Source organism: Strongylocentrotus purpuratus, unplaced genomic scaffold, assembly GCF_000002235.5.
Source record: "Strongylocentrotus purpuratus isolate Spur 01 unplaced genomic scaffold, Spur_5.0 spur5_scaffold_7, whole genome shotgun sequence".
NCBI lineage: Eukaryota > Metazoa > Echinodermata > Echinoidea > Camarodonta > Strongylocentrotidae > Strongylocentrotus > Strongylocentrotus purpuratus.
The window spans coordinates 3,843,874-3,951,446 of record NW_022145613.1 but is presented as its reverse complement, the minus strand read 5'-3'; the positions used below and the strand labels follow the sequence as shown (position 1 = coordinate 3,951,446).

Below are 107,573 nucleotides of genomic sequence, written 5' to 3'. Positions count from 1 at the left end.
CATTGATATATATATATATATATATATATATATATATAGAAAGAGAGAGAGAGAGAGAGAGAGAGAGAGAGAGAGAGAGAGAGAGAAGGGAGGGGAGGGGGTAAACATAAAGTAATAGATCTATGAACGATTACTGTGTACATCTAGTCCTCAGCAGAGAGAGAGAGAGAGAGAGTGGAGGGGGAGGGGGAGGGAGAGAGAGAGAAATAAAGAGGAAGGAGGGAGAGAGGAGAGAGCCTTTCTTACAACCTGCTCCCACCTTTCCAGTAATGATGAGGGTTATACCAGGTTCAATTTATTTTTGAAGAGCATATCCTATCTCAGGGGAATATCAGGATATACATGTAAGCTATAATGTGTAATAATATTTTATGTTTATATACAAGAAGAGAAATTATGATGACAGTAATGTACCTCATAATTTTCTTACAATCTAATAGATATTTAGCTTGTACACTGAGTGTGTGTGTGCAAATAGCTTGGTGAGAATATGAATCCATTCAAAAATGGTTGCAGAGAGACCTGCTAATATCTCGTGTGAGTAATGAATGCTGAATGTGACTGTTGAAGTTGAAGTAATGGGCTATGACTTTTGTTGCGTGTCTGAAGGCCATCCATAGTGGCGCAGATAGGATCTGAATAATTAATGTGACTGACGAGGAAGACATTGTAAAAGGATTCCTCTAGAAAAATGAGGAGGATGCTATTTTATTTCTTCTGAAGATGAAAAAATGTCAATGCCATGCAGTGATTCTTGTTTGACCTATCAAAATACATATTTAATGATTAGAAATGCAGACAGTGCAGGAAAGCAAAATGATACGGGATTAACATTCTAATGAAATTTCTTTACTTATGATGAATATAATTTTGCAGCTGCCTATAGAATTTTAAATATTTTGTCCATTTCCAATACTCAGCTGATTTCCTATCAAATATGAAGCCCAAGATTGCTTGGAATAGGGTCAGCAGAGAATGTATGTTACACCAAACAAAGGGTTAAAGCATTTAAGGAAAACAAATCTCTGATAACTCTCAGCTAATTTCACAATTGTGTAAAATGTGAAATAAAACCTTTGGGCAGTGATTTCAATTTATAAAAGGACATAAAATATTTGATATACCAAAACCTACCTGGAGGATACATACTTAATTTGAAACACTGATGACTTTCTGAAAAGTATGTACAATATTGTTTGCATAGCATTTTCAAATAGTTTACATGTGTTTCCAGATATACATGGTAGTATGTTAAACATTCACGAGCATGTATTCGTTTTCTCCTCCCGTGAGATAGTTATCATGGTGAAAGCTTTTTACCTAAACGCTGACTTTTGGAAGCCATGATCTTAGAAGCCATGATCTTTCTGAATCAACGTCCTCGATATTTAGGCATTTTCACTTCTCCCTGTGTTAACTACAGAGGGGTAAAAGTCAGTTTCATATCAGAAAAGGTAATACTAAAGGAGAAGAGCTTGATGAAGATGTAAAAGAAAGAAGCATGTGACAGCAAACAGAAATCATTGGCTATTCCACCCCCACCCCTCTAACCATCTGTAATACCCATCCATCAAAGGGTTGAGGTGTTTTAAAGCAGTGGCCGGGAGCAAGAATTAGGTTGGAAATGCATCTCATGCCCTGCCTAGGGTGGGGTAGCACTTACAAGGTCTGTCCACATTGGTGGAGCTATTCGTGGTGAGGTTGATCGTCAACTTGCACATTCAAATCTTACCTGAATTTTGTTCCGATATGTAGATTTATAATTGAGATATTATCTCATCACTATTTGTTTGATGATTTTAGGATTTATGATGAAAATTGTCCTTTGGTAGTGTTTGGAAAAACAAGGTTGTAAGTTACCAATTAATTTTAGTCAATTACATTGCTTGGATACATCCAGAATGTTTAAAATAAGAATCCTAGATCCCTCAATAATAAAATGATTGATGAGTGTTCGAAAATAAAGTTAAGTTAGTACAAAGTCATTAAGTGAAACCAAAGATTTCTTTAGAATAATGAAAATCCAAATATGCAGGATCATTTTCAATTTAAAACCTCTGAAAGTGAAAAATATCTGAATTCATTTACAATGCCGGAAGGAACAAACTTCCCTAGTGATCACAACTTGAATGGCATTTGAATAAAATCTTTTGATTCTTATGAAAGAATTTTGGTGTCTTATCGAAACCCAAGTTTGCCCTGAAGTCTAGGTCTTATAGCAGATATACACTCTCTAAAAATCTCTAAAAATACTTAGAATGATCACTGATGTGACTCCTTAGGTGAGTGACAATGTAATGTAAATAGAGTGAAAATTAACCCTTTTCTTGGTAGAGGGCACTCTAGAATCAATCGATATTTACTCCTTAACATTTGATCTCTGACGCGACTCCCGGGAGTGATACAAGAGTGAACATTAACTCTTTTAAAGAAAAAATTACAGATAGAGCACAAGACTCCTTTTAAGACTTTTAAATATACTATTGAAGTAAAAATGAAAGCAGTTCAATCATACGAATTCTACTTGTATCCTGAAATGGATAAACAGGCATATTACAGACTTTACCATTGAATGTGTTCAGAATTTTTTTAAACTTCTTTTTGTTTCTCTCTATTGCATGAATGCATTTCATAATGGCACATCTTTAACAATGTGACAAAAACAACCAACAAAATGCACAAAACTTTGCAGTTGTAGACAGCAGATCGGAGCAAATACAGGCAATTCAATACTCTAGTATTGTTTAAGATTTATAATTTGAAATCTTCTCGCATATTAGATGTCACGGTTGAATAACCGTTCTCAATCTTTTCCATTACGAGTTCTGAAGGACATGGATACTTACTTCTTAACAAGGCATGCAATGACTAAAATTGAAGAGCCTTGTAAATTTACATAATTTCAGGGGATCCTTCCCATTATCGTAGATGAAATGACATAGAGAGTTTACTCATTGAAAGTCAAGGGGATCTCAATTGTCATAGTTAATTATTTGTACGAGGATTTGGAGGAAATGAAGTGTAATTTGCATAATGGGAGCTGGTAATCGGAGAAAGGTAGCTAGCTTGATGAAGATTGTTGAGATGAAATATTCATAATAATTAGCATTGACTCAAAATGATGAATTAAACCAAACTAACAGCAATAGCTTGGGTTAGTGCTTTTACAACTGAAGGATATTCCATTTTTTATAATCTTGAATGAATCCTTAAAGGGATAGTTGAGTTCTGTTTTCAGACCGCAAATGCCTTCAAAGTGCATGGTAATTGCTCTTATTATTATCTATGACATTCATAGTGCCCGTTTAGAACCTAAAATTGCTATGAAGGTAATTTTAGACTCCAAAATGTGTGAAATTTAGCCATTACGATCATACCAATTCAGCTTCATTTAAAAAAAAAACACGGTGACGTTAATTAATTATTTAATTACAAATAACAATGCATGAGCTGGCTAATTGTGGGTAATATAAGCAACACGAAAATGACAACAAAAAAGCCGACATCGGCATCGGCTGAAATACGACGTAAAAGGTGTATTTCGTTTTTTTCAACGGTTTTTTCAAATTTGTCACACAAATTTGGTACACAAGTGTTAGAAATCGTTATATTTCAGCCGTCTCTGAACTGATTTTGATCAAACAAAGGTGATTTTGTCATTTAAATATTATGTTCTTTAAATATTATGTTCTTTCAAATTTGACACTCAATTTTTCATTATCTCACAAAAAAGTTATTTTGTGTAGCGCCCTCTGCAACAGAACTCAACTATCCCTTTAACTTTAGACAATAAACAAAACTAGAGATGACAAAATAGTTAGCTTGTGTGCTATTGATTGGTGAGGGCTGTGATCTGATTTTTCTTCCAGTTTTAACATGGAAATAAGAGAGTATGGAAATTGTTTGTACTTTATTGATGTGATATGTGAGGATTGTGTTTTGAAAACTCTAGATCATGGATGAAGGAGGGTTAGAGAGAGAGAGAGAGAAAGAGAGAAGGAGAGAGAGAGAGAGAGAGAGCAAAAGACGAAGAGGAGGGAGATGGCATGAGATGGAGGAGAAAGGGGGAGAGAGAGAGCGAGATAGAGAGAAAGAGGGAAAGATGTGAATAGTAATAGAAAAAAATGGGAGAGAGAGAGGGGGGGGGGGGTGCAAAGAGAAAAACAGAAAAGAGAAGATGTGGGAGGGAACTCTTTAAGGCATATCACTTCAAAGTCAAATTATGACTTGGGAGATCAATTTCAATCCTTTCAACGGACATGTTTCAGGTTGTCATAAAATAGAATTAACGAAATGGATGAATTGAAGAGCTGTAAGTGCCATCCAAAGCATTGGGGAGTGTCGAGTGGGGAGGGGGAGGGGGCAAGCCCAAGGCTAAAATATGACCCATCAAGGTCAGAGTCATTGGCTATGAAAGACATCCTCATGGAGAGGATATGATAGGGGGCTAAGATTTTGAGAAAAGAGGGCAGATTAATTGTCAGAGGGGGCAGATTAATGTCAGGTTCATGATCACCAAGCGGATGGTAATCAGAGATGGCTCTTCCCGACCCAGAGGAATGAAAGAACAAGGAAGGGATGTCAAAAATGATTTGTTTTGCCAATAGGGGGGAATATTCCATTTCTCTATGACATGGCAAATTTTCAGAGTTGAGGAGGTTTCAGCTTGATTTCAGCATGATTTCAGCAGGTTTCTGATTTCAGCATGATTCTGTTAAAAGAATAATTGTGTAGGCAGTCATGATGGAGATGTCATTCTAGATTCTCCATATATAACATGGAAGAAAAGATGAAAGGATCATTCCCTCTTTTCTTGGAAGGAAGACGAATGATTAGAAATTTGAGAATCAACCACATAAAATGTCAGCTCTAAATGGAGTTAAGTGATAGAACAGATTTGTGTACATTGTGGAAAAATGTTAAAGCTTATAAGGAAATATGGAGTAGAAAAACTGGGCCTTTCCCTTTTTAATCAAATCTTGCAATCTAGTGAGAAAATAAGTGGAAGAGAGATTAAGTGGAAATCGATTTTATGAAAGAAAACTGCATTGATATGCAGTATGTGTTTTATTCTCATTCCCAGCCTGTCACATCAGCCAGTTCAGCTCATAATTTAGATTAAAAATGAAAAAGAAACACTCTCCGGTCAGGTTGAAAAAGTACAAAAATTAATTGAATTTCTAAATCAACAGAAAACTCCTCAAATATCTGATATTTAACACAATGAGAAAGGAATTTGTCTTGGGAATGCAGGCTGATCACAATTCTGATGCATGGACATGACACCATCTCTACAAAATAAAATAGACAGGATTTCATAAACTGGTTTCAGAAGCGGAGATATCCTCTAGTGTATTGGCAGAAAAAATTTGTGAGAATGCGGGCGGGGGACACCAATATTGAGAGCGAGGCTTCTCCATTGTATTAGTACGACCTGCCATGTGAATCATACACTATTTGTTTTGAAGTGATGGTGCATGCATAATGTCTTCTTTATGATTGGCTCCTGTTAGGGGGGCGGGGGGGGGGGGGGGTCTTAGCTCCCAAGATAATGAGGAAACAGAATGGACATACATGTACATGCTCATAAACTATAAAATATCTTAATGAAAATAACTTGTCTAGCAAAACACTCCATGTACATGTAATGTTAATTCAAATAGTGTTATTTAAAAAAAATATATGTTTATTTTCGTTAAACGTATGTGCAATTCTTAATGTTTTGTATTATTATATTTATGTTTCTATACTAGTATTGTATAAGGCAGGGCTTTCAGTGAAACTAAATGAAACTACCCTGTTGAAAGAAATCATGAATAAATGAAATGAATTATGTGCCAAGTATATAAGATCATATATTCATCAGCGTAATTAATTGATTCCCTTGTCCCCTACAGAAGTACACATTGTCGGGTATAAAGCAGTTAAAGAGCTGCCGTGCGCAAGTCAAGCTTGATTAGAAATGCATGCAGTTTGCAAAAAATGACAGTCTGATATACCATCATAAAACCTGTTACAGGCACATATTATACTTGCATTAGGCATCACTGCTTGCTTATGTATGCAGAAAGGCATGCATGCTTATGAATCATAATGGCTTAGATTCCTTCATCTTCCGCGGTGATGAGGAGGAAAAAAGGAGGGGGAAAATTGTAATTTTAAGAGATGAGAATGACAGGTTAGAAACACCTGACATACCGAAACGGTGATTTGCGTGTCAGTTTCACGCATCTTATGAATTTATAATCACGGCGGTGGCTTTATAGTGTGTGAGGGGTTGCCATGGTAATAGGAGTGCATCGGTATTGTGCAGATGATGGCCAGGGTCGTGGTGTGTCTTCTAAAACAATGTGGGATGAGCAGTGTGGTGTCCAGAGTGGCAGGATGAATTACAATGAATAATTCCTGTCTTCGAGTGAATTTTTGATGAATTTTATGTACCAAAGAAAGCCGGCTTCCTATGTGGTAAGATAATGAGATCTTTAAAAAAAGAATTTTGTTATAAGGTAAAGGGCAATTGTATGTGAATGAATGAATATCTTTTGTTTTGATAGTTATTTCTGACTGAAGGAACATGGACAAAAGATGAAGACAGAGGACAACAAATTTAAAGAGAGAGAGAGAGAGAGAGAGAGAGAGAGAGAGAGAGAGAGAGAGAGAGAGAGAGAGAGAGAGAGAGAGAAAGAGAGAGGAGATGGAATAGGAGGGGGGGGGCAGAGAGAGAGAGAGAGGTGGAATAGGAAAGAGAGAGAGAGAGAGAGAGAGAGAAATATAAAAGGGAGAAAAATATGTAAGATGCAGTTATACCCAGCAGTAAAATATTAATGTGATTCTGTACAGCCAACTGAAATATTCTTTCCACTTAAAAACCATTCCCCTGTTAATTGGCTCACATACTCAACAACATTTTGTTTCACCAAAGCTAACTGAATTATCCTCATCCCCCATCAAGCTTGGCATTGAGCTGCAGGGAAACAAACACATAAATCTATGTGGTTTTGTGGCGCATGTGATAAAATGTCACCAATGTCCCCAGATAACATGATCCGTTCAACTTGACCATGTTTGGTCAGGGTCGCTCAACGTTAATGGCCTCCTCCAGGCTACACCACACCCCATCATCCCTCGAGAGACAGTAGGGTATTAGCTTGTATAACTTTACATTCGGCCTGTCTCCATCAGACCAAAGTTGCAAAATGACTGCTATTTTAACTAGCCCGAACTCAGATTAGCCAGCTAATTTGCATCTTCATCAGCCCGCAGTTGCAATTAGCGGGATATTTGGTCGAGAAAATTTCCTGAGAAATCTTGGTCTTGTCTCCAAAATAGCGGGCTAGTTTGCGCCTGTCTGAGCTAGTTTGTGATGACCATAACGGTCTGGTGAAGACCTAATTTCAAGTTTCATGAAAATATCCTGAGTCTGAAAATAGCGGGATATTTTGCAACTTCGGTCTGATGAAGGCAGGCCTATTGTGCTAATGCCCTTTGACTCTCAGGGGAAGATTATGTGAGAGAAGAGGTAGAGTGAGACAAAGGGCACATGTGTGTCATTAAGATGATGACATTGTAGGTTTCATGGATTGTGTAGAATAAAACAGAATTTCACTCTGACTTTAAGAAAAAAATTAATAAACAAAGAGAGAGAAAAATCACCTGGAGTTTACCATGTGGTACATTCTTACAGAAAGTTGAAACTCCTTTTCTGTTGGTTATCACACGAATACAATAACAATGTAACTATACCAATGAAACCTGCAACAATTAAAAATTGATTATCAATGTGTATTGTTGCTCTATTTGCTTGCACACTTTAATGATTATTTTGAAAATCAATCGTAAACCTTCATTGCCATAATCTGTATGCTATTCCCCAAAGGCAAACTTACAATGTGAAACCCTTAGTGTAGCATTACATACAAGATTTTTCATGAATAAAGGAACATAATCTTCAGCTGACTACATTGCCCATGACATTGCCACTCTGCCCTTCCAGCATCCAGCCAAAATCCAATGTCTTAACATACACTAGCTGTCTTGATGGACAAGATTTCTCCCTAGGGACACTGATTGCTTATACATGTGCACATACAGCTGTGTGATGTTAGAAAAGAGACGTTGCCACTTCATCTTACACAAGGGGGATTGTGTGCTTGTCAATCAGAGAGAGAGAGAGGGGGTATGCCAAGGTGATCTAAGGAAGATGTCGAACAACTGATCATCAAGCCCTCTTTTGCTTGCTTTGTCAATCTTTAGTTCAAATGTCTGCTCTTTTTTGGAGGGGCGGGGGCTCTCAGATATTTTGGATTCTTTGACTGATAGGAATGTGAGTATGAGTCATTGTAAATGTGGCATTACATGCATTGTCAGAAAGTCATTCATGTCTATAAAAAGGCTTTCAAAAAAATATCTTTCAGTTAGAATTATTAATTTGTCTGTAGCACAGAAATTACATTCTTGCGTTGCTCTGTAGACTGTTTAACAGGTTTTGATTACTACAAATTAAGATTACTACTTCTACTGAGAGCCAGAAGGGTGTCCATGCACACTATGTACAACTTTATGAGATAACATCCGTTTAGATCTCAGCCAACAAAGAGATGGTTGGTTCATGTTAAAGGGAACTGCCTGCTTTTGTAACATTTTATAGCCCACTTCATTGTGAAATGTGAATTATTTGAGAAGGAATTATATTCTGTGGATGTTCTTTGTACAGTTTGGTCGTTGACCTTCTCATGCATGTAACTTTATCTCTAGTTTATTCACAGCTAAAAGGCTGATTTCATTTTGTCTCCTGCAAAAGTTGTAGTCTTTCAGAGAAATTTGAATAAATCTTACAAGTCTTCTTATTGAATTGAAGATACAAAACAAGTATTCATTCCTTTTGTTCTCCAAGAATTGTTTATCAAATTTCATTATTATAAAGTCTTACTCAAGATGTGGGCGTAATTATATTCATGGTCTCCTGTGTATGAGACATGTTATTTCTCAATTAAGGTTTGGTTTTCATACCATTGCCACTGCATCATAGAGAGCGAACAATTTGAACAACTAAATAAAGCCACTGGCCATGGTTTCCATTTCACCTCAAATTAGATAGCGTGCATTCACAATTATTCAAATATCCATATTGCATTATTTACATTATACTTCGTGTTCTTGCATGGGGGCTTTGTTATCCCGGGGAAAGTGCCTTTTGCTAATTTCCTGCCTCATATTTCAAATTTTGCCTCGCCATTGTCTGTGTCCCTTAAATGGAAGTACAATTAATCTGTGGGCAAATGAATGATGCCATTCAACTTCAAAATCAAATTAAGGTCCCCACAGTTTTTAGGCATGCAGACATGTAGATGAATTGTGGTTGATTGCAAAGTCATTATAATGGCAGATACTGCTGTTCAATTATCCAAATGAAGGGTTTTGTGCTAGAGAGTCTCGCTGAAGAGGATATTCTCCTTTTTTAACTTTTTTTGTTTGGTTAGTCATCTACACGTAATTCTGAAAATGAGAATCTTTCGACAGAAATACAATCGTGCCATTCGTTCATGATTTCCGCATACCTCGATTCATTGTGTACTATTTCATTGAGAAGCTTGTAACTGCTGTGTCCCGTTCGTATCCCTATGCCAAAGCTATTTTGCTTCGGGCTCAATTTTTGGTCTAAAAGATTGGTTCGCCTCAATTATTCTGAGGGGAATTGGATTAATTTCAGCAGTAAAATGGACCCGATGCAGACTGCGCTAGCAGGTAAGGAAGGAAACCTAGTATTGCACTTTCTCCAATTTTACTAATGCATCTCAATTTGTGCCCAATTGGAGTTTCTTTTTTCCTTCTTGGACTCTGTTGTACGTCTCTTCAGGTTATTATCCTGTCTGTATTTCTGCTATTGTTTAGCAGCCAAATAGTTTATGGCTCATGAATTGAACTTGCTACGCTTACATCAGTCCTTATACTGCCTGATTCTCTCTGTTCTTTACAATTTTGCAACATAATACCATCTTTTGTATTTTCTTACTTACATATTCTTTTTTTATTGAACCTCCTCTCTCCCTTTCTGTGCCACAACCCCTATCTCTCCTTCTTTCATGCTTTCTCTCTCTCTCTCTCTCCCCCCTCTCTCTCTCTCTCTCTCTCTCTCTCTCCCTCTCTCTCTCTCTCCTTCTCTCCCTCTTTTTCTCTTTTTCTCAAATATTTGCATAATTGGTTCCTTCTACCTTGTCATTGCATGGCCTGATAATCTACATTTTCCTCTAAAAAGCACGCTTACCCACCTTGGTCCATCATCTTTCTCCCCTGTGGAAATTCTATAAGCCGTTTCTGCAAATCTCCATTGCCATGGCAACTAATCTCATTGATGCATTAGCCAAGATATCATGTATGGATTGAAGGATGTTTAATCCAGCAATAGGATTATCTCCCTCTCTCTCTCTCTCTCTCTGATCCTGTTAGTCATGCTTAGTGCACTACCACTCAGGTAACACTCGCAGTAAAAAGGTGTAAGGTAAAGCAAGACGAGTTAACTTTCTAAAAGCCACATTTTGTGCTTTACTGCAGATGCTGAGGATGAAAACAAGAGGGGAATTGGGAAGAGAGAAATAAAGAATGAGGTAAAGAGGGCAAAGGAGAAGAAGGAAGGAGAAATGAGAAGGAGAAATGAGAAGGAGAAATGAGAAGGAGGAGAAGGAGGAGAAGGAGGAGAAGGAGGAGAAGGAGAAGAAGGAGAAAAAGAAAAGTGTAGATGTGGAAAGGGAGATACAATGAAAGCAAAGTACAAAATATAATTGATACAAAAAATGAGAGAGAGAGAGAGAGAGAGAGAGAGAGTGAGAGAGAGAGAGAGAGAGAGAGATAGGAACACGGAATGGCAGTAGAATACACGACTACCTTTGTAGAGGACCACCTGAAAATCTGTAATAACATTTCAGGTGTGATGCTTCATAGTCGTGTGTCATATTCATACATGAAGGTTGTCAACCAGAGAGACGTGTCAGAATTATTGATGCTGCTATCATTAACAAGAAAGAAAGAATCGTTGATAAAAAAATATATAAAAAGCTGATGTGATAGAGAAAGGGAGCTGAGGAAGATGACACAAATTCAAAAACTGAATGCTGCAGAAAAGTAGAGACAGGGAGGATTGAACTGAGATAGACAGGAGGAGAGACTGGTAGAGAAAATGGTACAAGTAGGAATCAAGAGAGAGAGAGAGAGAGAGAGAGAGAGAGAGAGAGAGAGAGAGAGAAATACCTGCAAATTCAAATTTATAATTCATTTTCTACATTTCTACATGGGAAGAGTCGTAGCCAACTTATCAAGATTTTCCTTCATTCGTTTTATAATAAAAGCTAATAATATGTGATATGAGTATATTGCATAAACTGTAGCTTTGGTAAGAAATTTGTCATTTTAAACATTGCTCTCAAGCTGGTTTAAATACAACAAGTGCAAAACAAATTATGTGCCAAAAAAAATCTTGGAACACTGCTGAGAGATGTATATGATTTTCCCCCTGTGCAATAAAAACACACATCCAACAATTACCTGCAAAACCTGTCACTCCAGTTGACAATTAGTGGTTGAAATGCTGCCGGACTATTGCATTAAAATCTACAAATCTGGCTTTGCCGAATCTTACCCCAGGGGGAAGTACATACATGCACCGGCCGGGTTCTTTTTGATTTACAAGACAAAATATGCATTCCTATACATTGCCCGTTGCGATGGTCTAAAGTGGGATAATTTCCTGTCAAAAAATGGACTGGAGTAAAGGATGAAATATTTAGGTTTGGGACAGGTGTCCCTGAGATGGATTTTGGTGTAGAGATGAATGAGATTGATCTGGTAGAGCGGGTAAAGAGTATTGTATGGTCTTGGTTGATGAATGGAATTGATGAATATATTATTGGTAGCCAGATAGTGCAGCCAGATACATCATGTACAATTTTGGATATATGAAAAATAGATTGGCTATTCTTTACGAAGGTTACTAGAGAATGCCAGAGCAATGTGGTAGTAGCCATGCTAAAGTTTGGGTTATGAAACTGGAGCACCAGGAGCATTATCTGTAGTATGTGAATGTGTGAAAGAGTTGAGAAGTATATTAAAGGGAAAGGGTGTAAGGGGGGGGGGGCAAGGAAAGAGAGGGAATCTAGAAAGACGATAGAGAGATAGGTACATTTTCTAAGGGGGGGGGGGAGAGACAGAGACATAGAGAGAGAGAGAGAGAGAGAGAGAGAGAGAGAGAGAGAGAGAGAGAGAGAGAGAGAGAGAGAGAGATTTAGAAAGAAAGAAATAATTAAAAAACAGACTGAGAGTGAAAGGTAGTAGCATCATTCACAATTTTAAAGGAAGTATATTTCTTGCCTCAATTTAAAATTGATTTTTGTTTTGTTTTTGTTGTTGCAAATGATTGTCATCAGATTCATATTTTCTGTCTACTGACTCTGTCACTATATATTTCCATATGATCAATAACACTTGTATTTCTCCTTCTCTTTCTTTTCTTTATTGCAGGTAAGATGTTGATGTTTACTAGTTCTAAATTGATTTTGATGCAGGACGGTAAGTCTTTCAAAATATTTAATTTTTCTTGTTAGATTTGAGCTAAGCTGCTCCTCTACCTGAAGTGAGTGGAAGTGTATTCACTGTTCAGTTTTAATTAAAGATGCATTTACAGGATTGAATGGGGGGGGGGGGATATGTTTATGAATACAAAAATCATAGAAAACTTTGAATTCTATATATTTCTATCAATTCAGCATTTAAATTTGGAATAAGTAGCTTTAATGATTGGATGCATGTAGCTATTTTTGGTCAACAAAGTGCATATGTCTGACAGAAGCAGGTGAAAATAGAGTGATGAATTGACGATTGTGACAGGGTCTGGATTTACCGATATATATTTGCCGTCACCATCGAGGTAGATTCTGAGCTAGATGTCATTGACAAGGAGACAACTTCAAACAAGAGGAGTGTTGGCGGTTGAGAGCCCTCGATGGGCTGTTTTTCCACTCCGTCAGCTAGATCCCCCAAACGCCAGAGTCGATAATGCTAGTCGGGTTTGCCGTGCCTACGAAGTTTACTTATCGCTCCAGTCATCATTTACACTGGTCCTCTCGATCGCCCATGCCAAGCAAATACATTTGTCATCTTATTTGTTTGAGAATAGCTAGTCTTCAGTTCAAAGGGCCAGTTTGAAATATTTTCTACATGGTTAGAAGCTCAATTTGCATTTCTTACGAATGATGTAGGGACATATTGGCATTTTGAAACCATTCCTTGTCGGGTATGATTGAACAAATGTGTAGGACAACAATTTACCATCAATGTTTTAAGGCCTTAGTTTGAATGTTTTCATCATGAAAAAATATTTCCCTGTTTGTCCAAATTTACTAAAACCTCATGTAGACATAATACCATCTGCTGATAGCTATAGGGCATTAAATCCTGTCATTTTTACATTGACTTTACACCCATCTGACTCTCAGCCAAAGATAGCAAGGACATTTTCTCATGAAACAGGGCGATATAACCTTGTTATGTGCAATAAACAGCTTCCTGTTGGTACCTCGCCATAGATTATCCCAGAATGCTCTCGCTCCAATATAACCATGTTGCAAGCTTGCCGCTCAATTCATTTCTACCATGATCAAATGTCAAGTTCATTCAGCTATCGATACATTAATATTGATCCCATCGGGCTAGGCGGTGTAGACTTGCTTCTCTTTCCTGATGTGTTGCTGCTCTCGGGCATCTGTAGAGAGTCTTGTTTCATTCTGTATCAAGGTCTAGCAATGATTGTCATTGAGAAGTGCCTCAAGGATATCACCGTATACCTCACCATGTATCTCTCATGATCTCCTCTACCTTCTACGTCAAGTAAGATCACAATAAGGAACTATTAATTAGGAGCTTACATGTATGGGATACGTTGAAATCGCTCAAAGGAGAAACTGTAGAATTTTTCAAAATAGAAAAGTCTTCTTATAATTCCAAATAGAAACTCTTGCCGGAAGGTTTATTTGTATATTGTTACTAATTTATGAAACCAAGTCTTTGATAGAGCTGTAGTGTCAGTTTCATGAGCTTGATGAATTGCCTGTTCATGAATTGCCTTTTCTTAATTTCTAGCAAGTTTTATGATTTGTTTCCAAAAAAATGTACATGTACATGTATTTTATTTGCCTTTTAAAGTCATCAAACATGTACAAAAAAATGAAAAAGAAGTTTTTAGTAACATAATTTCTTTGTAATCACATTATTAAGGACTGACCTCATGTGCAATGAATTGTAGTTCACTGATTTTATGTGCATATAGTTATAAATTGAAATCAAACTAGAATAAAAACACAGTTACTTTTAGTCCTGTTTCGGGAATCTGATAAATGAAATAAATATGAATTTCAGATCATGAAATTACATTCTAATTACATTTTCCCTGTTAAATTGGAAGACAACGATAATCAATTGATACAAACATGTACTTGATTTATTTTCTTAGAGCTAGCATCTCATCCATGAAATAAATGACAAAACAAACATGGTCAATAGCTAATCTCAACATCATCAGAAATGACCAAACTCATTCCAAATAATCCTTGATGATGAATATTTTCATTGCTCAGGTTTTACCCCAACCCCGACCCATGATACATCTATGATAGATGTATGATGGATCTTATGTGAATCACTTTTCATTAAAATCTCTGAGACTGGATGACTTTCCTGGCTCTGCTTGGCTTCTCTGAGACTCCGATCCTGCAGAATTAAGCTGCCTAATTTGATTAATATTTTCTCGCAGATGCGGAAATCTATCACCACCCCAGCGCATGGCTTTGAAGCGAGGCAATCGGGTTTGGAGGGAAAGAGAGCAAGGTGAAGTCTGAGATCCTTAGATGCAGTCATCGTCTAATCAATATTTCTGCATGACTAGGAACATACAGCCAATGACTTAGGCTGGATTTTGCAAAGAAATATTACACATTTAATTTCATTTTATGAGAAACCAGCTTTTAGCTATTAAAGCACAGCATGATACCAAATGATTATAGAATTGGAGGAAAGAGAGAGAGAGAGAGAGAGGGAGAGAGAGCACGAGCAAGAGAGAGGGGGAGAGCATGAGCGAGAGATAGGGGAAGATAGCAGAGTGATGTGCGGGAACATGCAAATTTAGAGAGAGCAGCAGAGAGGAAGAAAAAGGAGAGGGGAAAAGAAGGCAAAAAATACAGGAAGATGGAAGGAGGAAGGAAGTAAGTTAGAGGAAGAGAGAGAGAGTATGTGAAAAGGAGAAACGGAGATGAAGATAGAGAGAGGGAAATAGAAACGCTGCCAGCTGATGACCTCACTCCATAAGAGTGTTATGTTATGATGCCAAGTCTGTATTTAGATATGATGTCACATGGCTCTATATCACTGTTATGGTTCAATTAGAGTGCCAGAATGAAAAGCCTATTCAACATTTCAAATTGCTTGTGAGTGACGCAGCTGCTATAGAACTTGACATGATTGTTAATAGATGCTGTAATCAAAATAGGAATGTACTCTATATGTTAGATCTCGCAGGAAGACAAGTCAGATAAAAATTGAACAAACATAAATTGCCTTTTGGATTATATTTATATCCACATATGTTTAAATGTTAAACGAATCTTCGTCAAAAATTGATTATTATACATCTGCAAAGTCATTTGTTGATGAATACTTACCCTAAATCTTTTAGAAGAGAACATTCATCAGGGATGAGATTCCTCCGCCAATTGGCGGATTTTGAGATTTCAAGACCGTTCTAACCCTAATCCCCCCTTCCCCTTTTAATCTTCTTCCTTTTGGGGAATTTTTGTGTCTCATCCCTGATTTAATAGTGAAGGTTGCCAATATAAGAAATAGCGTATCATTGTTAGATCACATCAGAATGAATGTAATATAACTGCAATTCAATTCATTTGGTTATGCTGTACTTCCATTATTCAGTCTAAAATGGATACAAAATTCACAAAATATCTACTGAAGTGAAAATGTCAGATTGAGCAAAAGCTGAGGTTTCTAAAACAAATGTTGTTATTCCTGTGTGCAACGGGGTGAACATAGTTGTAGTATTTTTAGATTCAAACGGAGGTACCATAAGGTAGCTATGTATCCTACATGACCTTTAGAAGGCAACCTTTTTGAGAAGTTTGAGGTGCATTCACACTTGAAATGAACTGGGGGGCGTTTCACAAAACTCGGTGACAAATGACAGTTTATTTTATGTTATAAGCTACTGAAATCCTCGCTTCTGATTGGTTGTCAACAGATTTGTCACTGATTTTTGTCATTTGTCAATGAAAAAAAGGCTTTGTGAAACGGGCCCCAGTTCTTGATTTTCTGTCATCAATCATTCATCTGAATATATATGTTTTTATAACAAATTCTCTGAGAATATGATTAAAATGTAGCTTTCAGAACTAATTACTACATGTGATTCAGTATTTTTCTTGTAGTTGTTGATCTTTTGTAAGCCTTTGCTTACAGGAACTGGGTAGTCCTGCATTGAGGCAATGTGAATCTCAGGACTCAGTAGTCAACGGATTAACCTTACTCATTAATATTCTAAAATTCCAACAAGGTGATCATCTGCGCAGATGTAAGGCATGTGGGATAAATTCTAAATTCACAAAATATCATTTACAATCCTGAGATCCATATTCAGTTGCCAATCGGCTGTTTTGTTATGTACACCAATGAGAGCCTTTTGTGAGGAGGCAAACTACAATCTTATTTTAGGAAGATATACTTCAGGACAAATATGTTCTGGATGTTTCATGTTTGTCTGAATTCAACATTGCCCGGCCTCGGCCCCTGTCTTATTTCTATCATCACGTCTTTATCAGAAATATTTTGTAATAGAGATGTGTTATTTCCCTCTTCTCTTGATTACAAAACCATCTGTTGCGGAAATAAAATGAGATAGCACTTTCAATGATTACAGTTCGGTTTTAATCCCAAGATTTTGTAGTAGATTTGCTATCTAAGTAAGATGTGTACTTATTGTCTCTTTGAGATAGCTTGTGATATGTTCTCTGGTTGATAATAAAAATGATCTAGATCAGTGTGATGAGCACGTATTTATCCTTTTAATTATAGAACCCACAATGTTCTGGTTGATACTACTATCTTAAGAATATTTGTCCATAGTTTTTTCTTTTAGCTAATATTGATTCCAATGGGGGGGGGGGGGTGCTAGTGCTATTTAAGTTAGATGTGTACTTATTTTCTTTGAGATCTTGGTCACAATCTATTCAGGATATTAGTACAAACTTTTGTGTTAATGTACTAACTGTTTCAGTAAGGTGTTAATCCCGATTTTGTTTTGTTTGATACTTCTAATTACGAAGATGTCTACTTATCATTCCTTTAAAATCTTTAATTGATAGTTTTGATTAGTATCACTGCCATTATAAGGTATGCATTTTTTTAAAATTGAATATCAAATTACAAATTTTCTGGTTGATAAAAGGATCTTAGGAAGATACTTATTTTCCTTTAGGTATTCATGTTTTCCCCCTTGTATATCATAACCATTGAAGGGGCACACAAGAAATAAAGATACATTTGCAAACACTTTTGTTGATGCTATTGATGTTTACCTTTGAAGGATAAAGTAGATTTGACCTTTCCGGTAGTGCCCATGTGCGGGAGAAATGAGACTTGAATTCTAGGCAGCTCCTGTCATCATCATCCAATTTACCTATATTCTCATCATCCTCGTTCGCAAGCATCAAGATTCTATTTTTGACCTAAATATCTACAATTTCTTTCCGATTAACCTCATTTTGAGAAAGGCTTGTCATTACGGTTGCAGTCAAGTGGCCTGTTATGTTTGAGGCACTTTCATATTCGAGGCAGAAAGCCATTTTTTTAGAAACTACTGCAGCAAAATAAAAAGAGATGGGTGTGGTTAGTATGCCATTTTGTCGTGCTGCAACAATGATGTTATTTTATAATTTCATTAAGCAATGTTGAGTTGGTACTTGTTATATACAGTATGTTAGTATTTTACTCAGTGCAATGTTGATCAAACAGATAACTGACGCAGTGGACTTTAAACAAAAAACAGACAGAAAATGTTGTAATAATCAGTGGGTGAATTCACTTCTCTAAATACCAACAATCCAGTATACATGTCTGAAACAAGGGTAGTATTTCTGATCAAATTTGTATTAACTTGTAACATTATAAATGTCAGGCTTACTAAAATATGTAATGATATAAAGGACATTTTCACATTCATGATTCACAGCTTATGGTTCGGGCAAGCAAATTTAGCTATTAGCTTTAGCGTGGAGTTGACCTCATTTTTACTCTGAAACATGAATGACAAGAATGAAAACTCTCCATTCTGAAAGTAACAGCAGGAAACTTAGTACCCTCCAACCCAGAAACTTCAAAGAAGGTAGTGTTATCATCTCTGATAGAAGAGAATGAGTTAAAGAGCTTCAATACTGGAGTAAACAAATAGAAGCAGAGTATGTCCTAAAACCATGGCATTGGGGCTTTCCATTAAACCTCATTGTGCTCCATTGCTAATGATGTATTACAGGGTGAAGTCATGTAATTTGAGGCGCAATGCTGGTCGTTGGCGGTGTCCGATGACGTCCCAGTGCGGAGAATTCCTCCAGTCCCGGCGACGCCACCTCCTCATAAAGCCGACTCGCTCCCCATTTCCGTAACACGCTTTACCAGCGCCTGTTTCCCCCTCTTCTAATGAAGCCTCAAATAAGGTTCAGAAATGATGCTGATGCGTGCTACAAGTGTTGTGGCCTATATTTGAGGGCTTAATTTCTTTCACTATGCCATTTGCACTCTCTCCTCTGATGCAAGGATTGATTTAGATATAAATTGGGGCGTTGGTTGGGTCCGATTACGAGGGATGTAAAGGAATGTTTAATGAGTTGAGCAAGGCAAGGCGAGGCGTCAGGATGGGTGCTCATGTTCTGTGATTAAATGGTATGTCTGGAGGCATTGTACAGTGGGATATGAGAATGAATCTTAATGAGGTAAAAGGCTCATCTCAAATATGATAGATGGGTATCAATAATTTTAGGCCCAATGAGCCACTGCAGGTATGATGTAGCTCCCACCCCCATCTCTCTCTCTCTCTCTCTCTCTCTCTCTCTCTCTCTCTCTCTCTCTTGCTCTCTCCCTCTCTCTCTCTCTTGCTCTCTCTCTCTCACTCTCTCTTGCTCTCCCTCTCTCTCTCTCTCATTCTCTCTCTCTCTCATTCTCTCTCTCTCATTCTCTCTCTCTCATTCTCTCTCTCTCATTCTCTCTCTCCCTCTCTCTATTTCTGCCCCCTCCCCTCTCCCTATTTCCTTTTTGCTATCGATTTATGATTGAATATGTGTTATGACGATTCTTTCACCCCATTAAGTTGTGTATGAGATTCCTATTCTTACCTGTTACCTAGTAGTGAACTCATAATGCAAACTGCTTGTTTGTAAGATGCTGCATATCTATCATCAAACAATTCACCAACTGTGCAACCATTTATTTAGCCTTGTCTCTGCTGCTAGGGTACGACTGATTGTTATGTTCCTGGTGATACTCACTGCCCATGTTATGGACAAGATTATAAAGTTGTATCACTTTGCTTGCCGACTACAGCGAAGTGTATGGTTTGCGTGACTGGCCACATAGTTTGGTTGCCCAGGGCAAGTGGTCAAGTGGTTTTGTAGCACTCTCCATCCCCTTGATACCAGTATGTTAATGATGATGCTATCCGTTTCCATGGTGATACAAACCCTGGTGGAAGATACTGGGTAAATTTGAACAAGCGTTTACTGCGACAAGATGGAGCAAGGGAGACCTTAAATTGGCAAGATTCTCACGTACTGAGAGTATCTGATGACAGTGTAAACTACTTGAATGAATTATCCGCCATGAAATTGGCGTGCCTATCGATCTCATTCTATTTGCCAAGATGGGACAAAGATATTATTAGCAAAATGATTATGATTATGATAATATGATTTGTAGATAGAAATTTGGATGTGCAGAAACATGGATTATTCCTTTCAATGCAGTTTATCCTTTCTTTCTCTTTGATAATTTCCTATTAAAGTATTATTTCTTCTAATTTCATGGGCTATTTGCTTCAATTGATAGCAAGTATGTCAGATATTTCATACATTTAAAGGGATTATTTAGCATTAAAACACAAGATTAAAGCTTATTGCTTGGTAATTTTGAGATCTTGTACCTTCATTGACAAATTAATATGCTCTCTAGTTCCATAACAAATTTCTTAAGATTCCTCTCGACCCCCTTCACCAGTATTTGTATACATTTATGAATATTGCATCATCCTTTGCCATGAAAATAACATGTGTACCTTGATTAAGAATTTCTCTGAAGGTATAGCAAATGAGAAAGATATGCACACGAAAGTAAATGCACTTCAGTAGGCATGAGATACAAATGCTCCGTTGATGTCGTCCCCAGGTATATGCTTAAATCGCAAGCAACACCGGTCGCTGGAGGGAGTGCATTAATTATTCACTACACACTATCTGATTCTAAGTTCTTGAAATTATAATGGCAGCATTAAAATGCTACATAGACACATACCCTACTACGATGGCTATACCTCTAGTCTACATCACTAAACACTTTTCAGTGTTATATCATGTTACTCTGAAAGAAAACTGGGCATTCTGACGCAAAACAGTGAAATTCAGCAACAAGGGTGTAAGGGTCAAACCATTGGAAAAGATATTGGAAATCTAGAAGGAGTGTTTCAAATCTTCATTAGTTGTAGAATCAGCGTAGAGATATTGTTGTTTACTTTTATTTTGAGACTATTATTCAAAACAGGCAAAAAATAATGGCTAAGTTTATAAATGAACCATACACTTCAAGAGCCAAATGCTGAACTAAATGCAAATAGTATCTGTTTGTGTTGTTCATTGTTGATCGAAAGCTGCTTTGTAATGAAAAAGTTTTTACAGATTTTGTAAGAAATATAAACAGTTCTGATGCTCTAGACTAGGTGACTCATTTTTATGAATGAGGAGAGGACACGTTTTAAGAGATGAGTGCCATTAAATAGTGCCAGCTATCTGTATCCACTAATCTAGATATTCACAATAAATACGCTCATTTTACTTTTTTATGATTCTTCCTCTTTTTTTTTTGGTCTTCTCTTTTAATGTAGCTTTTCTTTTAAGCTCTACAGATATTATTTTGTGCCCTTTTTTTTATATCTTGATACCTTAAAGAGATTGTTTAACAATGTTAAATCTGTGATGCGTGGCCCTATTATCAGTTATCAGTGCCTCTGATATGGTGTTATATTGAAGCCCTAAAAAAATTGCAGTTCAAAATGATCAAGAAATGCCTCAAAAAAGTCAAAACCTTTGAGTGACCGGTTTTTACCATACTCATTTTCCCCAATAGAATGTAGTGTTATGAAAACCGTTTGGCAAACGCAGAATTTGAATTTGATTTTCAATCATAAATAGCTTGATAATCAGACAGGCGATAGGCTTGTAAAAGTCATGGGTTTCCTGACTGACCTAAAGGTTTATAATTATCATTGCAGCATGAGCTAAATCAAGGATTTGCTTAAAGGATCTAAGACAAAGTTACCGGATCCCTGTAATCTATGCATCTCTTTGTTTTCTATTGAATCTATCATAACTCAATTGGAATTTATACAAGCTGTCACATCCCAAAGTTTTTCTGCAAATTGATTCTGTTAGATGGGTTGTTTATCCCCCTCCCCTTTTCTAAAGCCAATTCTGTTGCCCAGTTTTAGTTCATAAATTGTCAAACCTTCAATATACAATTTTCATGAGTTTTTATGCCAGGTTCAAGTTTCATATAGTAATAAATAAATACCACTTTCTGATTTTTTTTTCTCTAGCCTTTTTTTCACTTTCCCCTACTATCTACAGAAGATATTAACATATCACATTTCTAATTTGAATGAAAAGATGAAATAAAAAACCTTCTACTCTCCTTTATTTTAGATAAGAGCTGTAGCATGAGATGGATTTCGGTAAAAGGCACATTAGACAAGTAGCGCTATCCATTCCTTACCATCCTATGTTTTCAACCACGTCACGTCTCGCCGAATTTCGCAGTCGGCATCCACTCGGCTACGTCTGGACGCCCAGCCAGCCCAAGGGCCTTTCCAGACTAGCGTTTCGGTCACTTTATGCAAATGAGCTGGTCAGTGTGAAATTAACACCAGCTAGTCGAGTGAGTCATTAAGAATAAAATTAGGAATAGCATAAACGTCCCTGCATATACCCCAAGGCTTATATACATGTACATTTCACAGGGAGATGAAGAGAGGTAAACGTAGCCCGCAGTTAAGACCTGTTGCACTGATCCATCTAAAAATATCAATGTGAAATGTGATCCTGAATTTTAGGTATGAATAATGAATAATGAAAAATGCAGAAATAGGGTTTAAACCGGTGCACGTTGAGGCCTATGAGGCTATCTGTAATTGAACAAAATTTATCTCATGTTTTTGTTAGAGACACTCAAGAGTTTAATGCATACAGCTGATATGTTAGTATTTTTTTGTGCTTTTGTAAATAATTTTTTTCCAAAAATAATTTTCCCCATCTGACACTTGTGTTTTGATGTGAAATTTACATCATCAGATTTATTTGATTGTTTGTTATGACTGGCTTTTTCAACCATGAAAACAGCCATGGTATTTTCAGTTGAATATAATCTTTAAGAAAGCTTGGGACAGTTGTATCTATATATTTCATGGGGTGAACTTCTTCAGAACTTTCTTACTTACACCTGTTGAAAAGAAACTTTCCTGGATTGTAGCAAAAAGAATATCCTCTCTCTTTCCCCAACTAAATCAATAGCTCTGTTTGACCATGGACCCTACCACAAATTTAAACTCAAGGTGTTCATCAGAAAAACATGGAAAAGCCCAGGTCATTTCAATTTGGAACTATTTGAGCATTCTGACTCATCGGTTGTCTACCATCTGAGTGGATACCTGAACAGATCAGTCAATTAATTACCACTGGCCATTGTCCTGATGACCACTAGTAGTGACCATTGGTAATGACCATTGCTCTAATGAGAAAGAGATGGTTTTGTTGATGGTTGAATTAATTGGATTTGAATTAGCTTTGATGGAGCGGCTCTTTTTGGCAGTGTGCTGCAAAGTATTGTCTGAGAGGAGGATTATTGGAGGGATTGTAGGAGCAGCATTTTATCCAAGCCAGGCTTGTCAGAGCTGGATTTGACTTAAAATACAGGAAAATTAGGAAACATCTTTTGCTAAGAGCTTGTCTTGATGATGAACCACTTAAAAATTGCATAGATATAATGTTTTATGTGACTGGGAAATTTTTAATGTCTTTCAATCAGAATTTAAAAATTTGGCATAATTATGAAAAGTTTCTGCTAAGAACCATTAAGTCGCAGCCAAGAATAACAAGAGACACGTAGAGATGAGGCATGTACATAAACATCAAAGTAGAGCACCTGAGACCTTGCATTAAAATTACCATTTGATGTGACTTGAAATGTCAAACGTCTTAAATATACAGGTTTGATATTAAACATGAAAGTCAAGTTAAGTTTTATTTTAGAGTCCATGTCAATTAATGGCTTTGTATTTTATGATAGAGGAGAGATCCGTAGACAGGAAGTCTTTCATCAAGACTTGGGTATGATATAATTGAAAAAAGAAGGTTAATAAGATTGATGAATTAATAGAATCTGAAAAATGAATCAAACTGTCAAAGTTTAATTGAATTCCTATTAATATTAATCTAATATTTGATAGGGTAATATATTGAGGTCAGTGTCTTGTGGGCATATGAGCCATTGCTTTGTTTTGACAAAGCACCAACAAGTTGTTTCAATACCAGGAGGTGTTAGAACCCTGACCCATGCAGCACTTTGCTTATGAATATTCATGAGAAGTGATGTAATATTTGACCTCATTAGCCTAATTTTATCTATTGATTCCAATCACACCCCCAAACGGACGCCTGCTGACCGCTTTACTTTGACTGGACAGACCGTATCGCCGACCCGCTCGAACACCATCGGGTTTGCGACAATTCATCAACGCTAATTTACAACGTCCAATTTTCGGGGCGCTGATCGTAAATTCTTGTGACTCTGTCCCCCCTCAGGCCCTGCGACAGTGGCGTTCAACCCTGGTTGGACTGCTACTGTCTTTGGGTCTTTTATTTATTGTTTTGTCAGATGAGAAAGATATATTAGTAGGGTCAGTTATAAATTGCCCATCATGTTATTATGATGATGATGACTCATACTGTGGGGTCATGAAGATGATACATGGTGGGATTAAAGTTCATGTTTTCCAGAGGGCTGGTGCAGGAACTTAACTCGTTGACTCTTGCATCCTCTCATTCTCCACGGCTTAACATTGTAACCACCAAGTTTTAAGAGGCGATGGGTTATAAGCTTGTCCGTAAGCAGGAAGAATGACAAATAATATTTATCAATCAGGGATTTAGCCGGTGACACTTTTTTACCATCAGAGGGTTCTCAAAACAAGAGCTTTGAAATGAGCAACAAAACAATGTGTCATTTGGGTATTAACCAGGGATATGATCATAATAGTCGGTTTAGAGCCTGGAGGCCGTTAAATCTGTGTTAAAGTATAGGAGAAATGCCCAATAGAGTGTGGTTGTTCCAATTGATAGGAACAGGCCCCTGAAACATGAACTCACAATCAAAGATATATTCACCACATTTCATCTGGCTCCAATTAAGAACTTGCTCCCATCTGAATTATGAATAACTCTGTTCCTAGAAATTATGAATTCATCCAAATAAAGCAGGATTTGATCAAACAAAAGACAACAAATTGTCATCTGTTTAATTTGACATATGTCCCTTTGGAGTTTGGATTCCATCTGGTTATAGTTAAACAGTTGCTGTCTATAATCTTTGTCCCATTTGCATCACAACCAGCTTTACCTCATGAGGAAAATTGCTCTCATAAATTTTAGTGTCATAAATTTATACTTTATTCGAAAAAAGCGTGTAATCAGTAGCACTCATCCTAACTTTGCTTTTTAATTAGGATAGATTGGGGATCAGATGAGTTGTTTTCCAACTTGTTTTTACATGGATATGCACATGTCTCGTTCAATTCCATCCGCAGTTAATTTGAATTTGATATACCTGAACATGTTGTAAATCTGTGCTGCTCTGCATAATTTGGAGCGGATAATTTATCTTCATGTTTGTGGTCATGCCTGATGACCATAAATAGTCCATTCTGAATATGGGTCCCATGTGGCTGAAATCCAGTAGATTACTCCTGTATTAATTCGCTTGATTCATTCAAGATTTACAACTCTTGTAGAGTAGAGTACCCCTCAGCCTAATGGGGAATAGTCTTCAATATCAGGCTTTATAATTACCTAGAGCAGTTTAGCCTATTTGAGATTGTGTGATTTTCCTTTAGAAATCCTGCATTATCTCAGGCTCATACAGTATTTATTGGGTTTTAAAAGATTAGTGTAATTTGAATGCCACAGTTATGTTTTTATTATCAAGGCATTTTGAAGTGTCTGAATTAAAATTGAATTTGGTAGAGGAGATGGACTAGTAGCTTAAGTCAGTTTGCTGTGATGAGGAAAGGGAAGCATAGCATGCAGAAAGATTCAGATGAATTATGATGGGTTAAATATCCTCAGGTGTAATTTTATGGTAGATAAAAAGCATCTTAAAAGGTTAATTGTTGCTTTCTGAAACATACATCTATCAAAAAATATGTTTATGCATGAAAGTCATGGAGTTTGAGTGTATAATTAATCAATTTAAGACCAAAGTTGATTCGTGAATAAAAAACAGAAGCTACGATTGAACGAGAATGATTAAATATGTTAACATGAGCTAAACTGAGAGACAGAGTCTAATAATTAAAGACTAGCACACATTTATGGAATTTGATCATGGTTATGTCACAAAATTATGGAATTGCAAATTTGTTTCATCAAAATATAAAATCATGCAGGATATGCACAACCTAAACATGCACCTCCATTCCTTAAAATAAAACTTTTATGTTAATACCTCACCACGGTCAAGTTAGATTATCCACGGTCCATTTGCATCGCCAGTGACCACCTTGGCTTGAAGGGGAGTGGTCAGTGATGCGGAACAGAGATTGCCCGCAAACAACCCCTTCTTGCGGTTTCGCTTCCGTAAGATCTGCTCTGTGGTTGAGAGCCTCCTCATATCTTTTTTGTTCTACTCTTGCATTCTGTGAAGTTTGTTTAAGCAGCAGCCAAGCTGTGCATCTCTTATTGTTACAGGGAAATTTTTGTATATATTTTTGGAGATGTAGTTCCATACTTTGTCTTGGGAGAGTGTTTATTTATCTCTTCTCTGCAGTGTTCTGTCTATTGAAATTCAATTTGTTTTCAATTTGTATTCTATAAGAAATTAAGATGCATGCTTGCAGGTAGTTGAGAGAAGAATGGAGATCTCATTATAATTCAATTTCAGTCCATACTGATTTATTATAAACGTATAGCAAATTGATTCTATATTTTATGTAGGTAGAAAAATCCCTAGCAAAGCCTATTGCACACAGGAAAACAAAATTGATAAGTACAGTCTTCACCAAGTCATTTTTAGTCGAGGCAATCCAAATTGGGGCCGATTAGAGCAGTTCTGGAAACTTTATTGTGAAATATATTCACAATTGCATTCAATCATTCATAGCCAATATTGGAGATACAAACACAAGTTATGCATTGGTTTGATATAATCTAATCTAATCTAGCAGAGTATTGCATTCTCTGTGTCTTCATTACCAGAGTACCGTTGCCCAAGTACATGTGAGTATGAATGAAAGCATGCATCTCCTACCAGCAATAAATCAAAACAATATTTCATCTTGCCAGGACTGACCCCTAGCTCGCGTGGTTCTTATTTACGATAGCCCTCGTGACCGTGTCGTAAAGCCTGCAATCAATTTAGAGGAGACTCTTCTGTAATGACGCTCGTCAAACCCTTCATCGAGCGGCTCGTTCCTCATCCCTTGCCGACAATTTATACGAAACCGTGACTGATGTATCCCATAATCCCCGAGTATCGTCGTTGTCATTCGAGCTGGGGAGTGCATCATGGTCTATTTAGAGATCCGTGACTTCATGGAGGGATTTCATGGAGTATTTTGGGTATAGCGGCTCTACTTGTTTGGATCTCTGAAACCCTGGTGTATGTGCGGTGAACTTGAATAATACACTTGGACTGATTAAATGATGCTGTAAGGGAGATGGATAAAAAAAAAAAAAAAGGAGAGGGAGACAGGGACAGAAAGAGTGGTAGGAGACCTTTGGAAAGAGAGAGAGAGAGAAATGTTATATAATAAGAAAAAACTCAAAAGTGTAGAAGGAAAAACATTACAAAATTGCAAAAAATGAATAATAAGATACAAGACAAAAATAGAGATTATTTAAAAGAATAAACATTTAGGCAGATGGAGAGAAAGAGGACAGATAGGTGTATAAATATTGCAATGTAAAGGTCTAGAGAAAAATATGATTGATAGAAATTGGGTGAAATACAAGAAAGATAAAGATGTATGATTCAAAGGAAAAAGGAGATAGAAATATAGGAAGATGGGAATAGCAAAATATTAGATTGAACAAGTATAAGGATTTTCAGATGTATTGTAGAGATTGATGCAAGCTTTTAATTGTAGGATGTTTGTAAGAGCTCTCTCCCTGTCTTGATGAGAAATGAATGTTTGATTGCTTCTCTTTAATCACCCCCCTCTCAAGCTATTTAGGAGTGTCCATGCGCCCCTCGGCGGCCTCTCTTTATCCTCTGATGACTGTAATGAATGGGATAAGTGGTCACTCATCTCTCTTGACCGCCACAAGCAGCATTTGACGGCCGATTGGCAACCTTACTTTACATGCTAGATGGACTTTTGACTTTAATGCCTTAAGTATCCAGTTTGAATGGTTTGTTCCATTCAGGGAGAAATTCATCCATTTAAACGGAAACCATATTGCAAAGCAAATCATTTCCATTTAAATGCTCTCGTATATAGCCTATGAAATTCTATTCATAGCGATGTCCTTCGATGCATACAGATTTGATGGAACTTTGGTTTTTATGTAAAGTAAATTTGAGAGGAGACCCTAGCTTTATGGTTGTGACAGACCTAAAGCATAACACATGTTATTTTAGAGGAATACATAGATATAATAATAATAATAATAATATGGTTATTTATATAGCGCTGGTATCCGCCAGGTTCTGACGCTCATGGCGCTTTACACATATTACCCTGGTCGTAGCCGAGCTGCCAAAGTAATTAGCGCTCAAGCATATCAGGTACCCATTTACACCTGGGTGGAGAGTGGCAAATGTAGATTATCTATAGATGTAGTTTTGTGATGAAAATTGCCCTGACACATTACAATCTAATGGAATATCCTTTGAAATAAAATGGAGCATCAATTTTTATTTTCATATGTACTGAGTGTTTAAATTATGTATTGGCCAGTACTCTAATGACCCAGTTCCAAGCCAGGCAAGAATCCGGTTGTATTTTTATAGCGCACTGCTTATCTATTTTCACTCTGGAAGGCTTGAGCATCCAAGAAGTCGTATTTCTATCATCTATCATGCACAATCATGATGACTGCCTTTAGCTGTGATCGCTATCCAACTTGGTTTATAAGTGCACCTCTATTCAATTGGGTCTTAAAGCCCCTATCAGGGATTTGCAAGCTCTCAAATACTATTCTCAAAATTTATCTGTAACAGCAAGAGGAGGTTATAAAAGTATGCGCAAAATTTCTGTTGTTTTTCTCTCTCTGGGTGAAAATTGAAGCCTACATATTGTACACAACAAATGGGGTAAATAAAGCACTGCCAGTTACGAAATTCAAATTTGAAAAGAAAAATGGCTGTAATATTTCTTATAATGAATATTTAGCCCTATATTTTTAGAAAAGTTTTCAATTATAATTTTGATCCACATTTTGGCCCTTATACAAGTTTTGAGTTTTTCACAGTGCAAATCCCTGCAAAGCCCTTTAAAGATTTTCATTCTGTATTACCATAGCTTGAACTGTTTTTACAGAAATACTGTACACAGAGAAGTCTTTACTGCTATGGGCAAGCCGAGCAAGCTGTTGAGGAGGTGTATTTGAATGATGGATGATGTGAATCTCTGAAGGATAAAACAAGCCTCATCTCATTATCATCTATAGAACCTATCCATCTCTTCTTCTTTCCTGTATCCATAAGGTTTAGTATGTTGGATTGTATGCATGGTTGTGACATGTTTGGATAATAATGCCTTGGTTCATCCATTGCATATGTATCGAGTTGTCATAATCATGCACCTATCCTGATTATTGTATTCAGATGAGGAAGCATTGTATTGTTGGTTTATTGTTTCTGGTTTCCCTTTTCCATGTGACTTGTGATTCCAATGTCATTATGATGATGTCAGTGATGCTCATCTTAAGGCCTTTTGTCTCATTATATCAGCTGAAAGCTAATCAATATAGAGTGTTTCTGATTAAAAATGTCTTTTTGAAGCAAATCATGTACTTTTAAAATATATAGTTTTATAGCCTTAGATTAGTGATAGCATCACTATCATTAGCAGCATCATTATCATCATCATTACTACCATCATCATAATTATCATGATTATCAGCACCATTATCATCATCGTCATCATCACCATCACCACCATCATCTTCATCACCATCTTCATCATCGTCATCATCATCATCATCATTCTCCTCTTCTCCCTCCTTCTACTCCTACTCCTCTTCCTTCCCCTCCTCCTCATCATCATCATCTACAATCTCATCGTCACATCTTCCCATTCTACATCCCTTAGCAACAACATCCTCCTCCTCCGAACCACAATCATTCTCTTTCATGTCTACATCTCATTTCTATTCCTCATCTCTGACTGCAAGCATCCTCCAAATGAAGGATGACCCATCTCCCTATAGATGTGTTTCTCTTTGGTCTCTCTTCCCTGTAAATCCCTCATCCATCAACTGACTCCTACACAACTCATCTGCGTTTCACTCTCGTGGATTGACCACTATCACTCACATCTAGATGGCAATAATACAGTCAACTCTCTTTCCCTTCATCTTCAAGATAGAAATGTTATTTTTTGCATAAGATTATGGTTCTGTAAATGCACACATAATTCACAACAATTAGTTGACAATTCTCCTTGGATGGTATAAGAATTATTTGCCTATTTTTTTGATCAATAATTGTACTTGTCATGCATTGGTGTACTGTTTCCATGGATTGAAAAAAAAATGTTTTAGGGACAGGTTATACACTTGCTGTCATATGGAAATTGTAGGAATACAAGTTTGCACATATTGTAAGACAATTTTGCATTTTATGAGGTCAATTTTGTATCAAAGAAAAATTCTCCTGAATACCTGACATCTGAGCCAATGAAGTTGTTGATAGATTATGTTCTGATCTGTAATGCTTTGTTGTCAAATATTTTCTCTAAACTATCAATTGTGTAGGTATTCATCTGTAGGCAAACCAAGACATCAAGAATTATTTGTAAATACAGTATGTATTTGGCTCCCAATTCACTAGCCTATAATATGCCCTTCCTTGCTGACCAATAGAGGGTGTGCTTCACCTGCAGATGTATTTTTGTTTTGCTGGAGTCCTGAATATCTAATTTGACAGCCAATGATCCATCTTTCTCCCAAACTGCCACCAGCTCATATGAGAGTGCTAACGCGAAGCACAAGAGGTTTGCTTTGCTTTTCAAGTCAGTCTTTAGAATTGATTGTGTGACTTTTTGACGGGAGCACCTGTATTTTTAAGGGATTTAACTCGAGTGTAAGGTAAAGGAGGGCATATGGAATATGGTGAGTTTGTAAATATCTTTTTTCTGTATTTGATACATAATTTAATATTCTGATGAATTGTCAAGTATGACTAGGGAGTGAAGAATCCAGAGTGAGAGGATGGTTAAAAAAGTGAAAAAATGAAAATGAGAGAAATGTGAATAAATAAAACACAATTTTGTTTTTCTACATGCCAAAAGGAGTATATCATCTATTGAAAGCAAGAAGGGCAGTAACGCCTATACTTTTACACAGACTCGGCATCCTTGTTACTCTGTTTAGCTACCTACATCGTTTTTCAATATGTGGGTGGCATTAATGTCTTTTGAATAGAAGGGAAAAAGATAATCAAATTGGTGAGGAAAGTCAAAAGAAAGTAGGAGAAATAGGAGAAGTTGTTCAAAAAATGTACTGTGAACAGAACTTGATAAAGATTAAGAGACATAGATACAAATAAAAAGAGGTAATGAAATATTAGAAAAGGAAATAAGGAAGCATATTTGTGGATATGTTACATGCAATATTACTCTAGCGCTTTTCTTCGTGAAAGCTTAGCAGATTGCCCTCCTTTGGAAGCTGGCAAGAATAAATATACTCTACTAAAAGTGATCAATCTTTTATGAAACCGGCCTCGGTGTCAAGTCAATATTGAATTCAGTCAGCTATTTCTCAAACTGCCTGGCAAACTGAAGGGCTGATGGATGTTTGGTTGCATTCACTCGTATTGTTAAACCATGTCAAGGAGAATGGAAATATGGGCATGCATTAACATCTCATGTGCAATTCACTCTTGTTGATTATTGGGGCTAGTACATTTTTTTTCAGAAATGAAAGTGTTCTCAGGCTTGGATGAAAATATGTTGGTGTAGGATATATAAACATGAAATGTATTCATATTTTTCAAAAGGATAACTGCAATCATTGCCAAGTAATAGTAGAATGTCTGTATATGTATGAGGAAAGATTCTTCCTCACACAATATGTTTTTACATTGTGTGCTAAACGTGGGTATGCATCTTGCATCTTGAGTAGATGTGGATACAGTCTTAAAGTGACCCGGTAACATTGTCTCAGATTCTGAAACAAAGTCCTGGATTTAGCTCAAAGGCTGCAATCATAATTATAATCCTGTAGGTCAGTCAGGAACCCCATGACTTTTACAAGCCGATCGCCTGTCCAATTATCAAGATATTTATGATTGGAAATCGAATTGCTTTTTTTTTTTTCCTAACAGGTTTTATAACACTACAGTCTATTGAGGAAAAGGAGTATGGTAAAACCGGTCACTCAAAGATTTTCACTTTTTTGAGGCACTTCGTGATCATTTTGAAGCGCAATTCTCTTTAGGGCTTCAATATTCCACCATATCACAGACATTGATAACCCGTAGGGCCATGCATATCAGATTTAACATTGTTAAAAGATGCCTTTAAGTAAACGATGACAGATAAAGAGGGAAAAGGTTTTAAAAGAGAAACAAATCGTTGTATGCTTGATAGAAGGGTGTAAAAAGATGTATGAGCAGAAGATTTATATTTTTAGAAATGCCATTTTAGAATTGACTTTAGTTGCATAACATAGTTGAATATATACATCATTTAAAGTGTTAACACCATAGTTGGTGACTTCTATATCTTCTACTTCTTTCATTACAAAACTAAAATGTGAAGAAAGAAGAAAGAAGACATGACCCAGATTCAAAACAACAAATTTAATTGAAAAGTAGAAAGAATCAAAGCACAAGGAAGAAGCAAAGGATACTGAGAGATAAGGAGAGAAATAGTAATATAACTCTCAAGAGTAAGATGGAGAGGAAAGGGTGAAGAGAAGGGGGAAGCTGAGTACTGATTTTTAAGAGCGAAGAAGATGGAATGGGCATTAGGAAGAAATTTAAGAGGAAGAGGGGGGAGACATCGTGCTAATGAATTGGGTCTATTGACTGTCACGATTCCTAATGGTCCTTATACTCCTCTGCTAAGCGGACAGGACAGCGAGCCCTCTACCAACAAATCAACCCCTCCACGGCAGCGGGCAGGCGGTTTGTTGCGTTTTCTCCCTTCCCTACCGGAGGAATAATATTACCGGCATGCCACATAGTCCCAGAGGTGCATTAAAGAGCTCAAAGTCAACTGAAGCCTACAATGAATGATAGATGAAGGGCTGAGCTAGCTTATAGATCACTGTTGGTCTTAGCTCGCCTTCACCTTCTCTGGAGATCATGGACATTAACATTTACCTTGAGGTGTCCTAATTCTGTGAGGGAGGGGGAGAAGGGGGGGGGGGGGATCATGCTTTGAAAATGATGATGGTTCACTGTCGCTGGTCCCTCAGGGTAGTCATGTAGGTTTCCATGGAATCTTTGCCAGCTGATAAGAAGGAATAGGATCTTATAGGGTTATTTGACTTTGATATTGTGTATCATGCACTAAGGCTGCGACGGGTAGTCGAATGCTCGAGTACCCGCACGGTTGACAACTACTCGGGTACGATTTCTAGTACCCGAATATTCGGCCGCAAAAAAAAAAAAAAAAAAAAAAAAAAAATGTCCAGGCCCACGCTTACCCGTGCCAGGGAGAGCGGCGTCCGCTGGCATGGTACCGTCGGTAAAAATGTTTCCCAACTCAAGCACTGTCAAACTCACCTTTCAGAAACTGGGACCAAATGTCCAGATTTCTGTTTGGACTTGGAGGAAAATGGATTATTCTGCCATCTTTGGTTTTTAAAACAGCATTGCTTACTGTTATTATTCTTATTAAATCGGCGCCTTCAACTGCAACTCAAAGTAAAGTTGCATGCGTTTTCAGCGAGGGACCTGAGAAACTGCCGAGTGGTATGGTAGTGGCAAAAAAAGAAAAAAAAGAAAAAAAGTCCAAAAATTAAAAAATTTAAAAAAAATCAAAAAAATTCAAAAAAATTATAAAAAAACATGGCGTCCGAATATTCGAGTATTCGCCTGTGAGCCTGGGAGTGTACTCGGGTACCTCATTACACTGTTGTGCACAGCCCTATCATGCACATACCTTGATTTCAAACATGTAAATTTATCGAACGATGCGGAAATGAAATTGTATGTCAGTTTTTTTTTATTCTTTTTGGATATTTTTAATTGAACACCACTGATGGCATACAAGAGAAAACAGAGGCAAAGTCTGCCTTCTTATTGACATTCTCTCTTTGCTTCTTCTATCAATGAAATTTTATTTCCAAGTCGTTATTGTAATGATAGTTATGCATGATGAATATTTTAAAAACTTTAAAAGTTACTCCTGTTAATTGCTTAAATTGTAATTTTCAAATTCAAGAACCTCCTGACAAATGCCAATATTGAATTATGTATCATTATTTTTATAAATGAAAAAAATGACCTTTCTAGACAGTTTGTACAACACATCTTTCTTTACTTACGGATACAAAATACATGGCCACTATAAACAGGTGGCCTTTATAGAGAGGTGGCTATTATTAAAAGACAGGTGTGACTGTATACAAAATGCTATATTCTGAATGCATGCATAAATCAGGTGTTAACATTTAGCCTCAATTTCTGAATACGTAGCAAATTCCAATCAAGACTATTGCATGCTCTGCTGTGCCTTGCATGTTGCATATTAAATGTGTATAATTTTCTGTTGATTGCAGAGAGAAGCTGTCTGTAGCCAGACTCCAGAGGGAGCTAGCTAAAGCTAAGAGTGAAGGCACCATGGTGAGTACTCCTTCATCCTATCCATATTTTCAACATTTACAGTAATATTCAGAGTCATGGCCAATTTGGTGTCTATTCATATCCCATGAACATTATTTAAATTGTTCTAGCTTTCTTCACTTCTCTTCTTTTTCACCCTTCCTGTTTATTTTATTTTTGAAATTAAATTTGTCCCCATATTATTCTGCTTTCCATCCATGTTCATTTTTTTCCTGTTTTCCCCCTCTTCTTATACTCTTGTGCTGCTTCTTACTCTTATTTTCCTCAATAATCCACCCTTCCTTAGTTTTCCCTTCTTTTCTTCTCCTTTTTCTTTTGGGATTTCCCTTTTTGCAGACAGGTGATAATATTTCGCTTCAAAATTTATTGACTTTATGCTTCATGTTTTGAAACTAGGTTGTGACTTTATACTGTAGGATGAATGGTGACCTCCTTGTGATAACCTCCAGTTTAAACTAGGGAATCTTGTGACTAAATCATTCTCTACTAACCACCCTCCCAACTGACTTGATCGGAAGCCACAGAGAGAGAGAGAGAGAGAAAGAGAGAGAGTTGATGGAGAGAGTGATCGAGGGGGGGGGGGGGGAGGAAGAACCTACCCTCTACTGTAATTTCCTTTCCCCCTTCCCTCTCTCCTCCCTCGTGGTATCAGAGGCCCTTTGGGACATCATTTTGGGAATTTTTATTTTGGTTTGAGAATAAATTTTGCAGGATAAGCTCATCCTGAGGGAAATGAGGGTTGCTTCTTGAATTAGTCTTGTTTTCCTTGTATATTCATACTTTTAGTAATCTACATAATATGAAAATCATTGTTGCTTTATGAGTGATTCGTTACAACAATCCAGTGACTCTATATGCATTGAGGATGAGTATAATGAGGCAATGCAAGGGAGAAAATGTCTTGGAAGTTATTAAGACCCTAATAATGAGTTATTTTTTATAAAGGGGTTGTGTTAGTGCTTCTTTTTCTAGTTTACTAGACAATAATATATAATGTAATAGATACAATATGAATCAAATTTTAATACCTTGAAGATACAACCAAAACAGCTTTAACATTAGAATTTGATAGGATAGACCTATTGGATTTATTTTTATTTGATATTTTAAAAGGTCAAAGTGATATGATTAACTTTTAGAGAGTTGATGAATGTCTGTAGCATTAGACTAGCCAACTTATTGATGCCAAAGTATATTTTTAAAAGTTCAATAGGGGAAAATCAAGCTATTCTAGCTAGGCTAGGGAAGGAGAAAGGAGGGGCTCTCTAAATTGAAAGTTGGCATGAACTACACAAAGGGGATGCACCTATCAAACTTCTGGAAGGAGACAAAAAAAGACTGGGATCAAAGGGGGTTCTAAAAGCACCATGTCACAAAGACTGCTGTTTTTTAGGAGAGTTTCACAAGAAATTGGACTAGTCATGGTGGAACAGAAAGAAACCAGGAGTAGGATTCTGTGTGATTTGATGTGATTTGTGAACAAAATGGAGGATTCCTCTGAGGAGAGTAGAGAGAGGTGTGAGGATGAGGTGCATCATCAGGAAGGGGTGAGTCGGTGATTAGATTTAATCAATGCGAGATGTATGTTGTTTTGATTTCCCCTTGCTCGTGTTCATCAAAAGTAATTAGTCATTCTAGAGTAAAAACTGCTGCAGGGGATATTTTGAAACAGTATATATGACACTGTGCTTCAAAACAAAATTGCCATTCTATGCATTTTTTCTATGTGACAGACTTTCACTAAGTATATATGAAATTTATACTACAGTCCAAAAGTTACAGTTGTACTAACATCCCAATGTTTCTATAAAAGTTGCTAATCAGCAAGGCTATTTTGATTTACATGTTTGTTGGTAAAGCTACATTCCCAATATTGCTCTGTTTTACACTCCTGTCAAACTAACAAAACCAACCCCAAACCGACCCCAGACTTGGTCAAGATTCAAGATCTTGAATCTTGAATCTTGACCGACACCTGACCGACACCCAACCGACACTAGACCGACACCAGACTGACACCAGACCGACACCAGACCGACAACAGACCGACAACAGACTGACACCCGACCATGCAACACCCAACCGACACCAGGCCAACACAAGATCGACGCCAGACCAAAACCTGACCAATCAAACAATTACATGTTGTACAATGGCAAAGAATCAGCCGGTTTTTAGTTGAATATAGACTTGGTTTGGCGGTGTGACTAAGTATTAACCTTAGTGTCAATGAGCCTCATGCTTGTAGTTAAAATCTTATTTAGAATCTTTAAAAAGACTTCAAATTTAAGCATGTTTAAGGTTTTTCGTCATAGTTTTCAATATAAATGTACTTAACATACCATATGTTTAATACTCGTCATCGGGGTAAAAGAAAGATGCTATTCAAAGTCAAAATCAGGAAATAGCCATCTCAAAATCTAATCGGATTTGATCTCTCTTTGCTAGATCCATTATCAGGCAACAGGTACATAGGAATCACAGACGCTACAAAGCCATTGTTGTACAGAGACGTACTCTTCTGCAAATTAGTTCTGACATCCATGTTAGTCACCAACTACTTCAAAATTGCCTTCGGTCCCACAAGTATGTTTTTATGTTTTGTTTCTGGCTGTGAGTGATGTGTTGCCACTTTCATAGGCCAGGCTTTGATCAGCAGTATGGTGAACGAAAGGTGAGATTGGAGTCACAAGTTTGTAAGAAACGTGTTAAAATGGTTGAAATGCCTACTTGTAATAGTACAGATAAAGCTTAAAGGCTGATAAGTCACTTGGGTCTTTTGAGAGATAAATAGAGGGAACAGAACTCATTGAATTCTGAAATCAAACAATATCTCATCTGTCTTTCTTCCAAAAGTGCCCTTCCTCCCAATTTGTTTATAACATTAAAGTTCCTTCTTTTTAAATGGATGATGTGAAGTGAGCATAGTTTGATATGAGTGGGTTAAGCTGGAAGGGGAAGTTATTTGATAAGTAAGTTAAGATTGAACTTTAAACGGAATAGTTGCCAAAAAGGGCAAAGACCAAGATTTTCGATTATAAACCCCCCAGTGGCACTCATGGATTCCCAAAAGCCAGGCTTAACACACTGACAGATTACAAATTCATGCCCTATTATCATTGTTCAGCTTGGCGAAGATTTTCACGCCAGCTTCTCCACCCGAACAAATGCCCAGCGCTCGGAGGAACGTTAATGGAGGGGGATTTTCGATCTCGAGTTTCGTCAAATTTCCTGCACGATGTCAGGAGGTGTCTGATTTCACTACCAAGATCAAAAATTCAATCATCTTTCCTTTTCTTTCTCGAGACTAAAGTAGTTGAGGAACACAGCAACACTCTCAGTGAGAACCTTGAAGGGGAACCTGGATGGTCTGCTATTGCACTTTGTCAAGACGATTCCAGTTTTTCAGTGAAAAGGAAAGATGTCACCGCCTCTGGCAATTGTTACACTCTGGCATATTAGGATCTTAGGAAACTCATAAATCGAGATACAAATGAATAACGATTCCAAAGAAAGGGAAAGAGGCTATTAGAGCAAGCAAATGATACCGTGCATATTTCGGTTTTACTATTTATACCTTGACCTATCAAGAAATGCACAATTGTACATTCAAAATTAAGCTTTTATTTAATGTTTAAGCTTGTGTAATGCAATTGTTCTTGGCAACAATTGTTGAGCTGGTTTAGACTGAACTCAAGCCAAAATAATTTTGTGTATATGCTTCAATATATATTCTGTGGAGATGTGCGGGCTTTTGGATAGTGTTAGACTAGATATGCTCAGGGCACTCACCCTACACATTGAATCAAATTTCATTACATCTCTGCATCTCATCTTTACTAGCATTGGAGATTTCACACCAGCTCATTTCTTCATCAAAATATTTTATTTAATATATATTTTCTAGCCCATATAGATTTACAAAATATTGTGAAGTAAAGAGAGTTCCATCATTTCATCCTTTTGTATTATTCATGAATTCCCAGGATTTGATGAAACATTGTAATCTTTCCTTACCCAAAAACTGCAGTATAAATACTTTTTTCCTGAGGTGGGAGAGGGAGCAGAGAGGAATGTACTTAATCTTAATTAAAGATAGAATTGTAGTTTCTATGAATTGTCTTTTTCAGTTGAGCACCATCTAATGTAGCTTGCCAGATGGGGGATTATATTATACACACCAGGTCTCGTTATGATATCTTCAACAGCTTTACGATTGGTAGAAATTAAAGTTTAGACTGTAAATATGGAAAGCTGTAATAACAGCAACCATTGAATCTGTAGTGAGTTTGTGTGATTTACACCTATCCTTCTTGTGAAAAATCGTAATAGTGTGAAAGGTCTTCTCAATTTGCTGCTCCTCTTTTAGAACTAACATCACCCATACCTCATCCTCATTTTGATCCTTCTATACCCAGGCTATCGACCCAATCTAGAGCACAATGTTATTGTTGGATGACGTAGTCAACACATTATGTGCCTCCGTGATTAATTTGACCCATCTTAATCTATTCTAAGCTAGGGTTCTGTTTTTCTTTCCTCGCTCACTCTCATGAAATTAAGAAACCATGTATGAATTTGAGTGACAGGTAATTTGATACATTCTGCTTTTTGCACCCCCCCCCCTTCCACTTTATTTTTCTATCCCCTTTCTAAGCTCTGCTTCAAAAGCCTGTGATAAAAATATTCTCATTTTGATGAATATCTGATAGCCTGTTCAGACCAAACAAATTTTATATGAAACTTGTTTAAAGAAAAGAAAAGAAAAACTTGTATACACGACAGCTAGCCAATCATCATTGTGCGCTTAGGATAAGCCCCGCCCAGGTATACAGTTTTTTTTACAATGTTCAGACTAGATTAGGATGCTGATTCTTTATTGAGATTTTGTTTAAAATGATGCTCAAACAGACGTTTCGATCTTTATATTACTTTCCATTATACAATGTTTCTTTATACAACGTTCAGACGAGGAACAAAGTACCCCTATACAAATTTCAGTACGCTAACACGCGAGCTCGTCAGCGTGCTCGCCCACGAGTTCGTCGACGAACTCGCAGACGAACTCGCAGACGAACTCGTTTCGTTCCAAATATGCAAATTAGCTACGAGCATGCACGCGAGCTCGTTGGCGTGCTCCAAATATGCAGCTCGTCACTGGCCGATAAGCTCGTTGGCGTGCTCGTTGGCGAGTTCGTACGAGTTCGTACGAGTTCGTCGACAAGCTCGTCAACGAGTTCGTACGAGTTCGTCAACGAGTTCGTCAACGAGTTCGTACGAGTTCGTCGACAATCTTGTGGAAAAAAATGGCTGCTAGCTTAATGGCGTGCTCAACAGCATGTTGGCATTAGGGACTTTTAGATTTGCGTGGACTGAAACCTGTGACGTCCATTGAAGGCAGTGCATAAAAAGGACGTCGACCGTAGCAATCCACATTGTCTTCGTGCAAATCTAAAAGTCCCTATTGAGAACTAATTTGTGTCTACATATAGAGGTGAACTTGATGATCCTGTTGAGCTATTGGCATGCATATATATTTATCTAACTTATCAACCTTCCAATATCCTGTTAACATCTGCAGGCTGGCTGTGCAGGGACAATTCAGTTGGCAAGCTGGTGAAGAATACAGTGATCCTCTTTAGAATAAGGGAAAGTTAAAAGCTCATTACTTCTGGGATATCAATCAATGAAAACACTAATATATCAAAGTACAGAAAGAAAAGATATAACATAAAATATAACTTAAAAAAAGTATCTTTTTATTAGAGTCAATACAAACCCTGTAAAATACATGTTACCTGTATGCAGGGTTCACAACTTCACACAACGATATGAATGAATAAATGATTTCCAAATTATATAATTACACTGTATAATGAAATTAAATATGTGAGTAATTACACTGTATAATACTCTGCCTTTGAAGAAATATTATTATCCATTTGGGTAATTATTCCATCATTCTAATCACTCATAATATTACAAAGATCCAAACTAATAAAGCGGTATTCATACAATAACTATGTAGCATCCCCCTTCTTGTCAGTGTATTCACCAACCCAGGGTACCAAGTAATGATACATGTACATATACTATAGGATCTCTAGAACAATCCCTTCTTTATATCCGCTAGCAAACTAGTTTTCAGTATTCAGACAAAATGCATTAATGTGCTCTCATGTTGCCTAAATGATAGGGTTTGTCAGTCAAGATACAGGAATATTTACATGAATATAACCTTATCACATAGATTATATCTAATGTTACTTTAATGAAGTGAATATACTATGTGCTATATAGATAGAGAAACAAACTTACCAATATATGAAAAGATATCTCACTAGAAAGAGAATAAATACTTTATCTCATTAATCATTACTCTACACTTCTCTTTCATAAATGTATAAGAGAGGTAGGCCTAACTGTTGGCCTATAAATACACAAGTAGAACATTTAGTTATAAGGTGTGAGGAATTAGTTTTTCTCTTACCTAAAACAAAGGAGCTGCAATACCATTCAAAACCCATGTCTGCTCTCTACAAAAGCAAGATGGAGAAAGACTTGCCCAAAGTGGCCTATAACTAACACATCAATTCATTCTTATCAGGAATGCTACCAGTGGTAATTCCACAAGAGAGAGTAAACAAGAAAGTGAGAGTGGGGAGAAGAGAATTAGATTATATCTAATGTTACTTTAATGAAGTGAATATACTACATGTATGTGCTAGATAGATGGAGAAACAAACTTCCCAATATATGAAAAGATATCTCACTAGATTTAGAAAGAGAATAAATACTTTATCTCATTAATCATTACTCTACACTTCTCTTTCATAAATGTATAAGAGAGGTAGGCCTAACTGTTGGCCTAGTCTTACACAAGTAGAACACAAGTAGAACATTTAGTTATAAGGTGTGAGAAATAAGTTTTTCTCTTACCTAAAACAAAGGAGCTTCAGCATGCAGTACCATTCAAAATCCATGTCTGCTCTCCACAAAAACAAGATAGAAAATGGCTGACCAAATCTGCCTAACAAGTCAATTCATTCTTATCAGGAATGCTACCAGTGGTAATTCCACAAGAGAGTGTACACAAGAAAGTGAGAGAGGGGAGAAGAGATAGGAATAGGGATTTGTGTGTAAGGAGGGGGAATCCTATGTACATAAGGAGAGAGCAAGTTAGAAACAGGGAGTTGACCTCGAATCAAGGTCTGGGTGTGTGCTCTTATGTAATACCTGATAGTGACATTTCAAGGTGTTAAATATATGATACAGTCAGAATAAATGGCAACCCCCCCCCCCCCTTCCCAATCTGGTATGCTGCAAATAAATGTTTCAAAGTTTCAAAAGAATTTAATTAAATTTACAAGTAATTTGACAGGTTACTTCAGCATGAAAAAGCTATTGTTTCAATTTCAACACAAATTTTCTGAACTTTCAATGTAATTGCATATGTTCTGACAAAGAGGCTCAAAAATGTATCAAAATAATAAAGTATGCATTTGTTTACCTTAATTATTTCAGGTGAGAGATATCTTCAGATCAATATTTTTTATTTTAAAAAAAATTACATAAAAAGGATGCTGGTGGAGACAAGAAACTAGGAAGTAGGAACTCATTTTCCTTGGCCCAAGACATTTTAAAAATACATGTACATATATTAATAGAATAAATAAAAGAAATTGGCATCCTGAAGGGAACTTTAAAATATATACATGTATACCGTGTGAGTCAAAAAAAAGTTTACAACTAGAAAAATGCTAATTATTCTAAAAATCATCTATGAACAGTAAATTATTATACATCTTATGAAAGAGTGTTTTATTCCAAATCGTTTGGTATCACTTTTGTGTGGTATGTGTTCACGCTTGGATGAACAGGAGGCATTGTTTGTGAAAGTGCAAAAATTGACTTGCGCCAAAGTGATGCCTACAGTATGTATTATGTTGGGATCAGCGGAGTGAGAGAATGAATTGAATGTATCAAATGAAATGCATTGCATATGTTTTTTGCAGAAGCAGAGTCACAAGCAAACACACTAACAATGTTCGTTGATATTTTATATTCAATTTTTGATATGTGTGGCATGATTAATTTTGTTTGGGATGTTGTGTTGATCTGTAATGACTGAAATAATACCCATATCGCAATTGTTTTATTCAAACATCACATTAGCAACTTTGGCGCAAGTCGATTTTTGCACTCTCGCATGCAATGCCTCCTGTTCATCCAAACATACCACACAAAAATGATACTAAATGATTCAAGATAAAACACTCTTTCATAGAATGTATAATAATTTACTGTTCACAGATAATTTTTAAAATAATTAGCAATTTTCTAGGTGTAAATTTTTTTGGGACTCACACTGTATACCTAACTGTTTTCCTGGGAGCTGGATCACCTGTTTACCAGCGAGATCGTGGCGAGCTCTGGGGAGCTCTGGGGAGCTCGCCACGAGCTCCTCAGTTTAACCCCGAGCTCGCCACGAACTCCCCCTTTTACCCACGAGCTCGCCACGAGCTCCCCAGTTTACCCCCGAGCTCGCCCACGAGCTCCCCAGTTTACGCCCGAGCTCGCCACGAGCTCCCCCTTTTACCCACGAGCTCGCCACGAGCTCCCCCTTTTACCAACGAGCTCGCCACGAGCTCCCTCTTTTATCCACGAGCTCGCCACGAGCTCCCCAGTTTACCCGCGAGTTCGCCACGAGCTCGTGGCGAACTCGTGCACGAGCTCGCCAAGATTTTGTAAGATCGTTACAAGCGTCCTGGGAGCGTGTTACGAGCTTAAAGCCTAAAAAACGATCTTATTAAGCTTACCACGAGCATAATACGAGTTCGCGACGAACTTAAATTTGTATAGGGGTAATTACTTATTGTATAGCTATACGATGAATGCTGGTAGTATGAATGAAGGGTTAGTACCATTACTTGTCTCTAGTATCTCTAGTGGTGAATCAATTTGAGCCTAATTTGTGTATACTTCATTTTTTCAGTATTTTCTACCATTGTTCTTTCCCCCCTTAAAAAGAACCACTATTGATGCTGGTCAGGCTTGATAAGGGAGTGCAACTGTGTTTTCTTGAGGTATCCAGTAGGTTGAAGACAACATCAGGAATTATTTTTCTGAAAACATCAATATTGTTCTTCAAGTGCTTTCACTCCCTTTCTCCTAACCCCTGTCTCCAGTTCTCTCTGTTACCCCTCATATTCCTTTTTAGCCTTCACTGACTGTCCCATTTATGAAAACCGGTTGCTTTTTTCTCGCCTTTTCTTCTTTTCTCCCCTATCCGCGTCCCTTTGTTTGCGGAGCCCCGACACCCGATGCCGTTTTCATTCATGCTCTCATCATGTGAACGTAGAGGTGTCATCTACACATGACTGCCTCAGGAAAAACACAAACAATAACAACTGCAATTGATTTTATCCCCTCCAAAATTACAAGGAAATTTCCCCAAAACTGATGCAATCAGAGAGCCTTAATTGTCAGCTGCAGAAAAAAGGGAAAACTATGAAATGCAATAATAGGTCCAAATCAGCATAATGAACGAGGAGGGCTAAGAAGTAATTCCTAAATATGAAATTACCGACAAGCTGTTATCTGAAATAAAATCAATCGTGTCATGATTGGAAGCCAAGGAACGCGCTGAATGCCAACGGAACCCCGAGGGCTCACTGTCAAGGCGAAAACTCTCAAGACAAACAATGTGATGCTATCAAGGTCACATTAGATGCATTTTCACTCATGAAGCTATTAAATTACAATTTTTCACAAAAATGGAAGGGGAAGAGATTCATTTAATTCCATCGTAGTTTTTGTCAGATATTTTAGCAACTGATTTAAAAATTCAGTATCGTATTTTCTCACTCGTACATGTAGGATGCAGTTAGTTATCAAATTTAGGGAGGGCTGAATTAGGAGGGTGGGAACAGAAATAAAGTTGAAACAATATCCAAAGTGCTGAATAAGTTTGAGTGATTTGAAGCATGGATAAAATTTGATATATGGGTAATACAACTCTAATAATGAGGACAATTTTGAACTTAGTGTGCTTTTGAGTAGAGATAATTTAAGAATTTTGTGGATGATATGATTTGTAAATATTAGAAGACAACTTTAAGTCAAAGGAATAGTATGATACAACAATATTTTGCAGTCCAATTTGTAAAGCATGCTAAAAGAACAAGATAAAGAAAGACTTCATTATGTCTCCTTTATATCGCTTATTGTTTTTCTCCAAGATATAAAGAAGGAAAATAGGAAAAGTTATAAAGAAAAGAATAATATGATAAAGATGTTCCTGCTCTCTCCGTAATGTTCCTTGGGATATCCCTCTGCTCTGACTCACATCGTCCTATCCTCCGCTTCCCCCAATTACCGGGCAGAGGTTCAGTAGCGCCCCCGGCCATGAATTATCAATAGATGGAATGAAATGTTAAGCTCGCTGGCAGAGCTGGGTGTGAAAGAGAGTTTTAGCTTAGAGGCCTCTTGATCTGTGCTGCTGTAATGACTATACTTCTCTAATACTGATAAACAAAGAAATAGTCAGGTATCTGTAGCCATAATGGAGGACATCACACTGGATGAGAGGTTACCGTGGTAACTGTTTATGGTAGGAAGACTAGCTAGCTGCTTGGGCAGGAGGTGCAGACCAAGTTCAGTCACCATCCTTCTTTCGGAATGGGAGTTGTGCTAGGTAGAGGAAGCCAGAAAGCATGAATCTGTCGCCCCCTGAGGACTAACTATTTACCTCTCGTGTTTCTAGTCTGTAACACCTCAGATCTTGCCCCTTCCATCTTACCACCGGTTGGACGGAGGGGGCTGTCATCCTCGGTTTTGTGGGGGAATTTTGATTGGATGGGGACATCTGGTGGGAATGAGGGAAATCATTTGATCGGTCGGTCTGCCACTGATGTGATCTTGTACGGGGGAAGCTCAGGATCGTCAGGATAATCATAAGTGCGATACAGAGATGTGTTTCTTTCACCACTGTTGATGACCATCGAATGACACTTTGGACGAAAATTTGTGTTTGAAAAACTTTTCTATGGACTACATTATTTCTGTGGTGCCATAGCAAGGTTTGAGGCTTGATCTGAAAAGATTTGCACACATGAAATTTTATGTGAGTATCTTATCTTCGAAACAGGCTAATTTTGAGCTCATACTACTTCTCACTTTTATAGCAATTTTCTTCCAGGCTGATCGAAGTTTGTAGATGCTCATTATGGGTTACCATGGGTTGCAAAAGACCAAGCAACATCTTTACAAAGCCTGTGGTATACCATTGTCATATGTGGACGAGGCTTTCCGTTACATCATTGGACGGGATCTGTTTGTGTGTATGTGTGTGTTTTAAGTATATTCGAAGAGGTACAACACAAGGTATTATAAGTTCATGTGAAGTTACGAAGAAAATTTCAATAGTGTCTTTTTATAGAACGCTGAACAGTTTTAATCTATTTGACTAAAAATACCAGTATGTATGTACCTTTCATAATTATAGATACCAAGGATATGATAAACAAACATTTAATTTTTTGTTTCTTCTCTCTATACAGAAAGAGACAACGATGCGGGAGCTGATGCAAGAGCGTGAGGCCCGCACATGTCTGGAGAAGCAACTAGAGGGCGCTGTTGCAGAGAATAAGTCGTGCAATGCTCAGCTGGAGGCGTTACAGGAGGAGATCATACGGTTACGGAGCGCAAGCAGCGTGGAATCACTGTGTGATAATGCAGAGAGTTGTAAACGGTTACAGGTGAGTAGAATCAAATGATAACAACGATTTATTTTCCCCCTCTTTTTTGTTGTTGTTTCTATCCCCTTGTTCTTGGGTTAGGTGGCCCAGCAGTCTCTAAGAGGATATTTTCTCTGGCCTTTATTTTATCGAAGATATAATTTTAGAGTTAGAGTTAGGGTTAGAGGTAGTTGTAGAGGTGTCGTCGTCTAGTGGACTAAGTCACTGCAGATCACAAGGTACAGGGTTCAAATCCTGCTTGGGCACTAAAATGGCAAGACGTTAATCTACATTTGCCAATCTCCACCCAGGTGTTATGTGGGTACCCAGGAGGATGTGAACGTTAATGTAGCTTGCTCAGCATTTTGAGTACTTGGAAGCTGCTTAGAAAAGTATGCCCTCATTTATGACTTAATGGCAAACCTACTATCCTCTCAAGAGCATTATGTAACACACTTTCTGGCCCTAAATCATGCAAGTCCTTCTTTAATGAATGTTTGCATCTTCTTTTTTTCATTTTAATTTTCATGACGACAGAATGGGTTATCATCAACTGACACTGGTCTTAGTGATGTGGAGAGAGAAAACTGTAACGTGGTGGTATCCAACAAGCAACTTGAATTGAAGGTAAGGATATCTCTGTGGTAGCTTCTACTGACCCTCATTTTACCGTAAACCAAGATTCCATCAACTTCCATAAGTGATGGTTCTTATGATTCTTGTAGTTGAGCAGAGACTTTGGGCTCCTTTATTCCTCTTCCTGTGTTGCTACGACCATTTCAAACCCCATTTTAAATTTTTAATTTAAAATCTTGTGCCTCTTTTTTTGCTGGTTGGAAGTTTTGGCTAGCTTGTCATATAATTTTATCTGACATTTCAATTTAGATTGGTCTAGCAACACCCTTGTCTGTTGTCATATACCCTGGACACCATCATGTCAACCATCTGATATTAAATCATATGAAGCAGTATATTATTGTAAGAGGAAACTATGGTCAGACAGGTCCTAGCTAGTTTAAGTTGGTTTGAAAGCTTCGATGTCACATCATATCAGAAGCTGGGTTCGTGACATAGGTCAAACGTTTCCTACTTTGCAGCTGAATGTGGCACCTAATTTCTTGTTTTAAAATGAATTGTCACAGAAGAGTGACATTGTGATGAAGATGGTTTCAGATTGTAGCCCATATAAGGCACATGTAGACTTGAGGTGGGAAAACAGGACACTTTTAAAGTTAGTATATAACAGTATTTCATAAACTTTGTGGCACAGAAGGCCTGTCCAGCTCAAAATTGCAACTTCACCAGACCGATACGCTCATCACAAACTAGCTCGGATGGGCTCAAATTAGCCTGTTGTTTTTAAAATAGTGGGATATTTTGGAAACAAGAACCAAGATTTCTCGGGATACTTCTCAACCAAATATCCCACTAATTGCAACTGCGGGCTCATGGAGACGTGAATTAACTGGTTAATTTGCGATCGGGATAGTTAAAATAGCGGGTTATTTGGCATACTCGAGCTGATGGAGACAGGCCTGGAGAGGGTTAAGCTACACTGTCAGATGATGAGCTCATCAAATCCCAGCTAAATGAAGCATGAACATCCCATTGACGCACTGGGGAAACACTCCCAAACACAGGCCCTCATAAATTCACCCACTGCTAGTACTCTAGGATTGCTGTACTTCTGTCTTGTATTCAGGTTGACAAATGGGACAGTTGAGTGCAATTATGGAAATTGAATTACTTTTCTAATATGGATAGAGAGGTTCTGGAAAGTTGGGCTCCAAAAAATGCCAAGTGGTTTCACTTTTGTCGAAAACAGGATTGCTGAATTCCACTTCTGTCAAGTAAAATGCCACTTTCCAACGATATAACATTTTCTTGTGTGACACTTTCATATCAGAATGAGAAAGATTACTTCTGATGTATGTGACATATGAATAATTTAGGGAGAGATGATATTCTGATGTTTGATAAATGAGGATGATGAGATAGAGAGGAAGAGAGAAGAAGAGAGAGAGACACAGAGAGAGAGACAGAGAGACAGAGACAGAGAGAGAATGTGGAGGAAGCGGCCGGGTAAAAAAATGCAGAAGAAAGAGAAACTGTGATGAAAATATGAAAAGATATAAAAACAGATGTAGATAGAAGTATTCATGAACATTATAAATAACAATTTTCGGTTTGCTAAACAGAAACACAAGTTAGGTGTTATTGAATTACCGCACAATTTTTTAAAAATAAATAAATATAGTATCCATCGGTCCCTCATGTCCTTTCTGCAGCTCAATCAATTTCTTGGTACATCAAACAAGGGATGAGGATCAGGTCAGTAACTAATCTAAACTAATCTTGAGGATCAATCAGATTGGGATATAATTCACTTCTGGAATCTGACATTTACTACTTGTCATAACTAAGTCTCTAAAGACTCAAAGGAAATCATATGACTTTATGAATGGATGAGTAAGGGCTACAAATTATGAAAATTAATTGCTTGATTGATAGGTACAGTAATATTGATGACTCAATAAACACAGGATTAATTTCCATAGCAACACAGTTTAATTTATTGGCCAATAGCAAAATGAAATAGCAACAAACCTTCTAAAACTTTAAACAAATAGAAAGGCACATTAAGCTATGAATAGGATAAATTACTTAAGTAAAAAAACAAACAATAATTTTATTGCTCTTTGTGTAATGGAAATAGCCACTAGAATCATCATGAGAATCAAAAAAGTTTGTAAGCTATTAAAAAAGAACCTGAATGGGTGTGCAAGTATTTTGTTGTAATTCATAATATGTTAACTTTTATCAACTTTTTTTTTAGAAGAAATTACAGCATGTCCTAAGATATCAACTGGTTTTGTTTAAATAGATAGACTGATCTCTTGTCATCTTGGTATGAACATTCATATAAATATTATCGTTAGTCACAATATACTGTTTGATTCAAGAGTAACATTCTGGGTAGAATAGTGAATTTGGTATCAAAGGACCTTTTGAAAAGCACCATTTAAAAATAAATGTGTCTTAATGATAAACATACTGGTCATAGGAGTGATGGATGTAGGAATCACAAGTAAGGGCCTCGTGCAGTTTATAGAAATGAATTGACTGGCGTCAGATCTAAAACAGTCATCAATGATATATAATTTTATTTCATATTGGATTAATGTTACTTAACACATGTGCTCAGATTGTCAGAACTGGGTCATTTAGAATTGTATGATTTATTTTAAATACAAATTTCACTCCCTTATCGTGATGCTTTGATTAACATAGAACAATCTTAGCCCAGTGTCATTTATATTCTGTTCTACCAGAAAAAAGTCATTAGTAATTCTGTGAACTGATGTTCATTTCACTGTAAGTGTAAGAAAATAAACTATTTCTGGAATAATAGCTGTCAAGAAGAAGAAGATGAAAAAAGAGAAAGAACTGAATTCCATCAATTGTATGATGACAGACACATCTCAAGAAATTGGATGAACAATCTGCCTCCAGCTAAATCTCAAAATTCCTTCATGATTTCTACGTGATAAGATTAATGATAAAAGGCACCAGTTTGCATCTTCATTTGGAAGTAGGTTAACAAGGATTCTGCATCTAAAGTCTTGCTCTGGGTGTTGAGGATCAACTCTTAAAGATGCGGAGAAAAAGAAAGAAAAGAGAGAGTGATTAAGAGAACGATAAATAACAGAGCAATATAGAAAGAGAGGGGGAGGGGAGAGAGAAGGCCATGGGTAAAATGGAAGAGACAGCACTGTCAGAGAAGACTGATAATGTTGAGAAACAAAGAGAAGAAGAGAGTGAGGGAGAGAGAAAGAGAGAGAGTCAATGTCATCAACATTTTTAGTTTTTTCAATTATCATCTTGAAGAGTAGTAATTTTCAAGAGCCTGTTTATTTGACTCATCGATTAAATAACTTTCTTGGCTACACAAAAGTACTTGGGATTGAAAGGCAGAACAGAAAATCAGTTTCAAAACAATTTCATTACCTTTGAAAAGAGGTCAATCTTATATGAGAGTACAATGTGATCATGTTACCCATGTTTGCCTCTAAACATTCCTAACAACATTGAGAAAGCTGGCTATGCTCTCATGTTGGCTAGATCCCCCATATCGGTTACCTAATCTCTACAGGTTTGTATGTGACTCAAATAGAGGGTGTCCCATCCTAAATTATTAAATGCAATTTCATAATGGCATTTGGCAGTGAGAAGCAGCGAGACGGAGGTAAAACGAGACAGTCGGGTAAGGAGAGGAAGAACAAGACAGATGAGGAGAGACGGAGAGAAGTGAATGAAGAGAGAGAGATAATTGTAAATAAGGAGAGACAGAGTGAGTGAGAGAGAGAGAGAGAGAGAGAGAGAGAGAGAGAGAGTGAGAGAGAGAGAGAGAGTTGGGTAGGAAGATGGAAAGTTTGGAGGAGCTGGAGCTAGACGAAAAGGGATTCACTTAGAATTGGGTTAATTGATGTTGTCAAGATTCTGGAGTAGAATTTAGGAGGCATTAGTAAAGTCTGATGATAATTGTGGCATAACGAATGATCTAATGAAGATGAAGGAGGAGGAGGAGGAATGTAGCCCAGATACTTAACAGATGACAAAAAAATGTGCTTTGAAGAATTCAATATGCAGTGAAAAGAGGACTTTCTCTAATAAATGGTATTCCTTTCTGATTATGTTTCATTCTCTGTTTCTCTTTCATCACATGCCCCTATCTATATCTTTCCAACATCTTTGCAACCATCTTTGAAATGAAATGGTAATTATTAGAAAGGCCAGCCTGGGGGGCTTAATTACAAGGAATATACAAAGCAAAAGCATAAAGATAAGATACAATTACAGAAGTGATTAATAATTATTGTTAGAGTATATGATATGGAGAAGGATGGGCTGGGATAGATAAATATTTTTTACTCTCAATGTTATTACTTTTTCCCTCTGCTCTATCTTCATTCCGGTACACATGCATTGTCTATTTAGAGCCAGAAGAGCATAGTCATATATTTTGATAAAAACTCGACAGATGCTATTTCTTTATCTTTTTTTCTCTCCTGATTTCACTTCTTTTCGTGTGTGGTCCAGTCATAATTATGCCAATTCTATGAAATCACAGAAATATAGGTCAATGCAATAAAGAAACAATATGGTAATCAATTTAGGAAAAACCTGTTAAGAGGTGTCTGATCGCGTTTATTAACACAATAGGATCACATGCTATTGACAGCCAGTAAACACTATTTGTGAATCATATGGGGAAACGTTTAATGATAATATAGCACCTGTTCTGTCTATTTTGATCATAAAATCCAGTTTCATATATTTGGGTTATTACGGTAACGACGCAGAAAAAAAGTTGACACCTGATTTGTTAATTGATATTGACCTTGACTTTTTATCTTGCCCAAAATGAAAATTGTACTGATGGTAATTAAAAGGAAGAAAAATCATCAAACATAAGAAAATGTAAAAATTTGCTTTATTATTGAACTCTTATCCTCTATATTAATTAGTTTATGAAAATCAACCTTGTCATGAGAGTGCTGACTCTATGAAATCAAATCATATTTCCACCAGATCACTTACTGCTGACTATTATACTTTACCAATAACAAATGATTAAATAAAACAATGGAGGATCAGGTCAAGAGAGGGGAAAATATTTTTTTTTCCCTCTAAATTATATTTGTACTCAGAACTATTTGAGCAATCTTAATTAGAATGATTATTTTCGTTTATTATGTATTTTTTTCAAGAAGAGAATTTTTTGGTAGTTTAGGGGGAGAGGAGCGATGGATATTACCTGAACAGGGGCTTTGCTCATCTCACTCTTCAGTCTGAAGTCTAATCAATAACGCTGAGCAATGGCTTCTGGGGGGTGTTTCATAAAGATTTCGTAAAGTTACGCTTGACTTTACGAATGAACTTTATGAAGTGCCAGATAGGATGCCCAAATTTTTTTCTGATATTTCCAATAACCTCAATAAAATTATGGCAAAAAATGTTTGTTATAATAAGAATGTTAATCTACATCTGCACAGTTCAACTTAATAAATAAAAATCAATAATGATTGAGCATCCCATTTGGCTTTTCATTACGAACAGCTTTATGAAAGACCCCCCAGGTCATCTAAGATTCTTACGATTATCACAATGACGGAATCAAGTTTCAATCATTTTATGACAATTAGTCATAATGTAGTGGGCTCATTTTTTTCTTTGTAATTTCAATCTTAGGTATATTAGAGGGGAAAAGGGAGGGGGGGGGGGAGAGAAAGTGAAATAGAGATTGTGAAATAGAGATTGTGAAATTAAGATACGGATGGAGAAAACTTGAATATCTATGACTGGACAGCAGTATAGGTTATGATTTCGTCACACATATATGAAACTAAATGAAAAGACCCAGTGATGCATTAGCAAGTTCCGTATCTAAATTACTCATGGCTTTGAAAGTTTGAAGTGAAGAAATATTTAAGTTTATCACAAGGACAGAATGGGGGGAAAAACAGTTTTGTGCATTTATGTTCTCCACATTCATTTTAGAAATGACTCACTTGCAGGAATTATGGCTATTGAGTATCAGGAAGTCTCCATTACACTGCTGAATACTTGTAATGAAAAATGGTTCAATCTTAGGTTAAAACTTTTATATGTTTTAGTAACTTTTAGGTTTTCAGACTCACTGGTTTTGATTAAATCATCAAAAAGGTGAATATTAACCTTTTTCCATCTCTCCAAAATATGAGAGAAGGGAAAGGAGGAGTTTCCCTAACCAGAATGTGGCTGTGTTTAGTACCCCCACCCTGGGGGAATTAGTTGTCGCGTTTAATCACAATTTTTAGGGAAAATCCTTGTAAAATTTGAAAGCAATATTGTCAAGTCATATAGGTTGATTGTAGTGTCATGGACGTGAGCAGAACAATTTCACTTAAGTTTTAGTTTCAGGTTGTACCTATGAAGGGTACTTTCAAGCTCTGATTACACAAAGGTATATTAAGATTAGTATATACTTTCTGATTTCCCATAGATAAGAGAATTTCAATATGAAAACTATTTTGGTTCATTAGAGGGAGGAGGTAAGAATAGTGCCTAAAAATTGTATTATATCGTGAAATATTTACTTTTATTTAGTTTCTTCATACAATACACTCTTTGAATATTCCTCTATTGTGTGTAATGGGCAGAGATATTTCTATTTCACCTTTTGAACTATTTCTATTTCCTGTGTGACTGATTTTGTAGAGAAGGATTATTTTAAGATTTAATGTCAAATCACACTTTTTGTGATTGAGCTATATGTACATCAGAGGAAAAGAACAAGTGCTTTTACTTGCAGCTGGGCACCTATAACGGAAGGAAATGGAAGGAATTGATTTTTGAGCCAGATTTGTTTTGATATGAACACCAACAAAAAAAGATCTGGTTTAAAAGTAGCGCTGACTAATCGTCCATAGCTAGTCAACACATGTAGATAATGCTCATGACTCCATGGATGTCGTAAAAATGTCAGTTTAGTCAGGAATGGGCTGATGATACATGCATCCACCCGTCCATCTCGTCGTCCTGGCAGTTAGGACGACGGCTTGAGACACTGAACAGCTTCAACTGGCCAGGAAGGAAGCTCGAGCTTTGATGGCAGCTAGATTCATCAGGCTTCCAGAGAGCCCAAAGCGTGTGATAATCTACCCAGATAACCACGTTTGGAAACATGTTGCAGGAATTAGCAAACTTTGCGTGACGCTGATGGCAGTCGTAACTGTCACAGAGGAAGAGACCCTTACTTCTGCTTCAATTTATTTTTGTATATAGTTTGTGAGTGGGTGATTGTAGGGTTAGATATATAAAAACCCAGGTCAGTGTGGAACTTTTCTCCAGATAGGAATTACATTTAGAGGATTGGGGTATATAAAGTTGATGGATTCTTAGATCTTGCTGGAGTTGTATGAACGGATCTTACCATGATAAGGCGGGAGACCTTGTTCGTTCTGCCAGGCTGCTGTGTGCAGGTTTCAGCCCTCTCGGTGGATGAGACGGAGAGAGGAATCAACCGTGATAGCTATAAAGGATATAACACAAAGAATATCAATGATATGGTAAATTGTTTGCTGCATCATATGATTTTTGTAGTTGCTAGTACTGTTGATTTGCTAACTGTTGAATGAGAGAGAAAGGGAGGAAGTATGGAGTAAAGGAAGAGAGAGAGAGAGAGAGATATGCAAAGAAAGAGGGGTAAAAAGAGAGAGCGAAAAAAGAGATAGTGTATGAATGAGAGAGAGAGAGAGACAGAGAGAGACAGAGAGACAGAAAGAAAGAGAGAGAGCTGTCATAACAGTTTTCTGTACTTCTTTCTCATTTATTAGAAATCTAATATTTTGCGTAATGAAATAATAATGTTAATAAAAGTGATATTGTGTTCTTGTATAGAGCTCATGTCTGTCAGGTTTGACACTTCTGGTGTTCCACAATTACTACCCCCGGCTTTAGGGCACTGCCATTATGGCGCTCTAGCATTTCAATTGTCTTATAAAAATAATGACTTCTCTCATTGATTTCAGGTCGTAAGTAAGGAGGAGGTTGTGAGAGAGAAGTCTGTTCTTCTGGAGAGACTTCGTCAGCTGGAATCGGAGAACTCGGCCCTCGTCTTGGAGAATGAGAACCAGAGAGGTACATACGACCAGTGCCTTGATGAGGTAAGATGTATTCTTAATCCTAATCTCTATCTTCATATTAATCCATACCATAAAATTGATTGTAGGTACCCTTGGTGTTATAAGGATGAGCCTACTTGGTTGCCATGCAGGACAAAGTATTGCTTTAATAGCTGAAGAAATACATAAAAAGAGCCCTTTTTTAAATTGCTCTATCTCCCTCCTTTGTTAAAACATTACTTTGTCTTTTGAAGGCCAAAACTTAATTAACTCTTGTTTTAAAATATATATGTTAACACCTTCTGGTTCAATACCGACAATTTTAAGACTAGTTTTACTGTGATATGTTTATCAATAGGAAATGAAACTAATGTTGCTGTGTATGATTAGATACATGCAGCTATCCTCTGAGAATATAGCTGTTTTATAAAAATGAACATTATTAGGGTTCGGTTGCAGGTTAGATTTACCGTTTTGTTTCGCAAGCTAGTTACAAAGCTGTATGGTATTCTGGTATGTAGTCAAACAAGTACATGCCCATGCATATGAGCTTTTCAATATTGGATATATTATGAATGACTTGAGCCACATGGGAACAGTCTGCTGACTCCTTGACATTAAAAATAATGTGATGCTCTACCCTCTAAAATGCCTCCGAAGAAAATTGAACTACATGAGAATGTCAAGTGGAATTTGGTTAGCTCTCCATTGAGGAGGCAAGGTGATGCTCCAATAACTTCAGAGTTTATGAAATGGAGAATGACGGAGGAAAGAGAGAAGGAAAGAATTTATTTAGGTCAGGTACCAGACTTAGCAGTGATATGAAGCGTAGCTGCACCTCTCTCAATGTGCCAAGGGGTGACATGGAGACATTTGGAAATACGTTTAGTGGATTGGGGGTTGTTCATATAGGCGTAGCCAGAGGGGCACAAGTGGCACATTGCCTTCATGTGCATCTACTTAAAAAGATGGAACTGAGGGGTCGAGACCTTTATCCTACCCATACCCCTAATCCCCCGCCCTCCCCTCCAAACTGTCAACACTTTTGGCTATATTGTGCAATATATGGACAAGTACTCAGAAGGGGTGTGAAAGGGGACGTGGAAAGGAGAGATGGAAAATATCTATGATACAGAATATTTGTACAAATAAGAGAAGATACATGTAGGAAATAAATAATATGAAGGGTACGAAAATGGAAAGTGCCTGATGGGTAGGGTGAGGATTTTAGATAAGGGGTTAGTATAGGCTGATTAACAGGCAGAAAAAGAATTTAAGAAGCTATTTCAAATAGATACAAACTGTAGAGAGCTGTGAATTGTTTCAGCTCCCTGTTGGTGGAATTTTAATGACATTGGATATTGTAGAAAAAGTAGTCAAAAGAAATTCGTGAAATTTCATAACTTATTCCGTCAGAATTGAAGCAGAAAATGTAGGAATTTACCTGTCTCCTTTTAAGCTCACTAAAATAAGGATAGATAAAGAAGTGAAAAGGAAAGAATGAAAGAGAAATAAAAAGAGAGAAGGATAAAGATTAAAGTAGAAATCAGCACAATGAGTTGAAACCTGATCTGTGGTTTACTGCTTCATGAAGCCTTTCTGAAACTAGAACACAGAGATGATCTAGATGTCTCATCCTTACCTTTCTAGCAGTAATCTCTACTTAGAAAGCCCATAAAATGTCAGTTATATTTAGTTCTGCTCAGTAGAATACCCAAAAGTCCAGGTAATCTGATCTCACTGAATCCAATTCTTGCAGAGAAAGATCTGTAGATCGAATTCAGTAGAGAAGACTAGCTTCTTGTACAAGTCTATGTGGATACCCTGTCTGATTTCTGACAATAGGGGGAGCTATTCCAGATTTCTCCATGAAGGAAAATGGATTTTTCAGTCCTCATTGATATGCCACCTTGTTATAGATCATTCCAGTTTTCATTTGATTAGGCCTTCACTTTGTCCATGGGACATCATGACTAGCAATCAAAATTCTATCGTGAACAAAATGTATTTGGTTAATTCAAACAAAATGTTAGAACAGTTTCATAGCTGAACATTAAGTGCACACAAAACACTATTCTCTCTACATATGTTATTCCGTGTCTTCACTTGGGATATAAATTATTGATTCTGCCTTGAATGGCAATTACAGGTCCAGACATCATATTCCGCCTGCTGAGAGCCAGAAGGGTGTTAGCCCACATCCTCTTCCATAGAGCTAACACCCTTCTGGCCCTCAGCAGACGATATAATTATCTCATTAGGGAGAATATCAGACTGGACCACGAGTCTTGTTAGGGCGCGTTCATGCTTGATTTTGAAGGCAGAATGAGCGATTTCTAACGCTCATCGTAAACGCTCATCGTAATCGCAGTTCCACGGTGCACTGTTCATGCTCACTTCTCCAGGCAATTCTCCTTGGGTGGCCTTCAGCTGGATTCGCAAACCTGTGTGCGCATGCTACGTAGACCCACTAGAGGTCAGTGCGTTGACCCCATTTAAACGCGTTTACAAATTGTAAACGCATCTTTTTGTGAGTTTACGATCGGCGATCGTGATCGCCGTTTTTCGGTGATTCTACAAAAGTGAGCATGAACGCAATCGTGTTTTAAACTAAACGCGTAACAGATGCCTGATTCTGGCCGTCAAAATCAAGCATGAACGCGCCCTTAGTGTGACGATAGCCAGACAATGGAAACTCAATCACCGTCCTGCTCTAAGGGTGATTCAGTGTTTAGTGAGGTCATATTTTGAAATTGAAGAGCATTGTTATCCATTGCCCATGACATCATCTAACAGCTCTGCGATAATTACTGGTTTGATATGATGAGCTAGTAGTGGCCCATGGTTGAATAGGGAGATGATGGGAGGAAAAGCATAAAGGGATTAAAAGGGTTTTAACTCAAATGAAATGCTTTTATATACTTGATTAATTCAGTGTTTAGTGGGGTCATATTATGAAATTGGAAATTTATCAGTAATATATAGCATTTACGGTATTAAAGATAGAGACATAACAGAGAGACAGAGAAGAGGCATGGGTAATATATTGGATAGACGGATAGTGCATGCCAATATGATAAAGATTAGTATTAAAAATCCATTTTGGCAAATTAATTATAAATGCCCTTTTTCTTCAGAATTAGAAACATCAGTAGTGCTTGTTGCCCTTTTGGGACATCCTTTTTAGATGGTGTTCATACCCCCGAAAATGCAAACTGTGCTGATTTCAATCACTGCATCCTTTCGTCTGCTGAGAACAAAGAGAACGCTCAATCTTATATTTTGATATTGAATTTATCTAGCATCCTTCTGACTCTGACCAGATCCTGACCGGCCTTTGCTTTTTGACGGTCAAGATTTGTCCCCTTCACAGAAAGGGATAAATGATTAGAATATAGAACAAGGAAACCAGGGTAGTATGAATGGCAGTATTCATACCAGGAATAGATCGACCACAGGCCTCATTTAAAATAGTTTTGTGTCTATGTATGGCGATTTACTTTTATGATAATTATAATTGTTTTTGTTTTCAGGGGTTGATCTTTTTTTAGTATATCCCTCACGTCAGGGAAGATGACACATAAAACACTGATGGCACTTGGAACAGCCTGCTTATACCCCACCCCCTCCTTTACCCTATCCACCTTTCCTAAACCAGCTCAATGTCGGTGAGGGGGAAGTTTTAAACCCCTGTCCCACTGCACTTTATATATAACTTCTCTACAATGCAATACAATATATCAAACCTAAGTTTCAACATTTCCCTGTCAAAAACTTTAAGAGAACGCACAGAAATGTTTTCTAATTTTTAATTTCCTCTTAGCTTTTAACTTTCACTTCTGTTTGAAATGTTTTCTATTAATTGATAGGTACGAGCATTGCTAGACCATTTTGAGCACTTTGAATGGGGGGATGTCAATCCATATTATGCTGAGAAGTTAGCTGATTTTCAAATAAAGCTTAAAGTAAATGGGTGAATAAAATGTGTACTAGTGATACGTAAATGAAGACTTAAAAGGCATAAGACATCAAATGTTGTGAACAAAATGTGCTGAGAGAACATTTTGATTATATATGGTTGTGTCACGTCCACCCCCAGACCCCCGGTGATGCCCAGGACGATCTCTCTGATGGTCATGAACCCAACATACTCTACTCCCAGATTGAAACCACGGGATGACGAACCTGTAAAATGATTTCCAAATGTGTACTCTGTCATTCCTCGTTTCGTCTCTCAATTTGACAGAGGGTGACAAAGGTGTAACCCCCTAGCTAGCGAAGATATCCAGACTGTCTAGAGTCTGTTGACCCAATTGTGTCGAAGTCTTATCATATTATGCACAGCCAAGACACGTTCTGTACTTAAAAAGCTAACAGAGAAAAGGGAGGTGAGAGAGAGAGAGAGAGAGACATAATTAGAGCCATAAGGTAGAATAATGATAGGAAGGAGCAGTTGCTTCTTTCCTTAAAAGAATAAAATGTGATAAAAAGAAGAGTGAGACATATTCAGAACCATAGGTTAGTGGAATGATTTCAGGGGGGGGGGGCATTTGCTTACCTCCAGCACCTTAAGTCATGTGGTCTTATTTAGCGGGTCTGACTACCTGTGATGACATTACAACTTAATTTCTATCCAAGTTTCAAAGGAATTTGTTATTAAAGGGCATTCCCTTGAAGTGTCAAAAAGGAAATTGAGAATGAAGCTTTTTCTAAAGGGTAAAATCTGTGATTAATAAAACCAATATTTGTGGTGGATGAGGATATTTAACATTGAGACTTATATTCCTCATCATCTTAATCTTTGGCTGCTAAAGAAAGAACATTTTACAGGAACTATGAATTCATTTTTGAGCAGGTAAATGAAGCAACTTGACCCAATAGAGAAAGCAAGTATTGAGTGTTTGTTCTGATTGCGATTGGTTTAAATCTGAAAGCACATCTTTTCAATTAACTGTAAATCTAAGCATATCAGGAGCTCTTGTAGTGTAGTAGAATATATACTTAATGTTTGATAGTTTCTGCGCTCGATAAATGTATTATTATTATTATTATTATGTCTTTGCTTCCGGACTAAGACTTTGCTTTGTTTATAAGGTATTTTTCTACAGCAGACCCTCTCTACCTAGGTTTTTAGAAGATGGGAACCTGGTAGAAATCAAACCTTTGTGTTTTGTACGGTCCTGTATGCTGTGGTGCTTTGTTCTATGATTCAGAGTTAATGAGGGAAGATGGGGTTTTATTACACAAAGTCGGTCAAATGGCGTCAAAAGTCCTGTTGAACAATGGCTCACGATTTTCTGGTCTAAATAGCGTGGTTACATAACACTGCGATTATCTCTTGATATGCAAACACAGAAGACAAGATTTTATTTGCTCTGGTGTGAATCACCCTTATCAAGATTAAATATAGAGAAGGGAATAAAAAAAGGAAAGGTTGTATACATGGCTGAGAGCATGTGGTGATACATTCTCTTTTGATCTTTTAAAGGCCATTGTTGTCATTAGAACCAATCTTCCAGATGGAAATCTTTTAATTGGATAGTCTTCTTTGCAATCCATCACAATTTGTCTTCAAAGATTTGTATGGTGTCCTGACTGGATGTGACAGAAATGTCACTGGATTCAATAGAATTGTTACATCTGAGAAAAGCATTTAATTAATCCTTATATAATTAACCAAAGGTATTTTCCCCATCTTTGAAATTCAGTCGTGTTTTGCCTTGTGGTGAGCCAAAAATTGTGCTTTGGTAGTTTGGGAAGGATAGTCGAAGGATAAGGAGGACAATAGAGAGAGACTGACAATGCTAGAAAGGATTATCCGCCAAGGCACATTTCACAGTGTGTTACTTGCCAAATCATTTCCTAAATTGTTCTGCTTTATATAGAAAAGAGACTTTCAGAGGTACACATCTGGAACATGAACAAGATCTTTTCCAAAATCAGGATTCTTATGTTCAAATATCTGCCCAGAACATTGAAGAGTGTTTCAATCGTTATTGGTTGGACATTACAAGTTAATGTATCATCTGGCAAGGAATAACAGAAGAAGGATATCACTGCATGTTCATCTTAATGTAAAGATGTTTGTAATGTGAATGCATCTATAGGAATACCCAACAAAGGTATGTTGTATTAATGTAGATCTGCATCTACTTCTCGTGAGCTTATGTAGGCTTCTATAAGATTTTTAATGTTATCTTGCATGTTGCTCTTTAGATATATCTAGTCAGAAGTTTTTTGTTTAATGTACAGCTTCACCATTCTACCTACACTGTCTGCAAACAATCAATCATTAATTGCTTTAATTTGAGAGCTATCTAGTTATCTTTGTAGAATATTTGTTTATTTTGTTGCCATTTTATCCAGGATGCATAGCTCCAAATGTCTTCCAAATCCTCTTCTGCATTCCTAGACATGTTTTATATTTTATTGTCTGAATAAATAGTGTATACAAAGCAAAGTTGCTATCAAATCCAAAAACATTATAACTCATTAATTAAACATACATGTTCTTATCATGCAGATACTGTGAAGTATCTTGCCATGTCAATATTATGGAATACTCTTAATGCTTTATTTTTTTTTCATTAGCAATTAATGTTATCTTGACATAATATTGGAATGACTAAGAAAATTGAAATTTGATATGTAAATATCTTGGGGAATTATGTGCAAACTTTGCATTAAGTAAACATTTAGTTGGATTGTAATCAGAAGACTTTGATCTGTTATGGATAAACGAAACAGGAACTTCATGAGTAGAATACAATATTATTGGGCTTAATTGTAAAGTAATCGTCTTGATGACTGCTAGAATAATCTAACCTAGAGAAGGATTATTAAAGCTTTAGATTTTTACTTTACACTATGTGGGTGAGTTGAAACTGCTCTTTTAAAATCTCCTTTTTCAGTTTTTTAGTTTGCTGCTTAGTGTATTAAATGTTCTGTTTAATATATTCTATATTATGAATCTGTATTTGCAAAGGAAATATTGTCTTTGCTAGTTATGATTAGAATTATGTACAGCACTATCAAAATGTCACAGATGCCCAGTATTGAAAATAGGAATAGGCTACCAGAAAAAGAAAGGCGTGAAGGTTACCTTTAGTTAACCAATGATTTCAATGGATAGTATGGCAATTGATATCTGGTTCATTTTAATCATTTTGTCAAATTAATAGCAATTTCCTTCATGAATTTGACTTGTACAGTGTTTGTTTAAAGTTGAAAAGTCAAAGGTGAAATTGTAAGTAAACCTGCTAGAAAAAAACATGTAATTATTCAAGCCTTCCTGGGCAAAATGTTTTCAAAATAGCCAAACTGGAAACTTGTATTCAGAGGATGTAATTAGGAGAGGTGGACTCGAAGCAAAACATCCTTTTATCTTGAGCAGCTGACCAGAAATTAATGATAAAGAAAGCTTATAAAGCTTACTCAAAGGATATACTGTAGGAGGCAAACACCATCTTGTAATACCCTTTTCTAACTGCACTGATTTTCATCGGATGCATCCGGACGCATCCGATGAAACTGGCAGTTAGAAAGCAACAGATGAGAAAAAGGCGATTAAATAGCCGATGAAAAAAGGAGAAATAGGCGATTAAATTCTCCTGCTCAAGAGCAGGAGAAATTCTCATTCTATCGGTGTGACACCGATGAAATGTGCAGTTAGAAAACGTTTGGGAGAAAAAGGCGATTAAAACAGCGATTAAAATGGTCAAAGGTCGCAGTATACGCGCGCTTTATCGTAACCAGCTGTGTTTGTTGACTTATGGTTGAACATGCTGCATGGTAGCTAGATGGAGCGCGGGCTTAATGATTACGTAATAATTCTTCACTTCCGGCAAGGGTTCGCCACAGCGAGTGAATTTCACCGGCAGTTAGAAACCGACAGGGGGAAAACTGCGGTTTCACCTTTGTTTACATAAGGAAAATTCAATCGGTATTTTCATCGGTGTGACTCCGATAGAGTGCAGTTAGAAAAGGGTATTAGACACTAGCTAAAAGGTAAACAGGATGTCCTTCTAAGTAGTGTCTTTATGTTTTCTTTATTTTTGACAAAAGAGAAGAAAATTAGAGGAAAACATAGTAAAAAGAAGTCTTTTTATAGGGAGATGTAAGTGTGTGTAGCAGTCACTCACTGTCTGTTTAAATTGGTAGGGAATTAGATAGACTCTGGTTCCAAACCTAGTCCTGTCAATTGGCTATGCATGTTTGAAGTCAGTCCCCAGATGTAATCTTGGAATGGAATTAATAACTGATTCATCAATTTTCTTTTTAAAAATTGATTTAAGTAAATCCCACCAAGGGGTTCAGAACTCAGTATTTCGAAGAAGAAGAAAAAGAAAATCTTCATTGCTTTATGCAAACAGTAACAATGCTTTTTGCTTTTGTGGGGAGTGTGGATGAACCTCTGGGCATGGAGAAAAACATTGTTTGTATATTAAATATGAAATAGCAACTTTCAAAACTATCATGCTACAACATCACACAAAGCTTTATTGTTGGCAAGGTAATTCAATCTTGAAAAAGAAAATCGGCTTTTTGCCAAATTCAAGCATGACTTGTGTTAAGTTGCTGGTCTATCCAAAAGTTTATCCGATTTGTTTCTTTTCGTTTAAGTTATAGCTTCGGGAAGGAGATTATTCTATTCTTGCTTTTAAATGCCACTGTTGTAAATCCATAGCCAGCTCACCAAATCTCAGGCTTATATACAGAGAACAAAAATAGAGAGATTTTGCAAGATTTTGTATTGTTAAGATGATTATGATAATGCCTCTTCGGCTGGAATAGAGAGGGGAGGAAGGAAAGAGAGAGAGAGGAGCGGATGAAAGAAAAGATATAAGAAAGAGACTCCAGGTGTAGCGTAGGGGAAGTTGAGCTGTTTGGGTATTTGTTAGGCATCAATGAAAGCTACACGACCAGAAAAAGAGCTGTATACAGTTCTTGAATGCTCTTGCCGGACAAACTTGTTTGACACTTGAGAAATAGTGACTTTCATGCAATCATCTTTGGATTTTTATCTTTGGATTTATATGGATCTTATTCTTTTACTCTGTTTCTTTGATGCAAGATAGCTGACTTGTAAGTAAGATCTTTATAAAGGCTCATGCACAGACGGTAGACAGACCTTAATCGGATGCCGTTGGGACTTCCTGCCCTTGTGCTATATTTTCAAGTTATTATTATTATATTAGTTTATGCCTTTACTTGGAAGTCTAGGGATCATATCTTGTCTGTTCTGACTGCAGCAGTTATACTCTTTTCACACTGGTTTTGCTTAACCCCGTACTTTGCTTAACCCCGGACTATTTTTTTGGCTTTTCACACCCGCTGTTTTTAGTCCCGTACTAGCGCCTATTCCGGAATAAGAAAATCCCCGCTGTTCTCACTGCATTTCGTTAACCCCGGATATCGTTAATGTTATGATTGGACATACTTCGCATCTGGCCAGCTGTAATACGCTCCATTGCGTAGTACCGGACTATTTTTCGTTTCTGTTCTCATTCATTTGCTTAGCACCACAATTGCTGGGTTAGCAGGAGTTAGCACCACAATTGCGGAGTTAGCCCTGCTATTTTGCAGGGTTAGTTAACCCCGTACTATAGGTGGGGTTAGCCAACTTTAGCCCACTTTGGTAAAAACCAGTCTGAACAGAAAGTGGAATAGGCTTAACCCCGTACTATAGGTGGGGCTAAGACCCCCCCTTAACCCCACCTATAGTACGGGGTTAAGCAAAATATTGACAGTGTGAAAACAGTATTAGTATGGTCATAAGGTGGGTGGTCTACTTATTACAGATGACTAATAAAGGGATCTGTGAGCTGTCCAATCAATTCAAATGTATGCAACATTAATCACATAGTTCTGACATGTAACTCTGCATAGATTCAATCCTGAACACTATTTCTGTGCCTGGATCATTTTCATTTGGAGATGTTGTTTACAAAAATGAATCCAAATTATTATTTAAAGTATCAAACTGAAAGATGTTTTTAATGTAGCAGATGAATTTTAATTGTTATTTTCCAGATTAATTTTGTAGCATTTTCTTTCGGTATGCTGAATTCTAGAGGGATTCGTGACAAGCCTAAAATGGTATCAACTTTTGTCACAGGTATTTTTCCTGTTGGCAGTAATGCAGTGATGATGATACTCCAAAGAATTGGAATGTCCAAATGCAGATTGTGTAGTCGCCTAGTCGGGTATCCTAATTAACGAGCCCAGTTATCTCTGTACATATAATTAGAGCTAGGCCCTGTGTCCATGTATCAACACATGTGATTAGTGCCCAATCACTGGGCTTTAGGCTGGATCTAATAAAAGCCTTATTTGCATAACCCACACATGCTAATGATGCAGAAGCTTTGGTGTAAATGAATCCATAATCCCGACCTATCTTTGGCAACATGTTTCCTAGTTTGGCTTGTTGGGGGTATTAATCAATGAAAGAGGTGATTTGCATTTAGGACATGTTTCAATTCTGGTTTTACTCCAAAAACATAATCAGTTTGGCAGCTGGGCTGGCTTAAATCCATCCCTAAGCCAGCGTTTAAACAAGCGATTGGACTGTGTAAGAACTGGCTTATTCGTGGACAGGGTTGTGGTGTCACTACTGAATTTAGTATTAGAAAAATAACCCATTTTCCATTGGACATCAGAAGCTATCATTACTGCTATTCAGATCGGACAGAAGCAGTAAGTTTTGTTTTGTTTCGCTCTTGATGTTTTACAAGATATATAACCTTGGTGTATTGTGATTGTAAAACTCTGGACTTGTATGGCTTTATGATCCATGTTAATTATTGGAGACTAGTGGTGTGGTTTTTCGACAATGTTTCAGCTTACTGGACTTGGATAGGCCTATTTGATTTGGTTGCAGAGTGCTTTTGAAGGTAATGTCTTTTTCTATTAACTCTGGAGAAGTCTATCGATCTTCTATTTTGCTGTATGTTAGTCAAACTGCACTGTAGCTTATACAATTTGTTTTTATCTTATTTTTAGGGAATGGTCTATTGACTGCTATAAAATGAGTGGCAATAATATTTCTTTGAAGAAAGATAACTAAAACTGGTTTGTTATTTCCACAGAAAGCACAAAATGCTACAGCATCTCTTTTATGTCATATATGTTTCTTTTTCAAACAAATCATAGAAAAGGTCATATGTTGTCGTCTTGTACAGTAACTGAAGATTTTAGAACAAGATGTCTTATAAGTGAACTAGTTTGAATGTTGTCTTCATTTTCGGAAAGCACCCAGACACCAGACTTTGTTGTAGTTTCTTGATTTGTTACCCAAAGATATTGTCTGCTAAGAGCAACCTGTGTGTAAATGACTTAATACCCTCTGTCTCTCACCACTTGATGTTAACTCTAAAATAGGTTGTAATTTCTTGGTGCATTACCAAGAAAATAGATAAATTCCCATATTAGTGGAAAATAGATAATATATTTGGCTCAATGTAATCAGTGCAGGTCTTGTTTATTTTTGTTCATTGAAACATTATTCTCTAAATCTCAGATGACATCACAATTATATCTATATTTGGCAATCATTCTTAAGAATGCATTATCAGTCCTCACAATTCAATTCAATTTCAGATATCTCTACACCTGTTCAATTTAATTATATCAGATAAAGCGACATTAAAAATGTTCATTTCCGTAATTACAATTAATTAGCAGAGCATTGAAGGCTCTAGTTAGGGTGCTACTTTATACAACAATTAGATGAATAGCATTAGAAAGCATAGCTAGATTTGTCTCCGCATTCAGTTCCAAATCTATTTTGCAAGGCCATAGGGCTGAATTAAAATCTTACAGGAAAGCCAGTACCTGCCCCTATACAAATTTCAGTACGCTTACACGCGAGCTCGTCAGCGTGCTCGCCAACGAGTTCGTTGACGAGCAAGCAGACGAACTCGCCAGCGAGCTCGTTTCGTTCCAAATATGCAAATTAGCTACGAACTCGTTGGCGTGCTCGTTGGCGAGCTCGTTGGCGTGCTCGAAATATACACGCTCGTCACTGGCCGATAAGCTCGTTGGCGAGCTCGTCGGCGAGTTCGTCAACGAGTTCGTCGGCGAGTTCGTCGGCGAGTTCGTCATGAGTTCGTCGACGAGCTCGTCGGCGAGTTCGTCGACAATCTCGTGGAAAAAATGGCTGCACGCTTTATAATGGCGTGCTTAACAGCAGGTTGGCATTGAGAACAAATTTGTGTCTACATATAGAGGTGAACTTGATGATCCTGTTGAGCTATTGGCAAGCATATATATATATTTATCTAACTTATCAGCCTTTCAATGTCCTGGTAACATCTGCAGGCTGGCCATGCAAGGGCAATTCAGTTGGCTAGCTGGTGAAGAATACAGTGATACTCTTAGGGCAATTTAAAAGCTCATTACTTCTGGGATATCAATCAATTAAATCACTAATATATCAAAGAACAGAAAGAAAAAATTTAACATAAAATGTAACTTAAAACAAGTAGCTCTTTATTAGAGTCAATACAAACCCTTTATAATGCATGTTACCTGTATGCAGGGTTCACAACTTCACACAACAATATGAATGAATAAATGATTTCCAAATTATATACTTACACTGTATAATGAAATTAAATATGTGAGTAATTACACTGTATAATACTCTGCCTTTGAAGAAATATTATTATCCATTTTGGTAATTATTTATCCATCATTCTAATCACTCATAATATTACAAAGATCCAAACTAATAAAGCGGTATTCATACAATAACTATGTAGCATCCCCCCTTTTTGTCAGTGTATTCACCAACCCAGGGTACCAAGTAATGATACATGTACACTATAGGATCTCTAGAACAATCCCTTCTTGATATCTGCTAGCAAACTAGTTTTCAGTATTCAGACCAAATGCATTCTTGTGCTCTCATGTTGCCTAAAAGGTAGGGTTTGTCATTCAAGATACAGAAATGTTTACATGAATATAACCTTATCACATAGATATCTAATGTTACTTTATTGAAGTGAATATACCATGTGCTAGATAGATAAACAAAATTCCCAATATATGAAAAGATATCTCACTAGAAAGAGAATGAATACATTATCTCATTAATCATTACTCTACACTTCTCTTTCATAAATGTATAAGAGAGGTAGGCCTAACTGTTGGCCTAGTCTTATTATAAATACACAATAGAACATTTAGTTAAAAGGTGTGAGAAATTAGTTTTTCTCTTACCTAAAACAAAGGAGCTGCAATACCATTCAAAACCCATGTCTGCTCTCCACAACAGCAATATAGAAAAAGACTTGACCAAATGGGCCCAAATTAATTCATTCTTATCAGGAATGCTACCAGTGGTAATTCCACAAGAGAGAGTACACAAGAAAGTTAGAGAGGGGAGAAGAGAGGAATAGGGATTTGTGTCTAAGCAGGGGGGATCCTATGTACATAAGGAGAGAGCAAGATAGAAACAGGGAGTTGACCTCGAATCAAGCACTGGGTGTGTGGTCTTATGTAATACCTGACAGTGACATTTCAGGGTGTTAAATATATGATACAGTCAGAATAAATGGCACCCCCCTTCCCAATCTGGTATGCTGCAAATAAATGTTTCAAAGTTTCAAAAGAATTTAATTAAATTTACAAGAAATTTGACAGGTTACTTCAGCATGAAAAAGCTATTGTTTCAATTTCAACATAAATTTTCTGAACTTTCAATGTAATTGCATATGTGTATTTTTATGATACTGGAGAGATTTCACCATGGATATTTCAGATCCAAGTATAAAAATAAAAGAGTATATTCTATGGTGATAATTTTGTCCATGTCTTAATGCAGATATGTAGTGGAGATAACTTAAATAACGTTGTGTTTCAAAATCCTGGGTTTAAATTTTTATGTAAGGTGAAACCCATTTTTCGCCCTTTTTAGGACTTACACCAAAACGTGACATGAAAAAACCTAGTTCCTGGTAATGAGAATTCTCTTAATTTGTATGACTATCTGATGTTCAATTATTGTCTGGTAGTAAGTGCTGAATCTATTTATGCTCATGTCATTAATAACCTTAGGTTGCGTGGCAAAGTTTTTTCATAATCACCATATTTCACATCTTGTAACAGTTGTTATGCATGCATGGTGTCCACCATGCAACACACGTTCCATTTGGTGCTTCTGCATGATGAATGCACATTATATGAACAACTTTGACAATTCCCAGTTTATTTCTTGGAAGAACTCCATGGATCAAATCAAATAAAAAAAGATGAAGCTTAAAATGTTATAGTTAAAAAAATCAGCACATGTTTTAAAATTCTAAAAAATTGTTGGTGTCCACCCATAACATGCGTTACCGTATATGAAAAATACAAAATACAATTTTGTTAAGAAAACTTCATTTATAATCGTTCTAATCTTTCACAAGAAAGGCTTTCTACATTGTGTATATAAAATTCATTGAATTGTTCAATTTTGAATCAATAGATATTTTTAAAAAAATTATGAAACTTTGGTGTCCACCCTAGAGGGCTGGGTTTACCAGTTTAACCTCGAGTTCGCCACGAGCTCCCCAGTTTAACCCGAGCTCGCCACGAACTCCCCCTTTTACCCACGAGCTCGCCACGAGCTCGCCACGAGCTCCCCCTTTTACCCACGAGCTCGCCACGAGCTCCCCAGTTTACCCCCGAGCTCCCCAGTTTATGCCCGAGCTCGCCACGAGCTCCCCATTTTACCAACGAGCTCGTCACGAACTCCCCCTTTTACCCACGAGCTCGCCACGAGCTCCCCCTTTTCCCCACGAACTCGCCACGAGCTCCCCCTTTTACCAACGAGCTCGTCACGAGCTCGCCACGAGCTCGCCCTTTTACCCACGAGCTCGCCACGAGCTGCCCAGTTTACCCGCGAGTTCGCCACGAGCTCGTGACGAACTCGTTCACAAGCTCGTGAAGATTTTGTAAGATCGTTACTAGCGTCCTGGAAGCGTGTACGAGCTTAAAGCCTAAAAAACGATCTTATTAAGCTTACCACGAGCATAATACGAGTTCGCGACGAACTTAAATTTGTATAGGGGTGGGACTAGTCTAATCCTGACCGTTATCTTGTCAATGTACTTCTACATAAGGCAATTAGTCACTACAAAAACATGTATGTTTTACTCTAGAATTTATCATGATTGATGGATAAATTAATTTAAAAACAATGATTTAATGAATTCAATTTTTTTAAATTTTTTTTTTTTTTTTTTTTGGGGGGGGGGGGGAGGGGTTGGGGGCATAACCATGATAAAGTAGGAATGTTTCATATTTGAAATGTGTAGATACTTTGTTTTGTAATTTGAATGACTTATTCACGATTGCTACTAAAGAAGAGTTTACCCCCCCCCCCCAAAAAAAAAAATAAATAAATAAAAATAAATAAATAAATAAATAAATAAATAAATAAAAATATAAAAAATGAAGGAGTACAAACACAATAACACTAGCTCTATTTCTTTAATTTGACTATACAAGTTACTAGATGTTGAATTAATCACATGCAGATCTACTTGATAACACGACCTACATAACGAAGCTCTACTCTGTTGCTAGGTAACCAATTTCTGATCATCACTATTTTTCTGAAGTAGATATCAAGATTACTCTTATCTGCTCTTGGCACTCCCAAAGATTTATGATCCAACTGTGTTTAATATGTTGTAAATAATCAAATTTTACATTTTAAAGGCAGTATCCTTTTCCTTAAAGAATTCAGTTTTTAGATACTTATCCATTAACATATTTCATGATGCCAAAATTCTAGGGCAATTTATGACACTTTTTATTATGCCTCCGCCATCGAAGGTGGTGCCGGAGGCATCATGTTTTCGGGTTGTCCGTCCGTACGTCCGTCCGTACGTCCGTCCCGTTTGACCGTTATCACAATATCTCAAGAACCATTTAAGATTTAAACTTAAGACTCGGGAATAGTATTTATCACCATAGGAAGACGATCTGATTAGATTTTGGAGTACGTACGTCAAAGGTCACAGGTCACAGAGGTCAACTTATGAAATTCCTTGTATTGAGTTTGTTAGCGCGATATCTCAAGAACCATTTGAGATTTAAACTTCAAACTTAAGGATAGTATGTATCACCATAGGAAGACGATCTGATTAGATTTTGGAGCACGTATGTAAAAGGTCAAGGGTCACAGAGGTCAACTTATGAAATTCCATACATTGAGATTGTTATCATGATATCTCAAGAACCACTGGAGATTTAAACTTCAAACTTAGTGATAGTGTGTATCACTATAGGAAAACAATCTGATTACATTTTGGAGCATGTAGGTCAAAGGTCAAGGGTCATAGAGGTCAACTGATGAAATTCCATACATTGAGATTGTTATCATGATATCTCAAGAACCACTGGAGATGTAAAAACTTCAAACTTAAGGATAGTATGTATCACCATAGGAAGACGATCTGATTAGATTTTGGAGCACGTAGGTCAAAGGTCAAGGGTCACAGAGGTCAACTTATGAAATTCCATACATTGAGATTGTTATCATAATATCTCAAGAACCACTGGAGATTTAAACTTCAAACTTAATGATAGTGTGTATCACCATAGGAAGACAATCTGATTAGATTTTGGAGTACGTAGGTCAAAGGTCAAGGGTCACAGAGGTCAACTTATGAAATTCCATACATTGAGATCGTTATCGCGATATCTCAAGAACCACTGGAGAATTTTCACTTCAAACTTAATGATAGTATGTATCACCATATCATAATATCTCAAGAACCACTGGAGATTTAAACTTCAAACTTAATGATAGTGTGTATCACCATAGGAAGACAATCTGATTAGATTTTGGAGCACGTAGGTCAAAGGTCAAGGGTCACAGAGGTCAACTTATGAAATTCCATACATTGAGATTGTTATCATGATATCTCAAGAACCACTGGAGATTTAAACTCCAAACTTGTTTAAATTGCTCTATGGCGGAGGCATCATTTTCGACTGCGCGCAGTCAAAATTCCATCTAGTTTAATATTTATTATGATCTAGTATGTTAATAAGGCTTACATGTTCTGTAGTATATCCACAATAATGAGGAAACAAATGTAAATAATGCAAAATGATCAATTCAGTGATTTTTGTAAATCAACTTTTATTGTTGAAGGAGAATTATATAGAGTATAATATATTTCAGTAATTTTTCTTGATTTAATTGGTCAACGACAAACATAACTGCATTTAAAGTTTTTTGGTCATGAATGTTTAATGTTCTGACCTTTACTCAAACTGAAATCGAGTAGAAATCATGCCCTTTCAAATCAGTTGAACTAGTTCACATTTTATCACTTGCACATTAAACACACCCCAAAGGACTGCGAATCTAAAGGTAAAGAGGCCTGAGAGATTTTGGCTGGTACTAATGGAGTTTGGTTCCTTCCTGGGTCGATCAACTTGAAGAGATTAAATGGAGAAAAGCAATTAAAATCACCTTCAAGCTTTATTGATCATGACTTGTGACTTCTCATGTTGTTAGGAACAGGAATTCTAACATTTCTAATCAAGTCGCTAAGTGAGTTCTGGTTCTCATATAAGAAATTATTGCCATCCTATACTGGCAAGAAATTTTTCAGAGACTTAAAATGTCTTTACTTCGCTTTGGATTGGCCAAAAGTCAGTTTGAAAATCCTAGGGATTCATGTGGTTATAATAGATTTTTGAGACAAAGTATAAAGCAGAGTTTGTTAAACTGTCTTTGCACTTTTCCCAATTGTGAAGACTGATATGAAGATATATTGATTATTATGGGGTCAGAAAATTGGCAAAAGATCTGATGCAGTTGTTTTCTTCATTGAGCAACCAATGGTATTCTATAGGATCCCTAATTATGATTTGCCAAAATGTATGTATAAATTATAGTACACTGGCATGCCTAAATATGAAAATGTGATTTCTAATTTACTTGTACATCAATTCATTCCATATGTCCCAGGTATGTTCTAGACTTGAATAATAGTTTAATATTTTATGCTACATGAAGACCATGAATCTGTAAAAAATTTGTGCAAGACTTTCAAAATTCTTTATTATTTGAAATGTATGTGTGTGTTGATATGATGAAAGTGTAAACATTGTAGTAATCAAATCTCTTTCTTTTATTTCTTCTCTCTGTTGCATACAGGTTGCCAACCAAGTTGTTCAGGCACTGCTCATGCAGAAGGTACGTAGACAAATAAATAATGATCAACTTCCGAAATTCACTGACATCATCTAAATCCCCTTGATCATGTCATTGCCCCTTCTATATCACTCACAAGTAGAAACAATTATCCAAACTTATGATGTCTATGACAAGTGTCATTTTCATTGACACCTTCAATTCCAAATGAACGGATATAGCGATCGGTGATTGCCCTCTCTAGCTCTCTAGCTCTAGTTGAGGCTGCAGGTAGCTTAGTGTACGCTCTTCATTTCCTCTGCGCTGACTAAGAGACCATCAGTGATTAGGATGAGTCAGGTTGGCCATGTCCAAGACGTTGAGAGATCCGACTTGGGGTTTTCCAGCCCTCTAAAAGGGGCCAAAAGACTTGCAACAAGTTGACGGAAGACCCTTATGATACCTTTAATCCCAGGATTATATAAAAGTAGCTCCTTTTTTTTTGAAGTTGTGATATTTAACTATAATGTTAATCAATTTTCAAAGTGAGGTGACTTTAGTGCCTGATAGCTCGGTGATTGCCCAAATTATGATAGGGAGACTGCTTTAGAGATGTTTTTTTTAAAATCAGATATTAACATTCTCGGTCGTCATTGTAAAGAGTGACAAGAATAGTTGTAGTCAAATAACTTAAGAATGAGTTGGAAAATGGAGACATTTAGGATAAGCTGGAGAGTGGTGGAAAATAATAAAGAAAAAAAGCCAATAATGTTGTGCATCTAGGAATGAGATATAAGCCAACAGCTAGATTGTGGAAGCCAAGATCATGACAATTAGTTACGTATCTGCGCTTCTGTCTGGGATTTCCCTTTTGCTTCTCCGCAAATCTTGAAGGAAATTTAATTTTAGAGTTGGCATTAATGACCCCCTTTCTACTCTGTTACAACTCTCTTTCCTGTTCAACCAGACGATACTTTACCTCTTCCCCTCGCAGTCTCGTAAAACATTATGCTGCCCTCGTAGTTCCGTTCTCAACCAGCTGGCTGCATGTGAATAATAAGCTTAAAGGCTTATGTCTGGCACTCATTTCTTTCTCATTAAGATAAGTGTGAATGAATGGGCTCATACATAGAGACTAGATTACTCATTGCATACCTATTAATTAAATTGACTTATGTAATGTTTTTCAGCTTTCATTAGTGTCCAAGACAGTTGTACAGTTTTTAGCTTTAGATGCAGCCCTTTCAGTGTATACGAAGTGGGGTGAAAATTTAAGGGCTGTTTTTGCTATGTATGAAAATTTGCAGGATTGATGGTTTTAGAGAGTCTAAAATTTGTTTCCATCCGTCATTGTTAATGTAGGCCTATATCTGGTTGTGGGGCTTCCATAAGCAGGAAACATTATTGAAAAGATTTCAGTCTTCATGCATTCATGTAGACAACATTACTTTATGTTAGTGGGGCTCATTGTTTGTGTATGATACATTTATAAACATACAAGTATAGGCTTTCTAAAACTTTATAAAGCTAAATGATTTTTGATGGTGTTATGTGCCAAGATACAAAACTTTGTGAGATTTAGAAATATCTTTAAGTTTGAGTCTATATCAAGTTGCAAGGTTTATTATGAGTGGGATTTCTCTCATGGGATGATGTTTCAGGATATTTTTGGACTGTGAATACCTAGTTTATATTGAGCTGTAGGATGTTGTAGAGGCATTAAGTTGGGTATTTTTAGCTGTGCATGGTACCCACAAAAGTGGTGGGTTGTATGTTTATAGGGAAACATCAATTTTTTAATTTAATCACTACAGGAGCATGATGGCACCATTTGAATTGAAATCATGTAGTGGAAAACATTACATCTTAAGCCATTCTTGTTTAGTGGATTAAAGAACTAATACTCTTCCATGAGTTGCAAAAATTTTCTCATCAACTGCTAGAGAAATATATTGTAATGATATTTATGATTAAGCTTATATTGAAAAGGCTGGTATTAAAATCTAAGCTCATAGATGACGTTATATAAAAAGGCTGGTATTTAAATCTAAGCTCATAGATGATGTTATATGATACAGAGAGCTATATGTATCTCTCATGAAGTCACTTCTAGTCATCAGACAGTCATTGATAGAAGAAGATCAAAATAAGCCATGTTTTAGCTCAACTAAGATCCAGTTTAACGAACTGGTCTGGGACCATTCTAATAGTTTGCTTTCCAGACTCACTTGAGTATATTGCAATAATTTGTTGTTTGTTTGTTTGTTTGTTTTTAAGCAGATATTTCTCCAGTGTAGTGTTGTGTTGATATTCATAATTTTCACAACATACAATTATACTGTATGTGCAGTTTGCATGTCACATGGGATATCGGTGCAGATACTGTAATATGTAGAAGGCTGATGACAAGACTAGGGAACCACTGCTGAATCAGAGTTTGAGGGACGATGAGAAAGAGAGATAGAGAGAGAGAGAGATAGAGAGGGGGAGGGAGAGAGGAAGGGGGTGACTGAGGTGCATGCGATGATCTCTGATCATTCGTGAGGAAGGGGACGACGGGTAAGCGAGGAAGCTCAGTCAGGGTGACGTTACTACCCTATCACGTTGGGTTCGTGGGGGATACGACACGCCACCGATCAAGGATTGAGTGGGAAGCAATCGTAGTGCCATGATGTACTTGGAGAGCCACTTCAGAAGTAGTTGCGTCGTGAGCTATGAGAATAAATAATGTTCTCTCACTACATCCTGTGTTATGTATTCAACATGCCAACACCTTGTTACCTCCAGTCTATAGGCAGTATGAATCCAATTTTCTCCTAGAAAAGTTTTGTCAACTCAGAGGTATCTGGAGCCCTGGAAGCATCTTCGTCTCGAGGGAGCTTGCTGACATCATTATTTCACATCTTAATCTTAACAAGATGATCATGAAAAGGCTTCCTTCGAATGGATATACAGACTTTTGTCATCAATATTAGTAAGCAGAATGTGACAGCTTGAGGACAACATTTTGACTTTGTTTGACGCAATCACACATGGAATGGATAATCTGAGAGTACCAATGAATCACTGCTATTATTCCGATTGGGCACGGAGAGTGATATACTTCTGATTGAGGATTAAGACAAAACACACAGAAACCATGGGTTAGACTTGGAAATTATTTGTAGTGCTTCACTGTGTTGTTTCTAAAGGAGCTCTGAGATACTGTCTAAACGTCTGCTTCTTGTCGAGTCCAGACACTCAAAGAGCTTCAACCTAATCATCTTGTGCCTTGCATTAATTATACCTGAGCAGCAGCAGCAGTACTTCTGTAGATTTTGAATGATGGTTGTTATTTCCGTTCATCGTTCTTGAAGGTGTTTTTCTCTTTGGTGGAGGGGGTAGAAGAGCAGGAATTTTTTCTAAGATGGAGGATTTTTTCTTTCCTTGGCTTGATCTGATGGTCTATTTCTCAGTCTGCATCGGACTCTGGTATTTCGTGTCACTGCAGGTAATGTTGCCAATTCGATGTCCATATCATCTCTTGGATGTGTTGGGATGATATGATATGAACTTGAGTGTTTCTGTTTCAATCTTCGATACCAAAACAATGCAACACTGTTCAAAGGTTCTTAAAAGTAAAAAGTATTTTATGAAGATTGGGTTTAAGATTTGTGCCTTTGTTTGTTTTACTTTGGGGGAAATGAAGGGATCTGCTCCCCTGCAGAATGTTTTAAAATGAAGGAACTTGTTTTTAAATTCATTTCATTTTCTAATTCTTTATCCTGAATGATAGATAGAAATGGAATGTTTCAGACTGTTTTTATAATGATGAAATGGACATATACCTCAAAGAAAATGTAAAAATCACGTTTGCAAATATTACTGATCGCAATACCTACCGGTAGCTCATTGACAGGAAACTTTAATCTGGTTCATTCATACGATAAAGAAAATATATATTGGGAGCGAGTGCCCTTGACTTAGTGTGCATTTATATGTCCATCTCTGCAGCTGTCATTTGGAATATATTTCGAGATATCTTTTGATAAACAGAAGTTATTTGAGGTGTAGACCCAGCTGGAAAAAAAGAGAGGAAGCTTGCATTCACAGATGAAATGTGAGTGGGGTTTTAGCTAAGTTAAGTCATCAGTTGTCACTCTAATGCAAGATTTGAATCTGGAGTTTAATATCCGTCCTCCTGGCATCTGCCAGAGTTTCAGGAAAGGTCCTCCTAACTTATTACCCGCTCTAAAGTCTAAACTGTTACAGATTTTTTTTTTGTGACCATTTTTGCATCAGGATTGGTTTTGCTGAAAACCACTCAGAACAAACCTTTCTGAATCTTTCTTAGCATATATAGTAGTTTTGCTATATAACGTATCAGATGTGTACCCTGTTTTGTTTTTTTGGTTAATAAGTAATGTAGACAATTACAATGCAAAATTATAATAATACTAACTATTGTGATAAATTTTTCAAATGATACACATTATGGATGATAGTTTAATGAAGTTGATTTTACTTTTCTTAGCTTGACATGATGACTAACCCTAAGGGAAGAAAATTACTCTAAATAATAATAATAATACAAGCTCATCCTTATATAGCGCATTTCAGGACCGCAGGCTTTACAGATATATATTTGTACATATTTAAAGATATTTTTTGCTGTAGAAACTTTCTGAGTTTGCCTTTTTTTAGTCACAGGCAGGATGTCTCCTCCAAAGCTTATCCTTAATGTTCCAAATGAGTCTTAGAAAGAAAACCTACTCCCAAAATAAAAGTCATGATGACCTTTGTTAGGGGGCGGCTGGGCATTAATGTTCCTGCCTCTTTGCCAGAGGGGCAATCCCCTGTAGAATAAGTTGACATTGGTGTGTCAATAGACGATGTATAAGGCAAGAAGAGGAAGAAGAGCTCTTAGATCTCACCCCTCGGCTGTGCGAAGGTTACATTAATGTATCATCGGTGCACAATGCATTACTTATCAGCCTTGTCAGTTTTCATTAGCTTCTCAACCTAACGATGGGTGGGCTCCATCATCACATGATTTCTTCTATCAAAATGTGATTCCATGGTTTGGGAATAAGATTATTCTCTTTTTAAAAAGTTTTAAAAATGCAATTTCAGTTGTATTTTTTATTTAGGTTACCAGTATTTTAAATGGAAAAGTACATGTACAGTATACATAGAAGGCCTTTCCTACAGCTTGAGGTTTCAGAGTATGTGGAATAATGAATAGATTCCCCTTTTAAAATCCATGGATTAAGAATGGAAGCCATCATGTTTTAATTTTGAGGTTAGGGTTTGAGTTTAAGATTTGTAATTGTCGAGAGAGCACTATATAACCTACATTATTCCACTTACTGTTTTCTCTATCTCAGAAATCAATCTTTTTATTTAATCCATCTTCCTCATAGTTTTTCTCATTCTATATCTCTTTGTACACTCTTACACTCTCATACCCCTTCTGCTTTTCCTCCTTTATAACCTCTCACCTCTTATTTTTTAATTTGTTTTGTCCTGTAAACCACCAAGGTGGAATATATCTATTTTTAATTAGTGCATCTTAATTAATGATGTCTGTATCTTTGGATGTGTGTCTTGCTTCTTTGTCTTGCCACCAATCTATAGGTTATTACTCTTCTATTTTTGTCTGTCGGTGGAAGGGGTCCCCCTACTTCATTAAAAGGCTTAATTAACAGGCATCCTGTCATGTACAAAATAATCTCACCTTCTAAGAAAGGCCTCTAAGATGATTGCATTGAACATGTTTCACCCACTCCTAAAGTTGAGAGCCCGCGTGGTCAAGGGTGGTTTATATATAGGCACCTCAATGGGAAAACCTTCGGAGCTGTTTCTAGCACGATCAAAAATTTGGTAAATGTAGCAATGAAATTTTGAAAATAGAAAGAATGAGAAATCAGTTTTTAAAAGGTAGGTTCAGGCTCACAACAAGATATTTATTTTTGATTTATTGTTAAATGAAGGTATTAATAAGAGTGTTCTGCAGGAAGTCAAGGAAAAGGTATTTTACCCATGACAATGAAAGAATATTGTATTTTTAGAACCAGAAGGACCATATCTCTGGTATATGAGTAAATTCCTTCTTGTTCTCATTGATGTATTGATACCTTATTTTACCAGACTGCTATTAAAGAAATCAATCTGCATCTGAGGGACTTGTTAGTTAACGATTTATCCCTAAAAAAAGTACACTAGAGATTTGACTTGGTTGAACCTGGGACCTTCCGGTTGTAAGACCCTTGCTCAACCATTGAACCATCGTCTTGAGCATAGATTAGGCAGGTGTTTGATAGTGAGGATGAAGAAACTCTATCACTGAAGCTTCTCCCATGTCATCTCAAGAGACCAATTCTGGCTTGACATCAACTTATAACTGTTAAATATTAGTTTTAGTATATGATTGGATTTTTAATTCCGCACCTGTTTGTTGATCTGACCCATATAACCGTTCTCTAAGGAGATGAGATGTAGGGCAGCTGGAGCCTGGGATGTCATTGCGGAGCTATTTTGGTCAAAATGATAACAATTTGAGTCAGAAAGGGCAGAGGGGCATTCCCTGAAAATAGAAGGGTGCATTTCATAGGAGTCAAGGCGATTGTGTTAATATCATATATCTGGTTTTAGTTAGTCTACACATGCTGACACAAGTTTGCTCTCTTTTATAAATAGTAGAACCCCCCAAAACTAAGAATATCTTTCGCTGAGAGCCAAAAGGACGTTCACTCATTAATTCTCCCCTTTCTCTCTCTGTCTCTCTCTCTCTCTCTCTCTCTCTCTGTCTCTCTCTCTCTCTCCCTTTCCTGTCTGTCTCTCCTTATCTTTATATATCTTTCTCAATCAATCTCTCCTTCTCTTTCTCTTTCAATCTCTCTCTTTCTTTCTCATTCTTTCTCCTTCCCCCTCCCACTATCTCTGTCCCTGTCTCTCTTTCTTTTTCTGTCTTTTTCTCTTTCTATCTCTCCCTTCTCTCACTTCTCTCCCTTTTCTCCCTTCTGTCTGTCTCTCTCTCTCTCTCTCTATTTTAGTTCTTCCCTCTCTGCATTCATTTTCTTCGCTCGTGATTCTTCATCATGATTAAATCCTAAACCACCCTCCCCTCCCTCCCCCTTTATGCACATCCTTCCTCCTTAGCCTATCTCTACATAGTGGTGCCAGAAACATTATTCACTTCCATCCAATATTCAATGACCTACTTTGAGCTGTAGGGTGATCCTATCTTTTATTGAGCAGAAAAAAATGAATGTTGCAGAAAAACCCTCAGATTTCCCAAAGCAAGCCTCCGAATATGAAGTGGTATTCATGTTGAAACAAAATAGGCTGTTGACAGTTGTGTCGGAAACAGAGTAAAAATGAAGGACTTGGATAATTATACGTCAGAAAAACCCTAACAAATTTACTTTCTGACTTTAAGTCTATGAGATTCAGAGACTTTGGTGGTAAGTGCTTTATAAGTAACGTTTTTATTATTATTATTATTATTATTATTATTATTATTATTATTATTATTATTATTATTATCATCATTTCTTGGTTTAATTGGCATATTTCATATATTCAATTCAGAAAGTTTTCATGAAATCAGTGCTTGGTGTGCACAGCCATATACATTTTCTCTACTTTGCAAATATGTCAAGAGAGACCAGATGTTTATGGATTGTTTTCAATAAGTATTAAACCATTACATAATAAAGATTGGCTGGTGGGTTAACGTGACATACATGTGTCATAGAATTCAATCAAAACATACTCAAATACTCCTTCAACTACAGACGAGGTATCATAAGAAATTTTTCTGGAATTAGATTAAGAAAACTGTAAGTATTTATGTTTCTCAGATTAACTAATATATTTATATTACATGTAAAGTATCTATTTTGTATATACCTTTAACAAAAACATATAAATTCATTGTTTCGTGAAATATGTTATTTAGCAATGAAATTTTATGTTATTTTTAATTTGATTGTAACTTGTCATGTAATTCAGCTGAAGCTGCGATATGATAATAAAACAAACTGAATGGAACTGAACCACATACATATTCTCCCAAATTATTTTTAACATATGACGATTAGCTTCATAATATGTATCATACATGTATGTGTACACTCCTTTTCAGTATATGGTCATCATGTGTTTGTTTTTCTTCATGATGTTTCTTTAATGTCATATTTTCCCTTATGCGTATGTGGATAGGCTGTATGCGAGACATGGAAGTTCAATTTTCAAGTAGATATTTTCATGTGGATTCCAAAATATTTCTTTTACATCTTTAAGGGCGCATTCATGCTTGATTTTGACGGCCAGAATCAGGCATCTGTTACGCGTTTAGTTTAAAACACGGTTGCGTCTTAGCTCACTTTTTAATCACCGAAAAACGGCGATCACGATCGCCGATCGTAAACTCACAAAAAGATGCGTTTACAATTTGTAAACGCGTTTAAATGGGGTCAACGCACTGACCTCTAGTGGGTCTACGTAGCATGCACAGTGAAGGTTTGTGAATCCAGCTGGAAGACCAATTAAGGCCACACACTGAGAATTGCCTGGGCGAGCCAGAGAAGTAAGCATGAACACTACATCGTGGAACTGCGATCACGATGAGCGTTTACGATGAGCGTTTCAGATCGCTCATTCTGCCTTCAAAATTTAAGCATGAACGCAGCCTAAGACTCTCTTTCGAGGCAGAGTACATACGACAGGTGCCAGGGGTTAAGATCAGAGTTAGCTGATGAAAGTCGAGAGAAGGATATCCCTTATTAATATATAGACGGTCAAATTGATAGCTTTAAACATGTAAGGTCACCTGTGTGTACAAACCATGGGGGCAGAATGGGGAAGAGACCGGTACCCAAAATAGCATTTCATTCATCTTAAAGGAACTTTTTTTAAACTATTTTCACTGGTCATGAAAAGTTTTTTTGTAAGAAATAGAAAGGCTGAAAACCTCAAAGAAAATTTGACAAAGGGAAAGTGAATGTTTATCTTCCACTAAGTACCCTGTATGATAAGATTTATTTTTGTACCATGTACAAATATCCAGAAATCATTATCTATAGGAGTAATTTCAAAGGAAGTCAATATGATTGTCCTCCTCAGGTTAAAGTTTTACACTGCATTAAAGTTGCTCATCAGAAATTGCAATATTTTTTTGTGGGGGAAGAGGATCGATGGGCAGTGATAGAATTTAATTATACCATGATTCTGCTTTGTACATATTTGTTGTTCTTACATGGCTATCCTGTGTATTTATTTCTTGGGAAAGAATGAACAAAAAATATGAAGGTACAATCTGTTGAAAAACGACCAATGTTGTTGACAGTGGTTAGCGTTAACTTAATTTAGGACAATTTGATTAATTTCCTTCTTTTCCTGCCATGGCACTGTGATTAGGGTTAAGGATGAGACGGGAGGGGTGGAGATTGATTGGAGCAAGACGGAAAGGAGCTGGAAATATTCATATCCTCACTTGCTTGATTGAATGCAGAAGAAAGGGCTAAAAAAAAATTAATGAAGGGATGATATGCATATGGTGGAAAAATAATTCTTTTCTGAATTCATCATTCTTGAAAAATTTATATTCAATTGATTTGTGTGTTCTGGATAGGCTATTGGGTCACATTTTTAGAGCTAGAAAGGTGTTACTGCTATTTAAAATGCAATAAAAGTAGTTGACTTCCTTCAGCTGATTAGACATTAATAAGCCTTGATTATGACCCCTACTTGTGCTTTTAGACACCTCATTTTCCTTCTTTATGTGAGGTGGTCGAGAACTCGAAATCAATGACAGACAAATCCTGTGAGAGGGCCAAGCAAAGAGTCTTTATTAGTAGTAACCAGTAACAGACACATTACATATCACTAATGCCGATAATCATGGAGATCATGCATTCTCCAAAACATGTCATGTTATCAAATATTAAACGAGTAAATTTGCCCTTTAAAAACCAATTGCCACAGTACAATGTAGCTGAAACTCTTAACATTAACACAGGTAAATACCTGACCCAAATACTTAAACAACTGGAAGTAACAGTCAATATAAACCTCATATAAAGCAATACATTCACATATTTGGATAAACCAACACACCAAGCTAGGTTTAATAACCTTATCATGTGACCTCAATATCACTTCTTAATTCTTGTTCAATAAACTATACCTTTAACTTGTACATTGTAATATTAAGACAATGCAAATATCCTAATAACATAAACTTAAATAGGGCTATCCTGGTTCCCCCTTTTCACAGTAAGCACATATTAAAGAATGAATAATGAAACTAACAATATATAATAATAATGGAACAAAGACAAAATATCTCTGCTTTTAAATATCAGAATATCCCAAGTCCTGAAACATTGATAAATCCTGGAAACTATAAATCTCCTTATATCTGCATCAAATACACTTTCATCAACCAATCCAATTCAAATATTTATCTTCCATACTTTTCTTGCTTCCAAACAAACTCCAATAATCTCCTGGTCTAACCCTAAACATTGCTCTTACTCCTATTATTCCATCTCAATTTAACATGTAACAATATTCTTTTATAGCAATCTGCAAAATGAGAAATAAGGTTTACAATGATAGAGGGCGCTAGAAACCCTGAAATGGCTACATAGTCAGACAAAGTTCGATCTTCACTGTTTGAAGTGCCATAATTAATATCCCCTAGCTTAGCAACCAAAATACAAACAACATGCAATACTTTTAAACACTCAACTTCTATTATAAGCACTTCTTTTCTATGCTCCCTACCGTTCTTACTGACCTCATTCCTAAACCAAGACTTATACTCATCACATCAATTAGGGCGTACCCTGGTCCTGGTCCTGGCTCTGGGACCAGGCACAACATTAGCGCGCACGCACTACACCCAATTTTGGTACCGCGCGTTCAACTTATTAGTGTACATAACCATGTACTACAATGTAAATGCATATAACAAATCAAAGCGCTAAGCATCACACAGTTTAACATTAAATCCTCGTCTCCAATATAATCATATCAACCCACATGATACATCAAAATAACTACTGAAATCGTTCTGACACAATACACATATGTACATAACAAATCTCTAGCATAACAATATTAATATTTACTAAACATAACAGTGGTTCAAGTTTGGTCAACTCACCTGTGAGAGGGCCAAGCAAAGAGTGCTGGCTTGTCTCAGCACTCCGCCCTCTACAGGTCACATGGTAATTTCCTAACCCCTTACATTTAGTTTATATCTCTTTGTGCCAGAATGCAGATTTGCACCTGGCATTTGCTGTTTGGAGAAAATAATATTTATAAAAAGTTCAAATATTTTGCATTATGTGAAGTTCATTTGGAATGAGATTGAATAGTTATTGTAGTCTCTGCCATGGTCTATTTTATAATGCATATATAACAGGACATCTTTAAACCATTCTCTTTCTCTGTCATCTCTTGTAGGATCTGCGTGACGAGTGCCTGAAGCTCCATGGTAGAGTGCGAGATCTGGAAGTTCAGAATCGGAATCTAAGGTGCCTCTTTGATCAGAATAGGTTCAAACAACCCATCCCTTCCCCATTACAGGTAAGTCTAATCCTTCTTCTTCTCCTCCTTATCATCATCATCTTCTTTCCTTTTTCTTCTTCTTCTTCTTCTTCTTCTTCTTCTCCTCCCCATCCTTTTTTTCTTTTTCTTCTTTTCTTGGTTCTTTTTGTCTTTGTTTTTTCTCCTCTTTCTTTACTTCTTCTTTCTCCTCTCCCCGACCATTTTGTCTCCTTCTACTTCCTTTTCTTCTCATCCTGCCCTATGCATACTTCACCTCTCTCTCTCTCTCTCCCTCTCTCTCTCTCTCTCTTTCTCTCTCTCCCCTTCTCTCTCTCCCCTTCTCTCTCCCCCTTCTCTCTCTCTCTCTCTCTCTCTCTCTCTCTCTCTCTCTCTCCCCCTCTCTCTCTCTCCCCCTATTGGTTTCTCTCTTTTTGTGTGATAAAATATGTAATTTTCCATCCTTTTATTTTCTTCATTTCCTTTCATTCTTACATCCGCAGTCTTCTTCTCATCAGCAATATGGTTCTTACAGCAGTACCTCACCTGGCCTGGCAGGTTGTTCAATACCGGTCCTTACACCCTCAGCCTCGACCCATTCCTCCCCCTCACCGGCCTCACCTGGTCTCTATGCACCCTTCACCCATCCACTGAGGACCAAGCACCAACTATCAGAGCCTGGTCCTACCGGGTCAACCCCAGATAGTGGAAAGGACCCACCGCTTAGCCCTCACTTGCTCCAGGGCCAGGCTGTCAAGAAGGTACGTCTGTGAACCATCAAGAACTAAAAATGTAGCTCCATGACCTGTGGTTTGCCACTATGACTTTTTATTCTACCGGGTGTCTCATCTAGCTCTATCTGTCATCTTCTCTTCCTCTTTCTATCCCTCTACCTCTGTTATCATCTGTATACTTTCTCCTTCTCCTGTTGGTCTCTGTTTCCTCTAAAAATTGGACTAATTTGAAGGAGCATGACCAATTTTCAGGTTTTTCAAATAAAAATCTTTCATGATTTATATTCCAAAAATGTCTATGGAAATGAACATGTTAACTTGGCAACTTGGCAAAAATCCAGTAGCCTGTAAAAGGGAAAAATGAAGCAAATACATTCACTCTCAAAATCTTATTTGAAGTAACGCAGTATTTAATGAGCACTCAGGCACCCAAAGTTGACCTGCATTTCCACAATATCAAATTTCCAAATCAGCCGTATCTAAATCTTAGGAAGGAAAAGTAAATCATGACATGGCAAACTCGTAAAGTCAAGGCTAGGTTCGCATCCTTCCTTAGAAGTACATCTAGCTGTATAAGCGTGTATCCATCACCATGGAACTATTTTGTTATCTGAACAACTTTAGACATAATTGAAATGAAAAATACTTTTCTGAAATGATTTTTTCTTTTAAAATTATTAATGCAAAGAAATAAGTCTTTTCAGAATGACTTTAAAAACAGCAACCTTGTTTGAGATGACTATTGACAGTGAGATTGTAAGACAGTTACAACTGAATACTCTGTTGTATGAATTGGAGGCACTGATTTTGAATTTAATTTTATCTGTCCAGAAATTGTTTACATGAAATTTATTAACTTTAGTATTATTTACAGAACTAGGGATACCAACAAATACTATTCAAATGCATGAATTATTCCTACTAAGTAATCTTCAATCTTTTGTATTTGCAGCTTGACCATCGTGGTTCCCCCGGTGGTTCCCCCGTAAAGACATCAGACCAGTCCAAAGAAACCAATCCTCAATGTGACAGTTATCAAAGGCTAGTCAGACAGCAATACCAGCAATACCGCCATCACCATTCCCAGCAGCAGCTACAGCAACAACGCATTCTACCTCAGGAGATCTATCGGCAGCTATCGGCTCCGGCAAACTATCCGGCACCATCCTCTCCGCGTCAAGCCATGCAGCAGGGTAGGACACCAGGGCACAGGGGCTTGGATCAGATGTTCCCCTTCCTTCCATACCAGTGTGAAGTGCAAGGGGTGGAGGGTGCAGGCGAGGGGATGGGTATGGAAGACTACTCGTGGACCACAAGTCCTCCAGAGGCATTTCCATCATCCATCGGGCATTCGTCGTTGCCGAATACTCCATTGAGGATGGGTGTCCACGATGAGACTTTGAATGGTAACTTGCCCTTCAGTGGAAGCCTGGGGGCCAGGATTGCCAAGATGCAGGTTATGGGAGAGGATAGGCTCGGAAGGAACTCGCCACCAGAGGTGCCAGATGGGCGCAACGGATATGTCCTTGGCGATCAGTACACCAAGCCTTATGTACATGCACCGTTCCATTATGCTCAAAGTCTTCTCAAGGAGCTACAGGAGATCAGTGCCAGTGTTAAAAGCTTTGAAAGTCTAACGCTGGAGCCTAAAGCAAATCACCAGCAGAAAAGAAAAGCTAACGATGGCCAACCCGTCCTGCAACGTCAGAAACTTGCCAAGAACTTTTCACCGAGTGCTTCCAACGCAAGCAGTGATTCCCTCAATAGTGCTACATCCCCAAGACATCTAAATCTAATGGACAGCACAAGTAGCGTAACAAGCGTAGAGAGCATGGAAACAACTTTAGAGAGGATTCCACCAACAGTTCTCTCTCACAGTAGTCCTCTAAGACAAGAACATCATCTGCAATGGAGGCCTGAGTATGGCGGGAACAAGGTTCCGGATAGGACCTCTCAATTCCCTCCTGACACCCCGTCACCACCTACCACAGACATTGAACCGTCTGAAAGAGACTATCAACATTCTAGATACTTGCGGAGTCGGCAGCACAGTGGCGGTACACATCATCCAGAAAGAGATCATGAATTAGACAGCAATGTGGACGTTGTTAGTTCTGTTGGTAGGGGCAATGTGAACAAGGCTATTGATAGGTATCAAGAGAAGGTTAAGAATGGTAGAAGAGACACTGCGCAACTTCCTGCCAAAAATCAGGTTCCTGCTCTGAGTATGAGAGACAAGGATGCCATTAACGAGGCACAAAGGAACTTACAACTATCTCAAGAGAATGAAATGGCTTGTGGAAGGGTCTCACATCTACCGGTCAGGGATGATGGAAAACAGGGGGCATATTCTGTGCAGAATTCTAGCATCACACGGTCTAAGTTTGGCGGGATAACGGCACAGGTGCAGAAGAGCAGTACTGGGTATTCAGCTGAAAAGACAAAGTCTGATGAGGATGTGCTAGAAAGTGTAACAAGCACTGCTCAAGTAAAACCTAAGCTGAGTAGGCAACAAGCAGCTGAGTCTGTGAATGAGAATGTAGAGATGTTGCCAGGAGAGGGCAGCAAGCATCTTTGTCAGAAAACAGCAGAGAGTCAGCCTGTAAATAGTCTAGAACTGCCTCAGCTGAGAGACAATGACCCTAATGACATGTCTGATCCAATCTGGAAACGCAAGTCACAGATGGAGGGATATAGGTTGGTTGGAAACGAAAAGAGAGGGGATGGGAAAGTGGAGGTTGATGAAAGTGAAGATACAGACTCAAGAGTCGCATCATTTATGACAGCTCCAGATGGCAAAGTAAAAGAACAAGATGGAAAGCTTTTATCAAAATATGGAAACAGAACAAATGGAGAGGTCTCTCCTAAGCATTTCGCTGGCAAAATCCAATCTCCAAAAACGTGCAGAAAGTCAAGTTTACCATTCCCCATCCCGTCTGCTCTAACCTTGGCAACGAGTAAGCCATCTGGAGCGGGTCTGTCGCAGAGTGTGGGATCAATTGCTAAAGCAGATGTTAGTGCGGTGGATGTGATGAAATCAGCGCAGAGTGGAGAGGCAGTGCTGGAGAGACTGGAAACACACAAAGCAGTAATGAGAGATGAAAGCAGTACAACAGCGGGAACAAAGGACGAAAGTGCCTCAAAACCAGTACTGTCAACGGGAGAGGTGGAGGCTAGGAGAGATGAAGGGAGTAAGAGTTCTGTGAAGGTACAGGGAAATGTAGCGGGAGGAGAGAAGATAAGGCAACAGATCCCTGTCAGGACGAGTAGAGAAGCAACAGAGTCTCTTCTTCAGAAGACCAAGATGCAGTTCAACCGCGGCGAGGTTGGACGATGCTCTCTGGGGGCCAAGATGACGCAACTTTCCAAGATAGGTGCACCATCTCCTGCAGACCGCCCTCTGGTGTCGCACCATGCAACAGGACGTGGCCCTCTAGCCGCCATGGCAACATCAAGCAAGGCTGTGGATGTGCCAGTTTTGGACTCATCGCCACGGTTGCCAGGAAGACGGCAGATGACACCTGAGCATCTCAGAAGTGGCAGGGATGCTATGGGAGACATGGTTGAATTTACGTGAGTACATGGCGTGCATATAATCTGTTTTTAAAGCAAAATCATGAAATGTCGACATAAAATATGCCGTCTGTATTGGAGAACTTTTGTCAGATTAACCAATTTCACCATTGCATTATATTACATTCAGTGATATACAAATTTATGCATATTGCAAATAACCAATTTAAACAAAAAAACACTAATGGATTCTGAATATAGATTGAATCCCTAAAGAAAGATATTGTGAATGGAATTGTTGATGTGATTTTCCATCATTGATTCATGCAGAACAGATTACACTGAGAAATAGGATTACAGCTTGGTTGAATTCAAATGACAGAAGAAAGCTTCCTGGTTATGAATGCAGCTATAATGGATTGATAATATTGTAATGAAGGGAAAAAATAATCAACTCTCATTAAATCTGATCATCAATATTGAATCTATTTCATGGAATATTTCAGTTGGAGACGACTTTTAGAGTTATTTTCTCTGGCAAATCGCAGAGTAGATTATACATTTTGACAACTAAATTATTCATACCCCTTGTAAGTTTTGTAATTGTTTTTGTGTGTTTTTCATAACCCAAGAATGGTCTGGTTAAATTTGGGCCTTTGTTGAATGCTTTTAAATGTAATACTTAACAATTACAAAACTTGGTAAGGTTTTGAATAATGAGGGTGTTAATTGTATGTAATTAAATTAATGGTCAGGGGTACAGCAAGATATTATCGGCCTCTTGAGACTCACTTGAGGTTTTCTTCTTGACATGTCTCACTCTCCAGATAGTTGCCGCTGTGAAATCACTTCCTTACCAGCTGTGTTTCATCTTTCACTAATTTAGAAGTCTTTGTACGATGTATGTGGTCTCTGGCAGTCTTTATGTATTAATCATTTACATTGCTTCTCTGTAAGTCTCTTCTATTTCTGAAAGGCTAAATATCTTCCTCTCCATAGGCCCGCCTTCATCAGCTCGAGATTGCCAAATAACCCGCTATTTTAAATATCCCGATCGCATATTATCCAGCTAATTTGCGTTTTCATTAGCCCACAGTTGCAATTAGCGGGATATTTGCTCGAAATAATCATCCCAATAAATCATGGGCTAGTTTGCAAAATATCCGGCTATTTGTCTGGTGCGTCTTCACTAGCCTGAAGACTCGCTCTATGAGCGAACGTGAGCAAAATATCTCGAGCTTGAGTTTTGAGTTTTGAGCTGATGAAGACGCAATTTGTAACTTCGGGCTTATCCTGCCAAATCAGAAATACCAGGCTATTTGGCAATCTCGAGCTGATGAAAACATACCTCATGTGTATAACTCTCTCTCTCTCTGTTGTCTCATCTATCCCGTTGTCTTCCTCCCATCAATGCCTCATCTATACCTCCTGCTATGAAGGACACATAGTCTCATTCCATGCATAGCTTGGTATTAAGCTCAGCCATGTTGAGAGGTTAGGTACATCAGTAGAAGATGTCCTGTTCGTTTTTAAATTCCTCTTACATTACATTACATGTCCGTTTGACAACTGCCACAGAGCTCAGGTTTAAAGGCAACGTTCAGGCATACACGGTTGTAGGACAGCAGCGAGAATCTGTCTTGTCACTTTCATGATTTCAAATTAAGAACTAGACATTATCCTTTTGAAAGCAATATTTTACAGCATCAGTTATGTGAGATTTTTTTTTAAAGAATTTTATACAAAAAATACCTTCAGGTATTTTGAATGTGAACTCTATGACAGTGAGGGAAACATATGCATTTCTGATATCTTGACACAACAATGTTTCATAGGGCATTTGAAAACTGGAGAGAACTGGAAAGAAAATCCATGTTCCGGTTTCTTATCTTGATCTGTTGTAATGAATGTTTTTAAATAAATATCTGTGACTCTTTTGTATTACAAATGACTAATTTAAAGTTTATTACTGCTTAAAGATATGTTTCATTCGATTTAGGCCAGTATTTTTTTCCTACTTAAAGGAAAAGATATTCTATATGGCGGAACTTGATCTTCGTAAACGAAGGCTCTAGAATAATGATGGGACTGTGTGAGGGAGATCTGTTCCTGAATATTATCTTTAAGTTGATCTCTTGTTTCTTATCTGTCAGTCATTAAGGTATACATGAGGCTGTCCCTGCATTACTGTTGTTCATCCGAGATGGTGTCTTCATTTCTTGGGTATTTGTTTTCATCTAGCTCTATCTGTCATCTTCTCTTCCTGTATATATTCCTCTGCCTCTGTTTTCATCCATATACTTCTCCGTGTCCTGTTGGTCTCTGTTTCCTCTAGCTATCAATGTCTCTGCATGATCCTTACCTGCTCCTCCCTCCCTCCCCTCTCTCTGTCTCTACCTCTACCTTGTGTTCCTTTTTTATCCTCACTTTTAAACAGTATCTATCTTGAAAGCTCTCATTCCATCTATTCCTTTCTGCCATTCTCAGACTCTTATATTTTCCAGTTCTCTCTATCAATACCCTATCTTTCTCTCCCCCTCTCTCTCTCTGTCTCTCTCTCTCTCTCTCTCTCTCTCTCTCTCTATCCCCTCTCTCTCTCTCTCTCTCGCTATCCCTCCCTCCCTCATTCTCTCCCTCCCTCTCTCTCTCTCTCTCTCTCTTTCTCTATCCCCCTCTCTCTCTCTCTCTCTCTCTCTCTCTCTCTCGCTATCCCTCCCTCCCTCTTTCTCTCCCTCTCTCTCTCTCTCTCTCTCTCTCTCTCTCTCTTTCTTTCCATCTCTCTCCCTTTCTTTCCATCTCTCTCCTTTCCTGTGTTATGTTCTGTTTCTCTCCTCTCCTATCACCATCCTCTGTCCTGTCTGTTCTGTCACATCCGGAGCTGACGTTAGTCTGACTCTGGAATCCATAACATACACACACACACATAAGATCACCATCTTCATTAGAGGTCTGCTAAACCTTCTTGGATTTAGAATGAGGAGTTATCTTGCACTGCTTCACAAAAAGGAACCCAAGGACATTGTGTTTCTTTTATGTCTCACAATACTTTCACATAATGCAAATGGATTCTGAATACTCTCCCATTTTGTGCTCTTTTGTGGATTATGTTTGTTACTCTGACTTCTGCGTCTCCCCTCCGAAGGCCAGTTTGATATCCATCAAACTGATATCTCTTTCACTCAACATTTATGATTTGCTTTGTACAAGTAAGGAGAACCATGATTAACAGGAGCATCTTACAGATTTGCCTGCAAGGAATTTCATTATTTGCTGCTCTATGGTGATAAACATTTCTGCTGGTTTTTGGAGATCGACAGACTTGAGATTAAAGCATTTCTGCTAAATGTATATTACCTTTCAACACATAAGGTTAGCTTTTCTTTTCTAGCAGTGATAATACTTTGCTATGGTAACCTGTAATTCAAATGAAATTTCTGGTAGTGGTACTATGTTGATTTGTCATGAGATTTCAGTACTGATCTTCCGTTCTAGATACAGCAGATTGTGTTGTGTACCTGATGTGATACAGTCTGTTCAAGATGGGGTCATTCGGAGAGACTTTAGTTTGAGAAGATGGCAGGGTTGTATAGAAACAAAACAGGACGTGGTCCTCTAGCTATGGCTGCACCTAGCAAGATATGAAAGATAGCTTACGTTCCACTCCTTTTGTGTACCTATTCCTTGTTATTTGAGTTCTAGCAGATAAGAATTATTTTCCTGAACTGTAACTACCAAACATGTATATGTTTTCAACATTTTTTTTTATTGTGAGTTAGTAATATAGCATGATAATATAAAATCAATATACATGTAACTCATGGAAAAGTGCAGGCCCTGAGAGGATATTTTAGGGCAGGATCCTTGCAGATCGAAACAAAAAAAAATCCAAAAAATTTGGAAATGAATGTCTTTCTTTTTAAACTAATAAAGCTAATAAAACAGGACATTGGTGCGCTAACAAAATACAGACACTTTGAATTGAGCGTAACAACTTTTGAATGCAGTAGGGATTGTAGGTCCTTATCAAAACATTATCATCAGCAAACCAGACATTCTTAGCCACAAAGGGGGCTTGATCCCATCAATTTCGTTGTTAAATGGGACAATCAGAGACAGAAATTGTCTAGTCACAATAGTATTAAACCATGACCCGGATTACTCCTGTGAATAACTGATGTTAAACTATTGTAAAGAGATAACCATTTTGAGACGCAGGTGCAGGGGTATTCTGATGGTTCTGTCATGGATATAATAAATAAGCAAATGAAAATACATACATGTACATTTCTGCCTTCTGGTAGTGGAATTAATGCTAGTAATCAAAGATATCTTATCTTTGGTTTTTCAAAGCTAGAATGACATAGTATATGAGATAACTACCTCCCGGCCCAAAACAAGACCAAATTGTTGTAGAAGGCCATGATTTTTCAAACCACATACAATTTATCCTTCTATATAAGCATGGTTAAAGACTCTATGTCCAGTTATCTTTATCTAGGAACCATATAAAGGCATCCTGTTTTTCATTTCACACATTTTGATATATTTAGGTGAAAATATTTCAGTCCTTACTCATCAATGTTTGCTGAACACATAACACCAGTCATCAGCTTGCATTACAAAACAGTGTAGCGCAGAATATTGACCATTGCACAATTGTACTGGTATGCTTTGCGTAATGCAAATTCTATCATGCTCTGCATAAATCCTAGGGCTTTAGTGAGCATGATCTGTTCAGCTGTTGCGTTATTATGACCATGGATATCCATGTTATGACATAAAGCTGCTGCAGTATGGATGTATTTTTATCCTGAATTAATGAACATCATTATCCATATTGATTTTAAAAGCTCACTGCATGTAGAGGGGTATTGGAAAAGGTAACAAAGGTTGCTGAAGTCCAGGATTTTGGGGTATTTAATGGGGACTTGCGGCAAACATTTTGAACAGTTCTCATGGTCTGCACCATTTTCAGAACTCTTTTCATACAATCTACATATGATACAGGAATTACTTGAAAGTAAATACATCCCCCTCCCCCCTAAAAAAAAAATTATATAAATTGAATTTTTATACATTATTTAACAGGTTTTATTTCAGGTGAAGAAATTCCCTTTAACCATTATGAAGGGGAAATAACAACCTGTGACTTTTCCGTCCTGATATTAATGGCAAATAATAAATTGTATGAGTTTCAGAATTATTTCATAGTAAGGAGGAAAACATATCTTTCCCCCTGAGGCAACAACTTGGGTCCAGGGTTTTGTCAATATTTATGAAGTTCTTCACAAATAGAATATCTCTAACTATCCCGATATGACATTTATCAATATTGATACTCCTCTTAAAATTGCCCTCTCATTCTTATTCTATTGCAGACTTTGTGCTCTTGATTTGGCAAAATACCAGCAATATTTTATCCTTTTCATTCGTAATCCGCACTCAAAACAGAGTGCTGCACTAGAGGTTAAAATGAAATTCCTCAAAGCAGTCTATTCTCATTGCCATATTTATGGCCGTCATTTTTTACTTAATTTTTTTTATTTCATCATAATGAGTTGTTTGTGTACTCATTTGACTGTGCTTGAAACTTGCACCAAGCATGTTATGATGGTATTAACACTGATTTTGAAATGGTAGAAAATCATCACAAATGTTTTGCTTTCATCATTTCCATCATAATATGAATGATATGTGGGTTGTTTAGACTTTTCATATCTCTCCTTGTTATCTACATGAACCTTTTATTACAACTACATGTGAAAGAGTGCTCCAGTGAGCATCTCCTCAATGGGATCATATCTTTAGCAAGCCTGCATGTCCTTATGTAGCCTGTGGCCATGAAGACAATATGAAGACCAAACATATGGACGAATCAATCTCCACTTTTCAAGATCTTATGTGAATAAGTGCCATTGAGCTCTTCATTTTCCATTCTGAAAGCTGAAATCAAGTATAACCCCATTTTTAGAGGGTGTTGAGGTTGATTCCCATTAATTTATCCCCAGCTATGCAGCCATGCAAAGGGGCTGCGCACCACAAGCATATGCAGGTACATCAGGCAATGGGAACAGCGCTCCTGCACTTGTCGGTCTAGAGTCAAAGTTATTCTATTGTCGTGAATGGTAGGCATCTCATTGTGAACGTGAACTTAGCCGTGAGTGGCTGCACAATGCAGCGTACAGGGAGATCTGTCATATCAGCGGGGGTTACATTCATCTCTGGTTTTAAGTGTCATCTGAGGTCCTTTATGTCATGATGGGCCAATTGATTGTCTAGTTCCTTCTTTCTCTTTCTCTTTCTTTCTCTCTCTCTCTCTCTCTCTCTCTCTCTCTCTCTTTTCTTTCCCCTGGCTTCTCACTCACTCTTTCCCCCCCTCTCAATCTCTTTCACTCTGTCTTTTTCATTTTTTTTCTTTCCTACCCTTTCTCCATCCATCCATCTTTCTCCACCCACTCGCTTCTCTCCCTCTCTACCTGATATATATATTCTCTGCCTCTTCTATTTTTCTCTCTTCTGTTTATTCTCTTTCTCTCTCATCCCTCTCTCTTTGTTTCTTCTCTCTCTCTCTCTCTCTCTCTGCTTTCTCTCCCTCTCCTTTTCTGTTCTTTTTATTTACCTCTCTCTCTCTCTCCCTCCCACACTCTATTTCTCTTTCTCTCTGTTCTTCCCTCCCCTCTCTCTCTCTCTCTCTCTCTGTTCTCCCCCTCTCTCCCTCCCCTCTCTCTCTCTCTCTCTCTCTCTCTCTCTCTCTCTCTCTCCCTCCATCTCTCAGGATCTCTCCTTTCATTGGTTGTAAACCTAGTTAAATGGCTAGTGTCACCTTGTAGTTGTTCACTCAGCGGGTTGTCATTGGACAGAGTGATACCATAGCTGTGACAGTGTGATTGTGAGTGCAGAGTGATGTCTTCAACTAGAGATCCAGTATTGCATTTCTTACTGAGTTAATGTATTCAAACAGGAGGATATCATCAGTTAGAACTTGCAGATGGCGGACATATTTCAGAGTTTGATCCGACAGAATTTAGGGTATATCTCCTGTTTTGATCATCGCCGCAATGAACTTCATACCCTGGCCTAAGGCTGCAACATACATGTACATTTTTTTCTGTTGTGATATATGTGATGAAACTGGTATAAACACTGAATTAACTTGTCATCCTCATTGTTTCAAAACGAATCTTGATCAAAGTGAGGTAGCATGGTCTTCTTGGCTGAATATGATCTGTGCAAGACAGTCTGCTTTTAACAGAAGACTGAGAGGACGGTATATTTCCAACCATTCAGTTTGAAGTTTGGACCCCTCCGTATCTCAATCCACATGCAAGTCTGGATTTCCTTGTGGATCTATAAAGGATGTAACTTTTGGATTATGGAGTATTTCCCTTTGAAGTAAAAATTGGCATATATATATACTGCATTATAATGAGGATATGTATGTATGCATATCTGTGGATGTTTTTGGCCTTGTACATTTCGCAACTAGGAAGGAAGTTTGGAATCCTGTGATGGATAGCCTTTGATTGCAATTCTCCCTTGCTGCTACACAACCATGGACGTGAAGGAATTCTCTTTGTGACAGAAGATTTATTGGAATTCCATTTGCCTTTTGGGTCGTGTTGACAATGGGATTGTACAAAATGAATAATGGAAAGATGAGGTGAGTTTTAGAGGTTGTACGGCACAAGCTCCTTCACAATTTCTTTGTGGCAACTGCAGGACACTTTACCTTATATTATTAACCTAAAACCCTAACCCTAAACATATTTGCAGCCCTAACCCTAAACTTATATAGGCCTACTTTCGACTGACATGAGCGCTATACAAGAACCCATTATTATTATTATTATTATTATTATTATTAAATAAAGTGTGGATCAATTTTCACAGGAGCAATCGTTGAATCACCTTGTTGCAAGGTCTTCGGGAATATTTATCTAGGTGATTGGGTCTAGGGAACCTCTCAATGTTTTGTATCATTTTACCAATCAATTTATTTTCCAATTTGGTTCCAATGGTTGAGCACCAATGAGCCAAATCTGTTAGATGATGATTTGAATTGGCTTTTTTTCTTGTGGTTTGTTTACCATGTGGCTGTAGGGACATATGGCAGTTTTGTATTGCATTTATATAAACTGGAGTGAAGGCACTTGTCATATTCACTGTGTAAATTCTTGATACTTTCTCAGACTTCTTTTTAGCAGTGTAGACACACGTAGGTCTATAAATAGATGAGGTGAATTATTCCACCCGCCCCTCCCTTCATTTAACCCATTACTTACTAGAATAGTGTGGCTCCTGTATTGAAGCCTATGGGAGATATAAAACTCAGTAATCAATGGGTTAAACAAACCAACATGGCTCTACATCAACATTTCTCCAGGGGTCTAGAGCAAATTACTGGAGGTTTGTGTGCACCAGACATCCTTATTAATTTGATATTTTGGCAGTCTTCAGTGACATAAGGAGAGGAAGGTCTGTTTTACAGGATTCTGGCCTGATTAGAATCAAGCCCAATTTTTACCCATCATTTAATCTTGTATCCTCACTCCCCCCCCCCCCCCCCAAAAAAAAAAAAAATAAATAAATAAATAAATAAATAAATAAAAAAAATATATATATATATATATCTCTGTTTATAGTACTAGGTATACAATAATATTAGGTATGGTGAAAAGTAATTGAAGCCATAAGCAGTCACCCATAACAAATCAATCAAACCAAACCATCAAAGATCAAATATTATAAGGGAATGCCATTATTATTTCGATAGCTATAAATGCTGACAAGTTGATGGATGAAAGACGTGTTGAAACGAGGGAAGCTGCTGCAATACATCACTCCACTCTGCAGTGTACTTTTGTCTTGATAGGTTATGTATACATTTCCATAGCGACAAAGATAACAGAGATTTGTACATGTGTATTATCAATGTAAACATGAATGAGTGTGTTAGGCTCATCATGAATAGAATAGGGATGCAATGTTCTCTCTGAACTAGATTTTGGTCTGACGCCTTCCCTCGCATTGTTGGTTTACTCTCTCTTTTTCATCCTTCTGTATTTTGCTCTAATCTTTAGTGTATAATGGATAAATGGAAACAACATATACATTTTTTTCTTTCTATGGCCTCAATATTTATAATTTAAAGAAATGATACTTTTATATGTAGCTCTCACTTTTCTTTCTCTCTTCCTCTCTCTCTCTCTCTCTCTCTCTCTCTCTCTCTCCCTCTCTCTGTTTCTATGTCTCTCTCTTTCTCACCCTTACCCTCTGTCTGTAAGTCTCTGTATCTTGATTTATTCATCCACCTGGCTCTCAATCAAGAGGATGAGGTTTGAATCCTAGCCAGGCAATAAGACTTTATTAGTTTGGATATCTCCCTTTCTATCTCTTGCTGTGGCTATCTCAGACACTTATCTCTTGTCTATTTATTAATCTTATACTGACTCTTACAATACTTTGATAATATTATGTAACAATGATATCATCTTACTCTCTTTGTAGTTCTCAGAGCATCGAGGAGAGGGCATCAGTCCAGAGCATGTCAACGGAATCCCTCCAGTCAGCTAACTCCTTAGGATCATCGGCCGACTGGGATTCACCGAGCAAGAACAGCTCTACCTCCAAGCAGCCCTCTACCCCACTGGTAAGATCAGGTTACTTTTCACTGAAATCTGTCAGGCTCTACTGCAGAATAATACTCCACCGTGCATGTTGGAGCTGAGTTTAGGTTAAGGTTAGGCGTAAGGTTAGGTGTAGAGTTATGGTTGGGGTTAAGGTTAGGTTTAGGGTTATGTGTAGGTGTAAGGTAATGTGTGGTGTTAGGGTTAGGGTTAATGTTAGGATAAAGGTTAGGTGTAGGTTAGGTGTAGGTTTAGGACTAAGGATCAGGATTAAGGCTGCCAATACTGCTGCGAGATTGTATATTCTTCTGTTGTTCCACCCAACAAACCTGTGAAGGTTCACTTAGCAGCAGAATGTACACACAATTTTTCTGAAATTCCTTAAAAATACAGGGGCAATTTTTTCAGAAAACTGTGTTTATTTTACAAACCATGATCAAATGAAAATGAGGGGTGCTTATGTTTTTTATATCTGCAAGGTTATGGTATTTTAATATTGGAATGCTGAGGGTAAGTATATCCTTGAGCCTTCTGTAAATCTCCTTGAAAGTGTAAATATAGAGTTTCTTGATAATTAGCCTCCTTTAAAATGCTAAAAAGAGGGTTGCAGATATTCATATTTCTGGATTTTGCATTGAATACGGGAGTCATTAACAAAGAATATTATGCGAATAGTTAAAGGACTGTTTCCATACTTATCTTCAGGATGAGGGGAAAATATTCCAAAATGACTTTCTAATTTTCAATACTTTTCACCATTTCCCCCCAGTCATCATGTGTTACAGTACTTCTTTTCTTCTGCCTTGAATATAAGAAATGTTTTAGATCATTTTCATCTTGTTTCTTGTTTCCAGGGCAACCTGTTATCCAGCGATTCAGAATCAGAGGAGGAGGAGGAGAGTGTTAACTTTGTTGATATGTGGAAGGCCAGATCTACTCCGCCCATTAAACTACCAGACTGGGATCCAAATAAGAGCATTGAGGAGCATAGGAAGAGGGTAAGTTTGCCCCCATTGGGTCATAATCACACCCCTTCTAACCCCTATAGGGTGCAGGATAAGAACAAATATCTTCTATTGTTGTAGAGAAAACCTTCTCTTTTATTTAAAAAAAAATGTGGGTACATGTAGGTTGTGGAACAAAATGTATTGGCACATAAAGGTTCTTCCAAAAAGCAAAATGCTTCATTGATAATGATGTCTTAGTTTACCTATTACTAGAATGTATAAAGAGATACAGTGCTTATTTAATGTGGCTTGAAATTGCCCTATTCTTTCTACATAATAATATGTACAATGTAGAGACTAAAACAGATAGATGTAAAGGGTTTTTTATCAACCCAATATATTGAAATACAATGATCCTTATTTTACATGTCAGACAGACACGATTAGAATCCATGATACTGCACCTGGCTTGCAGCCATAACATATAGATCTGTTTTTCTCATATGTGTGAATCAGACTCTAAATGTGCTGACTACTTCAATAGATCAATTGATCTCTTTTAAGTGGCAGGTGCATACTACGTCATGGTTTAAAAGGACCAGTCCAAAAGAATGCTGGTATTCTATGTTCAAGATATCAGCTTTAGATACTACTTCTGTACAGATATATAGTATATACCACAATTCCATTCTTAATGACACTAAAAACTAATTTTAAACATTTATTTATTTTATTTTGTTTCCAGGAATCCAAACGGTGTAACAATAATGAAGAATACAAGAAAACAGTGTTTGATAACAAATACTACAACAAAGAAAATTAACCATCAAATTATTCCTGTGGATTACCAAAAGAAATCAATTATCTATTTGATACTCTTCTTATTTGCTGATGGTATGATACCTAAATAATTCAATACTTAGAGATTAATAGGTATGAATAATATTACAATATAATAATTACAAACTTTCAGTAGACTGTGAAATGAAGTATGCGCTCAAACACTTTTTTTTTCTCACTGATTTTGCAGGTGAGGGAGTCATTAGAGAGATCAGAGAGCGCCAGTTCAGCATCTAGTGAGCAATGGATCCTGAGCTATCCCTTACCAGAAGACCCCTTGACCAGAGGTGGACGGTCAAGCACTACGGCACCAAGCAGCAGGCAAAGCAGTGTGGGCAGTATGACCAGACAGGACTCTTCCCATTCTAGATCAGGGGTGAGCTGCGATGCGGACAGGAAGATCCTGCAGGAACTCTTGGAGAAGGAACGGAAAGCCCAGAGCAGGAGCAACAGCAGCGATAGCAGTCCAGAGGGGAGAAAGGAGAACCAGCAAGTCGAGGGTTCAAACCTCAGTTTAGGTGACAAATCCATCATGTGTGATTTCATGTCCAGCATAATGGCAGAGGTGAAACTGGAGGATGCTCGTCCAGGAGGGAAACCAAAATCCAAAGGGTCGAAGGATGATTTGACCCGGCCCAAGAAGCTGAGCAGTCCGTTCATTAGATCTCAGAGTATGAGAGCTCCACCAAAGCCATCAAGACCAGAAAGGACAAGAATACCAAGTGGTGGAAACAACAAGGTTAATACAAATATTCCAAAGCCACAAGCTGCCAATAGCAAGTCTATTGCAAGTGCCAAGAAAATGGACACAACTAGTACTAAATCACCAAAAACTGTTCAGCAGAATCATTCATCAAATGAAAGCAAAAAGAGTGGAAGTGGGCTGACGAGAACTTTCATGCCCAAAGCTTTCACAAAAACTGCTAATAAAGCTGCATCAGACAGTCCTAATACAAATCCCTCACGGTCTGGAGTTGCCAGTCCTGCAGCTTCAGAGAAGCCTGGAGGAAAGACCAAGAAATCAAATGTGAAGAATGGGAAAGGAAAAGGCAAAGGGAATGAATGTACTAAGTCAACAGGTGCTAAGGACCCTGAATCAGGTAACAAGGAGTCCAAGAGTAAAAGTAAAATACCTCAGTTAATCAGACAGGGTTTCAAACCAAGTCCATGGAAAGGGGATTCAAGTAAGAAAAAGGGCACATCAAGAAAAGAAATCGTTGTAGAGTCTCCTAAAACATCACCAGCAGGGAGCGAAATGTTGAGGACAGAAACTCCATCAGATTCCAACAAGAGTGCTTTCACAGAAGTTTTTTCTCTGACCAAACAATCAAGCTTCGTTGTAGACAATGTGCCTTTCATTGATGATTCTTCTAAAAGTCCTAACAAAGATAACAATCCAAACCAGACTCCTTCACCAAATGATGAGAAGAATCCTTTCACCAGCCATTTAGATCAACGAGGTGAAGCGCTCTGTGGACAGTCTCCTAAGCTGAGTCCTAGGCTTCTTCAGAGACTACGTGCCAGTGGGATTGAACTTGCGAATAGCAGCGGTTCTGACAATGACTCTGTCTTCCTTCCAGATGAACCGCGTCCTAGTACGCTGCAGGTTGATCCGGCACTACCATGTCAGATGAGTAACGGTAGTGTTACAAGGCACTGTCAACAGACAGAAAGAACAGAGAATGGTTCGTCCTCAGAACTGCACTTAGATCAGAAGGAGATTGAAGACATCAAGAATGGACTCCTTGTAAGCGAATCTGATGCTCTCAGCATTGGCAGTTGGAGTGCTAAGTCAAGTGAATTTGGGCTTAAGAATTCCTTTTTGTTTGGGAATGGGGATTTTGGAAATGTTGGGACGCCGACCAGCAGAAGCCTTGGTCGAGGAAGCCTCGGGAGAGAAAGCATCGGGAGAGGAAGTATGGCGCCTTCTGTGTCGTCCAACCCTGAGGATGCCACAGGAGGAAGAGCAGCAGATGACGAGGTGGATCCCAAGAAGTATGACGTTCCTCTGGTATCCACTGACATGATGGAGGACTTTGAGGCTGAGGATTTTTGTGATGAAGATGGGATGAGCAGCGACCGAGAGAAAGAGGCACAACTCACGGAAAAGGTAAGTACAAAATCAGAAGTCTCATGATCTCCTGTGTCTCCTACATAGAGCATTATTTTGACTTTTGTCAATAATATTCCTATATATCATACAGTAAATAATTATCTAATGGAAGGAGAGTGTCTAGGTATTCCAGTAATTACAAATCATATATCTATGTTTGTAAAACTCATTTAGATTTGATTTCAATTTGCAAGAGTACATCAAAGGACTATATGATAAGTGTTTTTAAATGTTTTTAATCTCAAGGTTATATTTGTATAGTCCTAGGAAGTTTGATATTGTGGCCTCTACCTAAATGTTAGGACATACACATTTGTTTCAAATGGCAGTGACCAAAATATTTGAATTTCTACCCCAGCATTTCCCCTGGTAATGACCTGTGATATAATGTGTTATAACAACTAAGCTGCTATCATCATGTGAACTTGTCATGTTGATTGGTGTATCTCTTTTTGCTCCATCAGGAACGGGCCAACCTTCTGGATTCTCTCTTTGAGAGCGATGATAGCGAAGGAGGTCTGGATGGCTTCTTAGATGAATCCAGTGAGTCTCTTCTTGACAGCCATCCTGATGAGAAAGAGTTCATGAAGCTCCTCGGTGATAAAGGTAAGTAGCTTTAAATCTCTGAAGGCAGATTATTTTGTCCTAATCCTCTGACAATAATGGAATAGTCTTCACCATCTAAATAAAGATTTAGAAATCCCCTACTGGGGGTTTAATATAGAGCTGCCTTGGAAAGCCAAGATGTTCTGGTATGCAAACACATTTGCTTTATTACAGTTTGTTATACTTTGAAGTATTTGTGCAGGTTTATCATGCATATTCATGTTCATTTAATGCTTTGGTTCTTCATGAATATCAGTCCTGGCACAAATAAAAAAAATTAAATTCCAATGATTTGACACATTAATGTGTTTGTATGAACTAATTTCAGTCTCAGTCATTGCAAATACAAAAGTTATGATAATGTTTCTGCCTTTTGTTCCAGGAATGAAGAGACAAGTGGTACGTCAATCTGTATATTGCCGGGTGTCCCTGATTCAAATGGACGTCTTCTCTCTCTACAATCGCTTTGATGATCAGGAGAAGGAGGCCCTTGCTTGCTTCGACTTCCTGGAGGAGATGTACATGAACAATGCTGGTGAGACGCTCTTCACGGACGACCATCCTTTCTCTGTGATCAGTCCTGGTGTCAGGAGTGGGAACTCGGAGGGTTATGGTAGCAGCGGTGGGATCGGTGATCAGTTTGGTAGTAGAGGTACCATGAAGGAGTGCTTTGATACCGGTCTGATGCAGGCAGGTGATACCACTAGTAGTCTCTTTGGAGATGACCCTTCAGAAGCAACCCTGGTTGGTGAATCCTTTACATCCAAAGGCTCCATAGGAGATGGGTTACATGTGAACAGTGAACCCAGCAGCGGAGACTTCAGCGAGCACTTTGATGGAGATAGTTTCAGCAGCCGCCACAGCAACAAGGTCTTCGATGGCTGCTACGCCATCGGCGACTTCAGCGATCACCTTGGCAACAGGAGCAACCTCTGCTCCAGTATGTCCTCCTCATCAACAGCTAGCTTGTCTTCCCATGAATAATCTGAGATATCTCAGCTTTTTTGCACTTCACTCCATTTTTATCCCCAAACTTGCTTGCCCCGAATATGAGCCTCCATTTTTATATACCATTTGTAAGTTTGATAAACCTCCCTACCCTATGTTTTACCTTTGCAATTTGTAAAGTTCTTTTTATACCTTTTGTAAACTGTATCAACATTTGAATATCATTGGAAGTAATCATTGTGATGTCATTCAAATCATAATTGTTCAATCTCGTTTTTATCAATTGACTATCACTGGCATCAGTTGATTGTTTTCATATTACTTGTTAGATTGTCTGACCATTGTTAATTTTTTTTCTTCCCATTATTATGTGTGATGGGAAACTTGAAGTATGTACATTATCATTATGCAACAGAGAATCTAAGAATGATTTGAATACTTTTTTATTGCTCAGTCACCTAAAGTTATTTTGGTCACAGGTAGGGATATTGATAAGGGATAATGAACTTCATGTTCAGAAATAGGTTAGTGCAATTTGTGAAGGTATTTTTGAACAAACCAAATGGATTTAGACAATTTAAGAAATTTTCTAAACAAGTAAAAGCATTAGCAGTTTCTCCACAAATAGTTTCCAAAATTTGGTGAAACCTTCATGTTAGTCGAGATCAATGTAGATATCTCTTTACTATTGGCAATTAAGTAGCTGACATGTTTTAGAGAAACCAGTGAATGAATTTAAGTAAAGGTAGTTATTTCATTATGGATGAAGAATTGGCTTCATGATACTTCTCAGTTAGTATGATTTGGCAAACGTTAAAGTGTGGGACAAGAAATTATTTTGTATGATCTTACCATGTGCATCGGACAAGTTCAAGCAAGCAGTCATCTAATCATCAAGTCATTATTCTTTCTGTATGTGACAACTACCTCATGATATGTTTCAAAGTGCCACACTCACAATCACAGAATACAGTCTTGCAAAAAAATTGGCATCTGACTTTCATGCTGAACTTGTAGATCTTTGGCGTTGCCAATTTGAACTTAATGTTTTTCTTTTATCGATAGGGACAATCTTAGAGTATAGTCAGTAATGATATTGGAGCATCACGGTAGCATTATTGTATGGTTTTTCTCGTTGTTTTATGTTAACTTTGAAGTGAATATGTGTCCTAGGATTAGTGCAATATCTGTTTAGAGTTTGATGATGTCATCATGTGCTACTGAGTTAATCTTTAACTTGATCATGTTTAATCTCTTGTTTTTCAGAGTCCCAACACTGTACATGTATCGTGCCTATGTTTATTTTTCAGGTATCTCTTCAAGGGTGGTTGCAGAGATAAAGATATGGGGTGGAGATTGCCAGAAAATGACTTAAATTTGGAAATAATTACCCTGTATTAAACACCAAGCAAGGATATCTAAAGACTTTTATAGATTCTTCTCAAACCCAATGATGATAACACGATACCACAGGTCCTTCATGTAATATGGCTTTTAATATAAATGATGTGTTGGCTTAGTTATATAGAGTTTCCATGAACATACCAAAATATGTAAGGATGGGGGTTTTCTTTCTCCTATCATCTGATTTTAGCCATTAAAGAAAAACTACTTCATAATTTTACAATTTTTGGACATATCTGTTGACTAATATGTGGGATTCTGAGTCAACTGATCAATACTGGTGACACATTAAGGTATGAGGTATAAGCTTGAACCAAAGTAAACTCATGAATCTCCGGAACCAAAAATGTATAATTTTTGTCAAGTATTATGAATCACACAGTATCTATACCGTACACTCTCCAGTTTGGACTGCATGTCACAATGGTTTGGGAGTCTCGAGTCTCTGCAACACACTCGTAAGATTGATTTCTATGCACTGATCACTGATGTCTGTCAATCCTCATTTAATTTTGATTTTTAAAGCCAGTCTGTACAGACTCACTCAGGGACGTTCTACTGCATTACATGTGCCATCGGGAAATGGCGATTTTTAAGTTTACGGCATTGACTTTCAAACTTTGTTGTTTGTTTTTCATTTACTTATTCATACATTGCCCTTAAGATGGTTTGAAAAAAATAAGTTTGACAGTTTTGCCTTCTGGATTTGGGTTTGTTGAAGTTTATATATTGCTTGGTGCTAAATTCTGCAGTTTAAATATTTGAAGATGTCTAATTGACCAATTTTATTCTCAGTAAACTGCTGTTGCGAAGGGTACAATTTATTTTTGTGGGGCTGACTCTGAATATTTGATGTTTAGATTTCAAGTTCATTTTGAAGGGGTCATTAAGAGCTTCATTTTCGGTCAACAAATTGGAACTAATTGTTCAGAAGTGGAGGTTTGTTATGTTCTAGTTTGAGCAACTTGTTTAAAAATTCACAAGGTATGAATTAGAAAATACTGTCTTGTACGGAAAGGAGATATAGGAAGATGTAACAAATATGTCAGATTCTGCCTAAAATCTGGACATATTTCCTAAATACTGCAATGATATTTGCATAAAATGCAATCTAAGATAATCATTATTCAAAACATAATATCAAAGTGGAGACCATTCTAAAAGAATATAAGTGATTGAACGTACGGTTTCTGTGTATAGAAAGAGAAAAGAATTGTAAAAAAAATAGATAATATATGTCAAATCAGCATGTTTATGTATTCATATTTATGTACATTAGATGAAATATTCATTAGTTCCACCAGTGTAGTGGAAACTATATTTTCCTTAAATAAAAATAAAGAAACTAAAATTGAAATCATGAATCTTATGATCAAAACTACTCTAAAATAGAAGTAGTTTGCAGAGCAAGAATCTGATATTTTTCAGTTAATTTGCATCTCCATTTGAATTGTGATTTTCTGTTGTGGAAGTCCTTTTTAATTTAGTGATTTTTTATTATCATGTCTGAAATAATTTAATGTATAGGACTGACACAATTTATTGTCGGTTCAACGATTTTCAATTACAATGGTTTGAATGTTTTTAAGTTATTCATTGTTTTTAAGACTTCATTTATGCATATTTCTGTTGTGAGCTTATGTTGTTAATTCAGCATTTGTTTTTTTGTAATTGTTGAAATCATGTGGGCCCAAGAAATGGACCAATTTCACACAAAATATATCATGAAACAAAATCAATTTGTTAGTTGTTGTGATGTAGTTTTCATGAAATTAATGTTTTTCACACAGAGAGATGATGATGATAATTGTGCTAATGATGATAATGATTGTGATAATTATGATGATGATGATAACAGTGATAAAGATGATGATTGAGATGATGATGATAATGATTGGGATGATAATGATGATGATTGTAATGATGATGACAATGATGGTAATGATTATGATGATTGAGATGATGGTGATTTTGATAATGATCGTGATAATGATGACAATAATGATGGTGATCAGAATGGTGATGATGAAGTCGATACTGGGAGACATTGTTGGGGGAGATTGACAATGATAAGATAATGAGGATAGTGATAAGATAATGATGACAATGACAAGATAATGAGGACAATGATAAGATAATGAGGACAGTGATAAGATAATTATAACAAT

At 37.3% G+C, this 107,573-nt stretch overlaps 1 protein-coding gene across 1 annotated transcript; it reads left to right on the top strand.

The window, feature by feature from the left end:
* Positions 1-34,519: 34,519 nt before the first annotated feature.
* On the top strand, positions 34,520-107,144 carry LOC100888199. Its single transcript, XM_030974585.1, has 13 exons — positions 34,520-34,587; positions 46,149-46,346; positions 46,863-46,952; positions 54,899-55,033; positions 73,161-73,199; positions 84,594-84,716; positions 85,178-85,435; positions 86,361-88,981; positions 98,429-98,570; positions 99,402-99,545; positions 100,525-102,444; positions 102,912-103,053; positions 103,436-107,144. Exons 1-13 carry the CDS (start codon positions 34,585-34,587, stop codon positions 104,035-104,037), a joined length of 6,417 nt encoding a protein of 2,138 aa, XP_030830445.1. The 5' UTR covers positions 34,520-34,584; the 3' UTR covers positions 104,038-107,144.
* The last annotated feature ends 429 nt before the right edge of the window (positions 107,145-107,573 follow it).

Coding starts and splice junctions, on each gene's coding strand:
- LOC100888199 (XM_030974585.1), top strand. Junction 84,717..85,177: donor CCATCCCTTCCCCATTACAG/GTAAGTCTAATC, acceptor TTACATCCGCAG/TCTTCTTCTCATCAGCAATA. Junction 88,982..98,428: donor GGAGACATGGTTGAATTTAC/GTGAGTACATGG, acceptor CTCTCTTTGTAG/TTCTCAGAGCATCGAGGAGA.